Here is a 143,081-nt window from a genome sequence, read left to right as displayed (position 1 = left end):
AATAATAATAATAATAATTTATTTGTACCCCGCCCATCTGGCTGGGTCTCCCTGGCCACTCTGGGCGGTTTCCAACAAATATTAAAATACATTAGAATATCACATATTAAAAACTTCCCTAAACAGGGATGCCTTCAGGTATTTTCTAAATGTCTGGTAGTTGTTTATCTCTTTGACCTCTGACGGGAGGGCGTTCCACAGGGTGGGTGCCACTACCGAGAAGGCCCTCTGCCTGGTTCCCTGTAGCTTTTCTTCTCGCAGTGAGGGAACTGCCATAAGGCCCTCGGCGCTGGATCTCAGTGTCCGGGATGAACCGGGGGGGGGGGTGGAGATGCTCCTTCAGGTATACAGGACCGAGGCCATTTAGGGCTTTCAAGGTCAGCACCAACACTTTGAATTGTGCTCGGAAACGTACTAATGAGCCTCTTGCAGTTTTATGGTACGTTTATTTACAATTTACACGCAGAGAGCAGCATCGGGGCATTCACCGTTTGGTCACGAGTTGCTCAGTCTGAATCTCCACCCCTGCTGCAACACGGAAGCGCCCTTCCCCCTTTGTGCTTCTGTTGTAATTTAACCCTTTCAGCCGTCCTAGAGCAAGGGGGGGGTTGGACTTCACTATCAAACAAGGAGTCGTCTACATGCTGTCTCCCTTCTGGTTGCATAGCAAGCCCCTCAGGGCCGTCTGTTTCCTCCCCTTCTGAAGCCGCTTGTGTGGCTGGGAACTCTGGAGGAAGCGGGGCCAAACTAAACCATTCTTGCTCTAACTGTGACCGCATTCCCTCATCTCCCGTGTCAGACTCTTCATCAGCGTCTGACTCTGAAACCTTGGCTCCACCCCGGCTCCTCCCAACGTTATGTGTGCAACATTGCCCCCCACCCACCCATCGCCCTTGCAAGCTGGCACCTCTGGCTACCAGGATGGGTGCAATGTAACTGATTTTAGTGTCCAGTGGTACCTTGGTTCTCAAAACTTATTCCGTTCTGGAAGTCGGTTCCAAAACCCGAGCGCTCCAAAACCAAGGCGCGCTTTCCCATGGAAAGGAATGCAAAATGGATTAATCCGTTCCAGACTTTTAAAAACAACCCCTGAAACAGCAATTTAACAGAATTTTACTATCTAACGAGACCATGGATCCATAAAACGAAAGCAATAAACAATGTACTGCAGTCACACAATCAATCAATCAGTAGCTGAACTGGGTTTCACACAGTCACAGAAAGAAAACAAAACGGAGCCGCTAAAACAAAAACAGAAAATAAATAGCAAAAACAGACCTTAGCGTAAAACTCAAAACGGAGGCATAACACTCAAAACGGAGCACGTTCGGCTTCCGAAAAACGTTCGCAAACCGGAACAGCTACTTTTGGGTTTGCAGTGTTTGGGTTCCAGGTTGTTTGAGTACCAAGGTGTTTGAGAACCAAGGTACCTCTGTAAGCAATATGAAGCATGGAAGCCGAATACGTAAAAGATCATCTCACCCCTTACATGCCCAAATCGAAGGTGCGAGCCTTCTGCTGACGCCACCTTATCAGGAGATCAGTCCCCTGCAATGTAGGGATTGAGCCTTTGGTGTCTTGGCATGAGCCCTTTGGAACTCCCTGCCCCTTGAATATCAGGCATCACTGTTGTCATTTCAGCACCTACCGAAGACCTTCCTCTCCAAAGAGCCATTACTGCTGAGATCTTTCCCCGGCCTGCATCTGTACTAGGCTAGCTTTCAAAATGCATTTATTGCTTTATCACCGGTTTGTCCTTTGGGAAGCTGGTTGGGGTGTAAATGTAATAAATAAATGAGATATATATATACAGCTGAAACTCGAAAAATTAGAATATCGTGGAAAGGTTCGTTTCTTTCAGTAATTCAACTTAAAAGGCGAAACTAATATATGAGACAGACTCATGACATGCAAAGCGAGATATGTCAAGCCTTTGTTTGTTATAATTGTGATGATTATGGCATACAGCTGATGAGAACCCCAAATTCACAATTTCAACTTTGGGGTTTTCATCAGCTGTACTCCATAATCATCACAATTATAACAAACAAAGGCTTGATGTATCTCGCTTTGAAGAAGAAGAAGAAGAAGAGTTTGGATTTGATATCCCGCTTTTCACTACCCGAAGGAGTCTCAAAGCGGCTAACATTCTCCTTTCCTTTCCTCCCCCACAACAAACACTCTGTGAGGTGAGTGGGGCTGAGAGACTTCAGAGAAGTGTGACTGGCCCAAGGTCACCCAGCAGCTGCATGTGGAGGAGGGGAGACGCGAACCCGGTTCCCCAGATTACGAGTCCACCACTCTTAACCACTACACCACACTGCATGTCATGAGTCTATCTCATATATTAAACTCCGGTAGCTAATGAAAACAATTGCTTACATAAATGGACTTTTGCACGATATTCTAATTTTTCGAGTTTCACCTGTATATGTGTGTGTGTGTGTGTGTTTGTGTTTGTGTGTGTGTGTGTGTGTGTGTGTGCATTAGTATCATTACTGCCTTTGGGTCATTTGTGTGATGTTGCCCGTCGCAGAGTGGAAGAAACCAGCATTTCCATGTTTAACCGGGTCAGCAATGATTCTGTTTTTATTTTATTTTTTTAAAAAAACATACTTTTAAAAAAAATAGCAGCAAGCAATATGTTTAAAATGTTGTGGACGTCAGACAGGGATTGTGCAACCCATACTATTGTGAAGCATGATCTACTTTTGGATTATCTCCCCTGACTCGGTTTTAAAAAAAGAAGGTGCATTCACTCAGCCAGGAGAAAGGTTGTCGCTCAGGTAAGACATTGCACACCTGCTTTGAGTGAGGTGGTGCGCAGCGATGGTGCATTACAGACAACGGCCCCCTGTTCTTCTCATTCAGGTGTGGGGCGCATCTGTTGGGAAATTCCATTCCACCTTAAGTTGCAGACATGGAACTGTTGTGTGCCACATGTCTGTTTACACACCAGCACAGATTGCTGGGGTTGTGTATAGCTTTTGCTTTTGTTTCTGAGACTCTCTCTGAGGAGACGAAGGAGAGACGACATGTCTTATTTGTCTTGATTTATGCTCAATAAATCTGCTTGTAAATATGTTTACACAAGCCTCTCTCGCCACTTCTGTTGCGCAGTGAGCTCTGCTGATATAGTGTGCCCAGGCTTTTGAAGTCTGGGTCGCTGCTGTTACAGAATTCCCCGTTCCTCCGTTATCACTGCTCTATGTCGCACCAGTGATCGGGGATCATCCAGCGTGTCGGCTGGAAGGGCATGATCCAGCTGGGAGCTAATCAGCTGGCCTCTTGACTTCCTCTGGATGCCGACAGCCTCTAGCCCTCCGGATATCCCTGAACGACAACTCCCATCAGCCCCAGAAAGCCAAGAACCAGGGATCACGGGAGTCGTAATTCAGCGACATCCAGAAAACCAAAAGATCTCCACAGGTGCTCCAGTGGAAGAGTTGTCCACCCCGAGACAGGTTTGAAAACAATGAAGACCCAGAAGGCAGAGCCAATTGGGGGGGGGGCGCAGGATTGAAATCACTTTTCCATGGTTAGCACATACAGAGGAAGCTAAGCACCTGGGTCTCCTACGCACTGAGTCCTGTTCCCCGCCATGGCAAGGCCTTATGGGATTTCTATTTAATTATGTTGGCATTTGGAGCTATAGGTATCTATTAGCGTGTGTGCATTTTTGGGGATTTCTGTGGGTCCTCTCTCTACACCTCTCCTGCATGTTTGGTTCTGCTTAAGAGAGAGTCACCCCCAGGGAAACCAGAGAGCTCATCTCCGCACTTTTGAAGTGGATGACCTTGTTAATTTCACTTTCCAGCTTCCCCCTCTTTGGGGGAGCTCTGGGTTCCCAAATTCACTAAAGGGAGGGGAGGAGACACCACTTTGCCCTCCATAAAATATTTGCAGGAGCAAGCGCGCCCCCCCCCCAGTCGACGAGCATTGCCATTCAAATGGTGCGCATGTGCTGCATCATGTGATCGATTGTGCAGTGGGGGGGCTCACCTACCCCCACCCCAATATTTTATTCAAGTTGGCCCCCTTGGGTGGCAGAAAGAGATAGAAGCAGTGACAGAGAGAGAGGGAAGGAAGGAAGGAAGGAAGGAAGGAAGGAAGGAAGGAAGGAAGGAAGGAAGGAAGGAAGGAAGGAAGGAAAGAAAGAAAGAAAGAAAGAAAGAAAAGAAAGAAAGAAAGAAAGAAAGAAAGAAAGAAAGAAAGAAAGAGTTCTTGTTGACTTGTTGCTCTGACCCACCCTACTGTTGATATTTTCACCCCTCCCATTGTGAGAATCATAGAATCATAGAATCATAGAGTTGGAAGAGACCACAAGGGCCATCCAGTCCAACCCCCTGCCAACCCCCTGCCAAGAATCTGGTGATCATATGTTTTGAGAAAGGAGAGGGTGGACACTACTCTTTATCTCTTCCATCCCTGACTGCCTGACTCTGTGTGGAGAGAATCTTATCTTTGTTATGATAAGGTGGGCTGTGTGAGGGCTAACTCTCTCATGCATGTCTTCTGTGTGTATGGTAGCTGTTAGAAATAAAAGGAGTTATGCTTCATAACGTCTACAGCTAGTTTCCGCGTTATTTATACTCTGCTAGAGTCTGGTGCTCACAATGAGCTGTTGTGAGTCCACTGCACCGGAGTCCAATGTTCTCCAGGATTGGAAGGGCGGTGAAGATGCTCCAGTCGCCCAGCCCAGTCGGGGCAGAACCAGTTGCAGCCACATTGGTTGCTGGACTCAGATGCTGCACATTGGTTAATGGGCATACTGACACCTACCACTGAGGGAATGAGGCCCTTAACAGAGAAAATGTTGGCCACCTCTGGACTGGAGGGTCAGAGAGAGAGAGAGAGAGAGTCCAGACTTGCACCCCTCACCCCACTCTGCCTCAGGGAGAAGAAAGACAACCAAGCCAAGACCAGTCCTCCTTGGTGCTTGTATTCCCCGAAGATCTCACAAAACTGGGTCGTGGACGTGGAACTGCTGCGACAAGATCTCACTCATCCACTGCAGGCAGAAAAGAAGCAGCATGGCGGAGAGCAGGAACTGCACGATGAGGAGACCCGACGGGATGAGGGTGCTGAAGAGAACCTGGACGGCCGCAAACAGCAGGGCGGTGCAGAGCAAGGCAACGTAGGCCGTGAAGGCGCAGATGCCCAAGAACAAGACGATGTTCAGGACCATCTTGACGCCGTTGAAGAAGGGCCCCAGGAACCCGCTGCACTCAGTGGGCAGCGCCACCGCTTTGCAGCCGGGAGTCGGCTGCACCGGCGGCAGCTCCGACAGCTCAGGTTGCGAGGGCTTCTGTTGAGCCATGGCGATCCCCCTGGGGAGGCACGAAATGTAAGTATTTGTACTGTGTCGGTTAGAAGATATATTCTGCGTATAATTAATTGTACGGGGGGGAGGGAGGACAAAAACCTATGCAACAGCTGCAAAATCTTGTAACTTAGGAGTTTTGGAAGCAAGAAGACCCTCTCTTGGGCTCAAGGGAGAGGAATGCATTGCATTGGATTTGATCTGCATAAATGAAACTGCTCGTTAATCGTTGGCACCCTGCAAGCAAAGAGTCGTCTTTAAAGTCTTGTGTGTTGAATCTACTTCATCACTAAGGCTTCGAGGGTGAACCCGCTGCATCACTCTGCGTGACTCAGAAAAACAGCTAACACAAAACCCTGTTTTTTACGTGTTCACTGAGCTGTTTCAAAGGTACCAAGAGGCAGGCAACTGGGAATCTCTTCTCCCCAGACCTCCCTGAAGGGACAGCATCTGCCTTCTGAGCTGGGGCAGATAGAGACTGGAAAGAGTGTCTTTTTGGTGGTGGCACCCCATCTATGGAAACAAAAGGTTTGTATCCAATGCAGCAGACTTCCACAGGGATCGTAAGAAGATGAGAACATCAGAAGAGCATGTTGGAGCAGGCCTATCTAGTCCAGCGTCCTGTTCTCACAGTGGCTGACCAGATGCCTGTGGGAAACTAGCAAGCAGGATCCGAGTGCGAGAGCCCTCTCCCCTCCCGTGGTTTCCAGAAACTGATGTCCGGAAGCATTCCTGCCTCCGATTGTGGAGGCAGAGCATAGCCACCCTGGCTAGTAGCCATTGATAGCCAGGAATTTGTCCAGTCCTCTTTTGAAACCACCCAACTTGGTGGCCATCACTGCCTCCTGTGGCAGGGAGTTCCACAGTTTAACTTTGTGCCGCGTGAATAAGAAGTCCTTCCTTTTATCTGTCCTGAATCTTCCAGTATTCAACATCTCTGGGTGTCCGCACGTTCTGTTGTTACGAGAGAGAGGGAGAAACACTTTTCGCTATCCATGTATAATTTTATAAATTTGCATCATGTCTCTTCTTGCGCACCTTTTCTATAAACGGAAAAGTTCCCAAAGGTACAACCTTTCCCCATATAGCAGAGTTGCTCCACCCCCTCGATCAGTTTGGTTGCCCTTTTCTGAAACTTTTTCCAACTCTACGACAACAGTTTTCAGGCGACGCAACCGGAATTCCAAACGCAACCACACCAGAGATTTGTATAACGGCATTATGATATTGGCAGTTCTGTTTTCAGTTCTGTTCCTGAATAGTCCTAATTGCTTGTTTTATTGCATTTCTATTTCTTATGGATGATTATTCCGGTGCTTTGGGAACTAAAGGCCCTTTTTGTCCCTGTCCCCACGCCTTTGGCAGTTTCGAAGGAGGGAGATCCTTTGAATCAGGTGCAACGCATCTGTGGCTCTCCAGATCTTGTCGGAAAGACTCCCGCTCCCATGAGCCTCAGGTCACATGGCCAGGGGTCAAGGATGATGGGAAATGTGGTCCAACAAAACAAGAAGGGCCACAGTTTCCTTGCTTTACTTAGAATAAATTTAAAAATCTGCATGGTTGTGGGGGGTTTTGGGGAGGGGGGGTGTCAGTCTGCATGATGTCCCGAGTCCCCCCCAGTTCTTGGGGTCTTGTGCCCTGAGAGGGTTGGTTGATGGAGGTTGCTGCACTAGTCAGTGACCTTAGCTGGCCACTTAAGTGTCCTCATCAGCATCCCAAAATAATGAGTCAGCTTGCAAGGGCTGCAACTAAGTGTTGGTGCCTTATTATTATTATTATTATTATTATTATCATTATTATTATTATTATTATTATTATTATTATTATTATTATTTGTACTCCGCCCATCTGGCTGGGTCCCCCCAGCCACTCTGGGCAGCCTCCAACAGATATTAAAATACATTAAAATATCACAGGTTAAAAACTTCCCTAAACAGGGCTGCCTTTGGGTATTTTCTGAATGTCCGATAGTTATTTATCTCCTTGACCTCTGGTGGGAGGGCGTTCCACAGGGCGGGCGCCACTACCGAGAAGGCCCTCTGCTTGGTTCCCTGTAGCTTTGCTTCTCGCAGTGAGGGAACCGCCAGAAGGCCCTCGGCGCTGGATCTCAGTGTCCGGGCTGAACGATGGGGGTGGAGACGTTCCTTCAGGTATAAAATGCATCACTGGGGTTATAAGGCTGATGGGTGGGTCTTTCTTCCACTCCATCACCTAGCCAGTGTGGTGTAGTGGTTAAGAGCGGTAGACTCGTAATCTGGTGAACCGGGTTCGTGCCTCCGCTCCTCCACATGCAGCTGCTGGGTGACCTTGGGATAGTCACAATTCTTTGAAGTCTCTCAGCCCCACTCACCTCACAGAGTGTTTGTTGTGGGGGAGGAAGGGAAAAGGAGAATGTTAGCCGCTTTGAGACTCCTTCGGGTAGTGATAAAGCGGGATATCAAATCCAAACTCTTCTTCTTCTTCTCTTCTAGCTGCTAGGTAAGGTCAGTGCTTTCTTTCGGGGTCCCCACACAGGGGTACACATACCCCTAAACATTTTGTGAATCTTTGTACTTTTGTCCATTTACTGTGCACAAGTTCTGGCTGCCTCACCTCAAAAAGGACATTGTAGAGTTGGAGAAGGTTCAGGAAAGAGCGACAAAAATGATCAAGGGGACGGGGAGAATCCCTGATGAAGAGAGGTTGCAACGTTTGGGACTTTTTAGAATACAGTGGTACCTCTGGTTGGGAACGGGATCCGTTCTGGAGGCCCGTTCGCAACATGAAAAGAGCGCAACCTGAAGCACTGAATCTGCGCATGTGCGTGGCACGATTCAGCTTTTCTGCGCAAGTGCAGAGTGCGATTTAGTGTTTCTGTGCATGCGCGAAGCGTCAAAACCTGGAAGTAACCCATTCCGGTACTTCCGGATTCGGCGGGTTCGTATCCTGTGACGAACGCAACCCACAGCAAACGCAACCAGAGGTATGACTGTAGAGAAAAGGAGATTAAGAGGCAACATGATAGAAGTATATAAGATTCTGCATAGCATAGAGGAAGCGGAGTGAGAAAGCTTTCCCTCCCTCCTTCATGACACTAGAACTCACTGGCCAAGGCTTCTGGGTACCAGTTGCCAGAAACCGCAGGAGGGGAGAGGGCTCTAAGGCTCAAATCCTGCTTGCCGATTTCCCAGAAGAGGCATCCGGTTGGCCATTGTGAGAGCGGGCTGTTGGCCTGATCAAGCAGCTGGACTCTTCTGATGTTCTCCCACTGAGACTTCATGACTACTCAAAGAGAAATGTGGTGTTTGAAAGATGGAGAAACGTGTGAGAGTGGCACCTTCCTCCTCTGCACCCATAATGCACTTTATGCGCATCCAGACACACACATGTATTATGCATGCTTTACAGGAAATCAGTAGGACTCCCCATGTGGATTCGCCCTAACTTGTTGACAATAGCAAGCACGACTAATTTTAGGCACTGGGATCCCAAATTAGGGCTTATCCACACTTCCTTTTCCTCTGCTTTTTACAGGCATAGTCTATGCTTTAAAGCCCTGTGTGCAAGTGCCCTTTATTTTTTGCTCTGTAGCATTCTCCATGAAAGTCTGCTCTTTAAAGCTCAATCAGAGCAAATGGCAATCCAGAGAAAATTCAAATTGACGTTTGCTCCGATTGAGCACTAAATACCAGTGGTTGGACACTAAAGGATGTTGCTCTTTCACTCGTGTGTTGCTTGCAGGCTTCCCATTGGGGCATCTGGTTGGCCACTGTGAGAACAGGATGCTGGGATGAATGGGCCTTTCCCCTTCATAATACCGGGGGGGCGTAAAAAAGAGCAATGGGATCCACGGTTTGGTCTTTGGGCTCCCAAGGCAGGAAATCCCCAACTTACCTCCCTTCTAGGCTGAGCTCAGCATTAGATGTTACCCCCAGGCCCGTCCTCGTGTCTGAATTATTGACCCGTTCATTGGGCAGAGATGTCTCCCACACCACATCCCGGCCTAATGGGAGTGGCTGCCCTGGGGAGGGCACTCTTGTTTCTTGACTGCTGATGTCACAAACCCAGCAAGCTGGGTAATGGCAACCCTGCAAGCCCACGCCAAGCCTCAACTTTTGGCTGAGGACAGGTGGCCACCCCGGAGAAGACTTCCTGTTTGGGAAGCTGGACCCCGCTCTGTCATTCAGTTTTTTTCCTCCGTTGACCAGGTTCTGAGCTTCCCAGAGTTTCAGATGGGGGACATTCCCAGCCCCACATGAAGATGTCAGGTATTGAACCTGGTACCTGATGCCCCACGACCCTCCTCCAGAAAAGTACAACAGTAGAGGTCAAACTTCAGAAAGTCACCATGGGGTGACTACTGGAATAGAATCTTCCACAGAGGTCTTCCATCATACAGCCAACTAGACCCTAATGTAGCTAGCCTAGCGGTCCAGATGGGAACTGGGGTCTGTCTCCATGGGTATGTCTCTCTTGTGGTCCATGGGGTGGTGGCAGTGGTTAGGATCTCATTCAGCTCTGGCCAGAAAACCCAGCCAAGATTCTGAGTGGTAAGGGTGGTTTTTTTGGAGCTACCCAAAATTAACCAATACTAATCTGCTCCTGAATCATCATGACTAATTTTAGTAATGGGATTTTTTTTTAAAAGGCCAACTCAGATTTGTTGGGCAAAGAGGAGTGCAATGCTAAACCAACATAGGACCCGAGAAAGCTGTCTTCAGGGCTCATTCAGACATGCTTTTTTTCCCTTCGCCACGTTTCTAGGCACATATCATAGAATTGTATATTTGGGAGGGACCATGAGGGTCATTTATTCCAACCCCCTGCAAGGCAGGAATAGTTTGGATTTGATATCCCGCTTTTCACTACCCGAAGGAGTCTCAAAGCGGCTAACATTCCCTTCCTCCCCCACAACAAACACTTTGGGAGGTGAGTGGGGCTGAGAGACTTCAGAGAAGTGTGACCAGCCCAAGGTGACCCTGCAGCTGCATGTGGAGGAGCGGAGACACGAACCCGGTTCCCCAGATTACGAGTCCACTGCTCTTAACCACTACACCACACTGGCTCCACATTTGGAGTACTGTGCACAAGTTCTGGCTGCCTCACCTCAAAAAGGACATTGTAGAGTTGGAGAAGGTTCAAGAAAGAGTGACAAAAATGATCGAGGGGATCTAGAGACTCCCTGATGAAGGAAGGTTGCAACGTTTGGGACTTTTTAGAATAAAGAAAAGGAGATTAAGAGGCAACGTGATGGAAGTTTATAAGATTCTGCATGGCATAGAGGAAGCGGACTAAGAAAGTTTTTCCTCCTCCTCCCGGTTCCCCAGATTACGAGTATACCACTCTTAACCACTACACCACACTGGCTCTCTTGGGCTTTGTGCTTTAAAGCTCCCTGTCTAAGCACTCCCCCCCTTTTTTTGACCCAGAGCATGAACACCTGCTCTTTACTGCTGAATCGGAACAAACAGCTATCCATGGGAAACTCAAATTATCGATTAGTTCCAATTCAACATTATAGAGCAGGTTTTCCTGGCAAAATCCCTTTTCACCCTGAGCTGTTTGGCATTTTATCAGCCCCAACTTCTGACTCTTCTCAATTTCTTCCACCCACCCACAGTGGAGACGTCCCTGCCTGGTCTGAATTGCTAGGGTCTTCCTAGCTGTAGAAATTGGAGTTCTTGGTGATATCCAGAAGTCAAAAATGAAAAATCCAAGAACTCAGTACAAACATACAGAGGATGATTTTTCATTTTTTTGTAATATGGAAGTTACCTCAAGCTCGCTTTCACCGGAAGAGCAATGATAGACTTCTCCTGCAGCAGGAATCCCAGTTTATCCATCTTTTTAAAACAATACATCCGGGGGGGGTTAAATAATAATCTGGACTTTGCAGCGTTCTTATGATTGGCTCTATGTCATAGTGCAGCTTTAAACTATACCTTGGTACTGTATCTTTAAACTGATACTGCATGATTCAGCATCTATAGATGTAGTACTGCCTTTTGGATCACTAAATGGACCACACCTTACTTTTCCTTTAAATACTACAAACAGTGTGAACAAGTTAGGCATACAGAGAACTGGTACACCTTGACCATGAAAATCTAGGTCAGCTGTTTTTGTCAGTTATATACTGTGTAAATAATGGACTGAGTGTGGTATAAACTGTATAACTAATGATCTCACGAAAGGGTATTGTGCATATAAGCACTTATAAATATTATAAGATTTATTTCTAACGTAGGATTTCTTAATATTCCAGTTGATGAAGGATTAATAAAACAGGGCCTTGTCCTGGAATTTATTTCAACTGGAATTTGTTCCAATACTTTAATAATAAAACTGTTTGAAGACTTTAAAACTGATCTCCTGCCTGGCCAGAGTTCTGGGGTCTTCCTAGCTGTCAACGGAGTTAGAACCCAAGACTTAACGCTAGAAGAACACCATACAGTTGTCCATGCGGGGGGGGGGGTGTGCATGTTTATTGCAGCGTTTAGGGGCAAATCAAAAGCTCCGGCATTATCTTGTTTTGCAATGGGGCTGTTTCCAAGCCCTGCTGATTTCACGTCCCTAAGGAAGAGCCCAATTTCTTGGTCTCCTCCAGCACCTTCTCCTGCACCCATGAGGAGATGGCAGAGAGCAGCAAGGCAAGGGCACCAGAGAGGAATAAGTAGACGATGTGGCGCCCTAGGTCGGAGGTGATGCGCAGCACATAGAGGAGCGGGGGGGCGAAGGGGCCGAGGAACCGGTTGGAGGCTATAAGCTCATAATTGAACCGGTCAGTCATGAAGAAGTAGTAAGTGGTTGAGAGCACTATCACAAAGGTGGCCATGCACATGGCTGGAGTCTTCCGCTAGGCTCTTCCTCTGCTGGCAGAACCATGGTCCGCAGGGCTGGGGCTGGGGGTGCATTCCCTGGAAATGAATGGGGAAGAGGAGCCATGGGTGAATTGGAACAAGGCAGCTTTCCCTGGCTTGGTATCCTCTGGGTTATTTTGCTACAGCTCCCATCAGCCCCTGCCAGCTGGCCATGTTTTGGACTACAGCACCCATCAGCCATGTGCTGGACTACAACTCCCATGAGTCCTGGCCAGCACAGCCATATAGAACCACAGAATTGTAGAGTTGGAAGGGACCCCAAGGGTCATCTAGTCCAACTCCTGCAATGCAGGAATGTTTTAGACTACAAATCCCATAAACCCCCTGCCAGCATAGCTCTTCTCAGGCTGAAAGCCTCAGGCTGGTGGATTTAATCAATCAAAGTTTGCAGCCCTAGTTTGTTTTGTTTTTAATTTTTTATTGAATTTACTTGATAAGATAACATAATTATATATGGTCTTTTGGGGGGGGGATTACAAAACAGTGTCAATTCAAAATACAATGCAGTTCACCATACGCTCTTGAGACTTCCCACCCCACCCCAAATGCTTTTACCATTTCTATTTTCCTGTTGTACAACACTTAACATTATACTAATTATACTATCTTAAAGTTCCTTACTCATTTTTAGAACCTTTTCATTCATATATACAGAAATCATTCAAACGCTGTCAAAGAAGCCACATACTGTTATATTTTTTTTTAAGTAGTTCTTGAACGTGTCCCATTTCTGAATAAATTTTTGGTTCACATTACCTCTCAGCCTGTTTGTCATTTGTGCCAATTCAGCAAATTCTACCAATTTGTTCAGCCATTCTGTTTTTGAAGGAACCCCCTCACCCTTCCAGTTTTGTTGCACCCTTAGTTTAGACTTGGCGGTCCAACTTGCAATCCCACGAGATTTTCAAAAGAATGAATGGCAGGCATAGCATGGGGAGGGGGAGAGATGATTTTCAATAGGGCTATGACTTGGGATGGGGTGGTTTTCATCAAAGTCGTAGTACAGGAATCCCCAAACTCGGCCCTCCTGATGTTTTGGGACTACAATTCCCATCATCCCTGACCACTGGTCCTGTTAGCTAGGGGTGGTGGGAGTTGTAGTCCCAAAACATCTGGAGCGCCGAGTTTGGGGATGCCTGTCGTAGTAGAAAGAAAGGCATAAGCCTCTCTCATCCACCAGTCCTGTTGGAAATCACCCCTCCCTACATGTTAGTTGCACTGGCGGAGGAACAGGGTGGGGGGAACGCACCCCCCGGCACCATCGGGGAGGGGGGTACCATCACGGCCGCCCCTGGACATGCGCCACGCACACACCCCCACCGTGCCAGGCGCCACGCCCCCAGGACGCATGCTATGCGCCACACCCCCGGGGTGCATGCCACGCCCCCAGCCTGCTCTCTGGCCCCAGTGCCAGAGCATGCAGCTTCGCCACTGGTTAGTTGACAAGACTGCAGGTCATAGCTGTCAAGTTTCGGATTTGAAAATAAGGGACCAGCAGCCTCACCTATCCCGGGGACAGTCACATGGCAGTGGTGGGCGGAGCCAGAAGCAAAAGTGGGCGACACTGGTGTGAACGCACGCAGTAGGCTTACTGTATTTTGGGAACGCTGCCCGTGGGCTACGACGCCAGTAAGAGCGGGAAATGGCTCCCGCTTGCTTTGAGGCTGCAAGGAGGCGAGGTCTTCCCAGTCCCTGGCCAGAAGGGGGAGGGAGAGGAGCTGCTTCCTTTGAAAAACCGGGAAATTAAAGGGATATAAAAAAACAAGGGGTGGCAGCGGGAAACTGCTTGAAATAAGGGAGATTCCCGGGGGAAACGGGATACTTGACAGCACTGCGCAGGTGGCAATCCCATTTCGCCTCCCGTTCTTCCCAGAGCTCATTCGCAGCCAAGTTGCGGAAGTATTTCTTCCACAAGGGTGAGCTTTTCCTTCACACACACACACCCCTCACCTAGCTGCTGCCAGGTAGGAAAACAATAGCCAGGTGTGGTGTGTGACAGCTGAGCTGGTTGGAAGTTAGATACACAGAGACCTCCTTGCTCTGTGCTGGATCCAAAGCTGTGGCTAGTGGAGAACGAGATCTGTGTTAATGCAGTGAGCCTCTCCATCTTACGATCAGGTTTTCTGTTACGTGAAAATAAAACCACGTATCCTAAACCTACCACTGTCTCCATTCCAAGGAAACAGAACCCTGAGTAACTGCTGGAACCCCGGAAGTCGCTCACCTTTCAGAGATAAGGGTGGCGTGCAACAATTCACATCCTTGGGCGGAAGCCCCAGTGTGCTACCTGGGAGCTCTGCCAGCTTCCCACCCAGAAGGCTGTCCTCCGACCTCCAGGCTCCGAACCTCTTAGCCTGCAGCTAACCTGTGGCCCGGAGAGAGCTCCAGGAGTCCAACGGGTGCAGCATCTTGGTCAAGGCACCATTGCTTGGCGGGAGCCCCCTGGACCGCACCTGCGCCCGGGAGCTCCCATTGTGAAGCAGAGGGCAAAGCCGCCACCCACCTGTGAGGTCATCAGACAGGCAACCAATTGGAAGCTAAGAGTCACTCTAAGCAGAGAGCCTGGGTCCTCTCGGAGTGCAAGTGCCTCTGGGAAGCCCAGAACATGAGCGCAATTGCTTCTGTGCAGGTGCAACAGGAACAGACCTTAGTGGCACATACATGTGGGACGTGAAACACGGGAGCAGTCAAACACAACATTGCTAGAGTGGACATAGAAGGGGAACTCTAGGCCAGCCCGTCGGAACTTGCTGTTTATTCTGGGCTGGGATGGGCTTCCTCTGTGTAACTGGAGATGGGTGTGGCCTCACCTGGGCAGGTAAACAAAAGCACCAGGCTGGCCACTATCTTTCTCTCTTGGACGACGCTCTCGAAGAAGTGACATCGCTAGGATGCTCTCTTGACTTCCAGCCAAGAGAGGACAAAGAAACTGTTTCCCCCCCTTATGGGACAGTCTCCTGAGTACATGTAACGTTTACTGAATTTAAGTCTGCCTTCTGGGATCCTTTTGTGAACAGAATGATCTATGTAAGTAAACTTTTTATACCTTTATAGAAGACTGTATTGTGTCTTATCTTTCAAGGGGGAATAAGGGGGAAATACCAGGACAGTATTATTATAGAGGTTTTAGCGAACCTGAGCAATGCATCCGCTGTGTGTGTTTAAAAGGAGGATGTTAACTCTGCTGATATTGTTGAACTTGTAAACACAAGTTGGAATAGGATATCTTAAACAGTATATCCTCTCCTGCTTCCCAAAACATTCCCACAAAGGGTTAGTGGCCCCAGCATTGCGTATTTATGTATATATTTGAAGGATTGCATTGGATTGCGTTTTTAAGTTGAGCAGTATTTTTCTGAGAGAACTTCCTGGTAGCACATGGTCTATTGTTTCCATTGTGCAGTGGGGATAAGCGACCCCTCCCCTCCCTCAGAGTTCACACTCACCCAAGGCAGTGAAGATTTCGTTTTGCATTTTAAGATTTTGATCTTAGAATTTTGACAAATTTTTGAATTTTGAGTATTTTTCAAATTTTCGAATTTTAAGGTGGCTAGTGCAAATTTTGATAGTGAAGCAAAGCTAGGCTTGATTGTGCTAAATGACCATAATTTTGTGCACTGGAAACAATACTTAATAGCTTTCTGGATGCAAAGCATGTTTTGGAGGCTATGGAGAAGCCCAACCCTCGAGGAACAAGTCATGCAGATTTAGCCAGGATTAGAGCCTGGAAATCCCACAATACAGAATAGAAGAAGGACATTCAGTCTTGAGAACATGAAAAGAGCCTGCTGGATCAGGCCAATGGCCCATCTAGTCCAGCATCCTGCTCTCACAATAGACAATTCAATGCTTCTTCATGGAGGAGAGGGCTATTGATGGCTACGAAAAAATGCAACCGAAAAGAACCCACAGGCAAACAAATAGCAGGCAATATCCCCACCTCCAAAAGGGCAACTAGTAATATATTTCTAGAGAAAGAGGTGCCAGAACTCATCAGGAACACCTCTCTTGTTCTCTTATAATAGCAATGGCGCCCACCTGAGATGTGCCAGAACTGAGTTCCGGCTGAGAAGAAGCCCTGCTCTCGGTCAATAAAAGGAATCAAATAACACCACTTTAAAAAATGAAAAGTTAGAAGCAGGCCTTGCAGGTGCCGGAGGGCAAAGTGTTGCTCATAGGCACCACATTAGGGGTCAGGCACTGGGCTAGATGAACAGAGGAAGATAGATCCAGTTACAGGTAGGTAGCCGTGTTGGTCTGCCATAGTCAAAACAAAATAAAAAATAAAAAATTCCTTCCAGTAGCACCTTAGAGACCAACTAAGTTTGTTCTTGGTATGAGCTTTCGTGTGCATGCACACTTCTTCAGATACACTGAAACCGAAGTCACCAGACCCTTATATATAGTGAGAGGGTGTATATAAGGGTGTATATCTAACATTGTGTATGCCATCAAATGCCAACAGTGCCCTTCAGCTCTCTATATTGGACAAACAGGCCAAACCCTACGCCAAAGGATAAATGGACATAAATCTGACATCAGGAATCACAAGACAGAGAAACCAGTAGGAGAACACTTCGGTCTCCCAGGACATTCTATAAAAGATCTCAAAGTAGCTGTCTTAATACAAAGGAATTTCAGAAATAGACTGGAAAGAGAAGTTGCTGAATTTCAACTCATTACCAGACTTAAAACCATGGAGAGACCTGGTCTGAACAAAGATATTGGATTCTTATCTTATTATACGTGACAAAGCTATCTTTAGCCATCTCACCCTTTGCCTTTTCCTGTAAGACCAATTGCAGTCGTTAACAGTCGTCAACAGGTTTTCCACACCCATCAGCCAATCCCCCATTCCCACCACCCTTCTGAGTAATACCCCTCCCCACTCTCTCCCTATATATAAGGGTCTGGTGACTTCTGTTTCAGTGTATCTGAAGAAGTGTGCATGCACACGAAAGCTCATACCAAGAACAAACTTAGTTGGTCTCCAAGGTGCTACTGCAAGGATTTTATTTATTTATTTTTTTGTTTAGAGGAATATAGAGACTGTCATGGACTGGCTGAATGCAGAGGAGCGGTGGGAGGCACCAGCCGAGGAACCCCCCAAGGGAAGAAAGCTCAGAACCCAGGGACTGGTGGTGGGACGATGAGAGGTCAGAGGGAGAAGATTGGGATGAGGAGGTGTCGGAAGCTGAGGAGGTAACAGGGCTTAGTGAGCTGGGAGAGTCTGTGGCAGGGAGAAGTCCAGAATCAGAGGCAGAAGCTGAAGCAGGAAAGGAGGGAGGTCAAGAGGCAGAGATGGTGCAGAGTCACGGGTGTCTCCCCCTCTTGCCAAGACAAGCTCCCCTCTCCGTTTGTCCCCCAGGACCAGGAGAGGGCTGAAACAGGAAGAACAGGAGCAGGCTGAACACAGGCGCAGTCTCTGAATGCTTGGGGGAAGCTCTGGAGAAGAAGAGACATAGGCAACTGTTGGCAGGCGAGGGCTTTCAGATTCATGGGGCAAGACCTACTGGCTGCGGTCATTAGGCCTGATACTCAATGGATCCTGCAGAGATCTTGGGGGTTTTTTGTTTTTGTTTTTGTTTTTGTTTTTTTGCTAATAAAGAGTTAACTCCAACTTTGAACCGTGTGATTTACTGCGGGAGGGCTCTCAGGCAGTTCCAGACAGGAAAATTCACTCAAGGAGGGCATGGAGAAGGACTGGCAAGAGGGTGCGACCTTTGGAGAGTCCCAAAAGGGTTTTTGGAGGGCCTCACCTGGCCCATGGACCTTGGGCCTCTCCATTCCCAGCACAACAGCCCGGCCCACCTGCCAAAGAGCGGGTCTACACAGGACCAATGTTTCCAAGCTTCCTTTATTCGTGGTTGCTCCTCTCAAGCGCAGCTTCTTTCACTGAGGAAGAAGATCAAGGGCAGGATGAAGATGAGGTTGCAGAAGATCAGCCCAACGCGGACCAGGAAGTAAGCGACCGCCAAGGACATCACCAGATCCTCGATCCCCTGGGCGTAAAGGTGGAAGGACGTCTGCTGGGGTCTCTCCCCCGCTGCCCCCTGGCACAAGGCATGCCCCGTCCTCAGGTTCTCGGAAGACGCAGCGCCCATTAGGGTGTTTGCCCTGAGGACAGAAGGGAGAAGCAAGTGGGACTATTTGCAAGGTGGCTGGAAGCAAAAGAGACCCCCCTCTGAAATAAGGGAGTGGCTCAAGGTGTGGAATATTTAAAATGCAGTCAAACCAACCATGCACGTTTGCTGGATAAGCACATGATAGACGCTGAAGCTCACAGAGTTTTCCTGTAAGTTTGCTGGAGAGAACTTTGTGAGAGACTCTCCCACTGTGTCCTGACTTAGGGAGGGTATAATAATAATAATAATAATAATAATAATAATAATAATAATAAATTTTTATTTATACCCCGCCCTTCCCAGCCAAAAACCGGGCTCAGGGCGGCTAACACTAATTAAAATCACAGCAAAAACATAAACACAATCAATTTAAAATAACAGATTAAAATACAAATTTAAAAATTCAATATTAAAACTGCAGTCTCATTTTCAAATAACCCACCAATAAAAGAATGAAGCATAAATATCAAACAGAAACCAACCCAAAGGCCAGGTGGAACAGCTCCGTCTTGCAGGCCCTGCGGAAAGATGCCAAATCCCGCAGGGCCCTGGTCTCTTGTGATAGACTGTTCCACCAAGTCGGGGCCAATACTGAGAAAGCCCTGACCCTAGTTGAGGCCAGCCTAGTGTCTTTATTGCCCTTCCCTGCCTGAGCACATCCTCTTCTCTTACTCTTCATGTCATCACCAAGGTAGAAATGTGAGAGCAACTGCAAAGTCTGAGATACAGCTCCGAAACTCCATCTTAAGCTAGACCTAAGCATAACAAAACTCTCTCACTATATATAAGGGTCTGGTGACTTCTGTTTCAGTGTATCTGAAGAAGTGTGCATGCACACTTCTTCAGCTCATACCCAGAACAAACTTAGTTGGTCTGTAAGGTGCTACTGGAAGGAATCTTTTTATTTTTTATTTTGTTTTGACTATGGCAGACCAACACAGCTACCGACCTGTAACTAGACCTAAGCATGTCTTTTAGGGACACGGGTGGCACTGTGGTCTAAACCACAGAGCCTAGGGCTTGCCGATCAGAAGGTCAGCAGTTCGAATCCCTGCGACGGGGTGAGCTCCCGTTGTTCGGTCTCAGCTCCTGCCCACCTAGCAGTTCGAAAGCACGTCAAAGTGCAAGTAGATAAATAGGTACCGCTCCGGCGGGAAGGTCAACGGCATTTCCGTGCGCTGCTCTGGTTCGCCAGAAGCGGCTTAGTCATGCTGGCCACATGACCCGGAAGCTGTACGCCGGCTCCCTTGGCCAATAAAGCGAGATGAGCGCCGCAACCCCAGAGTCATCCGTGACTGGACCTAATGGTCAGGGGTCCCTTTACCTTTAAGCATGTCTTTGTAACTGAATTACCATTTTAAACCTGCCGGAACAAAGCTGCTCTACAGCAGAAACTCGGAGTGAATGTTGTTGTTTTACCTTTTACAAGATTGTTTGTGTGGTTGTTAAGAGGAGGAAAAGGGAGGACGGGACACCAGGAGAATCCAGTCTGCCTTAAAGCATCCTGGATTACTTAAATGAGTAAATTAGCCTATCTAACATGAGTTTGGCCAAACTGCGAAAGGCAGTGAAGGATAGGTGTGCCTGGCATGCTCTGGTCCATGGGGTCACGAAGAGTCGGACACGACTGAACGACTGAACAACAACAACAAAGCCTATCTAAGCTTCCTTTTAAGTTGCAAAGGAATGGCACTCTGCTGAACTCACAAACGTGAGGAAGGAAGGATAATGGCTAATAAATACATCTTCTCCCGGCATCTGCTCACATCCCTACACAAGGAAGGTCTCTCTAAGGCATATCAAAGAGTGCAAGTTTGTAAATGGAAATGAAAATACAACAGAAATGAAATAAACTGGCAGGGACATGCGAGCTTCCAGGATGTGCCGAATGTGGATGTAACAGCTGTACACTCATCCTTTTCAGTCACCAAATAATAATAATAATAATAATAATAATAATAATTTATATCCCGCCCATCTGGCTGGGATTCCCCAGCCACTCTGGGCGGCTTCCAACAAAATATTAAAATACAATATTTCATCAAACGTTAAAAGCTTCCTTAAACAGGGCTGCCTTCAGATGTCTTCTAAAAGTCTGGTAGTTGTTGTTCTCTTTGACATCTGGTGGGAGGGCGTTCCACAGGGCGTGCCTGTGTGGCCTCCACCAAGAAGGCCCTCTGCCTGGTTCCCTGTAACTTGGCTTCTCGCAGTGAGGGAACCGCCAGAAGGCCCTCGGAGCTGGACCTCAGTGTCCGGGCTGAACGATGGGGGTGGAGACGCTCCTTCAGGTATACAGGACCGAGGCTGTTTAGGGCTTTCAAGGTCAGCACCAACACTTTGAATTGTGCTCGGAAACGTACAGCAGCAGTGAGTTCCTGCTCTCAGTTAAGCTCTGGGGAACAGACTTTGCTCTAAGTCTGCTTTCTACTGGGTCAAGTTCTGGGCACCAGAATTTAACAAGGATGTTGGGAAGCTGGCAGGTGTGCAGAGGAGGGCGACCAAGATGATCAAAGGTCTAGAAACCAAGCCTTTAGGGGGAATGGTTGAGGGAACTGGGTATGTTTAGCCTGGAGAAGAGGAGAGGGAGAAGAGATATGAGAGCCGTCTTCAAATATCTAAAGGGTTGCCACATGGAAGAAGGAGCAAGCTTGTTTTCTGCTGCTCTGGGGGGGTAGGACTCAAACCACTTGATTCAAATTGCAAGACTGCGGATTCCAACTAAAGATTAGGAAGAACCTTCAGGTGGCAAGAGGTGTTGGGCAGTGGGACAGACGAGCTCAGAAGGTGGTGGACTCTCCTTCCTTGGAGGTTGGATGACCATCTGCCTGAGGCTCCTTAGCTGAGAATCCTGTATAGCAGGGGGTTGGACTAGATGACCCTGGGCGCCCCATCCAACTCTAGAGCACTATGATTCTAGAATTCCTCTTTAAGGTGTTGGACGACGTCTCAGCTTTTGTTCAGATGATACCATTGGGGGCTTCCATTGGTACTGCTTGCCTAACCGTGGTCTCCATGGCCAGATGGCCTGGCAAACTATGGCTACGACTGCACCCTCCCTCCCTCTCTGTATGAGCAATCTATCCGGAAGATGAATTGTATATTGAGGAGTTAGTGATCTGACATGGTTACCCTCCCGGTGTGATGGCCTGGGAGTCAGACTCTGATGCTGAACCTGAGGGATCCCAGCCTGCACGGGATTCCCCGCCTCCAGAACCAGCTGAGCCGGGGCCAGGGCTTGAGCCTGAAGGATCCCCACCTGTGCTGGATCCCCAGGTGCAGGCATCAGCAGAGTCTGCTCTGGCTCCTGATGGGAGGGAGGACCCATTGCCTGCAGGTGCTCCACTCCCAGCCTCTTCAGAGGAAGCTGAGGCATCCCCTGGGTCCTGTAACCCACCATCCTCTCCTGAGCTACAGAGGCTCAGGGCAGAGAGGCGAAGGGAGTTAAGTGTCTGCAGGAGGAGTGCTCGCCTCCAGGCCCGGAGGAGAGGCGAGTCTCCGGAGGATCGGGGCCGCCGTAAGCATAGGGCCAGATAAAAGCCAGCCAGACCCAGCCCAAGTTGCGTGAGCAACTGAGTTGCAAGCGTGTGCTCAACCTGCAACCTTGTGCCTGAACCCGCCTTGGACCTTGACCTGCTCCCTGCCTTGCTCCCCGCCGGATTGACCTCCTTTGGACCCCTAGACCCAGGACTGGACTTGGACCTCGCTTCATGGACAAACCCTTGGGGCCAGCACACCCTGCCTCTGTTCCTTCCCCCTCCCCTGTCTCTTGCTAAGTTCTTTGATGGCATGAAGAACAGCCTTTAATGTCCTAATCCAGGGGTTGGCAACCTAAGGCCCATGGGCCACAAGCAACCCACGGGGGTCATTTAACCAGCCCATAAGCCGCCCCCGAATGGAACTGCCTGTTCGGCGACTCCCTGCGCACTGCGCTAAACCGGCGTGGCACAGCGACTCGCTTCCGTGGCGCCGGAAATCACGTGTGAGCAGACGCAGGTGCCGGAAATCGCGGGGGCAGGCGTGATCCGGCCCACGGAGGGATCTCCGCTGCAGTGAAGCAGCTCAGGCGAGGTAAACCTTGCCGACCCCTGTTGGGAGGAAGTGATAGTGCTGGGGATGTTGGACACTGTTTTGAGAAAGTCAGGCATTGGAGGGGGCGCTAATGAACGATCTGCATGTAGCCAGCCGGGCAAGCCACACAAGCAGAGCTTTTCAGAGAAAACTCGTGCACGGACTGATCGGCTGCAGGGCTGGGCAAACTGAGGCTGGCTGGGAGAGTCACTTCGCCGCTTCTTGAGGGCTTCCAAGTGACAGATTGAAGTGCTTGCTTGGTATGTACATATTGCTTGCTGTTTAGAATGAAATCTTTAATCTTCTCATTCGCCTGTGTTTTGTATCACAGTCATACCTCGGTTTGCGTTCAGCACGGGTTACGAACGTGCCGAACCCGAAGTACAGTGGTGCCCCGCTAGACGAATGTCTCGCTAGACGAAAAACTCGCTAGACGAAGGCATTAGTCTAGCGGAAGGCTGCCCCGCTAGACGAAAAAGTCTATGGGGCTCACAAGATGAAAAATTTTCGTCTTTTTTTTTTTTCCCTTTTGCGGAGCGCAGCTGTCATTGCCGCTCCGCAAGACGAAAAACCCGCTAGACGAAAATTTTCGCAGAACGAATTATTTTCATCTAGCGGGGCACCACTGTACCAGAATGGGTTACTTCCGGGTTTGGCAGATCGCGCATGCACAGAAGCGCCAAATTGCACTTCGCACATGCGCAGAAGCGCTGGATCGCACCGCACATGCGTGCAGATTTGGCCCTTCAGGATGCGGACCTTTCAGGTTGCAAATGGGGCTCTGGAACGGATCCCGCTCGCAACCGGAGGTACCGCTGTGCTTCTGAGTTGCATCTTAAAAGAACCACCTTGCATTTGGCAAGACGCTTACCTCCCTCTTCCAACTTACCCAGAGATGACGTTGGAGACGACAAAGCCCATGGGCAGGATGAGGAAGAGGCAGGAGAAATAAATGGCCGTCTGGATGAGGAAGTGGAGAGCCGCCAGGAGCAGGAGGACATTCAGGAGCCGCTCCAGTTTGGGGAAGGCACCTGCTTGGAGGATGGCATCGCCCGCTCCCTGGGCATGGGGAGGGTTGGAAAGAGGCTGCAGCAGCATCGTGGTGTTACCTGCATGGAAGCAGAAGCAGGGATGGGAGAGGCAGCCAATGAGGGGCCTTCAGGTCAGGGCTTATCAAAGAACTGTAAAGTGGGAAGAGACCCAACCCTTTGCAAGGCAAAGATCCCACCAATGGTGCTCTGGGTTTTTTTTTGGGGGGGGGGTTAATAACTTTTATTAAATTTGCTTGGTAACCTAACATTATTATATATATTCTATGAAACAAAGAATACGAAACAAAATTCATTCATACTACAATGCATAACTACATAACATTAATATATATGGTTTCGGGGGGGGGGGGTTTCCATAACTAAATCAGTTGAAAGTGTCATTCGGTTTACCATCTTTTTTTTCCTTCCCTCCCCCCTCCCCTCCAACCCTCCCCCCTGGTCAGGTCTTCCTTCTTCAAAACTTTATCTATGTACACAGTCTGTTCATTCTAGCTTGTATGTTTGGGTTGGCTTCCCCCCTTTCTATCCAATTCCTGTAAAATGCCCATTTTTTGTGATCCTTTGACATTTATTTTCCCATCTACCCTCTGCCCCAATCTGTGCAAATATTTCTGATTGTACATATTCAAAAACATAATGGTTCCATTTTTCCAAATTCCATTTAGCCTTTTCTTTCCACCCCAGTGCAATAACTTCCATTCCAGCTAGAATCATACAACTCTTGCATATTACTTCTTACTTTTATTATTTCCCAATGGTGCTCTGGAGGTTAAGTGCAAGTGATGTGGCAGGGGGCAGATTCAACTGTGTTTGCATTTAAAGGCTGATCAATCATATTTGCAGTTTCTGAAACAAGGTGGGAAGCAGAACACAGCCATCTACTCAAGTCCTCACTTATCTGAATTTTACAAGGCAGTTATCCAACGTTTGCAAAAAAAAATCCACGCATCAGGTGAAAGTATGCATGAAAATGAATATATTCAGGAAAGTACTGTACAAAATTGCATTCTGTTGGGTGAAAGTATGCATGAAAATGAAAACATTCAGGAAAGTACTGTACAAAATTGCATTCTGTTGGGAGAAATTGCTTGGGAAAGTGTGTACCGTAGCCAAAATTGCATACACAAAATGTGTTTATCTGGAGAAATTGGCACTAGAATGCTGAAGAATTTTCAAGAGGATTAAAAAAACAAGAAGAAGATCTCAGGTTGCTGCAGGAGTGTGGAGAGCTGAATGTAAAATTCGGAAAACTGAGGAACTGGGAGAACCAAAATGAACTGATCCTTCCACCCCTGGGAGCACAGCCCTTTCGAAAGAAGGAGTGACGATGTCATCTATCGGGGCAATTGCTGGACCCCCTTTACAGGTGAGGCTTTAAGTTGTGGCAGGTGATGACCATTGTTATAATTTGTTATTTGTTTCCGGTACTGCTGGACTCCTTTTCGTTCTCACCATAAATGGTCACAAAGCGGTTTGCAGAACAATCAATAAATGCAATTCATCAGTCAACTAATAATGATGTTTTAAAGGAACCCAAACCACAGGTGAAAGCTTAAGTTATGTAAATAAGAATACAGTGGTACCTCGGGTTAAGAACTTAATTTGTTCTGGAGGTCCGTTCTTAACCTGAAACTGTCCTTAACCTGAAGCACCACTTTAGCTAATGGGGCCTCCCATTGCCACCACACCGCCGCCACACGATATTTCTGTTCTCATCCTGAAGCAAAGTTCCTAACCCGAGGTACTATTTCTGTGCAACCTGAAGCATCTGTAACCTGAAGCGTCTGTAACCTGAGGTACCACTGTGGAATAATGTCCTTGAAATGCCTGCTGAACTAGAAAAGTCCTCATCAAACACCCAGCGTTCAACCGGGGAGAGGGGCCGTCTGATCTCAGCCTGGAGGGCATTCCACAGAATAGGGCCCAAAATAATCTTGGTAGATGCAAAGCAATGCATTTGAGCCATGGGGAAGCAGAGGTCACATCTGTTGAAGCACATGGTGTCCCGCAAAGGATCCTGGGAATTGTAGTTTGGGGGTTTGGGTTTGTAGCACCCTTCACAAACCCTTCACAAGAATCCAGTTCCCAGGATTCTTTGGGGGGGGGATAAACGTATTGTAGAGACCTACATTGGCTCCCAGTACGTTTCCGAGCACAATTCAAAGTGTTGGTGCTGACCTTTAAAGCCCTAAACGGCCTCGGTCCTGTATACCTGAAGGAGCGTCTCCACCCCCATCATTCAGCCCGGACACTGAGATCCAGTGCCGAGGGCCTTCTGGCGGTTCCCTCAGTGCGAGAAGCAAAGCTACAGGGAACCAGGCAGAGGGCCTTCTCGGTGGTGGTGCCTGCCCTGTGGAACGCCCTCCCTTCAGATGTCAAAGAGATAGACTACCAGACATTTAGAGGACATCTGAAGGCAGCCCTGTTTAGGGAAGCTTTTAATGTGTGATATTTTTGTATTTGATTTTTGTTGGAAGCCGCCCAGAGTGGCTGGGGAAAATCCAGCCAGATGGGCGGGGTACAAATAATAAATATTATTATTTATTCAGGTGTGATCAACAACTCCCCCAAAAGTATTGGTCATGAGGCATGTATACAAAGATTAGCAGGGAAGGAATCAGAGGCTAGCTACTTCTTTCATTTCCTTTGATGGGGTCCCCGCTTCACGCTAGCAGCTTAGAGTGTGCATTTCAGCTGACTGAAGATCCTTGGGGAAAAGCTCAGTGTGTTTTCCAAGTGGACCCTATGCAGGCAGAAGTTGAGACCGGTGAGTTTAATGGAACTTACTCTCGAGCACGCTGCATAAAGCTGCAGTGATGCTAACCCTGATAAATCAGCTATTGTGCCATAGGCTCCTTGCTGCAGGAGGCAGAGGGTGTGGGTCTGCAATTTCAAACTCTCCTTTGGGGCAAGGCCTGTGGAGGCTGTCAGGATAAGCTCCTGCGTGCACGTCCAAATTTACCATACCAGCGCCAGTCTTCCTGCCAAGCTAACTTAGTCTTCACTAGCTCATGGATTAAGTTGCGCGCTTGGTTTTTGTTGAGAGTTTGGATCAGCCTCTCTATTGCCAACAACGACTGGCACCGGATACTGGGTCAGATCCTACCCCTGCTAAGGATGTTCTCGTGTTAATTGTTGTGTTAGGTTCTGCACTTAGGCAGGAAGAACCAGTTGCACCAATAAAAGACGGGGGACACCTGGTTTACTAGCAGCATATGTGAAAAGGATCTAGGGGGTTTTGGTGGACCACCAGCTGAACATGAGTCAACAGTGTGATGCAGCAGCAAAAAAAAGCTAATGCTATTCTAGGCTGCATCAACAGAAGTCTAGCGTCCAGGTCAAGGGAAGGAATAATACCAGATGAAGATGATCAAATATATGGAAACAAAATAGAAAATTCTTTCCAGTAGCACCTTAGAGACCAACTGAGTTTGTTCTTGGTATGAGCTTTCGTGTGCATGCACACGAAAGCTCATACCAAGAACAAACTCAGTTGGTCTCTAAGGTGCTACTGGAAAGAATTTTCTATTTTGTTTTGACTATGGCAGACCAACACGGCTACCCACCTGTAACCGAATATATGGAACTCGCAGAACTGACCGGGAAACTCCAGAGGGAAGAAACGGTGCAGGAGGATTGGAAGAAATTTAAAGACTACTTGAAACGACGTGAAAAGATTGACATTTGAGATTGAAATCAGAGGACATATTAGGCTACAGTTATGCAATTGGTTAGTTTAAGATAGGACATAAGAAGTAGATAGTAGTATTTTATGATTATTTTTATAAGGATTAAGATTAGAAGAGAATGACGATTATATAATAATTACAAGGATTAAGGTTAGATGAGAATGATGATTTTATAATGTTATGAAATTACTAAAGGAGATTAGAAATGAACGCAGAAAGAGAGGATGTGAGGAGGTCCCCAAACAATGTGAGGAATATTATAAGGATGGTGAAATAAGTGTTTGTTAGGATTTTTGTATTTTGTATTGTGTTTAATTTTGTTATTTTTTGTATTTTTTGTAGTTTTTGTAGTGTTATGTAGTGTTCTGCTGTATTTTGTGTTTGTTGTTTTATCAAAAAATTAATAAATTCTTATTTTTTTTTAAAAGGAATAATACCACTATTTTCTGCCTCGGTCAGACACCGCCTGGAATACTGTGACCAGTTCTGGGCACCACAATTTGAGGAGGATATTGACAAGCTGGAATGTGTGCAGAGGAGGGCAACCAATAAGATCAAGGGTCTGGAAACGAAGCCTTATGAGGAATGGTTGAAGGAGTTGGGCGTGTTTAGCCTGGAGAAGAGGAAACTGAGAGGGAGAGATGATAGCCATCTTCAAATATCTAAAGGGCCGTCACATGGGAGATGGCGCAGGCTTGTTTTCTTCTGCTCCAGAGGGCAGGACCGGAACCAATTCAAGTTATAAGAAAGAAGATTCTAACCAAACACCAGGAATAACTTTCTGATGGTAAGAGCTGTTTGACAGTGGAATGGACTCCCTTTGGGAGGTGGTGGACTCTCCTTCCTTAGAGGTTTTTAAGCAGAGGTTGGCGTGGCCATCTGCCATGGATGCTTGAGCTGAGATTGCTGCATTGCAGGGGGTTGGACTGGATGACCCTCGGGGGTCCCTTCCAGCTCTACTATGATTCTATGATCCTGCCCACCTGTAGGCTCAGTGTTTCAAAGAAGGACTTCAGAAGGATGGCTCCTCAACACCTCCAAGGCTCACCTCCCAGTCCGGGCAGATTTTGGCCATTCAGCTGGACACTCACATTATTTCTGGCACTAAAGATGGTCCTGTGCCCCTGCTCTCTTCCCCCCACCCCACCAACCCCCAACCACGCTCCCCTTCTGACAGCTGAGCTTCTGCCTGGCTGCTCCCCTCAGCAATCCATCCCACTGAGGTCACAAACAGAACCAGCTGGGCTCATCTGCATAAAAGGCCAGTGTGGTCACTTTTTGGTCTGACTACAGCTCCTCTGGCCTTTCAGTGTGGCTTGCAGAAAATCAAATTTTGTGTTGCGAGGGGTCAGGAGCAATAAAACCCCTGCGTTCAGAAGCCACAAATCACCAAAATGGGTCCGGCAGGCTTCCCGATCACGCAGTTCCAAAATACTTTCACCTTCATAGCAGAGTTTAAATGCACAGCGTTCATGAAGCGAAACCCCCTGCAATATCGTCTTTGTTAATCAGCAGTCTTTAACAAACGTACACTGACTCCTCCACTGTCAGCAAAGCAGATTTATTACAGCGTAGCATAAATCAAAAGCCCGGAGATGAGGCGTTCATGGCTCCTCTCCGGTACAAGCAAAAACGAAAGCAACCTTCTCACACAGACTTCAGACTCGGTCTAAGAATTATAGAAGTCTCATATTACAAAGCATAACATCACACGTCAGTTCCTGTGTGACGGCGTAGCTAGATCTGTGTGTAACCCTTTCAGATCCTCACATCAAACAAACACACTTATTTATTTTTCTGTTCCATACCATCTATGTGCTGCTGGATTGTAAAAACAAAAATGAAACCTTGCAGCGGTTTACCAAAAAAAAAAAAAGAGAGAGAGAAAATATTGTAATTATCCATAGTAAGAAAAATCAACAATAATGGAAAACTTTTTTAAAAATTAAAACATTGATAGACTGATTGAAACCCACAGCAAAGCTTTCACCATCACATTTGCACCAAACTCAGGAAGCTTGCACAAGCTTACACTGATATTAGACTCCTTCCCGTCTTTATTTAGCCTTTTTCCTGCTATGTTTATGGGGATGTCATATGACAATAAGCAATCCTCCTGGTTGGCTTGCAATCTGTTGACACATTTCATAGAATCATAGGACATTCCTAGAGTTCCTTGGAGATGCTATTGGGACCATTTGCATGCAAAGCATAGAATCCTAGAGTTGGAAGAGACCCCAAGGGCCATCCAGTCCAACCCCCTGCCAAGCAGGAAACACCATCAAAGCATTCCTGACAGATGGCTGTCAAGCCTCCGCTTAAAGACCTCCAAAGAAGGAGACTCCACCACATTCCTTGGCAGCAAATTCCACTGCCCAACAGCTCTCACTGTCAGGAAGTTCTTCCTAATGTTTAGGTGGAATCTTCTTTCTTGTAGTTTGAATCCATTGCTCCGTGTCCGCTTCTCTGGAGCAGCAGAAAACAACCTTTCACCCTCCTCTATATGACATCCTTTGATATATTTGAACATGGCTATCATACCACCCCTTAACCTTCTCTTCTCCAGGCTAAACATACCCAGCTCCCTAAGCCGTTCCTCATAAGTCATCGTTTCCAGGCCTTTGACCATTTTGGTTGCCCTCCTCTGGACACGTTCCAGCTTGTCAGTATCCTTCTTGAACTGTGGTGCCCAGAACTGGACACAGTATTCCAGGTGAGGTCTGACCAGAGCGGAATACAGTGGTACTATTACTTCCCTTGATCTAGATGCTATACTCCTATTGATGCAGCCCAGAATTGCATTGGCTTTTTTAGCTGCTGCGGATAATCATCCCACACTTTTCAATTCTCAAGGTGGGGGTTGGGATCAGGGGTGGATCTACACACAGGGGGGAAACCCCACTATAAAAAAAGTCAGAAATTAGATCTTTATAACAAAAGGCGGGGGAGAGACCATATGGAAAATTGTATATAAAAATTTCCTGCTCTCTGGTGCCATCTGGTCTTGCGTGTTTATAGCGCATTCAGATCACAAGGCGTCAGTGAAGTTGACTTTATTCAAAGAAAGAAAAAAGCTCAGGCCTTGTAAGCACAGCAACTCTTCCCAGCAAATCTTGGGGAGTGGAGCTGGTCGTCGCAGGAGGGGGATACCCCCTGGCTTCTTCGGCACGTAGGGCTTCCATATTTTGAAGATCAAAAAAGAGGACACATTTGCCGACTTCTACTTTTAACTGTGAGGGACGCGGGTGGCACTGTGGGTTAAACCACAGAGCCTAGGGCTTGCCGATCAGAAGGTCGGCAGTTCGAATCCCCACGATGGAGTGAGCTCCCGTTGCTCGGTCCCTGCTCCTGCCAACCTAGCAGTTCGAAAGCACGTCAAAGTGCAAGTAGATAAATAGGTACCACTCTGGTGGGAAGGTAAACGGCATTTCCGTGCGCTGTTCTGGTTCGCCAGAAGCGGCTCAGTCATGCTGGCCACATGGCCCAGAAGCCAGGGCCGTCTTAGGGAGATCGGCCGCCGTGGCACGGCGATCCCTCCAGGGGCCCCGGCGTGCCGCCTCTCCGCCGCCTCCCGCGCTTGCCGCCCCTCGGGAAGAGGGGTGGGCGAGTGGGGGATGAGGGGCATGGCGCTGGAGTGGCGCAGGGCTCTGCGTGCCCTTCCAGTGCTCCCGGGACGGGAGGCGAGGGCGGCCGGCTCGCAGCCCGCCCGGGACCAAGCATGGGCGGCAGCAGCTGCACCACCAGTGCGTGAGCGCCTGGCCGGCAGCCCGCCCGTGGGGGTGGGGCGGGTTGAGGAGGGGGGCGCCCGGTATGCCGGTGGGCTCGCGGGGCGCCCCTGGGGGGCCGGTGCCCTGGCGCGCTGCGCCACTAGCCCCTATGGATGAGACGGCCCTGCCAGAAGCTGTGCATGCACACGAAAGCTCATACCAAGAACAAACTCAGTTGGTCTCTAAGGTGCTACTAGAAAGAATTTTTCTTGGGTTACTGTAAACAAAACAAAACAAAAAACAACCTGGACATTTTGCCAAATTTTATAAATCCGCCCAGACAGACATTTTAATCCTCAAAAACAGGACGAGTCCTGGAAAAAGAGGACATATGGCAACCCTCAGCAGCCTGCCTCCACTTTGCGTCTTGGCCCGCCTCCTCTTTAGCCACTGCTTCCGGACTGCTCTCTGCCACAGCTTCTTCCTGCTCACTAAACCTTGTTGCCTCTTCAGCTTCCAACACCTCCTCTTCCCAGTCTGCTCCCTCTTCTCCCTCTGACCACTCTTCATCATCCCACCACCAACCCCCTGGCTCTCAGCCTTCTTCGCTTGGGGGTTCCCTAGCTGGTGTCTCCCCGCATTCCTCTGCATCCAACCAGTCCATGGCATCAATGCATTGATCTATCACTTTCCAAACGAGAAGTCGGCTTTTTCGAAGCCAGGTAAATAAAAAGCGGATTTCCTTTAATCCACTTTAATTGCACAGATCTGAAGCTCCTATATACACTTGAATTCCTTCTGCAAAACGCCAGCAATCTGTCTAGTGCCACCTTCAGACGGTTAGAAAGATATCTTGAACTGGGCCGAAATGTGGGAGACGCATGCAGCTCTGTTGCCATCTTGTGTCCGTACGGGAAGAAAGCACAAAGAGCAAAACAAAACCCCACAAATCCTTAATTAGAGCTGCCAAGCTTCTGTGAAAGTGGATTCACTCTGTCTTGGGCGCCGGGTACATTTTCTGCTCCCCACGATCAGACTCAGGAGAAACCAGTTTTGCAAGGTTCAAGCAAACACAGGCTGTTCTGCAGGGGTATTTCATGTGTATCACTAGGCGAAAGGTCCTGAAATCCCACATTTTCCAAATCTGTTTGGTGCATTGGAATGGGAAACCAGCAAATGCCCCTCTTAGATATGGAAATTGGGTTGTCTGCTGGTCTCCTTTGTACAGGGATCACGCATTCGGCCTGTTTACATTTTGGATCAGCAGATGCATTGCTCATTTTTTTAAAAACCTACCCATGGAACCTTTGCAAGCAGCTCACAAAACCCACAGACACTTCTACTACTATTATTGTTATTATATATTTATTCATACCCCACCTTTTGGTGGCGCTGTAGTCTAAACCACAGAGTCTAGGGCTTGCCGATCGGAAGGTCGGCGGTTCGAATCCCCACGACGGGGTGAGCTCCCGTTGTTCGGTCCCTGCTCCTGCCCACCTAGCAGTTCGAAAGCACGTCAAAGTGCAAGTAGATAAATAGGTACTGCTGTGGCGGGAAGGTAAACAGCATTTCCGTGCGCTGCTCTGGTTCGCCAGAAGCGGCTTAGTCATGCTGGCCACATGACCCGGAAGCTGTCTGCGGACAAACGCCGGCTCCCTCAGCCTATAGAGAGAGATGAGCACCGCAACCCCAGAATCGTCCGCGACTGGACCTAATGGTCAGGGGTCCCTTTACCTTTACCCTGCCTTTTTCCATGATGGGACTCACTCTTATCTGGCTGAAATACATGGCCCAGTTTTCACATGTCTTTCCAGGGCATCATTCGATTGTTACCACGCTCCAATTTGTGTATTTGTTGCATCTACCAGTATATCCCACCTTTTTCTGCAAGGAGCTGAAGGTGGCATACATGGCTCTCCCTCTCTTTATTTAATCCCCAAATCAACAACCCTGTAGGGTAGGCAGGGCAGAGGGGCAGCAACTGGCCCAAGGTCACACACACTGAGTGGGGATTCGAACCCAGGTCTCCCAGGTCCTAGTCTGACGCTCTAACCATTATCTAACCCCACTAACTGACTAACCTAGCTGACAATGCGATGGGCATCCCTATCTCTCTCCTGCAGCTGTTTCCAGCAACATTCAGAGGCATCACTGCCTCCAAACTCCACTGAAGGAGAGTCCACCACCTTCCCAGGCAATCCATTCCACTGTCAGGCAGCAGAAAACAAGCTTGCTCCACCCTCCCTTTAGATATCTGAACGCTTTGAATATTTCCCCTTTACAGGTAGGTAGCCGTGTTGGTCTGCCATAGTCAAAACAAAATAAAATAAAAAATTCCATCCAGTAGCACCTTAGAGACCAACTAAGTTTGTTCTTGGTATGAGCTTTCGTGTGCATGCACACTTCTTCAGATACACTGAAACAGAAGTCATCAGACCCTTAAATATAGTGAGAGGGTGGGGAGAGGTATTACTCTGAAGGGTGGTGGGAATGGGGGATTGGCTGATAGGTGTGGAAAACCTGTGGACGACTCTTAACGACTGTGGTTGGTCTTAAAGGAAAAGGCAAGGGGTGAGATGGCTAAACATAGCTTTGTCATGTATAATGAGATAAGAATCCAATGTCTTTGTTCAGACCAGGTCTCTCCATGGTTTTAAGTTTGGTGATTAGTTGCAATTCAGCCACTTCTCTTTCCAGTCTATTTCTGAAATTCCTTTGTATTAAGACAGCTACGGTACTTTGAGATCTTTTATAGAATGTCCTGGGAGATTGAAGTGTTCAATTTCAGAAATTGACAATTTCAGAAATTAGCCATCTGACCCCTTGCCTTTCCCTGTAAGACCAATTGCAGTCTTTAAGAGTCGTCAACAGGTTTTCCACACCTATCAGCTTATATTCCTAAGGACCTGAAAAATGAAGAACTTCTCTCTTGCCTCTGAAGAGGGCTCCATTGCCAAACCCTGAAAGGCTTTCAATCTGAGTAATTTGGATTGCTTCTACTTCGGCGTTTGCCAGATTTCGCTCCGTGAAAAGGTCTCTCATAAACTAAAAGTATCTGAAGTGAAGAGTTCGAGTGAGTACTGCTTGGCTGCGTGGCACGATTTCGTTTCTTATACAAATATTAAGGCACACAGTCGCTCATTCTCACCGGTATATGCAAACACCTGGTTCATTTAAGATTTTATAGAATGTTGTTGTTGTTTAGTCGTTTAGTCGTGTCCGACTCTTCGTGACCCCATGGACCAGAGCACACCAGGCACTCCTGTCTTCCACTGCCTCCCACAGTTTGGTCAGACTCATGTTGGTAGCTTCGAGAACACTGTCCCACCATCTCGTCCTCTGTCATCCCCTTCTCCTTGTGCCCTCCATCTTTCCCAACATCAGGATCTATTTCAGGGAGTCTTCTCTTCTCACGAGGTGGCCAAAGTATTGGAGCCTCAGCTTCAGGATCTGTCCTTCCAGTGAGCACTCAGGGCTGATTTCTTTAAGGATGGATAAGTTTGATCTTCTTGCAGTCCATGGGACTCACAAGAGTCTCCTCCAGCACCATAATTCAAAAGCATCCATTCTTTGGCGATCAGCCTTCTTTATGGTCCAGCTCTCACTTCCGTACATTACTACTGGGAAAACCATAGCTTTAACTATACGGACCTTTGTCGGCAAGGTGATGTCTCTGCTTTTTAAGATGCTGTCTAGGTTTGTCATTGCTTTCCTCCCAAGAAGCAGGCGTCTTCTAATTTCGTGACTGCTGTCACCATCTGCAGTGATCATGGAACCCAAGAAAGTAAAATCTCTCACTGCCTCCATTTCTTCCCCTTCTATTTCCCCTTCTAATTGCTATTATAGAATGTATAGTTGTAATAATGACGGCGCTCACTGGTGAAGAAAACTTTTAGTTGTACATATATTTGCAGTCAAGCAGTGCATATTTTTTTTAATGAAATGAATAATAAAGCAATAAGATAGATGGGACTAGGCTATTTCCCTGGCCCACCAAATTTAACCTGCCGGCCCCCAGCCCCTTCCCCATTCACCCTCATGGACCAGCCTCCGCTGGGCAGCTTTAGACACACAGCACTACAGACCGGGCAACTCACATTTCCCAAAGCGCTGTGTATTCAAATCCACCTTTTATTGAGCTGGAGATTGCAGGAAGGAGGTTGCCGCTCTCAGTGTCTCCTCTCCCTCAAAGATGAAGGCCAAAGGCACGAGGAGGAGGAAGTAGAAGAGGAAGAGGGAGCTGTAGGAGAGGAAGTAGAGGAACCCCAAGAACACCACGATGTCCAGGAAGTCCTCAAAGCGGGCAAATAGGTCCATGGCAGGGAAGGCGGCGAAGGGCAGCTTCTCCCAAGGTGTCAGGACGTCCCTGGAGGTGGAGACATCAGGGAGGAGGCTGGAGTGAGAAACCTGTAGTGGAGCCATGGACGTACCCAGGGGTGGGGGCAGGGGGGCAGCTGCCCCCCATAGAAGCAAAAAAAAATTAAATGGTTATCGGCAGCCTAAAAGGAAACAAAAGCTCTCCTCCTGGGGAAAAAAAGCTCAACGACTGGTCTTTCTCCCCCTCCCAAAATCTCAATAACAATTGAGCTCTTGCGAGAGCCGAAGCACAGCTAGCCACTGTGTGTGTGTGTGTGTGTGTGTGTGTGTGTGTTGCGCTGGCCGTTTCCCCCTCCCTCATGCCGACAAAGAGCTGGCGTGCCTATCAGAGATCGTGCTGGCAAGTTTCTGAATTTGCCGGGAATCATCATTGCAAGGGAGCTTGGGAAACTGAGTTCCCTTGCATGGTGAGTAGTTCCTTTGCGAGGGCTGAGGATCCTGGGAAACTGAGTTTTTCCAGCCATTTGGGGCTTTCTGTTTGGGAGGGGGGAAGAGTTTTTCTGTTTTTTGAAGCTGTTTTTGTTTGCCGTTTACATAATATGGTCAGTAATCAAATAATTCAGGATTTTGTGTGCTCTTGCTTTCCAGTGCTACTGCTTAGAAAACTAATTAAAAGGAATAAATATTTTTTTAAATAATCATTGTGTATTTTATGTTATCTGTTATGTATTGAAGTTCTCACCTTGGCCACCAGGGGTGTGTGTATATAGTTTATTCTGCTGCGGTTTTCACTCAGGTCAGCTTATGCAAATGAAGGATTAGAAACTGACACTCAGGGATTGGTTAGCTGCAGAATGTTGTTACTGTTACATTGTAGCTGAGCTCTATATAAGCTGGTGGCTGAGGCCTCCAGCTCAGTTCTGTTCCAGCCTGCAAATAAATAAGAGCTGTTTTGGAAATCGCTGTATCGTCTGTTGTGTCCACCCACAACCTAACACTGGCGACGAAGGTGGGATCATGGACATCAGAACACAGACAGCACACAGCCAGTCAGCGCAAGGGCAAATCACTGAGCTGAATCACTGAGCTGAATCACTGAGCTGAAACGCTGAGCGAAATCACTGAACAGAACCAACTCAGAGCTGCCCGTTCTGGCTAGAGCACTGTGTTCCATCCATCGCCCACCACGTCGGCATCGGAATCATGGCTACACTAGTGCCTCTACCGCCGTTTGCCCCGGCCTCTGAATCATGGGACTCATATCTCGCTCGGTTCGAATGCTACCTTCAGGCAAACGAGCTAACAGAGGTATCAGAGGAGCGGAAGCGAGGCCTTTTCCTCAGCCTCTGCGGGCCCGAAGTGTTTGAGACGGCCAGAGTTTTAGTCGCTCCACTCGCAGTTCACAGAGCACCGTGGGACGCGCTACAGGAAAAGCTACGCGGCCACTACGCGCCCAAGCCGTCCAAAATTGCGGCCCGCCACGCCTTTTACCACCGGAACCAGGCAGAGGGGGAGTCGATCAACGACTACGTCGCCGCTCTCCGAAAGGCCGCATTAACCTGCGAGTTCCGAGACTTAGACGATGCCATGATGGATCGGATCGTCTGCGGGGTCTGGGACAACCGTCTGCAACGGCGCCTCCTTGCCAAGCCAGACCTCACGCTGCAGAAGGCCATCGAGGAGGCTGCGGCCTCAGAAGCGGCTGAACTCTCCGCCCAGGAGATCCGCAAGGCCAGCAGCCCACGACCTACAAAAAAGCCAATCGCCGTACACCATGAAGAGGCTAGCAGCGACGAGGCATCAACCAGCGAAGACGATGACGTGCACCAGACGAAGCGGGAACGCGGGAAGTTCAAACAGAAGTCCAAGGGCCAATCAGAATGCGCCGGCTGTGGAGGCGACCACCCCCGCGTCAAATGCCGATTCAGAGACGCCATCTGCAGGCAGTGCTCCCGAAAGGGTCACATCGCCAAGGTCTGCCGATCTACGCCATCAAACACAGCCTCTTCACCATCTCGCAAGTCCAAGTCGTCAACCCGGTCCGCAAACAGTAACTGTTTCGCTCTCACCAACTGTTGCTGCTCATCCGGAACCACGATTGGACAAACCGACTCGCCTACGCGACGCAAACTACACATCACGGTGCTCATCGAAGGAGCTCCGTGTGACATGGAGATCGACACCGGGTCTGCCCTGTCCGTTGTGTCCTGGAGCACTATCAAAAGACTTGTGCCCAAGCTGTCTAAGAGGCAGCTTGACCGACATCGTGTACACCTGAGGGACTACCAGGGGAACGACATTCCCGTGACGGGCGTCGGCCAGTTCCAGGTCAAGTTCAAAAACTTCTCGGGCCCACTCCGACTCGTGGTAGTTGAAGACCCGCGGCCCAGCCTCCTAGGGCTAGAATGGTTTGGCGCCCTCGGTCTGGAAGTCACCGGCATGAACTGCATCTCCAACGCGGAAGTGGAAAAGTTAACTAAAGAATTTGCCGAGGTTTTCGATGGCACCTTGGGCCAATATACAGGCACACCCATCTCCTTTAGCCTTGATCCACAAGTAGCTCCAATCAAGCTAAAGCCACGCCGGGTTCCGTTCGCCCTCAAGGCTAAGGTGGACGAACAACTGGACAAATTAATCGCGCAAGGGGTTTTGGAGCCGGTCGACCATGCCAAGTGGGAAACGCCTATCGTCACACCTGTCAAGCCGGATGGGTCGGTGAGGATATGCGCAGACTACAAGTGCACGATCAACAAGGCGCTTCAGCAGCACGCTTATCCCGTTCCCGTCGTCCAACACCTGCTGCATTCTTTGGGCGAAGGCAAGGTCTTTGCTAAGCTGGACCTTGCCCAAGCCTATCAACAACTGCCTGTTGACGACGCCACCGCTGAAGCTCAGACGATCGTCACCCACCGAGGAGCGTTCCGATGCCGCCGACTACAGTTCGGGGTGAGCGTGGCTCCTGGCATCTTTCAAAGCCTCATGGAGCGCCTCCTGCAGGGACTGCCAGGCGTGGTACCATACTTCGATGATGTACTGGTATCCGCAGACTCAAATCAGCAGCTGTTCGAGCGCCTCCGCGCTGTGCTGACCAGGTTCCAGGAGGCCGGACTCAAGGTAAAGAAAGAAAAGTGTCTGATTGCCGTTCCACAGGTGGAGTTCCTGGGCTACCTCATCAACGCCTCTGGCCTTCACCCAACGGCATCCAAAATCCGGGCCATCCAGGAGGCCCCGATTCCAAAGAACAAGACTGAGTTGCAGGCGTTCCTAGGGCTGCTGAACTTCTACAATATGTTCCTGCCCCACAAGGCAACGCTAGCTGAGCCTCTCCACCGCCTGCTCAGCACGAAGGCGCCATGGTCCTGGGGTCATCGGGAGACAGCGGCCTTCAACGCGGTCAAGTCCCTTCTCTCCTCAGACAGTGTGCTGGTACAGTACAGTGAAGCCAGGCCACTGGTCCTCGCCTGTGACGCCTCGCCCTTTGGCATCGGTGCGGTCCTCAGTCACCGGTTCCCGGATGGGAGGGAAGCACCACTTGCTTACTTCTCTCGGACACTGTCTCCGGCGGAACGGAATTACAGCCAGCTCGACAAGGAGGCACTGGCGCTTGTGGCTGGAGTGAAGAGGTTCCACGAATATCTCTACGGGAGAACCTTTGACCTCATCACTGACCACAAGCCGCTCCTGGGCCTCCTTGCAGGGGACAGACCAACTCCGCCGATCCTCTCGCCACGCATGCTGCGATGGACTGTTTTTCTGGCAGCATACAGCTATCGGCTCATTCATCGCCCGGGAAAGTCGCTGGGCCATGCTGATGCCCTCAGTCGTTGCCCCCTTCCGGCGTTGGTGGAAGATCCAGCTCCTGCTTCATCGGTACTCCTGCTTGAGGACCTCCCAGCTGCACCAGTGTCGGCTACCGATGTGGCCTCCGCATCTTCCCAGGACCGCACCATCAGACGTGTGCTCAACTGGGTGTGGAGGGGGTGGCCAGAAGGGCCATTCACATCTGAGTTCCAGCCATTTGCGACCAGACAGCATGAGCTCTCGGCTCATCGCGGCTGCCTACTGTGGGGAGACCGAGTCGTGGTTCCCCAAAGACTCCGCCAACGCGTCCTTGAGGCTCTGCACATCGGCCACCCAGGGATCGTTAAAATGAAGGCGTTGGCTCGGTGTTACGTCTGGTGGCCTAACATGGACGAGGCCATCACCTCATGGGTTGCCTCCTGTCAAGCGTGTCAAGAATCGAGACCTGCACCACCGGCAGCTAAGGGCAACACCTGGGAGACGCCAAAGGCACCCTGGTCGAGGGTGCACATTGACCTTGCTGGCCCTTTTCACGGCCGGACCTTTATGGTAGTGGTGGACGCTTATTCGAAATGGCTGGAGGTGGCTCTGATGCCCTCCACCACTACCGAAGCCATAGTCCGGGTGCTGCGGGGCCTATTCGCAACGCATGGATGTCCTGATGTCCTCGTCTCCGACAACGGGCCACAGTTCACATCAGGCGCTTTTGAAAGGTACCTCTTGGGGCTGGGCATCCGCCACGCCCTAACAGCTCCATTCCACCCGGCCAGCAACGGACAGGCAGAACGAATGGTGCGCTCAGCGAAAGAGGCACTGGCACGCCTGGACCAGAAGGACTGGCATGAGCGAGTTACGGAATACTTGCTCGTGCAACACATTACCCCGCATGCAGCCACAGGGCGGAGTCCAGCTGAACTGCTTATGGGCCGTCGCCTCAGATCTCCGCTCGACCGGTTGCATCCAGACTTCGGGGTAGCCGAGCCCCCGGGCGGTGCTAACGCACCAAGGTCTTTTATTCCCGGGGATAAGGTTTTTGCCAGAAACTACGTGGGGGACGTTCCTTGGGTGCCGGCCACGATAGTGGGAGTCACTGGGCCCCGCTCATATCAGGTGGCACTTGAGGACGGGCGTTTGTGGCGCCGGCACATAGACCAACTGAGGCGCCGGGTTGGAACTTTGGACGATACCGCAGTACCCTCAACGGCAGCCTCAGCTCTAGAACCGACACCATTGGAAGGCGAGGCTCCATCTACACCCCCTTCACAAACTGCGGACATGGGGCCAAGCCGAGCCACTGCAGGGGTTTTGCCTGACTCCCTTGAGACGCCGACCACCGCCTTGCCTGAGTGTCCACCAAGTCCGATCGTGACAGGCCTTCCAACAGCAGCGGAGCCGGAGACCTCAGGCCCAACGACACCAGTGGTAGCACAGCAGTCGCAACGGGACTCGGGCAGCCAACCGGGCTCTGATACTGGCCCACGGCGGTCAGGTAGGGTTCCCAAACGCCCAGCATATCTAAAAGACTATGTTACACACAATTTGCACACATAATGCTGCATCGTAAATTGAACTGTTATGCTATGTGTATTGCTGTATATAATGGAACCACTATGCTTGTAACCTAATGCCTTATCTCGGTGGGGAGGGGTGTTATGTATTGAAGTTCTCACCTTGGCCACCAGGGGTGTGTGTATATAGTTTATTCTGCTGCGGTTTTCACTCAGGTCAGCTTATGCAAATGAAGGATTAGAAACTGACACTCAGGGATTGGTTAGCTGCAGAATGTTGTTACTGTTACATTGTAGCTGAGCTCTATATAAGCTGGTGGCTGAGGCCTCCAGCTCAGTTCTGTTCCAGCCTGCAAATAAATAAGAGCTGTTTTGGAAATCGCTGTATCGTCTGTTGTGTCCACCCACAACCTAACATTATCAAAGAGGGTAATTGAGCCACTGGCGCTTCAGCTTGTCCCAGGTTCCTTTTGTGGGGCAGGTTCCAGCCTCCATTAGGGGTGGCATTTTTTTGCAGCAAGGTTTGATTTCTAGGTGGTTTGCCTGAACGACCATGGCTTGCCCGCCCCCGCCCCCCTAGTTTTGATCCTGGATACGCCCCTGAGTGGAGCCTGAGGCTCTGGGCATAACACCGCAGGAGGAGCAGGAAGAGCAGAGGGCAGGAGTCTGGGAAGAAAGGCCCCTGGATCACGGCAGTCAGGGCCGGCTCAAGACATCTTGACGCCTGAGGCGAATGAGAAAATGGCATTTCCCAACACACGTGCACTCCTGGTATTCAGAGGTAGACTGCCCCTGAACTTGGAGGCTCTATTTCTTCCCCTTTGGCTCACCAACCTCACAGAGCGAGGCTGCTCAAGGGCATTTGCCTGCCCACCAGTCTGCCTCGGAGAGCTTTGAACCCTCGCCTGGCCCTTGCAGGATGCATGCGCAGGTTACAGATTTCAGCCTTTATCGGGGCAGAATTCTCATCATTTCCTTCCTGGCGCTGCACGTAGCATCCTGCCACCTGCTCCCAAATCCCCGCACTTCAAGCTGAATATTAGTGTCGAACCAGGAACTAGCCTGCAGGTATGCCATCTCGCCCTCAGGACTGTGGGTGCCCATTGCCACAACATGGACATTGTGGTGGCCGGCGGCTCCTCCTCCTCCTCCTCTCCGCAACCAGAGAGGCTCCCCACCGCCTGGAAAAGGTTGCCTCGCTGGCTGGCTGCAGAGGCTGGAGCTGAACTGCTTCTCTCTCGGACGCATCGACGCTGCCGCCTGTCGGCTTTTCCCACTGACTTTGTGGGGGCCGGGCCCCCACAATTATATTACTGTAGGTGCCCAAACACCCATGGCCCCCTGGAGTTAGCTCCTATGCTAGCATGTCTCTAATAATAATAATAATAATAATAATTATTATTATTATTATTATTATTATTATTATTATTTATACCCCACCCATCTGGCTGGGTTTCTCTCTCTCTCAAGGTAGCCTTGAGGCCGTTTCCTTAGGTCTGGAGCCTGGGGTTCAATAAGGGAGACCAGATCCCACGTCCGAGAAATTTGTCCCTTGCCTACTCTGGGCGAGGCTGCCCTCTCCCCGAAGGAGCAGATTCGTAATTTGGGGTGCTTCCTCAGTGGCTAGAATTGCTGTTTACCAGCTGAAATTGGTTCAACAGGTACGGCAATTCCTGTGCTGGGAAAGCCTGGCCACAGTATCTGGGACCAGTGTAGCTACGAAATCACCTAAGCCCATATATGCCCAGGCGACTGCTTCGATCAGAGGAATGGGCACTGTTGCAGGCAGTGTGTTTTTTTTACAGGGGGTACTCAAGGGCACGCAGCATAGGCACCTCTTTTTTGTTGTTAAAAAGTGTGGCACGTTCCTTGTTTCCCTAGAGTGAACACAGACAGGGGCATGGGCGTACCCAGCGAGGGGCAAGGGGGGGCAGCTGCCCCCCAAAAAAACAAAAAAAATTAAATGGTTATAAAGTGATGAAACGAAACAAAATTAGGTAGGGCGATGGCGAATAATCAGTTGTTTACCACACTGAAATGGTGTAAAAACAGAGAAGTATCTAGAGCCACCTAGCGACTGGCAGAGGAATCTATGTCAGCCAGCCAGTGGGATTCAAGGGAGGGAGAGGTCTCTAGCGGGCTCTAGCAGAGAGAAGAGGGAATCTTCTAGAGGGATCTAGTGAGTTCCACTTCACTATATAAACTGAGCCACCCGCCGCTAGTTGATCAGTATTTTAAGTGCTTTCCCGTCCACCACGGCTACTGCTGAACAATCTTTCAGTACCCTTCAACGGGTAAAGACCTGGCTCAGAAGAGGACAGACTGACTGGGTTGTGTTTGATGAGCGTCCATCGGAAATTCTTCAAGGAAAATCAGGACTGGATTGAAACGAAAGTTTTGAACAAGTTTTCTTCAAACCCAAGAAAAATGATATTAGTATAAGACATGTAACTAGAATAAAAAAAATTTAAAAAAATCAAGCAAATAATTGTAAAAACTACCGTAATAAAGCACTGCTATGATTATATATAATTTTCTTAAAATTTTTGGTTTCATTCGCCTTTTCCGTGCTGAAATGTCACAACCTGAATGACCATGGCTTGCCCCCCCCCTAGTTTGATCCTGGGTACGCCCCTGGACAGGGGGATGTTACTCCAGCCAGTATAACTTCCTGTTACACCTGGTCTGGAGCATCCTCCCCCGGCATGTGACCAGGTAGGTGGGCGTGACCCCGGGAGACCCCACAAAAGATCCAGTCATGCAGCCGTCTTTCTCTCTTTTACTCTTATTCCATTTACTTCTCTTGGACTGCACTGCTGGCTCTCATGGGGTTAATCCACAGCTATCTCTGTAACTGTAACTACAAGACAAAGCCTGCCTTCAGGGTTCATACTGTGAACTAAATGTAAGTAAACCTCTTGTTACTTTCAAAGAAAGACTGCGGCGTCTTTATTCTTTGCAGAGGGATCAAAAGGGGATTTACCAGGAATAATCCAATCTGGACGAACCAGACTGGATTGCTTAAGTAAAGAGATTCAAAGGAATTTACCAACTAGCTTCCTGCTATATACAGGGGAATGTGCTCTGCTATTTGACTCACTAGCGTGGGTAAGGTTAACATTTAATCAATATATCCTCTCCTACAATACACAACATTCCCACAGGAACTCCCTGCCTATCAAAATCAGGAAGGCTCCTTGGCTGTACTCATTTCAGCACCCACGAAAAGCCCTTTTGTTTAAACCAGCCTACCCAGAGGTTTAGGAAATTGGTGCTGTGAGTTGTGATCTATTTTTAGTCTGCTGGTATTTCAGCTTTTCGGCAGTCTTAGATTATTGCTGTCGGTTTTTCTTATTGATAGTTTTATTCATAGGGTTGTAGGATCTGGACGGGACCCTGAGAGCCATCTAGTCCAGCCCCCTGAAATGCAGGAATCTTGCTCAGAGCTGTCCCAGGTTGGGCTCTGAGAGGAATAATTTATGTTGCTTTTTGATTGCCTTTTCAGAATAACTGTTGCTCTTATTAATTGCGCTCGGAGACAGGGAATAAATATTCATGTTTTGATGAAATCGGGGGTGCCTGCTTTTTCGGGTCACCCACTTGCAAGTGTATATTCTCAGTAACATATTGCCGCTTCATCCGTTTTGCCCCGAATTTATTTTAAAAGGTCCTAGGACTTTAAATTTTAGGAACCAGCATTTTACCTCTCACAGGCTTAAACCACCAACCTTCTGGTTAACAGCACCGGCCACACCTGTCTTATTCTTTTATCTTTTTTTTGTAAACCACCTTAAGGTTTTTATTTTGTTTTGGGTGTTTTTTTTTACAACTAAGCGGCATACAAATTTTGCAAAATGAATAAGTAAGAGGGCACCTAAGCATGTGCAGAGTGCTTTTGACTCTCCGCCTGCCTCCTAGCCGCAGCTTGCTCTGAAATATCTGCAATTAGGATCTGTGGGCCTGCCTAGCACCCAGGGCTTACCTCCTTCAGAAACTGGGCATCATCCCTGTGCCTTCCTTACCTCCTGCACCGCCGAGTTGGCCTCATGCCCGCTCCTTCATCACCCCCTCCTTTCCTTAGATTTCGTTGCCTTTATTTTAAGGGCGCCAGAGGAGGATCTGGGTGTCTCCCACAGAGATAATGCGCTGGGTTGCTTTGAGCACAGGAGAGTTCAGCATTTGCACCCCTCTCCACTTTCTGGGCTTCATTGAGCAGTAAAGACCCCGCAGTAAGACCAGATTTGGCATAAACAAGCCAAGTTGTGCATCAGCCGCGCCCAGCATTCCCTGCCAGGGGCTGCCTGTTCTGTGAACCTTCCCCTTGAAACATGACTTCATTGGGTGGGGAGTCTGCCTCTGATGTCACAAACTGGAGGAATTGCATCATGGGCAATGTATCTCCACTTCTGTCCTTAAAAAGACAGGTTTGCTTTGGACTCAGGAAGAGGAAGAGGAAGGTAGCGCATCCGGGAGAAGGAAAACTCTGGTCCTAAAACTCCTTTGCCCGAGGCTTTATTTCACTCTGGTCAAAGACCCAGTTTGGCACACCCACACCCAGGCTGGGAGCCTCAATGCTGCCCCTCTGGAGGTTACACTCAGGGCAATCACCCAGGATATCTTTGGGAGAAGAGTATACCCAGGGCCGTCTTAAGCATATCCGGCGCCATGGTGCAAAGATCCCTTTGGTGCACCCCCTGTTTCCCCAAGCCTCTGCGGGGATCGCTCTCCTCCCGCAGGGGCTTGGGAAGGAAGCTGCACGCACACCGGCCATATGGTTGATGGGGCGCGGTTGGTGGGCATGCAGGAGGGAAAGGGGAGGCCATCTGCAAAACCGCGCAGCTCCCCCACTCGCTGGGGCGCCCCTGAGAGGCCAGCACCCTGGCGCAACGCGCCACTAAGCCCAATAGGAAAGACGGCTCTGAGTATACCCTACACCAGTGTTTTTCAACCACTGTTCCGTGGCACACTAGTGTGCCGCGAGATGTTGCCTGGTGTGCCGTGGGAAAAATTGAAAAATTCAAGAGAATTACTTTATATATAGTCAATATAGGCACAGAGTTATTTTTTTTTAACATTTTCTAATGGTGGTGTGCCTCGTGATTTTTTTCATGAAACAAGTGTGCCTTTGCCCAAAAAAGGTTGAAAAACACTGCCCTACACAAATCCAGAGTGGAGTCCCTAAGACGGTTGAGTGGCGCCTTGTATGCCTCCTTCTGGCAACCCAAGCTGCCAAGCTGGTGCCAAACATCTTGCTCTGCTTCCCTTTGGACCCTGCCTTCTCTTTATTATTATTATTATTATTATTATTATTATTATTATTATTATTAAAATAAGTCTTTATTAAATTTATATTTCTTTTAAAAAAAGGATTTCAAACATAAAACACAACAAAACATTAAATCTTACATCGCACAAATAATAAACATAAATTTACAATAGTCTCTTTCAAATTATACATCAAATTTAAAATATGACTTCATATTGCTTCTACAACAAACAAACAAAAAAATGGCAACAATATATATATGTATATAATTTAAATCTCCCACGTGCGTAACTTAATCTAAGCAAATCATTAGTTCCGTTTTCAAACCTTTTTTAAAATATTCTTCCACATATTTCCATTCTGCTTTTGTTTTCTGTTTTTGTATATCTCTTATTGCTGCTGTCATCCTTGCTAAATTCATATATTCTATTAGCTTAATTTGCCATTCTTGGACTGTTGGTATTTTTTCTCCTTTCCAAGTTTTAGCTATAAGTATCCTAGCTATGGCACATGCGTACAAAAGGATGTTTTTTCTGTCTTCAGGAATATTCTCAGGGACCCTGCCTTCTCAAGGATGTCCCCATTTTCATTGGAGAAATGTTGGTGGGTATGGGCTTCTGTCTGAAGACAGCTGTTTGGAGAGATTCGGAGAGGGACATGAGAGGCGGAGGAGACTGCAGAGAGAGGGAGATGGAGTAAAAACGATGCTCAGAATCTGGTCAAAAACCACAGAGTCCTGTTGAATATGTTTCTGCATGGTGCAAAAGAACTTGGTGGGCTCCGGAAGCTTGCCAAGTCCTCCTTCGGCCATCAAAATCACACACACACACACACACACACACACACACACACACAAGATCCCCCCTTTTACCTCTTCCTCTCCAAACTTGCTATGGCAACAACCGGTGGTCCCCTGGGTGCCTCTGAATGGAAGAGTCCAGGCTAGCGTTTTCCCTGGGCAAGATGCCCTGCGGTCACCGAGCCTCCCGCCAATGTGTTTGTTTTGGAGAGGTCCCCGTGGCCTCGGACGCCACTGCGACACACTTGTGGTGCTGTGATGGTTGCCAGGCTGGACGTCCTCCAAGGGGCACTCAGAAGTTCTCTAATCGCTGGGACTGGCCAGAGGCCAGAGGCCAAAGCGGTAAAAGGAGCCAACAGCCGGCATCAATGGAGTGGTCAGAAAGTTAATGAGGGTAAAGAGCCAGCTTGGAATCTGGAGTCTCTGGATGCTGTTTTCCCCTAACCCTGGGACTAGGGAAAAGGATGCCTCTGCCGATTCCATTTCCTCTTGGTTTCTCGCTTTTTCCAAGCTTGAGTTCAGTTCTCCCCATTTCTGGAAGAGAAAAAAAATACATACAAAGAAATCCTCGTGACAATTTGCCAGATGTACACATTTTTGCAAGAGTTTCCCCAATATAATGCATTTTATATGTTGCCGTCACTAATATGTGCATTTTTATGCACACTTTCTCCTAATACAGAGAGATTTTTGTGCGCATTATTTGGTGTGGGAGAACAGCTTCAACAAATTCGGAAATGGGCAGGTTTTGATGGACAGCTGTGTTTCAGTTCCCACGTGGTTTGGAAACTGAATTCGCGTAAAAATCAAATCAAACCAAATTTCTCCTTCATTCCTCCTTATCGCAGGGTCTTAGAATTTGCGCTTTGCACTTCCTCAGAAGCACTGCTTTATTATTATTCCACGTCCTTCAGAGTGATGCCTTAGTACCCAAAAGTAGATTCTGGGTCTGTTATAACCACTCTCTGGCTAGTAGTTTCCCCCAGCCCTGAGAGAGACAGGCTTGTTGCTTAGCAGGCAAGGATTTGCACTCTGCACATGCTCAAAAGCACTGCTGTTCTATTATTATTCTGTGTGCTTCAAAGCTACATTCTCGTACCCAGAAATAGATTCCAGGTCTTCACATGTCTAAAATGGCCAGGACAGAATACGCAACTGTCAGGTGGCACAGATTAGCTGCAGACAAGGGATCGTGACAGGTTGCCGGTTATTGAAGATGAAGGGGGGGCTCTCCCTGCACCCCAGTAAGAACCCTGTGCCATCTAAAACAGAAGCAAAGCCCATCTAGTATGCTTCAGAGTTTTATAATAAGAGAAATTCAAACATCTAATGCCTATTGACTTCCGCCTATCCCCAGATTTGAATTTCCTCCTGTCCTGCAGCTACCTAGGACAAACCACGAAACCCTTAGGAAAATTCCCAAGATCCAGAAAGTGAGTTTCAGGAGAGAAGTCCATCTGAAGCATTAAGAGGCTGCAGATGACTTTGCTAAAGGCTGGGAATCCTGGACAGGATCCAACAGCAAGCAGTTGACCTATTGTGCTCGGGGCTGAATAATCCCTGTGGGAAATCGCATCTGGTTCCTATTACGGAGGGCGAATAACTCAGATCAGCTTTTGAGCACCAGCTGGCTTCCTCCCCAGACCCAATTTTAAAGGTTTTAACCTCTAAAAGGAAGCTAGGGAGCCTGCTGGCCACCAGATATGGCTCACCTCAAGATCCCATGGCCCATGCCTATTTAGCAGAGCTGGCTAGGACTGATGGGAGTTGTAGTTCCACAACATCTGGACGGCACCAGGTTGGCGATGCCTGCCTCGTGTGACAGAGCGCCTTATAATTGTGCAAAACCTAAACTCCCAGTGTGCTCCTGAGTCATCTTAATTCTACACGAGTTACTGAAGATCATGTTTTGCAGCTGAGAACGAGCTTCCCAGATGTTGTGGCTTAATATTTGGGGCAAGAGGGGGAGCTGCAATGGAGGACAGAGGCCTTCTCCTTTAATAACAGCCTAGAAGTGACAAGTGGGGTGCTGCAGGGTTCTGTCCAGGGATGGTGGTTATTCAACGTCTTTGTAAATAAAGCTGGATGAAGGAATAATGGAGGGGGTGCTCATCAAATTTGCAGATGAGACCAAACTGGGAGGGGTAGCTAATCCCACGGAAGGCAGAATCAGGATTCAAAATGACCTTAACAGATTGGAGAATTGGGGGGGGGGAGCTAACAAAACGAATGTCAACAGGGACAAATGTCAGGTTCTGCATTTATGCAGGAAGAACCAGATGCACAAATGTAAGGTGGGGGACACCTGGCTTCCTAGAAGCACATGTGAAAAGGATCTAGGGGTCTTAGTGGAGCACAAGCTGAACATGAGTCCACAGTGTGATGCAGCAGCAACAAAAGCTAATGCTATTCTAGGCTGCATCAACAGAAGTCTAGTGTCCAGATCAAGGGAAGTAATTGTTGCTGTTGTTCAGTCATTCAGTTGTGTCTGACTCTTTGTGACCCCATGGACCAGAGCACGCCAGGCACGCCTATCCTCCACTGCCTCCTGCAGTTTGGCCAAACTCATGCCAGTTGCTTTGAGAACACTGTCCAACCATCTCGTCCTTTGTCATCCCCTTCTCCTTGTGCCCTCCATCTTTCCCAACATCAGGGTCTTTTCCAGGGAGTCTTCTCTTCTCATGAGATGGCCAAAGTCTTGGAGCCTCAGCTTCAGGATCTGTCCTTCCAGTGAGCACTCTGGGCTGATTTCCTTCAGAATGGATAAGTTTGATCTCCTTGCAGTCCATGGGACTCTCAAGAGTCTCCTCCAGCACCAGAATTCAAAAGCATCAATTCTTCGGCGATCAGTCTTCAGGGAAGTCATAGTCCCACTCTATTCTGCCTTTGTCAGACCACAACTGGAATACTGTGTCCAATTTAAGAAGGATCTTGATAAGCTGGAAGGTGTGCAGAGGAGGGCCACCAAGATGATCAAGGGTCTGGAAACCAAGCCTTATGAGAAGTTGTTGAAGGAGCTGGGTATGTTTAGCCTGGAGGGGAGATATGATAGCCATCTTCAAATATCTCAAGGGCTGTCGCATGGAAGGAGGAACAAGCTTGTTTTCTCCCGCTCTGGAGGGTAGGACTCGAACCAATGGCTTCAAGTTACAAGAAATGGGATTCCAACGGAACATCAGGAAGAACTTTCTTGTGGTAGTAGATTTTTGACTGGGGAATGGATTCCCTCAGGAGGTTGTAGACTCCTTGGAAGTTTTAAAGCAGACACTATCTGTCATAGATGCTTTAGTTGAGTTAGTCCTGTATTACAGGGGGTTGGGCTAGATGACCCTTGGGGTCCCTTCCAACTCTACAATTTGATGCTTCTATTATTCTAAGACAAAGGGATTTTGAGATGTGCAAATAAAAAGACAGTGATCCAGGTCTAATCTCCTTTGGTTGTGGACTAGGAGGGAAGCAAAAGTGCATACGATTTACTGGGTGGGCTGATATAATCTAGAGTAGGAATGCTGTACCTCTCAAGCTAAAGCAGAATGACTAAATGCTTCGGCAAATTCAGCAGAGAAATCGGCCACAAGGAGGAAGAGATGACCCATAAATTCTCAGAGCTTCATAAAAAAAACTGACGGCTTCAAACTGGCTGAACTTTGCGGAGTTTGGGATTGATCCTTCCCATCGTTCCTTTATTTTGTTCTGCATGTTGTTGTGGCCGTTTCTTCTGGCTTCAGTCTGGCGTTCTCAAGATGACTCAGTTTGGTACTTGAGCCGAGAGCTGAGCTTGTCAAATCTAAACAAAGCACTTTCCAAGAAACAGTTTGCAGCTCTCCTGCAAACTAATGGTCTTTCAGACAGCTGTTCATTTGCCATTTAGGCAAACCCTCATAGAATCATAGAATGGTAGAGTTGGAAGGGATCCTGAGGGTCATCTAGTCCAACCCCCTGCAAAGGCATCAAAGCTAAAAAAATCCAGCACAGGTGGCCACTTAACCTCTGCTAAAAAAATTAACTTCTGAGGGAGACCGTCCCACTGTTGTACAGCTCTTACCGTCAGAAAGTTCTTCCTGGTGTTTAGTTGGAATCTCCTCTTGAAGCCATGGGTTCAAGTCCTACCCTCCAGAGCAGGAGAAAACAAGTTTGCTGCTGCATCCTGCATGTGACAGCCCTTTAGATATTTGAAGATCTCCTCTCAGCCTCCTCTTCTCCAGGCTAAACATACCCAACTCCCTGAACCATTTCTCAGAAGGCTTGGTTTCCAGACCCTTGATCATCTTGGCCACTTTCCTTTGTACACCTTCCACCTTGTCAAACTCTGCTGAACCTGGGTCAAATAAAGAGGATGCTGAGGTTGTGGTGGCGGTGTCAAAAATAGATAACAAGGAGGAGGAGGAGGAGGAGGAGGAGGAGGAGGAGGAGGAGGCAGTGCTGTCAAGTATCCCGTTTTCCCCGGGATTCTCCCTTATTTCAAGCAGTTTCCCGCTGCTCTCCCTTATTTTTTATTTCCCTTAAATTTCCCATTTTTAATGGAAGCAGCTCCTCCCCTGCTGGCCAGGGACTGGGTGGGAAGACCTCGCCTACTTGGAGAGAAAAGCCTCAGCCCTCAAAGCAAGTGGGAGCCGTTTCCAGTGCTTACAGGGGGGTGTATTCCTCCCCCTGCATCAGCCCCTATCCGTTGCCGCCGATCCCCTCAGCTGGCCAATAGGGTTAGCTGGTGAGTGAAGCCTGGCTGCATTTCAGCAGCTGCTGCTTCCTGTCCTGTTTTGATGGGATCAGACAAGAAGACGATGGGGCTCCATTGCGCGGAGCACATGGCTGCCCTCCTCTTTGCTCCGCTCTGAGCCCGAGCCCGCTTGGAGTTTACATTGCTGCTCCGCCCACTTTTGCTTCTGGCTCCGCCCACCACTGACATGTGACTGTCCCCGGGATAGGTGAAACTGCTGATCCCATATTTTCAAATCCGAAACTTGAAAGCTATGGGAGGAGGACCTTGCTGAAGCAACCAGGATGTTGGGTCTAAGCTTATGGAGAACGATCTGTAGCCCTGAAACCTCCAAGGTTCCTCCCTCCAAGGTTCACCCCTTTCCATTGTTCTCCTGCCTACCAGGGGAACACAAACTACAAACCTGTAGCAAATGGCATTCAGTGGCAGCGATGCTCGATTGACCTCCTGACAGACGAGTCGCTGCCGCTTATCAGGAACGAGAGGCGCAAGTTGGCAAGTGCAGTGCTGGAGTGCTGAATTAGCTGCAGTGACGCATTTGCACCATGCTGACCTCCCCACTGCCTTGTCCCTCCTGGTCAGCAGCAGAGATTCAGCTGTTGGGTCGAAAGATTCATGCATTGCAGGGGTTTGGACTAGACGACCCTCGTGGTCCCTTCCAGCTCTACAATTCTATGATTCGGGGAGGTGAGGGGAGTGTCAGTGCCACGCTAGGATGTCCACTCCTGTTACTGACATCCCTGTGGTTGGGGCATCACCCTTCCTTGGTGATGGGTCTCCCCACAGATCATTACAGCTTGGCCGATCCTGGTAGGTCTCATAACTGAAATGGTAAAACAAAACATCTTTGAGTCTTGCGGTGCTTTAAAAACTTTGTTTGCTGCGGCAAAAGTTTTCATGGATTACAGTCGGCTTTCTCAAATGCATGAGTTACGGGAATATTTGTAAACATGGGGGGGGGCGGTGATTGTGAACAGTGTGAAGGAAATGAAACACAGAGAGTACATAATGATAATTATTAACAGTGGGCATTCCCCAAAGAGTTGGCGATAATTCCTCCTGAACGATGAAAACAAAACAAAAAATCTTTTTGTTTTGTTTTGTTTTGTTCAGATTCAGATTCAGTTGGCATTGTACCACTTGAGGAATTGCAAATTCAGCAGTTGCATTTTGCCTTATTTCTTTGCAGTTCCTTTGTTTGAAGTTGACTGTTCAAAATCTGTTACAGAGTCTCCCGTATTCATCTGGAAGCTTGGAGATTTGGTCTAACTTAATAGGATTTATTACAAAAGAGAAAAAACCACACAGTTTGCTTTCAACTCTGGGGACTGGACCTTTTAGAGCAGGGGTCAGCAACCTTTTTCAGCCGTGGGCCGGTCCACCGTCCCTCAGACAATGTGGTGGGCCGGACTATTTTTTTTTGGGGGGGGGGGAATGAACAAATTCCTAGGCCCCACAAATAACCCAGAGATGCATTTTAAACAAAAGGACACATTCTACTCATGCAAAAACACCAGGCAGGCCCCACAAATAACCCAGAGATGCATTTTAAATAAAAGGACACATTCTACTCATGTGAAAACACCAGGCAGGCACCCACAAATAACCCAGATATGCATTTTAAATAAAAGGACACATTCTACTCATGTGAAAACACCAGGCGGGCCCCACAAATAACCCAGAGATGCATTTTAAACAAAAGGACACATTCTACTCATGTGAAAACACCAGGCAGGCCCGACAAATAACCCAGAGATGCATTTAAATAAAAGCACACATTCTACTCATGTGAAAAAACCAGGCAGGCCCCACAAATAACCCAGAGATGCATTTTAAATAAAAGCACACATTCTACTCATGTGAAAAAACCAGGCAGGCCCCACAAATAACCCAGAGATGCATTTAAATAAAAGCACACATTCTACTCATGTGAAAACATGCTGATTCCCGGACCGTCCACCGGCCAAATTGAGAAGACGATTGGGCCGCCTCTGGCCCACGGGCCTTAGGTTGCCTACCCCTGTTTTATAGCAAATGGGGGGGGGAACTTATCTTGGATTTCCTCCTATTCATTGGATGGTCCTGCATTCTACGATGATTAGAGCAGGAAAGTTCAGCTAAGGGGAAGAGTAGAACATCTGCTTTGCATGCAGAAGGTCCTAGGTTCATCTCCAGCATCTCCTGGTGGGCTTGGGAAAGACTGGAAAAGAGGAGACTCAGAGACAAAACGCATTTCAACAGGTTCCACACTTAGGCAGGAAGAATCAGATGCACAAAAATAACATGGGGGGGGGGGGCATCTGGCTTGCCAGTAGTACATGTGAAAGGGATCTAGGGGTATTAGAGGACCACAAGCTTAACATGGGTCAACGGTGTGTTGCAGCAGCAGCGAAAAAGTTAATGCTCTTCTAGAATGCATGAACAGAAGTCAAGTGTCCAGATCAAGGAAAGTAATAATACCACTCTATTCTGCCTTGGTCAGGCCACACCTGGAGTCCTGTGTCCAGTTCTGGGCGCCACAATTCAAGAAGGATATTGACAAGCTGGAATGTGTGCAGGGGAAGGCAACCAAGATGATCAAGGGTCTGGAAACATGGGCGTACCCAGCGAGGGGCAGGGGGGGCAGTTGCCCCCCAAAGCAAAAATAATTAAATGGTTATAAAGTGATGAAACGAAACAAAATTAGGCAGGGCGACGGCGAATAATCAGTTGTTTACCACACTGAAATGGTGTAAAAACGGAGAAGTATCTAGAGCCACCTAGCGACTGGCAGAGGAATCTATGTCAGCCAGCCAGTAGGATTCAAGGGAGGGAGAGGTCTCTAGAGGGGTCTAGCTGGGAGAAGAGGGAATCTTCTAGAGGGGTCTAGTGAGTTCCGCGTCACTATATAAACTGAGCCGCCCGCCGCTAGTTGATCAGTATTTTAAGTGCTTTCCCGTCCACCACAGCTACTGTTGAACGGTCTTTCAGTACCCTTCGAAGGGTAAAGACCTGGCTCAGAAGTACAATGGGAGAGGACAGGCTGACTGGGTTGTGTTTGATGAGCGTCCATCGGAAATTCTTCAAGGAAAATCAGGACTGGATTGAAACGAAAGTTTTGAACAAGTTTTCTTCAAACCCAAGAAAAATGATATTAGTATAAGACATGTAACTAGAATAAAAATTAAAAAAAATCAAGCAAATAATTGTAATAACTACTGTAATAAAGCACTGCTATAATTATATATAATTTTCTTAAAATTTTGGTTTCATTCGCCTTTTCCGTGCTGAAATGTCACAACCTGAATGACCATGGCTTGCCCCCCCCCCCCAGTTTTAATCCTGGGTACGCCCCTGTCTGGAAACCAAGCCTTATGAGGAACAGTTGAAGGAGCTTGGTATGTTTAGTCTGGAAAAGAGGAAACTGAGAGGAGATACGAGCACCATCATCAAATACATTAAAGGCTGTCACACAGAAGAGGAGGCATGCTTGTTTCCTCCTGCTCTGGAGCGTAGGACTCGAACCCTTGGCTTCAAGTTACAAGGTTGGAGATTCTAACTAAACATCAGGAAGAACTCTTTTTTTGCGGCAACAGCTGTTCAGCAGGGGAATGGTCTCCGTCAGGAGGTGGTGGACTCTCCTTGGAGGTTTCGAAGCAGAGGTTGGATGGCCATCTGCTTTAGTTGAGATTCCTGCGTTGCAGGGGGTTGGACTGGATGACCCTCAGGGTCCCTTTCAACTCTATAATTCTATGATTCCCTACCAGAAGGTGCCAGGTTCAATGCCCAATGGTATCTCCAGTTAGGACTCAGTGGGACTATGCCTGGAACCTTGGAGAAGGGCTGCCAGTCAGTGTTAAGACAACATGGAGCTAAACGAACTGATTCTCTGCCTGTTTATAAGGGAGCTTCCTGAGTTCCTAACTTTTGAAGGATTCACTGGGTGGTGTATGAATCTACATTACTGAGCACCAAGGAGGACTCAGATGCTAGCTATCATGGAGTTGGGATCTGGTTTCAGGGCAGATATGCAGCAAGGAGAGGGTTATTTCCGCTCTCCTCCAAGCAGATAACAGAAGAGGCATCTGGAAGTCATTTGGTGTTAAGGCTTCCGGTTTCCTTGCCCTCCCTTCGCCATGCAAAACAATATCCTTTTCTCTCCCCTTATGCAACGTAGAATATTTTAGCATTTCCCTCTCACCACCCCGCCTCCCTTCCTGAATCTCAAAAAGTTCCAGAATTCCCCTACAATTTTCTTTTCTAGCAAGTCAACTTGAGACAATCTTCCAGTATTTAAGAACTGGCTCGATCCCTTTAGCAGCTAAAACCGCAGAGCTAAAAGAAAACTCTTAATAAGAGCGCAAAGAACCCAATAACCCAGATCTGTTCCTGGAGCCGAGGCAGACCTAAGATGACCTCATTTTCCAAACGCCCCGTAAGTCGCCAGAGGCATGGTCCTTATTTCACAGCTTGCTTTTTAAGAGGCTTTCCATGTTCACGTTGTCAGATAGGAAAGCCCTTCCCCAAAGAAGTGAGAAAATTCCTTGGAAGAACAAGAAGTGAGATTCCTGGGAGGAGGAAGAAGAAGATGCTTGCCTCTTTGTCGCCACCTGCTGGCTTGAACGGGAAGTGAGCTGGACAGCCTTGGAAGATATGCCTTACATTGCAAGCACATGACTTGCCCCCAAGGAATCCTGGGCAGGGGCATAGCAAGGGGGGGCGGGGGGCAGGCCTCCCCGGGCAGCGCCCTGCTGGGGGTGACACTTTGGGCGGTGCCCCCCCCCCCAGGCTTTTCTTTCTTTCTTTCTTTCTTTCTTTCTTTCTTTCTTTCTTTCTTTCTTTCTGCTATTTTCACCACTGCCGGGGTGGAGCCGCAGGGGTGGCCAAAAAGGCGGGGTGTCACCTGCGGCTCCGCCCCGGCAGCGCCAAAAATAGCCCCCCCCCCTTCCAGTGGCTTTTTTCGCCGTGGCATGGAGGCAAGGGGCAGGCCGCACGAAGGGGTGTCGGGCAGCAGCTTCGGGAGTCTCTGCAGCCCGCAGAGACTCCCGAAGCCGCCGCCCGGCATCCCCAGGGGCGGGGTGTTGTGCTGTGCACGTGCGTCATGACGTCATGATGCACGCACACGCCGCGATGCCCCGCCCCCAGGGGTGCCTCTTGGCTTCCCGCCCTGGGCGGCCAAGGGGCTAGAAATTCCCCTGATCCTGGGAACTGCAGTTTGTTGAGGGTGCTGGGAATTGTAGTACAGTGAGATGTAAACTACATCGTTCCAATCATAGGCAGTATTGTCTGTCTTAATTTATTTATTTGATTGATTGATTGATTGATTGATTGATGTGCCGCCCTTCGTCAAAAGATCACAGGGTGGCCAACAACAGAAAAATAAATGCAAAATAAGAATATAAAATGCATCACAAAACAAAAACAAACCAATAGCTCTCCCCTCCCACAAGCACATTTAAAAGGGCATCAGATATCAACCAAGCCTTTGGAACATTTTTTGCCTGGTGCATTTTTGAAGGCACCACCAGCTGAAACTCCCTGGGGAGAGCATCCACAATGGGGAGCCACTGCAGAGTAGGCACAGTCCGAAAGAAAGCAAAACATTATGCTGGGCACCAGCTTGGCTGCAGGGGTCGCCAGAAGGAGGCATACAAAGCGCCATCCAAGCATCTTAGGGACTCCAGATTTGTGTAGGGTTTAGACTTTTCTTCTGCCGAAGCTATCCCGCAAGGCAGTGGGTACAGACTGTTCCTTGGAGTTTACTCCCATGAAAGTTCAGCCACAAGGCAGTAGAGGTTGAGGGTCAGAGTTTTCCTTCTCCTAGATGGGCTCCCTTCCCAGACTGATGAGCTCCAACTGGCCCTCTCTTCCCTCTACAGCACGTGCAGAAAACGCCTTCTGGCGCATCGGAGCCCCTTGTGGTTTCCTCTGCTCAATGCGCCGGAGCCTGTCTTCACATGCAGGGGGTTCGAGATACATAGGCTCTTCTCTTCTGATTTAGCCGGCCAGTCAAAGCCATTTCCTGCGGTGTGGCTGCTGTCACATGCAGGAAAAGAATCGAAAAGGACACTCGGGCCAAAATAACGATTTGATAGATATAAATTATCCAAGTCTCTTGTAAGTTTTATTCCTTGAGGTTTGTAATACAAATGAGATGACAACATGAAGACAAGGCCTTGTTTCGGTATTCTTCCTCAGCTACTGGTGTCAAAGTGTACCAGTTACCGTATTTTTCGCTCCATAAGACACACTTTTTCCCTCCTAAAAAGTAAGGGGAAATATCTGTGCATCTTATGGAGCAAATGGTGGTCGGTGGAGCTGAATTGCCCAGGGGCCAAAACCAGATCGTGCTTTTTATTTTACAAAGAGAAAAGGGGGTGTTGAAAGGACCCCGCTCAGCAGCTGATCAGCAAGAGATCAGGAGAGAGATAAGAGTCCCGGCTCCCTTTCAGCCCCGCCCTCCATTGTTGAATGTGCTGCAGAGGGAGGTTGTTTGTTTCCCCAGCGACATGTGACTGGCTGATTAGATTATCTGTCTCGAAACAGTAGAAACGGCTCCCTTTCCTTAAGATTTTTCAGAAATCCCATAAAAACAGGGCTTTTCCGCTTTGCTTTTCCCCCTTTGCAAAAAAAAGCTGCAAAACTTTTAGCTGATCCTCAAAAAAACAGGGTTTTTCCCTTTGCAAAAAAAGCTGCAAAACTTTTAGCTGATCCTCAAAAAAAACCAGGGCTTTTCCCTTTGCAAAAAAGCTGCTAAACTTTTAGCTGATCCTCAAAAAAACAGGGCTTTTAGAGGAGGAAAACCAGAAAAATAATAATCTGGGTTTCCTCCTCTAAAAACTAGGTGCACCCTATGGTCCGGTGCGCCCTATGGAGCAAAAAATACGGTATTTTGAGTACACTTTTCCTGCATTATTCTACCAAGAACTCCAATTTCTTCAATTGCTATCACATGCAGACAGCTTCCACGAGCCACAGGTGAGAGCTGAGTGCACAGTGGGGACCAAAGGTGGGCAAACTACCCCAGAAGGAGCATGACGTGTCCCCATAACACTCCATAGACCCCAGCACTCCATAGACCCCAGAGACTCCTTACCCCGACAGTAGAGAATTGGAGGCAATGGCTGTGAAAAACTCTGAATACACAACAGCGCCGAGCAAATGCTTAACATTTGTGTAATATCTTTTTAAAATAAAAAATTCAAACAGTTCCCGTTGTTTGTGTTCAGCTGCACGTGTTTTTTTCCCCTGGTTGAGAAAAACTGTCCTAGAAAACTTGTGCAGAAAACACACCTTCCAAGGTTTTTCTGCAAAATAAAATAAAATAAAAAATGATGCTGTCCTCTTTGCCTGCTGCTCTCGACCCCATCTCTGGCTGCGTGGGAGGAATTTGCAGGGAATTGAACCAAGTAGACCTTGTCCTTGTCCAGAATGCTGAAAACACACATAGAGGTCGCAATGGGGTTTGTTCTTTTTTGGCCAACACTGCTGGAGAGTAGGAAATGTTCCTGATCAGCCGTTAGGTTCAGTCCTCCACCTGGAATTAATGGCATTGGGACCAGAATGGATTCAAGGAAAAGGTCCATCCAGGAACACTGTCATCTGCTCCTCTTATCTGTGCACATTGTTCCATCTGATCCCAAGCAGCTAATCGCCATCCATCTCTGGCATTCAAAGCCCAAACAGAGCAGGGAAAACTCCCTCACTCTTCTCTCGTGGTAACAGATTCAGGACAGATCCTAAAGTTGAGGCTCCAGTACTTTGGCCACCTCATGAGAAGAGAAGACTCCCTAGAAAAGACCCTGGTGTTGGGAAAGATGGAGGGCACAAGGAGAAGGGGACGACAGAGGGCGAGATGGTTGGACAGTGTTCTCGAAGCGACTAGCAAGAGTTTGGCCAAACTGCGGGAGGCAGTGGAGGATAGGCGTGCCTGGCGTGCTCTGGTCAGGGCCGTCTCGTCATAGGGGCTGGGTTGTGCAGCGTGCCAGGGCCCCGGGCCCCCCAGGGGCGCCCCCACAAGCCCGCCGGCATACCGGGCACCCCCTCCCCAACCCGCCCCCGCCCTCACGGAGCCCCAGCTGGAGCCCTGGGAAGGGCGCGCGAAGCCCCGCGCCACTCCAGCGCCACGCCCCTCATCCCCCGCTCGCCCACCCCCCTCCCAAGGGGCAACCAGCGCGGGAGGGAGGCAGGCGGAGAGGCGGCATGCTGGGGGCGCCGAGGGATCGCCGCACCATGGCGGCCGATCCCTCTAAGACGGCCCTGGCTCTGGTCCATGGGGTCACAAAGAGTCAGACACGACTGAACGACTGAACAACAACAACAGATTGAGAGGTTGCTTGTCTGATGTTAAAGTTTTGAGAATTCACCAAACATGCAATTCTTTAAAAATAAGAATGCAAGAAGAATCTGACTGGATCCAGCCGTCTAGCATCCCGTTCTCAAAGTCATAGAATCATAGAATCCTAGAGTTGGAAGAGACCCCAAGGGCCATCCAGTCCAACCCCCTGCCAAGCAGGAAACCCCATCAAAGCATTCCTGACAGATGGCTGTCAAGCCTCCGCTTAAAGACCTCCAAAGAAGGAGACTCCACCACACTCCTTGGCAGCAAATTCCACTGTCCAACAGCTCTTACTGTCAGGAAGTTCTTCCTAATGTTTAGGTGGAATCTTCTTTCTTGTAGTTTGAATCCATTGCCCCGTGTCCGCTTCTCTGGAGCAGCAGAAAACAACCTTTCACCCTCCTCTATATGACATCCAAATAGATGCCCGCAGGAAACCCACAAATGGTGGGGAGCCCAACCAGGGGCGGAGGAAAGGGGGTGCGATAGGTGTGGTTCGCCCCGGGTATCACCACTGAGGGGGGTGACAAAATGCCAGGCAGCACTCACCGCGGAGTCTGCACTACGCCCAAGCCTCGCGTCTCTCCTGGGAAAGAAGCGGCGGCTTGAGGGCGCACAGGCTCCCTGCTGCCCAAACGGTCCCCCCACTGCCTCCCCCTCAGCTGTAGGGTGGTTTCTTCTGCCACTGAGTCCAACCGACCCAAGCAGCCCTTAGCAGGTGAATCCCCCCCCCACATGCCCATGGAGAAGAGCACTGGGCTGAGAGCCAGTGTGGTGTAGTGGTTAAGAGTGGTAGACTCATAATCTGGTGAACCGGGTTCGCGTCTCCTCTCCTCCACATGCAGCTGCTGGGTGACCTTGGGCTAGTCACACTTCTCTGAAGTCTCTCAGCCCCACTCACCTCACAGAGTGTTTGTTGGGGGGGGAGGAAGGGAAAGGAGAATGTGAGCCGCTTGGAGACTCCTTCGGGTAGTGATAAAGCGGGATATCAAATCCAAAGTCGTCGTCGTCCTCCTCCTCCTCCTCCTCCTCCTCCTCCTCTTCTTTTTCTTCTTCTCTTACTTTGCCACTGGTAATGGAGCAGAGGATGCTGCTGCCACTGAGGTCAGGAGCCTAGCCTAAGGGGCACACATGGCCATGCTTGTTGAATACCGGCTACTGGAAACCTCAGGATGGGAGAGGGCTTCTGTCCTTGGGTCCTGCTTGTTGCCTTCCCCTTGGGGCAACTGGTCAGCCACTGTGAGAACAGGAGGCTGGACTAGATGGGCCATTGGCCTGATCCAGCAGGGTCTTCTTATGTTCTTGAGCCAGATCTGTGCCCTCACACAGACGACACCTTCGAACAGAGGACTGTTCTCTGAAAGCTCTGACAGCCAGTGCGGTGTAGTGGTTAAGAGTGGTAGACTCATAATCTGGTGAACCGGGTTCGCGTCTCCTCTCCTCCACATGCAGCTGCTGGGTGACCTTGGGCTAGTCACACTTCTCTGAAGTCTCTCAGCCCCACTCACCTCACAGAGTGTTTGTTGTCGGGGAGGAAGGGAAAGGAGATTGTGAGCCGCTTTGAGACTCCTTCAGGTAGCGATAAAGCGGGGTATCAAATCCAAACTCTTCTTCATCTTCTTCTCTCCCCTCCCGCGGTTTCCAGCAACTGCCACTTAGAAGCACTGCTGATTCCAAAGTGTGCAGCGCAGAGGAGAGTCGCCCTAGTTTGACAGTCCTCTCCTCCATGAATCTGCCTAATCATCTTTCCAAGTTGGTGGCCATCTGTTGGTGGCTTCTTGTGGGAGCCAGTTCCATAGTCTAATAACTACACCCGTCGCATGAAAGAGGGATTCCAGAGAGGAATGCCATGCCCAGATGAAATGGGAAATTTGGAGGAGCCGAGGGGGAAGAAGAGGGGGCGTGGAGTGCCGAGGGTTTTTGCGGGTCCCGGCTATTCCTGACAATGCGGTACATGTATGGAAATAAAAAGGAATGTGCAGAGGGGAGGGAATCTGAGAAAAGGGGAAGAGGGGAGCGGCATCAAAAGAGAGAGAAGGAGAGAAGGAGAGACAGAACTTGGAGATTATAAGGCTGGGAACTGTTTAGTTCCCTTTTGCAGGGCGGAAAAATGCTGGGTCTCTCTCTGCCTCTGCTCGCCCTCTGCCTGGCAGCCTGGACCCCCAGCATGGTGGATGGGGCCCCCCGCACAGTCACCCCCACCCTCCTGCAACGGAAGCCCAGCAAGAGCCCCACCGCAGCAAGCCAGGTGACAGCAGCTCTCCCCAGGGCAACTTCCACCTCACCTGCGCCCTCCAGGAGCAAGCAGGTGAGCGGAACAGCCCGCACAGAGCTCACCTCACCCGCTAACCTCAGGACCGCAGTCACATCTGGCAGACAGGGCACGGAAGGGCCCCTTCCGACCACCAGCCAAGCCAAGAAGACCGGGGGGCCTACGGAGAAGTCCGTTATTGGGAAGAAAGGTATTGATGGCCTCTTGGGGCGCAGGAGGAGGTGGGGGGAGGGCTCTCTGAAAGGGAGATTGTGGGGGCGCAGAGAAGTTTGTTGGGTGCAGGTTTGGGAGAGGGGAAAGTCAGTCGATGGACCGTGCCACAGCAAGGATTTTGCAAAGACACTGGTTTTTTTTCTCATAGTCTAGCGAAGTGTTTGAGGGTGCGGAGCTTCCTCTGGGAGATTTATGTAACTGGTCCTGTCTTTGTTCGTGAGCCCGCCCCCCCCCCGCAAGGAAAATGAAAAGCTGGCTAGAATCCAGCTTTCTGGAATTATCACCCCTCTGCCGCAACACCCAGCCTAGAAGTGCAAATTTTGGGAGGAGCCCAGAGAACGTGTGAATGGCTGTTTGGGTGTCAAAAAGAGTCCCCCTGGCCATGTCAAGATGATCTCCTTGCAAATGCAAGAGTGGGGTCATTTGGAGGTTAGGATTTACCTGTGTTGAGCTCCGTGTTGGGAAACAACACCCTAGGACTGTAGAGTTGGAGGGGACCCCCCAAGGGTCCTCTAGTCCAACCCCCTGCGATGCAGGAATCGCAGCTAAAGAATCCCTGGGAGATGGCCATCTAACCTCTTGTTTAAAAACCTCCGTTGAAGGAGAGTTTGCCACCTTCAGAGGTAGTCCGTTCCACTATCAAAAGTGTGAAGCAAATGACTGTGTGTGTGTACTCCAGCTGAGATGGCTCAGTCGGTAGAGCAGGAGACTCTTAATCTCAGGGTTGTGGATTCGAGTCCCATGTTGGGCAAAAGATTCCTACATTGCAGGGGGTTGAGCTAGATGACCCTCGGGGTCCCTTCCAACGGTATGATTATCTCTCTCTGTGTGTGTGTGTGGATTGTAACCTTTCGCTTGTCTCCACATGTGCCTTTTCTTTGTGGTGTGCATTGTGCTTGGGAGAGAGGGGAATGCAGTGGATGTTTTGCTATTCTTCAGGGGCCTCATTCGCAAGCTTTGCAGGCTGGATGTCAATCCTGCAAGGGTGAGGAGTTGGGAGATTTACATTGTGCAGCGCTAGGCAATCCCATTTACTTATTTATTTCGAGGACAGAACACGTTGCCATTCGATGCAAATATTTCCAGTTCTGGTAACGACACACACGACGTAACAAGCTGTATGTAAAAGTATAACTTCTATTTAAAAAAAAAACAAAAACAAAAACAATTCAACATATCATGTCACAATATGTAATTCCATAGACCAAATTATCACATGAGTGGAGCATACCCAGTATTCGGAGAGATTAAAGTCCAGCGGATTGATCAGGGGATACAGTCTAGTCGGTTCTTATATTAGCAATAACCACAATGTGGAATGCTTATATCAATCTTGTAGTGTTCCACTTTTCGATGCTTTTGAGAATTCTAGCATTCCTTGTAAGTAGGTATCAGATGAAAAACTTGGAAGTTTGGCACATGCAGAAAATAAGACAAGGATCCTGGGATAATTCCTTGTTTCGCCCAACCGGGCTTCGTCAGCCGTGCATACTCTGGATTACATAAAAGAACATAATGTAATGTAATAGTATATACAAAGCTAAGTAACATAACATAAACATTAAACAATAAATTTACATTCCATATTCTTGTGCACCAGAAACATGGAACATAATGGATTCAGTCATCACAATAACTGACCACAAGTTTCTTTATAGAAAGACTTCCTCACATGATGAGAGCTTTGCGCTGTTACACTGAGGGATAAGGTCTGTGTTTTGTGATGAAGGGAGAGTGTGGCTTGTTGTGGTGGTCAACGTGTTGTCTGGATGATACTTTGCTACCGGGAGTGAATTGCGGGGTGCAAAACCAGTGTTGAGTTTTGCAGACCTGAGTTGGGCATTTTGCAGTTCTGGGTCATGGCAGGTGTCGTGTGGTTTGTTTTGCGGTGTAACCACACTGGGCTGCGTTGTTTTGCGGCGTCATTCACGTACATTTGCGTTCAACCGCTAACTGTTGCAGCGTGTCCTGCACTTTATAGACCTCTGTGACGCCGTTTGCACTTCATTCGTCTATATTTACAAGAATATTTACAGACCGCTCTTTCATGAAAAAAATATATACATGAAGCCGTGCAGTATATTGAAGAGTTATAAACAAACATTAATTCACCATTGGGGAAGGATGTCTTCTTAATTGCCTGGAGGAACAGAAGCGCTTTCAACGGTGTTTAAAATTGGGCACAGAAGTTGCCCCCTGAATCTCCAGTGGCAGGGAGTTCCACAGGACTGGGTCAATTACACTAAAGCCCTCGTTTTTTGTGTGTGTTGTCAAACGAGCCTCACCAACGATGCTAATGTATTGGCATAACCAGCATGCCTTTATGGTGTTATGCAAGGGGTCTCTGTGTTATGTGGGGCACCTTTGCACAAACCACAGGCGACTTTGCAGTGTTTCGAGCTGACCTACCTGCTGCCTGCTTTGCAATTCCTGGCACTGCTGGGGGGGGGGGGGGTCATGGCAGGCCGCCAGGCAGAACAGACCGCCAAGAGCTGCAGTCATCGCGGTGCCAGGGGATGCCACCGTCCTGCTGACTCTGCATTTGCAAACTTGGCACGAGAACAGAAGGCAACCCTGCCACAAGCAGCTGCTACCCTCCACGCCTGGAAGCCGCCTTACACTGATCCATTGGCCTATCTAGCCCAATAATGTCTACACTGACTGGCAGTGGTTTTTCAGACAGGGAGATACGGGGCATTGAACCTGGGACCTTCTGCATGCAGAGCAGATGATCTACCACTGATGTACCCTCCAAGTGCCCCGGTTTTCCAGGAATTACAGAAGCCATCCCAGTTTCTGATTTGATCCCAGAATGTCCTGCTTTTCCTTTCTCCTCCCCTCCATGTCTTGGGTGTGTGTGTGTGTGTTTGTGTAGATGCAAAAGCAGAGTCCTGTTTATACTGTAATTAAAATACCTGCACCAGATGAAGGAAATGGTGAAGCTGGCATACGGAGCCTTTCCTGTGTTTCTGAGAAGACCACCAATCCACTTTAAATTCTTTAACTGCAATGCTTCTGGGGTGTTTATTCCTTTATTGTAAATGGAGCCTTACACTGTCTACTCAGAAGTAAGTCCCCTGGTATTCAATGGAGCTTACTCCCAAGTAACTGGGTAAAGACTGCAGCCTTGCACTGCCATCCTAAGCTTTTCTACTCAGAAGTAAATCCCACTGAGTTAAATAGGATTTACTCTCTGGTATGTTCCTGATCATTCTCACAGTTTCTATTATTATTATTATTATTATTATTATTATTATTATTATTATTATTATTATTATTATTTCCCACCTTTTTACCTGACGGGGACTCAAGGCAGCTTGCTTCTAAAATTTTATTTCATTCCATTTATCTGTTGAAAGTGCTGTATCTACATGAGCACATTCCCCCCCCCCTTTACAACAACCTGTGAGGTAGGCTAGGCTGAGAGGTTGCCATTGGCTCCAAGTGACAGGCGTACGGGAAGGTCAAGTGCGGAAGAAGATTCGTGTCTTGCAGGGGGTTGGACTAGATGACCCTCGGGTCCCTTCCAACTCTACGACTCTAAGCTTCCTGAGGTAGAATAGAATGTCCCGATTTCCATCGGAGAGGAGGGTGTGTGAACTGAGCCACAGCCCTTCCTCTCCCCCAGAAGGAACACAGGGGGTTGCCCTGCCCCGAGTCAAACGCTTGGTCCATCTTGCTCAGTAATGTCCACTCTGACTGGCAGCAACTCTCTAGGAGACATTCCTAGAGCTCCTTGGAGATGCTATTGGGACCATTTGCATGCAAAGCATAGAATCCTAGAGTTGTAAGAGACCACAAGGGCCATCCAGTCCAACCCCCTGCCAAGCAGGAAACACCATCAAAGCATTCCTGACAGATGGCTGTCAAGCCTCCGCTTAAAGACCTCCAAAGAAGGAGACTCCACCACACTCCTTGGCAGCAAATTCCACTGCCGAACAGCTCTTACTGTCAGGAAGTTCTTCCTAATGTTTAGGTGGAATCTTCTTTCTTGTAGTTTGAATCCATTGCCCCGTGTCCGCTTCTCTGCAGCAGCAGCAAACAACCTTTCTCCCTCCTCTATATGACATCCTTTGATATAATTGAACATGGCTATCATATCACCCCTTAACCTTCTCTTCTCCAGGCTAAACATACCCAGCTCCCTAAGCCGTTCCTCATAAGGCATCGTTTCCAGGCCTTGGACCATTTTGGTTGCCCTCCTCTGGACACGTTCCAGCTTGTCAGTATCCTTCTTGAACTGTGGTGCCCAGAACATGGGCGTAGCTGCGTGGGCAGCTGCCTTCCCCAAATCAAATAAATAAATAAAAATACTTAACTAACTGACCAGCTGTGTCACAGAAGGGAGCCTGCTGGGAGACCCAGCCAGATGGGCGGGGTACAAATAATAAATTATTATTATTATTATTATTATTCCTCGAAAGGCCTTTCTTTCTCCCTGCCTGCTAGCTGGCCGGCTGGCTCCCTCCTCTCCAGGCTCCCACGCCGCGCCTGGTGCTGCAGATGCGAGCTGGCTTCCTCGCTTCGCTTTGCTTCGCCTCTCCGAAGGGGGTTGGTTGAAGGAAGGCGGCTGGATCCGATGGAGCTGAGCCAGAGAGCTGAGCTGCTTGCACAGAACAGGCACTGTTTGTGGGGGCCTCCGGCATCCTGTTCCACAGCGTGGGGCTGCGGGGGCTGCTGGGGGTGTGGGAGGGGAGGGTCTGCAAAGGGAAGAAAGGAAACCCTTTTCATTCGCATGCATGCAAGGGGGGGAAACTCCCTGCACAGGATTTCAAGGCTCCACACTTACGCAGGAAGAACCAACTGCAGAAATATATAGTATTGGGGGGAAGGGGTGCACGCCTGGCTTGACAGCAGGAGGTGGGGAAAGGATTCTAGGGGTTTTAGTAGACCACAAGCTAAACATGAGTCAACCGTGTGATGCAGCAGCAAAAAAAAGCTAATGGTATTCTAGACAGCATCAACTGAGGTTTAGCATCCAGATCAACTCTATTCTGCCGTTGTCAGACCCCACCTGGAATAATGTGTCCAGGAGAGCCGCTGCCAGTCAGTGTAGGAAATGCTGAATTACAGGGAGTCCTGACGGAAGCCCTGGAAATATACTGGAGTACCTCCCCTTGCATGCACAAGGTCCCGGGTTCAAGATACGATCACGCATTGCCGCTTTCACTGACCTGGTGCCCTCCACCAGCTGTGTCGAACTACATAGCTGTTCCAGAGAACCAGACTCATTGCTCTATTTCTAGGGGTCTGAGTCGGACCGCAGGCTTAACATGAGTCCACAATGTGATGCAGCAACGAAAAAAGCTAATGCTATTCTAGTCAAAACAAAACAAAATACAAAAAAATTACTTCCAGTAGCACCTTAGAGACCAAGTAAGTTTGTTCTTGGTATGAGCTTTCGTTGCATCAACAGAAGTGTAATATCTAGATCAAGGGAAGAAGAAGAAGAAGAGTTTGGATTTGATATCCCGCTTTATCACTACCCGAAGGAGTCTCAAAGCGGCTAACCTTCTCCTTTCCCTTCCTCCCCCACAACAAACACTCTGTGAGGTGAGTGGGGCTGAGAGACTTCAGAGAAGTGTGACTAGCCCAAGGTCACCCAGCAGCTGCATGTGGAGGAGCAGAGACGCGAACCCGGTTCACCAGATTACAAGTCTACCGCTCTTAACCACTACACCACACTGGCTCTGTTCTGCCTCGGTCCAGGGGCGTAGCAAGGGGGCGGGGGCAGTCCGCCCTGGGTTCCAGGGGAGGGGGGTGACACTTTGGCCGGCCGCCCCCACCCCACCCCGCCGGGCGGGCGGGCCCCGAACAGGGGCATTCCGCCTTTCCCCCCCTTCCAGTGGCTATTTTTTGGCACGTTTTGGGCTTGAACACGCCTGCTCTGCTTCCCTTTCCCCCCCCTCCCAGCGGTTTTTTTCGGCGGGGGTGGGCCAGCGAGGAGGGGGCATCATGCCAGGGACAATTGTGACACTCCCTCCTAACTGGTCCGCCCCCTCGGGCTGAAAAAAAGCCGCGGAAAGGGGCAATTTCCCCCTTTCAGCGGCATCCACGTGCATCATGACGTCACCCAGGGGGGGTGCCTCTGCGCCGCCGCTGCCCCAGGCAGCGCAGAGGCTTGCTACGCCCCTGCCTCGGTCAGACCACACCTGGAGTCCTGTGTCCAGTTCTGGGCGCCACAATTTAAGGAGAATATTCACAGCTGGGATGTGTGCAAAGGAGGGCAACCAAGATGATCAAGGGTTTGGAAACCAAGCCTTAGGAGGAACAATTGAGGGAGTTTGGGGGGGGGGGTGTTTAGGCTGGAGAAGACAAGACTGGGGGGAGATTTGAGAGCCATCTTCTAATATCTGAAGGGCTGTCACCTGGAAGATGGAGCAAGCTTATTTTCTCCTGCTGCAGAGGGTTAGACTCGAACCAATGGCTCCAAGTTACAAGAAAGATTTCAACTAAACCATGGGTAGGCAAACTAAGGCCCGGGGGCCAGATCTGGCCCAATCGCCTTCTAAATCCGGCCAGCAGACGGTCCGGGAATCAGCGTGTTTTTACATGAGTAGAAGGTGTCCTTTTATTTAAAATGCATCTCTGGGTTATTTGTGGGGCATAGGAATTCGTTCATTTCCCCCCTCAAAATATAGTCCAGTGCCCCACAAGGTCTGAGGGACAGTGGACCGGCCCACGGCTGAAAAAGTTTGCTGACCCCTGGCACTAAACATTCGTAAAAGGTTTCTGACAGTGAGAGCTGCTCAACAGAGGAACGGACTCTCTTGGAAGGTGGTGGAATCTCTGCCTTGGAGCCTTTTAAGCAGAGCTTGTGTGGCCGTATGTGAGTTGCGATCCTGCATCGAAGGGGGTTGGACTAGATGACCCTTGGTGTGCCTCCCAACTCTACAATGCTATGATTCCACAATGGAGAAAGTAGCCCTAAACTCTCATGTGGGTCAATCGCCTGTAACGCAGGCCTATCTGTGCTCCCTGCACTGCTGGAAATTGTAGTCCAAAACATTTGGATGGATTAATCCGTTCCAGACTTAAAAACAACCCCTTAAACAGCAATTTAACATGAATTTTACTATCTAACGAGACCATTGATCCATAAAATGAAAGCAGTGATCAATGCACTGTACTATAAAATAAATAGGACAGTATTGTAGATGATAACAATTTAACATTTTTAAAAAATTCTTAACTGAAATGATGATATTGTTTGGATGGGGGGGCTTCTATCCATTTCCGTAGTCACACAATCAATCAATCAATCAATCAATCAGTAGCTGAACTGAGTTCCACACAGTCACAAAAACAAATTAACCAAAAAAAGCCTCAAAAACAAAAACACAAAATAAATTGCAAAAACAAAAGTGCCAAACTTAATCCATTCCTGAAGTCTGTTTGACTTCTGAAATGTTCGAAAACCAAGGCGCAGCTTCTGATTGGCGCAGGTGCCCCAGAACCTTAGCCGACAGCCGCATTGGACGTTCAGCTTCTGAAAAACGTTTGAAAACCGGAACACAGGGTTTTCGGTGTTTGGGAAACAAAGTGTTTGAGTATCAAGCTACCACTGTATATGAAGCCCTAAACAACCTAGGGCCAGTTTACCTGTGTGATCGCTTTGCCCAGCATGTGCCCACAGTGCCACTCCAATCGCCAAAAGGTGCCACTTCCTACCCATTCCACATTGGCAAGAACTCAATTACTTCAAAGTGTGGCATCACCTACACTTGGGAACTCCCTGCCACTTGATATCAGGCAGGTACCTTCACTGTATCCATTTCGGTGCCTGCTAAAGACATCCTTGTTTCGGCAAACCAGTCCAGATGTTTGAAAAGTCGACGCGAGTTTTAAAACTGTTCTCAGCCCGTTGTTATTTTAACTTTCCGAAGTCTTAAATTGCTGCTCTTATTTTTCTTCTTCCTGATAATGTCGTTTTATCTTTTTTTGCAAACTGTTTTGAGAGATGGTTTTTGTCTTTTTTCACAATGACGAGGTGCATGAATATTTTGAACTAAACAAACAAACAAACATATGGCTTTGTCTTTCTCCAGTTGTGAAGAAGGTGGTGAAGAAGAAGGTCGTGAAGAAGAAAGTCAAACTTTCCCCCCAGGAAAGAGCTGCCAAAGAAGCCTCAGGTATGCCCTCTGCCATCGATGCTTTAGTTGAGATTCCTGCATTGCATGGGGTTGGACTAGATGACCGCCAGGGGTCCCTTCAATTCTAGGATTCTAGTTTCTAGCCCTTTTTCCAGAGCAGCTGCAAGGCAAATGGCTGCGGCTTGTTGGTGGAGCCCAGAACCTCACGCAACACAAATCCTGCACATATAGGTCAGGCAAATGGACTCCCACCTGAACACACGCAACACACATCCATAGAAAACAGCAGCCGTCCTTTTAAGGCACTCTGGCAAATGTATTCGCCCTGACTTTAAAACTTCTTACATAAAGGTGGCTTTGGATTTCCTAAGTCCCGGAGGCCGGCTCAGGCTCCCTCAAGTTATCCTTGGAAAACCGGCTCTGTTATTCTTTGCCCCGGGGATTTTGGAGGCTTCGTGTGGCATTGAGAGCTCGTGTGTTTGGCCGTGCCGAGCTTGCCAGGCGAAACGCTGGCAGGAAATGCACCCTCCCTGCTCCCTGGCATCGCCTCCGCAGATGTGCACGTGCCAAGTTGGCTGGGAAAGGGGAAGGGTTGTTGCTGAGCTAGGAGCAAAGAGAAAAGGGGGCATTCACACAACTCCAAAACACCCATGTCAGGGCGGAAATGCACAGCACACAAATGTTCACGCAACAGTTTGACACCGTACGTTTCAAGTACAATTCCCCCATCCAAAGAATCCTGGGAACCATAGGAGACAACACCCAGGGGCCAAGGTTCCCCAGTAAAATATTTGAGCCCCCGCCCCAAGTTCATGGGTATTGCCGTTCAGATGGTGTGCATGTGCCACATAATGTGACTGATTATGCAGGGCGGGGCCTAACGAGCCCCCCCTCCCAATATTTTATTCAAGTTGGGACCCCTGCTGGAAAATATAATTTGCTTTTCATGAAGCGACCATTCTAAGTATCCGTAACAAACTATGATTCCCAGTATTCGGGGGGTGGGGTGGAGATATGCTTTAAATGATTCAAAGGCTGTGTGTACGCCATACATTTAAAGCGCTTTTAACTGCCTCTTGTGGCAGTGAGTTCCACAGTTTGTGCTTTATTTTATCTCTCCTGAATCTTCCAAACTCCAGCTTTGGTGGATGTCCACAAGTTCTAGTGTTACGAGAGAGGAAGAAAAAACTTGTTTATCTGTCCTCTGTCTCCATGCGTGATTTTACAATCTTCCGTCATTCCTGCATTGAAGGGGGTTGGGCTTGATGACCCCCAGGGGTCCCATCCGACTCTAACATTCTATTATTCATATATATATTCCAAATATAACAAAACAAAGAAGAAAAACTGGGGGGGGGGGGTCATAACCAAATTAAACCATAATATTTTGATCGACTTCCCTCCACTCCACCTTTTGGTTCCATTATAATATACTTGCTCATGCACGTCCATAAAACCTTATATACTTAACAATCCAATTTTAAAATCTTTTTTCATCTTACCACCACAAATGACTTTTAAAAGTTACACTAACTTTTCTGTTATTCTGTGTCGCCTCTCACTCGCCTTTCCTCCAAACTGAAAAGCCTCAAAGCGCCGGAACTTTTCCTCTTTTCTGAAACTCTCCCAAACATAGCTGTCAACTTTTCCCTCTTCTTGCGAGGAATCCTATTTGGAATAAGGGAATTTCCCTTTTTTTAAAAAAAGGGGAAAGTTGACAGCTATGCTCCCAAATGCCAAAACCGGAGGGGAAAGAGCTTCACACACCCCTCTCTGCTCCCTCATTCCCAGTCTGCCTCCGCCACCAAGAAAATGAAATCCACATTCTGCCGCACAGTCTGCGCTCAGAGCCAATTGTGCATTCGGCTGTCCTTTCCAGCTGGCAGGGAATCCTGAACCCTGACCAGCCCCCTTCACATGATCAGATGTTCCTTGGGCAAAGCCATGCACAGCTCTGGGTGTTGCGCAACTCTTAAAGGCGCAGGAGCCTTTGTTACAGGGATTCTAAGGTCTCATATATATAAATCATAAGTTCATAAATTTACAAGCCAAACACGTACATAAGTATATAAACCACGTGCCTGAAATAGTACAGGAGAGCAATCCTGAAGCCATTTTGACTCTTCCAGTGAACTCAAATATTCCTCCGCAGCAGGCATGTCCAAAGTCCGTTTCGGGGACCTAATCCCTCAACAACTTCAGGCCTAAAAACGGGTAAACAACTTTGGTCAGCCCTTTGGTCGGCCCTCGCGGCCCTTCGCTTCATCAAATCTGGCCCTCCTTGAAAAAAAGTTTGGACACCACTGCGTAAGGGAGGCAAATGGGGAAAGCCTTCCCGTTTTCTTTTTCCTCACAAATCCTGTCTCAAGGGTGAATTTGTGTGTGAACAGGGTGAGCCTGTGACCTGGATCCAGGAACTAAAGTATTTCGCATCTCAAAAGGAATGGCCAGGCTGCCCAGGTAATGCAATCAGTGACCATTATCAGGTATCCTGGCAGACAGGATTTCTGCCGTAAACCGCCTCCTTCTGTGATGTATGTATGATGGGGGTTTTTGGGGGGGTGGACTACAGGGTGGGCAATTTCAAAAGTCTATATAAGGGCTTGCACACCCCATTGCTTGGGATTCCTCTCCTCCCTCCCTGAGTGAGGTGAACAGGGGACCCTGTTGCAATAGTTTAATAAAGATAAGGCTTACAGTACTAGTTGCTTTGCTTCTCAATATTCTCTGGTTAGGGACGTGGGTGGCGCAGTGGGTTAAACCACAGAGCCTAGGGATTGTCAATCAGAAGGTTGGCGGTTCAAATCCCCGTGATGGGGTGAGCTCCCATTGCTCGGTCCCTGCTCCTGCCAACCTAGCAGTTCAAAAGTACGTCAAAGTGCAAGTAGATAAATAGGTACCTCTCTGGTGGGAAGGTAAACGGCGTTTCCGTGCGCTGCTCTGGTTCGCCAGAAGTGGCTTAGTCATGCTGGCCACATGACCCGGAAGCTGTACGCCGGCTCCCTCGGCCAGTAATGCGAGATGAGCACCACAACCCCAGAGTCGTCCGCGACTGGACCTAATGGTCAGGGGTCCCTTTACCTTTACCTTTTTATTCTCTGGTTGCAGGGGCGTAGCAAGGTAAATTGGTACCCAGGGGCAAAAAAAATATTTGTCACACACACACACACCCAAGGCGTAGGAAGGTCAGGTGGTACCCGATGCGAAAAATTTCTTGTCAACACCCCCCATTGATCCCCCCCCCCCCGAAAAATGGTTTTACGTTATTACATATTTTCTTACAAAGGAATAATAACTAATAATAATAATAATAATAATAATAATAATAATAATAATAAACTTTTATTTATATCCCTCCCTCCCTGGCCGAAGTCAAGCTCAGGGTGGCTAACATCAGATACATAACATTGGTATAAAATCAAACAATAATTAAATTACCTCCTAAAAACATCTCAAAATCAAATTAAAGTCTAATTAGATGGCTTTCCACAGGGTTAGGGTTGGGAACAGTAAGTGCTCCACTGAACTGAAATTTCAGCCTTCATGACATAGGAAAACAGCCAAGTGAATAGCTATTTGGTGGAGGAGGGTCAAGATATTAACCGATATGCATGAAATTTCATATATAGCTCTATAACCCCTAGTATAGTAAGATAAGACCTTCGGAGCAGGCATTTTTAAAAAAAGTTTTTTTATGAACCGCCCTAGTAGGACAGTAATTGTTGCTTGATAATTTGACACCCCCTCCATTATGGAACCTGGGTTGGACCACCCCCTACGCCCCCCCCTTGCTACGCCCCTGTCTGGTTGGCCTCTGTTATTTTCTCCTACAGACAGAGAACCCACTTAAGGGCTCTATACGGTCTCTTGGATGACCCATAAGGGAAAAGGAGAGGGGTTTTTTTTTCCTATAACGCATCCATACACACACACACCAAGTCCTGGCCCCCAATGTGCCTCTTGATTGCCTCAGTCTGCTTGTTCTCCACAATAATCTCCTGGCAGCTGTTGGGAAGCACAAGGAGGGGGGAGACCCACTTTCAAAGAGTGCGGTCAAACTTCTCATCGGCTTAAGCCTAGGCTGTGCTCTGGTGCTTTTGAGTCATCCAAGAGACTCGTAGAAGAAACAGCGGTGCGGTTTCAGCGGCCCCTTACAATTGCAGGCTCACACAGAGACAGGCAGGAGCAAAAACCCCTCCGCTCAATTTCTTTCACATGGGCTTGGAATTCAATTTATTTCTCTCCCCCGTGGAGAGACATGCTATGTACCAGTTGCAGACACTGGCCTGCAAGCGCTCCAACTGGAGAACAGCCTTTCCCAAAGGTGTCGTGGGTTTTGAAGGCGAAAGGGAGAAACGCGCTAAGAGGAAGGCACGCTTGGCAAACCCTCACCGTGATCAACTCCTGCCCGGAAACCTGTGCCCCCAATGTGGAAGGACGTGTGGATCCAGAATTGGCCTCCAAAGTCACTTACGGACTCACTGTTAAGACCATGTTTATGGAAGACAATCTTACTCAGCTATGAGCAATCGCCAAAGAAGATGACGACACACCAAACATTTATATCAATCCCCCCCCCCCCGCAAAGAATCCTGGAAACTGTGGAGAACCCTTCACACAGTTACCATTCCTAGCACAGTTCCCAAGATACGTTTGGCATCTAGAAGGCACCAGCAAAGGGAGATCACCGGTGGGGAAATCCTCATATCTCAAGAATTTTGTTGATTTTTTCCCCTTTCTTTCTCTTGTCTCCCATCCCACTGTCTTCCTCCTCTTCTTCTCCCATTTCTAACCAGAATGCCCCCCTCTGGGCCTCGAGTCTCTGAGGGTGAAGGACTTCCAGCTCCGGGCTTCCAGCTACAAGCGAATGGGCCTCGGACCCCATCGTGGGCGACTCAACATACAGGTAAACAAACACACACAGCTTGCAGTGCCCTCATCCACCAACAGGAGGAGCAGTTGGGAGGAGCGCAGGTTGGGCTGGGTGCAGGACTCTGGCTTGTGACATCACTAATTGCTGGACTCTGCAGGAGGGCAGAGTTGTTCCCGTGTTTGGGCCAGAGGTGTAGCATGGCCCCAGGCGCACAATTTTTGAGCGGGCACAAACCGGGTGCTCCTCCTCACCCACCAAGGGCCGTGTCAGCCAGCCGGGCTCCCTCATGTGCAGGCAGGCAGGAGGCTCAGCATGGCCCTGCTTTGCTCCCGTGGGGGTGGGGCCACATTGGCAGAGAGGGGTGGACTGGTGCCCCTCCCTGCCCGGTGCATGTGCACCCAGCCCGGGTGCCAGCAACCAACGCTATGCCACCGTTTTGGGTCCTGCTTCCGAGCTTCCCACGGACTCCTGGTGTTATTTTCCTTAGTGGGTCGTGCATACTGCGATTTTGAATAATGCTTTTTATAGGGTAAGGGGGCACTGCGGATGAGTTTGCGGAACCAAGGGGGCGGTGGCCCCAGAAAGTTTGGGGACCACTGCCGTAGATGATGCCAAGCCAGATGGACCGTGGCCTGACTAAGGATAAGCTAGTTTCCTACCATCTGAGACAGGAATTCCAGGAATATTGCACCAGTCTAGAGCACCCCTGGCATGCAACACAGACTGTGTGCATTTGTAACATTGCTTGGAAGATTGCAGAGGAACCCGGAGTGCACTTCTCAGTTCCAGTGGTGCCACTAAATGTGTTGTTGCAATTGTTTGGCTGGCCCCAGTCACACATAACACCCTCCCTGTCGATGCAGCTACCGGAACCCAGTCTCTGCTCTCGGCAAAAGAATCCTTTGATTGCGTCCTGCATCCTCAGCCAAAACCCCAACTCCTCTCTGCTTTCCTCTGCTCTAGTCCGGCATCAACGATGGCGATTTCTACGACGGCGGCTGGTGTGCTGGACACGACAACAAGAACCAATGGCTGGAGGTGGATGCACGGCAGCCGACCCGTTTCACCGGGGTCATCACACAAGGCCTGAACTCCATTTGGACGTAAGTCCCAGGATGTTTCCCTGTGAGCGAATGTGGACCTTGGGCCGAAAAGGATTCTGAGAGGTTCATTAGGTTTGCCCGCCCCCAATTAATTCACCTTTGCGCATTCCCCTGTTCAGTCTGTTTTTCTTCCACCAGATATGACTGGGTGACATCGTATAAGATCCAGTTCAGCAACGACACTCACAGCTGGCAGCCGTGCATGAATGGGAGTGAGGAGATGGTGAGTCCATGCGGGTCCTCAGGGGTGCTGGATGAGATGCCAGGCTCTCTGATTGCCTGGACCTAGGATCCCTAGCTCTCTCTGATTGCCTGGACTTGGTGATACCAGGCTCTCTAATTGGCTGGACTTGGGGTGCTGGGGTCTCTGATTGGCTGGACTTGGGGTGCTGGGGTCTCTGATTAGCTGGAATTGGGTTGCTGGGGTCTCTGATTGGCTGGACTTGGGGTGCTGGGGTCTCTGATTGGCTGTACTTGGGGTGCTGGGGTCTCTGATTGGCTGTACTTGGGGTGCTGAGGTCTCTGCTTGGCTGGACTTGGGTTGCTGGGGTCTCTGATTGGCTGTACTTGGGGTGCTGAGGTCTCCGATTGGCTGGACTTGGGGTGCTGCGGTCTCTGATTGGCTGGACATGGGTTGCTGGGGTCTCTGATTTGCTGGAATTGGGGTGCTGGAGTCTCTGATTGGCTGTACTTGGGGTGCTGGGGTTTCTGATTGGCTAAAATTGGGGTGCTGGGCTCTTCGATTGGCTGGACTTACGATGCCAGTTTCTCTGGTGTCTGATTTGATTGGTTTGTCAAAGTGAAAATTTTTAATAAAAATGATTTGGGGGGTGGGGGTGGAGAGAAACGCTGCTCCCAAGCCAGAAAAGCTATGAGTCTGAATCAGTGGGTTAATCAACTCAAAAGCTTTGGTTGATTAAATTGGTGGGGCTCTGAGTTAAGGATCTGCTTGCTTACTGTCTTAGTTCTTGTGTGTTGTTTTAATAGTACAGCATGAGGCTCTTAGAGTCATGGGTTCGAGCCCCAAGTTGGACAAAAGAGTCCTGCATTGCAGGGGGTTGGACTAGATGACCCTCATGGTTGCTCCCAGTTCTACTGTTCTATGATATGTGGCTTTTCCTTCTAACCAAGATGCCCTTAGGGCACTGCCTGAACTCTGTCAAACTTTCCTTGGAAGTCATAAGGGATAGAAACTCCTTCTTGTAATTGCAATGGGAGCTGCGATCCTCAGAATCCCTTACCCTGTCCAAAATTCTGGCACTACTTCTGCAAGGCTGGCAACACGCACATCACCGTGTACACATAACCTGAAGTGTTCCATGTGGCCTTTTCAGCATTAAGAGCTACCCTCCTTCCTTAATAAGCAAATGAACAATAGTTTGACTGAGCTGGGTCTTGGCACCAGGGCAGCAGCAGAGATCCAAAGCTGGGTCTTGTGCCTGGAGGGTGTGCCAAGCCAACCAAAGGGAAATCAAGGGCCTCTGTGCCCCCTTGCCAAAGGAAACCAGGGGCCTCACTGCCTGCCTTTAGGGAAGGAGCTGTAGCTCAGCGGCAGAACACCTGCTTGGCATGCAGAACATCTCAAATTCATTCCCCGCTGGCATCTTCGGCAGAGAGAGTCCTGTCCGAAATCTTGGAGAGCTGCTGCCAGTCAGTGTAGGGAATGCTGAATTACAGGGACTCCTGGCTGAAGCCCTGGGAATATGCAGGAGCACCTCCCCTTGCATGCACAAGGTCCCGGGTTCAAGACACAATCATGCATTGCTGCTTTCACTGACCTGGTGCCCTCCAGCTGTGTCGAACTACAAAGCTGTTCCAGAGAACTAGACTCATTGCTTTATTTCTAGGGGTCTGAGTCGGACCGCAGGCTTAACATGAGTCCACGATGTGATGCAGCAACGAAAAAAGCCAATGCAATTCTGGGCTGCATCAATAGGAGCATAGCATCTAGATCAAGGGAAGTAATAGTACCACTGTATTCCACTCTGGTCAGACCTCACCTGGAATACTGTGTCCAGTTCTGGGCACCACAATTTAAGAAGGATATTGACAAGCTGGAATGTCTACAGAGGAGGGCAACCAAGATGATCAAGGGTCTGGAAACCAGGCCTTATGAGGAACGGTTGAAGGAGCTGGAGATGTTTAGCCTGGGAAAGAAGAGACTCAGAGGAGATATCTTCAAATATCTCAAGGGCTGTCACATGGAAGATGGAGCAAGCTTGTTTTCTCCTGCTCTGGAGGGTAGGACTTGAACCCATGGCTTCAAGTTACAAGGAAGGAGATTCCAACTAAACGTCAGGCAGAACTTTCTGACAGCAAGAGCTGTTCAACAGTGGAGCAGAGTCCCATGAGAGGTTGTGGACTCTCCTTCTTTAAGCAGAGGTTGGGCGGCCATCTGTCAGGGATGCTTGAGATTCCTGCATTGCGGGGGGTTGGACTAAATGACCCTCAGGATCCCTTCCAGCTCTACAGTGCTATGATTCTGTTTTGCTGGATGGCTAGCCTCAAAATGACTCCCTCTCTGTCACCCGCTCCAGGTCTTCGCCGGAAACAAGGACCCCGAGACGCCGGTCCTCGGCCTCTTCCCCACTTCAGTGGTGGCCCGATACATCCGCATCAACCCCCAAACGTGGTTTGAGAATGGGACCATCTGTCTGAGGCTGGAGGTCCTGGGTTGCGTAGTGCCAGGTGAGGGCCCTGGGTTCGAATCTTGTGGGCATTCCTGGCTCCAGGGTTGGGAGACTCTTTGGACAAAAGGCCCATGTCTGGGGCCCACCAGTTTTCTGCTGATGCCTGTGTTGGCCATCTGCTTGCCCTCTCCCTCCGGGCCCAGACGAATCTATGGTGTGACTGCATTTGGAATACTGTCTACAGTTCTGGTTGCCTCGCGTCAAAACGGGTACTATAGAGTTGGGGGAAGTTCAGGAAAGGACCACCAGGAAAGGGGGTGGTGGGACTCTCTAATGAGGAAACATTGCAGTGTTTGGGGATTTGATGAGTGAGAGGCAACATGGTAGAGGTTTCAAAAATTATGCATGGCATGTGGAATGCGGTTAGAGAAATGTTTTTATAATGCTAGAACTCATGGGCATCCAATGAATGTTGGAGGATTCAGGGCAGATAAGAGTTAAACTACGGCTAATAATAATAATAATAATAATAATAATATATACCCCACGCACCCATCCGGCTAGGTTTCCCCAGCCACTCTGGGCGGCTCCCAACAGAATTAAAAGCACAATAAAACATGAAACATTAAAAACTTCCCTAAACAGGGCTGCCTTCAGGTGTCTTCTAAAAGTCAGATAGTTGTTTATTTCCTTGACATGTGATGGGAGGGCGTTCCACAGGGCAGGTGCCACCACCGAGAAGGCCCTCTGTAACCTCACTTCTTGCAGTGAGGGAACCGTCAGAAGGCCCTCGGAGCTGGACCTCAGTGTCCAGGCTGAACGATGAGAGTGGAGACGCTCCTTCAGGTATACTGGGCCATTTAGGGCTTTAAAGGTCAGCACCAACACTTTGAATTGTGCTCGGAAATGTACTGGGAGCCAATGTAGGTCTTTCAGGACCGGTGTTATGTGGTCTCGGCGGCCGCTCCCAGTCACCAGTCTAGCTGCCACATTCTGGATTAGATGGCTCTAAAAGAGAAGTAGAGAAATTCACGGAGGAGAGGGCTATCGAAGGCTGGTAGCCTCTGCACTTGGAGGCAGCAGCGTTCGAATCCTGCTTAGGGGTTTCCCACAAGCATCTGGTTGGCCACTGTGAAAACAGGATGCTGGACTGGATGGGATGTTGGCCTGATCCAGCAGCCTCTTCTTGCATCCTTATGGTGCCAGGAGCAAGAGGAGTGAACAGAGGTTGCAGAAAGATAGCTTGTTGATTGCTTTGCATATTTGTTTAGGAAACAGTGTGATGCAGCAGCTAAAAAAGCCAATGCATTTCTGGTCTGCATCAATAGGAGTATAGCGTCTAGATCAAGGGAAGTAATAGTACCACTGTATTCCGCTCTGGTCAGACCTCACCTGGAATACTGTGTCCAGTTCTGGGCACCACAGTTCAAGAAGGATACTGACAAGCTGGAACGTGTCCAGAGGAGGGCAACCAAAATGGTCAAAGGCCTGGAAACGATGCCTTATGAGGAACGGCTTAGGGAGCTGGGTATGTTTAGCCTGGAGAAGAGAAGGTTAAGGGGTCATAGGATAGCCATGTTCAAATATATAAAAGGATGTCATATGGAGGAGGGGGAAAGGTTGTTTTCTGCTGCTCCAGAGAAGCGGACACGGGGCAATGGATTCAAACTACAAGAAAGAAGATTCCACCTAAACATTAGGAAGAACTTCCTGACAGTGGGATTTGCTGCCAAGGAGTGTGGTGGAGTCTCCTTCTTTGGAGGTCTTTAAGCGGAGGCTTGACAGCCACCTGTCAGGAATGCTTTGATGGTGTTTCCTGCTTGGCAGGGGGTCGAACTGGATGGCCCTTGTGGTCTCTTCCAACTCTATGATTCTATGATTCTATGAAACGCAAGTGAGGATCACCTCGAAATGCGAAGGCAACCAATCTCTGCCCACCCTCATGTCCTGGGACCTCCATATGAATGCATTGGTTGGTTGGGGCCGACATCTCACGGTTGATTGCTTTACCAAAAAGTGCTTCCTTTCCTCCCATCCAACCAACCAACCAACCGCTCTAGTTGCCCCCCGCCCTGTTGCCAAAAAAGCTTGGCAGACAGTGATACCTGTATGTTTTACCCAAAGCTTTGCCGTCCTCCTCTCTCGTGTCTTTCCAGACCCCAACAACATCTACTCATGGGACGCGGGACCTGTGACCAGCGATAAATTGGACTTCAGGCACCACAACTACAAGGACATGAGGAAGGTGCGTTGCCTTTTCCACTTTGCAAGGTGCAGAGAAGGAAACATCTCTAGGGCTGTGAAAAGCTTGCAATGCACAATGTGTGGGGTTTCCCAGGTACTTGATCTGTAAGCTGCAACCCAATCACCTGTCTGAACAGGGGAATAACTTTGAGTAGGTACCCGTATAAAGGTATTATTATTATTATTATCATTATTATTATTATTATTATTATTATTATTATTATTATTATTATCATTATGCAACCCCACGGATTGGTGCCCAATGAGGGGTAATTTCCTGCACCGTCCTAAATCCATCGCTATTGCGATCCATTACAGTATGTGGAATTGGGTGTGGGCCATTGTGGGCGCCATTTCGCCCTTTGCCTCAGGCAGCAAAATGTCTTGGGCTGGCCTTGATGATGGCGACCAGAATTGAGAGAGTGACATGTGAAATTTCCCCCCGCGCAGCTGATGAAGCAGGTGAACGACGCCTGCCCCAACATCACCCGAGTATACAGCATCGGGAAGAGCTACCTGGGACTGAAAATGTACGTCATGGAGATTTCCGACAACCCCGGACAGCATGAAGTCGGTGAGGGAAGCTGAGCCTAATCTGTGCCAATTTCATCCGTGCTTGGAGCGACTCTGTGTTCGGACAAGCCTTTGCAAGCACCCTGCCACTCTTATCTGACTTGTCTGCTACTTTAAGGCAGGGGCGTAGCTTGGGGTGCTGCTGCGGCGATGGCCCCGGGCACATTTATCGGAGGGGCACCGGCTGGGTAGCATGAGGAGGACACAACAGGCATACACCCTTCAAATCAGTCCGGTCCGGCTGATTTTTAAAAATATCGTTTTTATTAAATCTCCAAAAAATATTCCAAAACATTTATCGAAATAAACATTTGTTCCCAACATAAATTTATTCTTGACTTCCCACCCCTCCTTTCCAGATGTTTGTTTTTTATTTCTTTTTATGAGCTGTCTTACAATACAGCGCAAAATATGGTCTGAAGCTCAACATCAAAAAAACTAAGGTCATGGCCACTGGTCCCATCACCTCCTGGCAAATAGAAGGGGAAGAAATGGAGGCAGTGAGAGATTTCACTTTCTTGGGTTCCATGATCACTGCAGATGGTGACAGCAGTCACGAAATTAGAAGACGCCTGCTTCTTGGGAGAAAAGAAATGACAAACCTAGACAGCATCTTAAAAAGCAAAGACATCACCTTGCCGACAAAGGTCCGTATAGTTAAAGCTATGGTTTTCCCAGTAGTAATGTACGGAAGTGAGAGCTGGACCATAAAGAAGGCTGATCGCCGAAGAATTGATGCTTTTGAATTATGGTGCTGGAGGAGACTCTTGAGTCCCATGGACTGCAAGAAGATCAAACCTATCCATTCTCAAAGAAATCAGCCCTGAGTGCTCACTAGAAGGACAGATCCTGAAGTTGAGGCTCCAGTACTTTGGCCACCTCATGAGAAGAGAAGACTCCCTGGAAAAGACCCTGATGTTGGGAAAGATGGAGGGCACAAGGAGAAGGGGACGACAGAGGATGAGATGGTTGGACAGTGTTCTCGAAGCGACTGGCATGAGTTTGGCCAAACTGTGAGAGGCAGTGAAGGATAGGCGTGCCTGGCGTGCTCTGGTCCATGGAGTCACGAAGAGTCGGACACGACTGAACGACTGAACAACAACAACAATACAGCTGTTTTGCTTATCTAAACCTCACTGTCATTTGTTCTTGCAGTAACCCACTGCTCATATTTCAAATCCTGACTGCAACTTCATGTACGGGCTTTGGAAGATAATCCATCGATGATCCCCATTCCTCCTTAAACACTTTGTCCTCTTAATTTGGCAGTTAATTTCACCATTCCATCATAGTCCATCAGTTTCAAAAGCCATTCCTCCTTTGTTGCCAATCCTTCTTTCCACTTCTGTGCACACAAAGTTCTAGCTGCTGTCATTGCATGCATAAAAAAAATTAGTCAGATTTTTTCAGAACTACTTTCCCGAACGGACTGATTTGAAGTTTGCATCCCTGCGGTGTCCTCCTGTCTTGCCAAATGCAAGGTGATTCTTTTAAGATGAGATTCAGAAGTAATACAAAACACAAGTGAGTGGGAAGATTAAAGATTTCATTCTAAACAGCAAGCAATAGATAGATACCAAGAAAGCACCTCAATCTGCCACTTGGAAGCCCTCAAGGTGGTGAAAGTAGCCTCAGTTTGCACGGCCTCACAACTATCAGTCCGTGCACGAGCTTCTCTCTAACACTCTGCCAGGGTGGTGTAGTGGTTAAGAGCGGTAGGCTCATAATCTGGGGAACCGGGTTCGCGTCTCCGCTCCTCCACATGCAGCTGCTGGGTGACCTTGGGCTAGTCACACTTCTCTGAAGTCTCTCAGCCCCACTCACCTCACAGAGGAAGGGAAAGGAGAATGTTAGCCACTTGGAGACTCCTTTGGGTAGTGATAAAGCAGGATATCAAATCCAAACTCTTCTTCTTCTTCTTCTTCTTCTTCTTCTTCTTCTTCTTCTTCTTCTTCTTCTTCTTCTTCTTCTTCTTCCTACAACCATCCAATAGATAGCTAACCTGTGTGGCTTGCAGATCACTAGCTACGTGCAGATTATTCATTAACCACCTTTTCCCAAAGCCTCACTTTCTCAAAACAATGTCCAACATCAAAGAAGGTACTAATCATTATCACTTCCTTCCAACAGATTAGGACATTAGAGCAGGCATCCCCAAACTGCAGCCCTCCAGATGTTTTGGCCTACAACTCCCATGATCCCCAACTAACAGGACCAGTGGTCAGGGATGATGGTAATTGTAGTCCAAAACATCTGGAGAGCCAAAGTTTGGGGCTGCCTGCATTAGAGGCTGTTCTGGTGTTGTCAAGGTAAAGGTAAAGGGACCCCTGACCATTAGGTCCAGTGGTGTCCAACTCTGGGGTTGCGGCGCTCATCTTGTGTTACTGGCTGAGGGAGCCGACGTACAGCTTCCGGGTCATGTGGCCAGCATGACTAAGCCACTTCTGGCAAACCAGAGCAGCGCATGGAAACGTCGTTTACCTTCCCGCCAGAGCGGTCCCTATTTATCTACTTGCACTTTGACGTGCTTTCGAACTGCTAGGTTGGCAGGAGCAGGGACCGAGCAACGGAAGCTCACCCCATCGCAGGGATTCGAACCGCCGACCTTCTGATCGGCAAGCCCTAGGCTCTGTTGTTTAACCCACAGCGTCAAAGAGCTTAATAAAAGATAGGGAAAAGGAAGGATAACCATGCCAAATCACTAACACCTCAAAATACAAATATCTTCCAGATAGATTGCCCATATACCTCCTCAGGGCGCACTTCCAGCCCATGGTGGCAGGGTATCATGAGGAGGACGCAACGGCCATGCACCCCTCGATCCCAACCTTTTCAATATCCTTTTCCAAACTTTAATAAAATCTAGGGGGCGGGGGATGCTCTTCTCGACTCAGTATGCCCTCCTGGAAAGCCATCACGACCCGCTCTCTTCTGATTTCAATATACCCTTCTGGAAAGCCTTCTTGACATGCTCTCTTGCGCCCTTCTGCAGGGGAGCCCGAGTTCCGCTACGTTGCGGGCATGCACGGCAACGAGGCTCTGGGCCGGGAGCTGCTGCTCAACCTGATGGAATACCTCTGCCACGAGTACAAGCAGGGCAACCCTCGCATCGTACGCCTGGTCACCGAGACCCGGATCCACCTGCTGCCCTCCATGAACCCGGATGGCTACGAGACGGCCTACAAACTGGTGGGTGGAACAGAGGCACTGGGGCAGGGATTGTGGCGGGAGAGCACAAGAAAACGCTATGGTCAACCTATGGGCGTGGCATGAATGGTAGATGTGCCTCTGTCAGTGAGCTTGACCTCTGGGTCTCTCCGCTGGAGCTCCAAGGGCATCAGGTGCGCAGCAGGCTAAGACGGAAGGAGGTTTGCAGGCACCACTAACTGGCAGGGCCTGCAAAGCTCTGTGCAGGATAGTGCTTTGAAAGGGGCTTCGGAAGACCCAACGATCAGCTGGCAATTCTAGAATCGGTAGAATTGGAAAGGGACCCCGAGGCCATGCAACGCAGAAATCTCAATTATGAAAACCCCTTAGAGATGGCCATCCAACCTCTGCTTAGAGACCTCCAACAAAGGAGAGACCACAACCTTCCGAGGGTGTCTCTTCCGCCATCAAACAGTTCCTACCGCCAGAAAGCGATTTGGCTGCAGTCTCCTTTCTCGCGATTTGAATCGATTCGAGAACCCCCTTGCAAAACACTGTGTGTTGCGTTCAACGTTAGGCATACTCGGGGAAGACCCACCGAGATCAACGGCTAGCTTCGATCCCTTCATTTCAATGGGTCTACTCTGAGTAAGACTTTAACGGAATGCTGCCCTGGCTGTCTTGCGGAGCACTTTGCAAGGCCTGTGCGGTGGCTGACGGGTGGGTGGCTCCACTCTGTTCAAGGCTGTTGCACATCATCGGTTGGGCTCAGAGTTAATAAAATAAGTACGTAAGTGATGCTGCGTCAGAAACAACCTTGCAACATTCCTATTATTCATAAAGGCAGCCTTAGTTTGAGCCAGGGGGCAGAATCAGAAGAGAGCCAGTGTGGTGTAGCGGTTAAGAGTGGTAAACTCGTAATCCGGGGAACCGGGTTCGTGTCTCCACTCCTCCACATGCAGCTGCTGGGTGACCTTGGGCTAGTCACACTTCTCTGAAGTCTCTCAGCCCCACTCACCTTACAGAGTGTTTGTTGTGGGGGAGGAAGGGAAAGGAGAATGTTAGCCGCTTTGAGACTCCTTCGGGTAGTGATAAAGCGGGATATCAAATCCAAATCCAATCCAAGGAGAAGCAGAGTAAAAAGGTAAAGGTAGAGGTCCCCTGGACAGTGAAGTCCAGTCAAAGGCAACTATGGGGTTGCGGCGTTCATCTCACTTTCAGGCCGAGGGAGCCGGCATTGGTCTACAGACAGCTTTCCGGGTCATGTGGCCAGCAGGACTAAACCGTTTCTGGCTCAACGGGACACCGTGATGGAAACCAGAGCGCACGGAAACGCCGTTTACCTTCCCGCCGCAGCGGTGCCTATTTATCTACTTGCACTGGTGTGCTTTCGAACTGCTAGGTTGGCAGGAGCTGGGACAGAGCAACGGGAGCTCACCCCGTCACAGGGATTCGAACCGCCGGCCTTCTGATCGGCAAGCCCAGGAGGCTCGGTGGTCTAGACCACAGCGCCACACGTGTTCCTAGAAGCCGAGTATAAAAGGCAGGAAGGGGTTATCACGCAAAGCCATGCCCTGACGTTCTTCCCTTCCTTCCTGCGCAGGGCTCTGAGCTCTCTGGCTGGGCGATGGGCCGGTGGACATACGAAGGCTTCGACCTCAACCACAACTTTGCTGACCTCAACACGGCCCTGTGGGATGCAGAGGACAACGAGATGGTGCCACACAAGTTCCCCAACCACTACATCCCCATCCCAGAGTATTACACTTTCCCCAATGCCACGGTGAGCCTCATCACGGATCTGCCCCCATCCCTCTGACCCTCGGGTATGGGCAGATGAGTCCTGGTTGGCGTCGTATTTAAGGCTAGCACGGCTCCCATCTGCCCCACATCTGCCTGCCTGCCTCCTCCAAGCATTCAGTGGCAGCAGTGATGTCCTGCCTGTCCACTTTCAGGGCCGGCTCAAGAGATTTCGCTGCCAGAGGTGAAGGGCAAGGTGGCACCTTCTCCCAAGGCACACCCAGAAGCCAGCTGGGCTGGTAGTTAAACCTCACTCCAATAATGGTGTCCAGGGAGTGACCTGTCACTCTCTCCATCCGTTCCCAGTTAGGGAATTTATTAAATAAAAACACAACCCATATTCAAGCAAGACGACCCCCTTCTTTCTTGACTTTACGGCAGTAAAGGACCATCTCGTAAAGTGAGGGTAACTATAATGATCTTTTCAGCTTTTATACCTTCTTACAGACAGCAAATATTCAACCAAGGCACATGAATACACCATATTCATTAAATAATTACTGCCATGCATAGCGGTCAGCTTTTCACTTTTCTTGCGAGGAATCCTATTCGGAATAAGGGAATTCCCCTTTAAAAAAGGGGAAAAGTTGACAGCTATGCTGCCATGTTGTCTATCACATGTCAACTATGCTAGTGTCACGACATCTTTACATGCCGGTCAGGTTAACTGTACAAGTTAAACAAACCTTTAATCAGGACAGTAAACAGAAGCAGACCACACATACAGTCAATCTTTCAGCCAATTAAACAGACAAATTTTGCACCGTCTCTGCCTCTGATCTATGTGGAATTGTTGTTGTTTAGTCGTTTAGTCGTGTCCGACTCTTCGTGGCCCCATGGACCAGAGCACGCCAGGCACTCCTGTCTTCCACTGCCTCCCGCAGTTTGGTCAGACTCATTTTAATAGCTTTGAGAACACTGTCCAACCATCTCATCCTCTGTCATCCCCTTCTCCTTGTGCCCTCCATCTTTCCCAACATCAGGGTCTTTTCCAGGGAGTCTTCTCTTCTCATGAGGTGGCCAAAGTACTGGAGCCTCAACTTCAGGATCTGTCCTTCCAGTGAGCACTCAGGGCTGATTTCCTTCAGAATGGATCGGTTTGATCTTCTTGCAGTCCATGTGTGGAATTGTTGTTGTTCAGTCGTTCAGTCGTTTCCGACTCTTCGTGACTCCATGGACCAGAGCACGCCAGGCACGCCTATCCTCCACTGCCTCCCGTAGTTTGGCCAAACTCATGTTAGTAGCTTCGAGAACACTATCCAACCTTCTCATCTTCTGTCGTCCCCTTCTCCTTGTGCCCTCCATCTTTCCCAACATCAGGGTCTTTTCCAGGGAGTCTTCCAGGGAGTCCGTGGAATTAGTGAAGGGCAATTGTGCCTCTTCTGTAACTATGTTCAAGCTAATAGAGCTTCTGGGGAATATTGAGGTGCAAAGCCATTCCCTTCTTCAATTAAGCGCATTCGATGAAAGGCGAGGGTCCTCCGCTGCACTTGAAGACAGCAAGCTAGCAATTCATTTCCCTTTAAATTTGCATGCCACCTTTCCATATGACTATGCACAAGGCGTTTTACAGCAACAAAACCTACAACAAGGAACACACAACTTATAATAATCTGATCCAATACGAAAAGTCATAATAAAACGTAACTTTAAAATGGAACGACATATCAAATAAAAGTAATACGCAATAATCTGTTAGAATGTAATAGTACACACAATGAGATTAACTCTTAAAACATCAGCAAGTAGTAAACAGAAATCCACTCTTAACAATTACAATCATTGCTAAACGATGATCAACAAAAATAACTGCAAGTCATAATGCATGAAATACCACAATGAATACAAAGCCATGTTAAAGGATCAAATTGAGGAAAAAACACTCAACATATATATATAATTTTTAAATCAAAACGTCAGTTCCGAAGGCCTCTGTTTTGGAATGTTTCAGCTCCCAAATGCCGAAAACACAGAAGTTAACTGCTCCGGTTTTCAAACATTTTTGGAAGCCGAACGCCCGCCGCGGCTTCCATTTTGAGTTTCCCTATTGTACTGAGGCTTCCACTTTCAGTTTTCAGTTATCAAACTTTTCAGAAGTCGAATGGTCTTCCGGAACGGATTAAGTTTGACAGCCGAGGTTCCACTGTACGAAGCACTGGAAGACTTGCCAGAGAGAAGGATTCTGAATTCTTTGGAGTCTGTGGGGGGACGGGGGACGGACAACAACCTCTCTTTGGCTAAGATCAAGTGTAGTACTAACCCTGTTTCTGCTGCAACAGGTGGCCCCAGAGACTCGGGCGGTCATCAACTGGATGCAGCGCTACCCTTTCATGCTCAGCGCCAACCTGCACGGAGGCGAGTTGGTGGTCACCTACCCCTTCGACATGACGCGCACCTACTGGAAGGCCCAGGAGCTGACGCCCACAGCCGACGACGCCGTCTTCCGGTGGCTCGCCACCGTCTATGCCACCTCCAACTTGGCCATGGTGGACGACGACCGGCGCCTCTGCCACTACGATGACTTCATGAGGGAAGGCAACATCATCAACGGGGCGAACTGGCACACGGTGCCTGGAAGTGAGTGCATTGGGGGGGGGGGAATCCTGCATGTTACCTCAGAACCCCACTGTCCCCAGTGGGATGGGATTGTTCATGGTCACCAATGTGCCATATTTCAGTTTATGTTCCCTTAGAATCATAGAATTGTGGAGTGGGAAGGGACCTCAAGGGTCATCTAGAACATCCTCCTGCTGTCAGGGACTGGGCAGAGGAGGAGGAATGGTGGAGACCGCCTTCTCAGCCTGACCCTTCCAGAGAAGGAGAAGACAGTTCAGAATTACAACGGGGGTTTGAGGGAGGTCACAGCTCAGAGGCAGATGAGGGGGAAAGCTGGGCAATAATGGGAGAGGAGGAGAAGGAAGAAGCAGCAGCACTGGGGGGGGGGAGGCAGCTGACAGACACAGTGTCTTTAGAAAGCATTCCAGACCCTCCCTCTCCCAGAACCCGGCGGGCCTTGAACGTAGGAGAGCAAAGAGCTCAAAGGCAGAGGGCACTTTTCAGCACCCGTAGCGATGACACATGAGAGAGGGAGGGGGGGGGAGACTCACTCGGAGCAACGCCTTTATTCTAAGAGGCGGCATTGCCAAGCCTCTCTCTGTGAATATTGAATAAAAAGCAGTTGGTAAGAACTTTTCCTTGTCTTATCCATTCCTGGCGACCTGCCGTGGGGGTTGGATCCTGTGCCTCCTGACACCTGCAATGCAGGAATCTCAGCTATATCATCCATGACAGTTGGCCATCCAACTTCTGCTTAAAAACCTCCATGGAAGGAGAGTCCACCACCTCCCGAGGGAGACCGTCCCCATCGAACAGCTCTTACAATTATTTATTTATTTATTTATTTATTTATTTATTTATACATACCCCACCCATTCCCCAGTCACTCTGGGCGGCTTCCAACAAAAGATTAAAAATACATTAAAACATCAGTCATTAAAAACTTCCCTAAACAGGGCTGCCTTCAGATGTCTTCTAAACATCAGGTGGTTGTTTATTTCTTTAACATCTGATGGGAGGGCTTTCCACAGGGTGGGCGCCACTACCAAGAAGGCCCTCTGTCAGAAAGTTCTTCCTTTCTGTCAGAAAGTTCTTCCTAATGTTTAGTCACAATCTCCTTTCTTGTAACTTGAAGCCACCGGTCTGAGTCCTACCCTCCGGATCAGGAGAAAGCAGGCTTGTTCCCTCTTCCATGTGACAACCCTTGAGATATTTGAAGGTCTATCTCCTCCGTCTTCTCTTTTCCGAGCTAAAAACACCCTCTGGCCTTGAATCTTTCCACCTGCAGGTATGAATGACTTCAGTTACCTTCACACCAACTGCTTTGAGATCACCATCGAATTGTCCTGTGACAAGTTCCCACATGAGTCGGAGTTGCCCCGGGAATGGGAGAACAACAAGGAATCCTTGCTGGTCTACATGGAGCAGGTAAGAAGAGGGCGCCCGCCACCAGGGGAAGGCAGGACCAGGTGGTGCCCCATTATTTTCTTTCTATGCAATTTGCTGCTGGGCAAATGGGTTGCTCAGTCTCAAAGGCCAGGTCCTTCTGCTAGATGTGGTGCTAACCAGGTGTCTCGTTACAGACCCGAAGGGGCATCAAAGGCATTGTCCGAGACAAAGACACGGAGCAGGGCATCGCGGACGCCATCATTTCGGTGGATGGCATCAACCATGACATTAGGACAGGTACAGTTCACATCCGAAGGCAGATCCACCCAAATCACACTTTCTGAAACAGCACGAGGACCGAAACATCCTTTGAAACCCCCACGTAGCTGAAATGTGCCGTGCAACCTCTCCAACCAAAGCATGTTTGCGGAAATGTTAGTGCCAGGGGGAAGTGTGCACAAAAACGAGCACATTAGTGAAACGAGCATACAAAAATGTACAACATTACGAGAAACTGCTTTCAAAAAGGGGTACGTTAGTCAAAACTGCGTACACAAATGCTCTTGTCGGGAGAAATTTGCACTGAAATGCGCAAGAATTTCCACGATTTAAAAAATTTGCAGATCGCTGCAGAAATGTGGAAAACTGAAGGGGGGAGGGATGAGAAAATGAGAGGACCAAAACTGATGGATCCCTTGGTGAAGGGGTGTAGCTGTGGTAGAACACCTGCTTGGCATTCAGAAGGTTCAGTCCTCAGCAGCATCTCCAGTTAGGGCAGGAAATGTCCTTGGCCTGAAACCTTGGAGAGCTGCTGCCAGTCGGTGCAGACAGTACTGAGCTGAATGGAGCAAGGGTCTGGTTCAGGGGGTTCAGCTAGATGACCCTTAGGGTCTCTTCCAGCCCTAAAATTCAATGATTCTATGAGTTGGCTTCCTATGTTCCTTCCAGCCCTAGTTGCATATCAAGGTTTGAGAGGAGGACTCCCTTAGGGTGTTCCAAGGCCCAAAGCACTTTATGCCACTGGTTCCCAAAGAGGAAAATGCTGGAACGGCTTAGGGAGCTGGGTATGTTTAGCCTGGAGAAGAGAAGGTTAAGGGGTGATATGATAGCCATGTTCAAATATATCAAAGGATGTCATATAGAGGAGGGAGAAAGGTTGTTTTCTGCTGCTCCAGAGAAGCGGACACGGGGCAATGGATTCAAACTACAGTACAAGAAAGAAGATTCCACCTAAACATTAGGAAGAACTTCCTGACAGTGAGAACTGTTCGGCAGTGGAATTTGCTGCCAAGGAGTGTGGTGGAGTCTCCTTCTTTGGAGGTCTTTAAGCGGAGGCTTGACAGCCGTCTGTCAGGAATGCTTTGGTGGTGTTTCCTGCTTGGCAGGGGGTTGGACTGGATGGCCCTTGGGGTCTCTTCCAACTCTAGGATTCTATGATTCTATAATTTTGTTGAATCAATCAAATGAAATAGTATTTTGCGGAAATGTGCAATTCATTGTTAATCTTTTGAATTTTATTGTGCTATTATCTTCCTTAGTGGGTCATGCAAACTGCTATTCTGGATAATGTTTCTCAGTGGCGTCCAAACTTTTTCAAAGGAGTGCCAGATTTGATGAAGTGAAGGGAAGTGAGAGCCAACCAAAGGGCCAACCAAAGTTGTTAAGCTTTTTAAAGGTTGAAAGAGTTGAGGTTTTTTCAGGATTTTACCACAGGAAATAAATTGCTACAGGGGCAAGATTAAACCAACCAGACTAGGCCCCCAAAACAGATTTTGGTCATGCCTGGGCCAGTGTGGAAATGTTGAGGATAGTAGGAGAGGATATACTGATTAAATATTATCCTTCCTCACTCACAGAAGTGAGCTTGTGGCAGAGAACATTCCCTTGCACATTGTTGGAAGCTAGTTGATGGATTAATGAGAATCATTTGAGTAAAGCAATCCAGTCTGGCTTGTCCCGATTAGATTGTTCCTGGTAAATCCCCTTTAGGTAAAGGTAAAGGGACCCTTGACCATTAGGTCCAGTCATGTCCAACTCTGCAGTTGCGGCGCTCATCTCGCGTTGCCGTTTACCTTCCCGCTGAAGCGGTACCTATTTATCTACTTGCACTTTGATGCGCTTTTGAACTGCTAGGTGGGCAGGAGCTGGGACCGAGCAACGGGAGCTCATCCCGTCACGGGGATTCGAACCGTCGACCTTCTTATCGGCAAGCCCTAGGCTCTGTGGTTTAATCCACAGCGCCACCAGCATCCCATAAATCCCCTTTAGTTCCCTCTTAAAAGCAATAATGACACAACAGTCTTTTTTAAAAGTAATTATAAGGTTTATTTACATTCAGTTCACAGTATGGTCCTGAAGGCAGGCTTTAGCTTGTACTTACAGTTACAGAGAAAAGTGGTGGGTTGATCCTCTATGAGTGATGAGCCCATGTGCTGCTGGCTGAGAGCCAGCAGACAGCAAAAGGCATCAAGAAGAGATGGGAGCAAAAGAGTCAAGAGGAAGATGGCTGCATGACTGGCCCTTTTATAGGGTCTGCCAGGGTCGCGCCAATCTACCCGGTCACACATAGGGAGAGGATGCTCCAGACCAGGTGTGACAGGAAGTCCTCCTGGCTGAAGCAACATTTTCCTGTGTGTCCACTCTGGGCAAATAGGAAATGTTGTGTTTGACTGCTTCATTCTATAAAAGATCTCAAAGTAGCTGTCTTAATACAAAGAAATTTCAGAAATAGACTGGAAAGAGAAGTGGCTGAATTGCAACTAATCACCAAATTTAAAACCATGGAGAGACCTGGTCTGAACAAAGACATTGGATTCTTATCTCATTATACATGACAAAGCTATCTTTAGCCATCTCACCCCTTGCCTTTCCCTGCAAGACTAATTGCAGTCGTTAAGAGTCGTCAACAGGTTTTCCACACCTATCAGCTGATCACCCATTCCCACCACCCTTCTGAGTAATACCCCTCCCCACTCCCTCACTATATTTAAGGATCTGGTGACTTCTGTTTCGGTGTATCTGAAGAAGTGTGCATGCACACGAAAGCTCATACCAAGAACAAACTCAGTTGGTCTCTAAGGTGCTACAGGAAAGAATTTTCTATTTTGTTTTGACTATGGCAGACCAACACGGCTACCCACCTGTAACTTGACTGCTTCAGTGATGCTACATCCCACAGGGGACACTGGGGATGAGTTTATGGAATGGGGTTGGGGTCGTCCCAAAAATTTGGGAACCACCGCCTTATCCCCCTTAACTCCCCTTTTCTTCTCACCCCATTAGCTTTTGACGGGGACTACTGGCGCCTGCTAAACCCCGGCGAGTACGAGGTCACTGCTGCGGCCGAGGGCTACCACTCGGTCACCCGGAGTTGCCGCGTCTCTTATGAGGACAACCCCACCCTGTGCGAATTCCGCCTGACAAAGACACCCAAGCAACGGCTGAGGGAGATCCTGGCCAAAGGGGGCAAGGTCCCCAAGGACCTCGCCTTGCGCCTCCGCCAGCTGCGGCTGCACAAGCTGCGGTCCCAGAAACGGGCTCAGTGAGGGGGACCCTTTGACCATCGCCAACCTCTTCCTGGACAGAAAGCTGCTTCTCAGACTCCCGTTGTCTTCTTCTTCTGATCTTAGTGGATTCTTTCTTCAGCCTGAACGTTTTGAGTTTCTAGACACAGACTCCCCGTGCCATTGGCCTTCAAACTATCTTGTGATTTCTGGCCTTTGGGGAAATTACCGGTAGATATAAATCAGCCCCAGAATTTGTTCCCAGCCCCTCAAGCAATTGTGACAATATTATCGTTGTCGTCATTGTTTCGGCACAATGTTTGCCATCTTGGCACTCATCAAGATCCATACATTTTTAAGTTCTACTTATTATGAACATGTCAGAAATGGTGCTGAATTTCTAAAGCAACCTCTTTTGGTTTAAGCGCACCTGTACATGCCTCTCCCGGAAGCCATTCCCTTTAAACTCAGGTGTGCAGAGGTTGGTTGTAGCATTCAGCACTCATTTCTCATTCCTTCACATGTCCCATGGTCAAACCCTGACACTGAAAAAAATGGTTTTGGCTGAGTCCTGAAGTCACATGAAATCCTGGTTCAAAGCAATGCCATCTGTCCGGAGGTGAGCAAGTCAGTTCTTTCTTCCTCTTGATAATCGGCCAATATTTAGTGTATGAATTGAGTTACCAAAGGACTAACCTGCATGTGGATTTTCAGTGATTTCTCAGGAGTTGGTGTCAGTTGAAGGGAATCTGAACAGAGATGGAGAGGTGGGTGTAAATCCCATCCTAAGTGGCATAGGCCCAGAACTTGAGAGAGTTGTTGTCCCTTTACGATGGACATGGAAGAAGCCAGGCCATTAGGTGTGACTTCTTCCATGAATGTAGCATTCTTCTGGGAAAAGGCTCACCTATGCCAGAAAAGGAAAACTCCCTTCCATAGAACTCTTAAAAGGGCAGTAACACTCTCAAGTACTGACAAGCCAGTCAAGGGATCAAAGAACAGCAAGCAAGAGAAAGCCCCACAAGGACACCCCTTAATAAAATGATGAAATCCTTCAAGAACATTCCTGAACTCAGGTATGGGGAACCTCCTCATGTTACTGCACTACAACTCCCATCATCCCTTGGTCACTGGCTCTGCTTCCTGGGGCTGATGGGAGTTGTGGTTCATCAATGTCTGGAGGGCCAAAGGTTCACCACATTGGTGGTAACAAAATGGTTCCTTGACAGTCCAGTGCCCACGTCACAATAAATAAACGTCGTTATCTGGATTCCTAGCTTCTGAGTTCAGTTGGGTGCCTTGATCCTGAGGGAGTTGTCTTCATTCTAAGGACCAGACTCACACAAACAGTGCTGGCCTCCCTTCAAGTACAGCATTCCTCAACCTCATTGCCTTCCAGATGTTTTGGATTGCAACTCCCACCATCCCTGGACTTTGGGAAGAAGATGGGAGCTAGAGTCTGGAGGGCACTTAGTTCGGGAAAGCTGACATAGGTAATCAAGACTGAAGGACCACCAGCCCCAAAATTACAGCCTCTGTCTCTGGAGGTACCTCTGGGATAGCTCAGTTGGTAGAGCATGAGACCCTTAATCTCAGGGTCATGGGTTCGAGCCTCATGTTGGGCAAGATTCCTGCATTTCAGGGGGTTGGACTAGATGACTCTAATGGTCCCTTCCAACTCTACAATTCTATGATACTGTGTTTTGAAACAGAGACCACCAAGCCTTCCGACTCATCTCTGCTTAGTGACTCAGTTGGGCAACCCTTGAAAATGGCGGCCACCATAGGCAAAGTTAGGGAAGTGAGGGGTGTGGGCAGACTGTGCCTTGAACAATGGATATTTCTCCCCCATGTTTTTCTTCATCACCTGAGTCATTTTCAACACCCAGGCAAACCAGTGGCATGTGACGCTGGCTCTGACAGGCAGGCCCTGACCAGAACATGCTGTGTTCCATAGCCTTGGTTTCCCCAGGCTGGTGGGTGGGTGGGTGGGTGGTTGTCCCGGCTTCGCAGGGGCATTTGGGAAAGTGGAGCCTCACTTTGAGAGAACTGTTTAAAACGAAAATGCTGGCATTGATGTGCCCTTGCGAGTCAAGTGGCATTCCGACAGAGCGTTACCAAATAAACCTTTTGCTATTTAACCTTCCAAAGCCTGCGTGTCACTTCCTGCATCTGCCAAAGTTGATCGATCAGGCCTGAGACACTCAGTGTGGGATCTTTTCTTTGCATGAGCGAATACAAGGATACCAGGATTTTAAAAAAAACCAGACCAAAAACAATGGCTTGAAACGATGTTTCCCAACCAAATGCAACATCAAGACCGTTTTCTCTCTAATGAAGAGCCACCCTGAAAAAGTGGAATAGAAGCTGGAGTGAAGGAATTATTCCACCTGGCAGGATTAACCCCAATGCACACACAAACCAAGGATGGGGGATATTCACACATGCAAGAGACTCAGGCTAGGGATCCTTACAACAAGCAAAACTGGGGGAAAGGTTATGCCTGACAGATGTTAGAGCCTCTGGGGATTCCTGCTCCTTAAGTCTTCTCCAAACTGCAATCCTTTCTCCAAGCTGTCATTCTTTTCCGCAGTTGGTCTTCTCCACATTTGGCTCCCCCCCTCTTTTTTATTTCTTTTTTCTTTTCTTTTCTTTTGCTTTTTAAAAGCAGAATAAAAGTAACTTAAGTAATGGACATAAAAACAATCACTTCTAAGAGCACTTTGCATGGGGAGAGGGGGGCTACAGAAATGACCGGATATTTCAAAGAGCAGTGATGCAAATAATAGTTTATACCATGGCCATGCAGTTTCTTCTTGCGCTGGTCTTTGTTGTTGTTGTTTAGTCATTTAGTTGTGTCCGACTCTTCGTGAACAACCACACTCTTTGTGACCCCATGAACCAGAGCACACCAGGCACTCCTGTCTTCCACTGCCTCCCGCAGTTTGGTCAAACTCGTGTTGGTAGCTTCGAGAACACTGTCCAACCATCTCGTCCTCTGTCGTCCCCTTCTCCTTGTGCCCTCCATCTTTCCCAACATCAGGGTCTTTTCCAGGGAGTCTTCTCTTCTCATGAGGTGGCCAAAGTCTTGGAGCCTCAGCTTCAGGATCTGTCCTTCTAGTGAGCACTCAGGGCTGATTTCCTTAAGAATGGATAGGTTTGATCTTCTTGCAGTCCATGGGACTCACAAGAGTCTCCTCCAGCACCATAATTCAAAAGCATCCATTCTTTGGCGATCAGCCTTCTTTATGGTCCAGCTCTCACTTCCATACATTACTACTGGGAAAACCATAGCTTTAACTATACGGACCTTTGTCGGCAAGGTGATGTCTTTGCTTTTTAAGATGCTGTCTAGGTTTGTCATTGCTTTTCTCCTGCTAAATCAACACCTGAGCAAAACCTTCCTCCTCCTTGGAGCAGACGAATGTTGAGATGAATAGAACACTGAGCTTGCCATGGCTGCGGCTCAAAGTCTACTAGGTTCTATAGGTCTACTCTGGAGTCATGGCTTACCTGCCAATGCACTTAGATTTTGTGCGCACACAAACACACTTCATTCACAGCCACACACCCCAACTATATATCTGCATCTATATATTTCATAGTTATCTATATCACATATACACATACACATATTACATATATATACATATTTCTATATAGATTTATAGCTCATTTCAGACAAATCTATATCTGCATTTATATATTTCAAATATATATATATTCATGAACGCACAATATACATATATTATACATACATGAAAAAATTCTCATAGATATTTGTGTGTATAGTTCCAGAAATATTTATAGTTCATACCTATACGTATAGATATACGCACTTCATACATAAAAATATATAATGCAGTACGTCTCGTAAACTCTATGGTTCCCACCATAGAGAGGGCCGAGCCCTTCTTTTCCACCACCACCCGCGCGCTGATTGGCGGCGGAGGCGGGAGAGCCCGCCCACCGCGCAAAGAGACGAGGCTCCTTCCCCTCCTCCTCCTTATAAGCCTCAGTCTCTGCGCGGTTCTGTGGTCGTGTGTTGTTTTTTTCCCCGCCCCCTAAGGTCACGTGGTGCGGGGGAACGCTCGTCTCCGGAAGCGACGTCATCGCCAGGCGCAGGGTGGCGTGGGGCGTCGCTGCCGGGGCAGAAGGTGAGGCGGCGGGGCCGCGGGGGTTGCCATGGCGGCGGGGGTGGGCGGGGGAGGCCCGTCGCCCTCTGGGGTGGGCGAGGGAGGCCGCCTGGAGGGACAGGCCGGAGGGACCCCCTCAGGCAGCGAAGCGAGCCCTGCCCATGCAGTGGCCGGCCAGGTGGACCCCCAAAATAATGGGGAGCCCCCCCCCCAAGGCAGGGGCTGAGAGCAGCAGCAGCAGCTGTGTCTCCACTTCCCATTCCCAGAGGAGTTTCGTTGACTCCAATAGTGGAAGCACAGCATAGCCTTCCTGGCTGCTGCCATTACTGTATTATTATTATTATTATTATTATTATTATTATTATTGCATTATAGTTATTAGCCACGCCTTGTGCATGACTTGCAGTATTTTAAGCAATGCGTATATTAAAACTTGTTGTCCTTTAGTCGTGTCCGACTCTTCGTGACCCTATGGACCAGAGCACGCCAGGCACTCCTGTCTTTCACTGCCTCCTGCAGTTTGGTCAGACTCATTTTAATAGCTGTGAGAACACTGTCCAACCATCTCATCCTCCGTCATCCCCTTCTCCTTGTGCCCTCCATCTTTCCCAACATCAGGGGCTTTTCCAGGGAGTCTTCTCTTCTCATGAGGTGTCCAAAGTCTTGGAGCCTAGGTTTTATTTAAAAATGGACAACACAAAAAGACTGAAAGGCAGCTCTGGTTTTATTCCCCCACCCCACCCCCAGCAAAAAAATCTTTATTGAAATTCATTGGTATCATTACAGTATTAACTTTGCACATATACATACAAAGACAAAATATTCTTAAGTAACTTTACCATAAACTTATACATTCTCTTTCCGCATGAATTCCAACTAAGCTAAAATCAACAACATAAAATAGAGTAACGTAAGAAAAAATAATTTAAAAATAAGAAATAAAAAGCTCTGCTTTTAAATGTGTTTGTGGGAGGGGAAGTGGGGGTTATTGGTTTGTTCTTGCTCTTGTTATGTGTTTTGTGGTTTTTAAAAAAAGAAAATCTTGGGTTTTTATATTGCAAACCGCCCTGAGAGCTAAGAATAAAGGGCGGGGTGCGAATTAATTAGAAACAAGCTGACTAAAGTAAAAAAAATGCAAAAAAGTGTTGGGGTGGGGTTATGCACTTTTAGGGACCGCCTTCCCTTTGGTAGTCACCGCCCCTGCTTCCTCCGCCTCCCCCTCCCTCAGTTTGTCCAGCCCTCATCTAAAGCCATCCCAAGCTGGTGTCCATCTTCATGCGGGAGCGAGTTCCATGGTTCTTCCCCCCCCCCTACACTCTGCTGTGTCTGCTTCCTAATTATTACTGCATTTACTTCTTCTCCAAGGAGTTCAAGGTGGCCTGTGCCATTCTCCTCATTCAATCCCAATGACTTCGTTTAAGTTACAGGTGGGTAGCCGTGTTGGTCTGCCATAGTCAAAACAAAATCGAAAATTCTTTCTAGTAGCACCTTAGAGACCAACTGAGTTTGTTCCTGGTATGAGCTTTCGTGTGCATGCACACTTCTTCAGATATGGTATCTGAAGAAGTGTGCATGCACACGAAAGCTCATACCAGGAACAAACTCAGTTGGTCTCTAAGGTGCTACTAGAAAGAATTTTCGATTTTGTTTTGACTTCGTTTAAGACGTCTTGAAGTTAAACTGATTGACACTTCCCAAACCTTTCCAGACCAAAGTGCCTGTGCTGTCAGGTGTCCTGAATCAGCACATCTTTCACCTGTAAACTTCATGTGATTTGTTGTTATTCCAAGTGGAACTGTGGGATAAACATGGATAACCTAGTGATGATTGTGCCAAAACCAAAACCCAGTGGTAGGGCCACACCCTAATGCTAGCACTTGCTTGAGGTACTTCTTAATTAAGACCATTCATCTGTCTAGTTCAGGGGTAGTCAACCTTTTTATACCTACCGCCCACTAATGCATATTTCTTGTTGGTAAAATTTCCCACCACTGCCCACCAGTGCTCGATGGAAGGAGGATTCAGCTTGTGCCATAGAACCCCCTACCGCCCACCTAGAATCTTGAAATGTCCACTAGTGGGTGGTAGGGACCAGGTTTACAACCCATGATCTAGATGCTTTACTTCCAGTTCAGCTTCCCACAGTGGTGCACCTGGCTGGGGTATTGCTTAGGGATTTGTGGTGGGGCATGAGTTGTTGCTGTCAATGATATTTTATTTTATTTTTTGTATTTTTATTTTAGATCTTATTGTGGCTTATGTGGAAATTGGTCAGCTCTTTGATGTTTCATTTATTGTTTATGACTACTTCTGTTACGTTTGTAATTATGTAATATTTTATATCGGCAGCTGCCTTGAGCAAGGTTTGAACTTTGGAAATGAGGCATACAAATAAATTGTGGACTGATTGTTGACTGTTTGGTAGGTTAGGCTGAGAGGCAACACCCAGCTCCCAGGGTCACCCAGTGTGACCAAGAGTGGATTTCACGGTGGTCTCGTCCAGGTCCTTGTCCAACACTCTCACATATATCTCTCTCATATGTGTGTTTGTGTGGTAACAACATTTCCTTTCTGTTTGTCGATTCTAGTGTTCTCCCACAAGCCTGCATCTTTCAGTGGTGCCCGTCTCTGCCCGGTGCACCATGGAGCGTTACCACATCCGTGAATACCGCCCTGAGGACTACGAGACGGCGCGTGACTTGTTTGCCACAGGGATGAGCGAGTATGTGCCCACCCTGTGTGTGCACATGCTGAAACAGCCCTGGCTAATCCTGCTCCTGTCCTGCACCTTCTGCTTGCTGCTGACCAGCTCCAAATCGCTCCTGCTGCCCATCCTGGCTGTCACCTTGCTGTTGGCCGTCGGCCGCCAGCTCCTAGGCTACATCTGGTCCATGTACATTGACCACTGCTTGCAGGAGGACCTGCTGGACATCAAGGCTGCTTACCTGGGAGACAAGGGTTCCTGTTTCTGGGTGGCCGAGGCAGATGAGTGTGTGGTGGCCATCGTGGGTGCCAGGCCCTCCGAGGAACACCTGGGAGAGCTCATGTTGAAGCGCATGTCGGTTCGGAAGGACTATCGCGGCCTTGGCATTGCCAAGGCCCTCTGCAGGACAGTGATCTCCTTTGCCCGAGAGCATGGCTACCAGTCTGTGGTGCTGAACACCCTCATGGTGCAGCATGAGGCCCGCGCCATGTATGAGGGCGTTGGCTTCCGCATGTATCACCACTATGTCCTGCCCACCATCTACGGCAGGTTGGCCAACTGCACTGTTTCCAAGTATCGATATGATATCCCCTCCGTGGACTGAGGAGGGAAATGAGGGAGTGGTTGGTGGTGCCTGCCTGGGTCTGGCCTTTCATCCCATTTGTCCCTTGGGCATTTGGTGCAGTTGATTACGTGGTGCCAAGAGAATTGGAAGTGGTTTGTTCTGGTGCTGAGCAAAGGGGTGTCTCCTTTCGGACTTTTCCAGTTTGCTGCAGAGGGCACTTGACAGCCAAGTTTCAAGGAATTCTAGTAATGAAGGAAACTGTAACTAGTAATATTTCCAGAAGGATCCTTTCCTTTTTGCTTTCAAGGTGTTTGTGAGAAAATGGGAGTCCTGGTTTGGAAGGGGTGTGTGGCTTTACAGGACTGAGTTTTCGTTTCCGGAGAAAGTGGGCTTCTCTGGTGGCCTCACCTCAGCACTTCTGAACTTGCACAGAAGCCGCTCTTTGCCTTGTTCCTTGAGAGGACTGTTGCTAGCCCAAGTGGCAAGCGACTGGCCCCAGAGCCAAGTGCCAGGAGAGAATATTGCTGCTGTCACCAAGGGCCTCTGTTCTTTTCATTTTTGCCTTCTGGGATGGGCTCAGGCCTCAGAGGCCCTTCCATCACATCACCTTGATGCAAACATTTCTGTTTCCTCAGGGCATGCAGCACATTGAGCTCTGTGTCCAATTAAATGTGCAGGAAATTCATTCTTCGTGCTCTTCAATGCAACCCAAATGCTGCTGTTTTCAGATGGAACATAACCTCTTAACTACATTCATTTGAACTAGCTTAATAACTCCAGCAGTTGTCTTTGGCAGAGATCTGTGTCTCTGGTGTGTCCTTTGAGATGTGATCCTACCCGAGGAGATAATGCTTTTCCTTCTTTGCATTCCCCACATTATGGTTGCAAAATTATGACGTACTGTTTCTATAAAGCAAGGGCCAAGAATAAATCTCTCCAATACATTTGTACAGGGGAATGTTCTTTTAAGTTTTTCTGCCAAAACAGTAATAGCAGTAATTTATCATTTATATGCCGCCCATCTGACTGGGTTGCCCCAGCCACTCTGGGTGGGTCCCAACGAAAAAACAGTAAAAGCACAATACAACATTATGCACCAAAAACTTCCCTGAACAGGGCTGCCTCCAGATGTCTTTTAAACATCACATAGCTGTTTATCTGTTTCACCATCTGCAGAGAGGGTATTCCACAGGGCAGGCGCAACTAACGAAAAGGCCCTTCGCCTGGTTCCCTGTAACCTCGTCTCTTGCAAAGAGGGAACCACCAGAAGGCCCTTGGAGCTGGATCTCAGTGTCCAGGCTGGATGATGAGGGTGGAGATGCTCCTTTAGGTATACATGGCCAAAGCATGGTCAGCACCAGCACTTCAAATTGTGCTCGGAAACACACTGGGAGCCAATGTACTGTACGTAGTTTTTTTTAGGACTGGTGCTCCCAGTCACTAGTCTAGGTGCCACATTCTGGATTAGTTGTAGTCACCTTCAAAGGTAGCCCCATGTAGAGCACATTGAATTCTCAAAAAAGCAAGACACTGTGGTTGCTCTGGAAAAAGGACAAGAAACAAGAATCATAGAATTGTAGAGTTGGAAGGGCCCCCAAGGGTAATCTAGGCCAACCCCCTGCGATGCAGGAATCTGAACTAAAGCATCCACTGCAGATGGCCATCCAACCGCTGTTTAAAAACTTCCAAGGAAGGAGAGGGAGTCCATTCTACTGTCGAGCAGCTCTTGCTGCCAGAATGTTCTTCCTGGTGTTTAGTCAGAATCTTTGTTTCTTGAAGCTGCTGATCCGAGTCTTATCCTCCAGAGCAGGAGAAAACAAGTTTGTTCCCTCTATTATGTGGTCCCTTTAGCTCAATACAGTCTACACTGACTGGCAGGGGTTCTTCATGATTTCAGAAAGGAGCCTTGCCTAGTCCTACCTAGAGATGCCACCAGGGATTGAACCAAACCTTCTGCATGAAATGCAGATGTTCCACCACTGAGCCAAGCGCCTTCCTGTCAAAAGTGTGTTTCGGGGCGAGGGGGAAGGCTGTGTGTGTGTGTGCAGTAAGAGCCTATATTTCCACACTTTGCTGTATGTTTTGTGAGTATAAATCTCTGCTGGGCTCTCACCAACGAATACTTGTGCCAAACCTTTTTCTTGCCATCCAGGAATTCTCCTTTCTATACACTTACATTTTGCACCAACAGAATTAACAGTAAGACTTTCAAAAAGTTAAAATAATAATAGACTAAAAACAGATTAAAACTCCTACCAACTTTCTAAGCACCTGGGTTGGCATGCCTGAACGAAAACATTTGACGCAGGCACCAGAAGTGAAGGCGCCTGGCCTGGTACCACGCTTTTGCTCCCTAAAATTTTTTTTAGGAGCCATAGCTGGCTTCTTGAGAGAGTTGGTTGTCGCACGTCTATCGCTAGTGATCAGAAAGACTGCATGTTCCAGAAGGGTTTCCCACTGCCTGTCCTAGTGTTTAGGGTATGCATTCTCTCCACCTGAGAGGCTTTGAGTTACAATGGGGGGGGGGAGTATTTGATCCCCTGCTAAATTTGCCCGTTTGCCCTCTGACGAAGAAATGACCAGTCCATAATTTTAATGGTAGGTTTATTGTAGCTGTGAGAGACAGAATAACAACTGGAAAACCCCCAGAAACCCAGAAGACAAAAAGTCAGAGATTGATGTGCATTATAACGAGTGAAATAAATATTTGATCCCTTTTCAAAAGATGAATTAGTACTTGGTGGCAAAACCCTTGTTGGCAATTACAGAGGTCAGATGATTCTTGTAGGTGGCCACCAGGTTTGCACACATCTCAGGAGGTATTATTCTCAGGAGGTATTATTCTGTCTCTCACAGCTACAATAAACCTACAATTAAAATTATGGACTGGTCATTTCTTTGTCAAGAGGGCAAACAGGCAAATTTAGCAGGGAATCAAATACTTTCTCCCCCTCACTGTACATGATACACCCTCATGGGAGTCGAAGGGGTACAGCGCGTTACATTCATTTATTTGTTTATTTCATAAAATTTATATACCACTTTGACTGTAGGAAAAAATATCAAAAGAGGTTTACAAAAAGATAATAAAAATATCATTTTTAAAAAATCAGCTGTAATTTTTAAAAAGTAAAAGCCACAATAAAAATAGACTAAAACAAATTAAAACACATTCAAACTTCAGGGTAGGAATGACTTTCGCAGGCGCCAAAAAGATCAGTAATGACTCCTGCCTGATATCAATCGGCAGGGAGTTCCAAAGTGTAGGTGCTGCCACACTAAATGGCCAGGTTTATTATGATGATTATGTTTTTACATCAAGTTTAATGTACATAAAAGTAAAACAGAACAATAATAACAGCAAGCAAGTGTGGGACAATTTTCAAATCGATGGCAGATGGGTTCTGGATCCATGTCAAAATCAAGTCGGGTTCTTACAAATGCAGAACGGGGCCAGTTTTGCCATTCAAGTGGTCGACTGGGTGCAGCTGGGGCAATCCGACCTTGCAGGCAAACTGGTCCCAAGTTGTTAAGGGCCTTATATGCTAATAGTGGAGGCGGGTGGCGCTGTGCGTTAAACCACAGAGCCTAGGGCTTGCTGATCAGAAGGTTGGCGGTTCGAATCCCCGTGACGGGGTGAGCTCCTGTTGCTCTGTCCCAGCTCCTGCCCACCTAGCAGTTCGAAACCACATCAAAGTGCAAGTAGATAAATAGGTACCGCTCCGGCGGGAAGGTAAACAGTGTTACCGTGCGCTGCTCTGGTTCTCCAGAAGCGGCTTAGTCATGCTGGCCACCCGGAAGCTGTACACCGGCTCCCTTGGCCAGTAACGCGAGATGAGCGCTGCAACCCCAGAGTCAGACACGACTGGACCTAACAGACCATCAGGGGTCCCTTTACCTTTACCTTTACGCTAATAGTAACATCTTAAGCTTGGCCAAGTAGCAAGCAGATAGACCACCAGTTGCAGACCTCTGAGAGCTTTGAGTAAATGAAGGCACCCAGAAGGGCTTTCTCCTCCTTGAATGCTTCAAGGGAGGAGCTTCCACATCCTCTTGAAGATGAAACAAAATAAAAAAATAAATCCTTCCAGTAGCACTTTAGAGACCAACTAAGTTTGTTCTTGGTATGAGCTTTCGTGTGCATGCACGACTCAGCTTTGCTGTTCAGCTGCCCTTCTCACTGATTGCAGCGGGAGGCAGGGAAGCTGTGATGCTTGCGGTGGGTGGGAGGGGGGGGGTCTATCATCTGAGCACCCTGCAGGGGCTGATGTGCGGGTTGGGGGAATCCCTGCTTGCCTGGAGGGAGGAGCAGACTCCATGAGCTCTGCCTTGAGCTTGCGTGCATCCTGCTTCCCGGTTGGCTGCTCCCGGAGGAGGAGGAAGAGGAGAATCGGTAACTGGCAGCAGCTGCCCAGCTTGCGAAACCAAGCTGCTGGCAGGTTAAGGGAGCAGGGAGAAGGCAGGTTGGAGGTCCTGCAAATCAGGACTGCTCACGCACCTGGCAGCAGGTAAGAGAGAGAGAGAGAGAGAGGTGCGCTGGAGGTATCAGGGCTGAGAGTGTTCCACATAAGCATAGCTGTCAACTTTTCCCTTTTCTTGCGAGGAATCCTATTCGGAATAAGGGAATTTCCCTTTTAAAAAAAGGGAGAGTTGACAGCTATGCACATAAGCAAAGCCTGCTGGATCAGGCCAGCATCCTAGGTGGCCAACCAGATGCCTGTAGGAGTAGGAAACCCAGAAGAGGTCTCGGGTTCAAATCCCGAATCTCCTATTAAAAGGGCAAGGTATAAATGCAATGCGTGACCGGAGACACGCTCTGCATGCTTAGGGTCCCTTGTTTCACGCGCAGGTAACCCTGCCCTCCGGGAGATGCCCGCTGGCAGGAGATACCATCCGGGCTGCAGTGGCATCCCAGACGAGAGGAACTTGGTTGCAACACAGCCTGGCTTCCACTGCACAAAGAGGGGAAGCCTCTGGAATTGCAAATGACCCAGCAATGAACCTCTTTGGACTTTCCCCCCAGTCACAAGATGACTCAGAGCAGCCCAGCCTAATCCTTGCAGATGGGGAGGAGGGGGGGAGCGTGGAGGGCAAAGTCTTGTTGCTGCAATGGAATGCAAGAGTAATCTGATCTTGATGGGGATGAAGGGAGAGGGGGGGGAAGGGTGTCCCCCCACCCATCTTAGTTTCTTGCCTTGCATAACACCAACAGATTACTTTGGGTGCTCCCCCCCCCCGCCAATAAATAAAGTTTAATATTTAACCAACTGCTCCTATGGGTCTCCTTCTGGGGTGTGTCAAAAGGTTTCTTGTCGTCCGCTCTCAAAGCACCTCCAATTTGTTTCCTTTTCAAAAAATAAATAAATATAAAAATATATTTTAAAATTAATACTTCGCTTTGGTGGGGGGGGACGCGGGTGGCGCTGTGGGTTAAACCACAGAGCCTACGGCTTGCCAATCGGAAGGTCGGCGGTTCAAATCCCCGCAACGGGGTGAGCTCCCGTTGCTTGGTCCCAGCTCCTGCCAACCTAGCAGTTCGAAAGCACGTCAAGGTGCAAGTAGATAAATACGTACCACTTCGGCAGGAAGGTAAACGGCGTTTCCGTGCGCTGCTCTGGTTCGCCAGAAGCGGCTTAGTCATGCTGGCCACATGACCCGGAAGCTGTATGCCGGCTCCCTCGGCCAGTAAAGCGAGATGAGCACCACAAGCCCAGAGTCGTCCGCGACTGGATCTAATGGTCAGGGGTCCTTTTACCTTTGGGGGGGGGGTCAGGCTCCGACTGCTACCCCACCAAAAACATTTTATCGGTCCCCCCACTCACAAAAATGTATCCATAAAAAAATGAGTTTTGTGACACCACCCAAAATGTGTGTCCCCTCTTTTTTTTTTTTTTTAAGGGCATGAAAATACTGGAGGTGATTGGAAGGTCTTTTGCAAAGCAACTTTAAGAACTGGAGTTTTGCTCATCACTTGGGCTATTTTGACATGAACCTGCCCCCCACTCAAGAGTTGGCCATGGTGGTCCTAAACTCCCAAAAGTCTACCCACTCCCGGAAGAGACTGTCCTGTTGGCATCTGTCTGTTTTGGGTGACGATGGAGGAGTGTGCTGTCCTTTAGATATTTGGCTTCAGAGCAGTGCTTCCCAATGTATTTGGGAATACCAAAACCCACTCCTAGTGGCCCCCCACGCAACCCTGTCGAAAGCATTATTCAGAATTGTGGCTTGCTCGCACGACCCACTAAGGACGAGAATAACCCAGTAAAGTTCAAAGCTGTCACAGCTAATTTGTTAGGGTTGCCATACATCCAGAATTTCCCAGACATACACAGAATACTGCAGTCGGAAGCAGTTTCTGGGTAGAAATCAGTTAAATGTCCAGGAAAATCCAGATGCATGGCAACCCACGTCTGCCTTGTCGTATTTGTCGCCAATTTTTTGAAGCTCAACTAAACTTCGGGCAAAAAAAAAAAGCTCAACAACTCTTGTGTCCAGATTTTCACTTTTTGAAATAAGGCAACCCTTCCTTTGTTCAAAATCCAATTGAAGCTCCTTAGTTTAATTAGTCCAACAAAACTGATGAACTTGATCCAGGGATGCCAGCTTTTCAAAGTCCGATAGTCATTTTTGCGTCCATGATACATGACGAGATAAAAAAGATGTTTAAAATGAGTTGATCAAAAAAGCCCAAAGCATTTCTGTTAGGGATTACAGAGGCAGAAATCCCCCCCCCCCAATCAAAATTAAAATGTTAAAGTTATTTATGTATGTAACAACAGCAGCTAGGATTTTATATGTGCAGAAATGGAACAAAGAAGTTCCAACTAAAGAAGCATGGATAAGTCAGATATGCAGAACTGGCAAAATTAAGAGAATCTAATGATGAGTGTTTTTAATGAAAGAACTGATAGCTTTTTTGGACTTTTAAAAGAAATATAATAGTACGATGAACTTGCGAACGGGATTTGAGCTATGAGCAAAAGAAGTAATTAGATTATAAAACCGTGGTTATGATTTGGTAGATAGAAAATAGGGGGAAAGCGTGGGAAGTCAACAAAAATAAAAGACGAAATTGAAGAAGTGTGCGTGCACACGAAAGCTCCTACCAAGAACAAACTTAGTTGGTCTCTAAGGTGCTACTGGAAGGAATTTTTTTATTTTGTTTTGGTGCTAAAAATGTTGAAACTTAATAAAATACAATTGAAAAAAGTAATGTATGCCTCCTTGCCTCTTCCTGCCCCTCTAAGTAGTCCCACTGCCCCCAAGAGGGACTGCCAATTTAGAGGCTCCCCCAGGCCGCTTGAAATGAGCAATGAGTCCCCCCAGAGGAAATCTGACAAGCCGTTTGTTCTGTTTTCCAGGGAGACGTGGAAGGCAAATTCAAGATGGGCAAGTACCACATCCGCAGGTATGAAGATCGGGACTACGAAGCCGCCCGTACGATATTCTCCCGGGGGATCAACGAACATGCTCCTGCGGGTTTCCGGCATGTTCTCTCTTGCCCCCAGACCCACCTGTTGCTCCTGGCCGTGCTCCTTGCCACCTACCTGGGCTCCTCTTCCCTCCTCCTTTCCCTCGGTGCCGTGGCTGCCCTGTTGGCCTTGGGCTGGATTTTCACGAAGGGCTTCTGGGCGGAGTATGTGCACGATGCCCTCGCCAGCGACATGAAGGACATCCGCCAGGCATACCTGGTGCCCAAGGACTGCAACTTCTGGGTGGCGGAGGCTGGCGGCGAGGTGGCGGGCATCGTCGCTGCCACCTACCCGGTAGACCCGTCTCTGCACGGCAAGGCACTGGAGCTGAAGCGCATGTCTGTGGCAAAGGAGCACCGGGGCCACGGACTCGGCAAGGCTCTCACCAGGACGGTGCTCCTCTTCGCCCAGGAGCACGGGTACAAGGAGGTGGTGCTGGGCACCTCCATGGCGCAGGTGGCGGCCCACCGGACGTACGAGGGCATGGGCTTCCGCAAAGTCAAAGAGATATGCCCCACCGCCCTCTGTAAGCTGCTGCGGTTCTACATCTTCATCTACCGCTACGAGATCGGAGGGTCTCGCTGACGCCGGCAACATGGAGGAAGAGATTGTGGCCTGTTTGCAGACAGGTGCCAACTAGGGATGAGGGAGAAAGTTGATCCGATGAATATTAAAAATGGGCCTACCTAACATGCACTGATTTGCCAAATATGCACATACAGTGGCACCTCGGGTTACGTACTTAATTGGTTCCGGGTTGCCGTTCGTAACCCAAAAAGTACGCAACCCGAAAATCGCACTTTGCGCATGCACGAACTGCGCAGACTGTAGAAGGCGCATGCCGAAAAACACTTCCGGGTTACTGGAGTACCTAATCCGAAAATACGTAAGCCGAAGCTGACATAACCCAAGGTACGACTACTAGCAACTGTTAGCACAAATAACCAGGGATTTTTTTTCAGCTGGAACTTACATCAGCTGGATGCCATTTCCATTACAAGGGAACAATAAGTCGTGGCGAGTTCTGGCACCTCTTTTTCAGGAAAAATAGCACTGAAGAAAACCGTACAGAAATGCCTTCAATTTTGCTTTGCAAAAAATGTGTGTACGGTATTGGGGAGAGATTCGCAACAGTGTTAATGAATTTTCCAGAGGACTTTGAAAATAAATGAATGAATGAATGAGCAAACTGACATGGAAATGCAAAGAACTGGTGACTGGGAAAATGAGCCTCAAACGGACGTATTTCATGGACTGGTTGGACGCAGAGGAATAGTGGGAGGAACCAGCCGGGGAACCCCCAAGGGAAGGCAGCACGGCAATGGGAAGACTATGAGTGGTCAGAGGGAGAATCCTGGGAAGAGGGGGTGAGGAGGTAATGGGGCTTAGTGAGCGGGGAGAGTCTGGCAGAGAGAAGACCAGAATCAGAGACAGAAGCTGAAGCAGGAGAGGAGGAAGGCCCAGAGGCAGAGATGGTGCAGTCACGGGTGTCTCCCCCTCCTGCTGAGACAAGCTCCCCTCCCCACTGGTCTCATAGGGGAGGTATGAAAAGGGTTGAGAAACGGGCAATGTGCAGACACAGTCTCCGATTGCTTGGGAAATACCCTGGAGAGGAAGAAACTTAAAAGGCAGCTGTGGGGAACCGGGGGCCTTCACTCTCAGCAACTGCTTCATGGGGTCAGGAGCTGCCGGAGGAGTTGCTGTGCCCATTAGGTCCAACACCCTGGGGTGCAGACCCCATTTTTGCTAATAAAGTATTAACTCCAAATTGCTCAGTTGCTTCTTCAGAGTCAAGGCCGGCGCTTATAGAAGCTGCATTGGCCTCGCTTAACCAGAGTTGGATTCTCTTCTCAGCTAGCAGCGAAGTTAAAATGTCGTCAGAGATCCTTCCACTCTTCCCTTCCATCTTCGTCACAGGTCATGAATTCCACAACAAAAGTGGGTTTTTGCAAGCCCTTAAGGTTGCTAAGAGACCTCAAGCCTGGAAGGAGAAACACTCCACCGGCTAGGCAATGGTCAGAAGACCTTGCTGCCCTTCCTACAGAATCATAGAACTTTAGTTGGAAGGGACCCCTGAGGGTCATCTAGTCCAACCCCTTACAATGCAGGAATCTCATTTGAACATGTTTCTTATAAACGCAATCTCACGTGGATACCAATGGTCAGCAACCTTTTTCAGCAGGGGGCCGGTCCACTGTCCCTCACTCAGACCATGTGGTGGGCCGGACAATATTTTGAAAGGAAAAAAACTGAACGAATTCCTATGCCCCACAAATAACCCAGAGATGCATTTTAAATAAAAGGGCACGTTCTACTCATTTAAAAACATGCTTGATTCCCAGACCTCCCGCGGGCCAGATTGAGGCGGCGATTGGGCTGCATCCGGCCCACGGGCCTTAGGTTGCCTACCCCTGCTTTACACCATTGTGTATGTTTCAATTAAGGTGGGGTGTTGATGGGTACAGTATTTTTAACCTGGGTGATAAGTTCCACCCCCCTCTAAAAACCCGCTTTCTGTTTTTCTCCTCTTATTCTTTGTTCAAATCGATTTTTAGAAAGTTGAAAAAAGCAGGCCACCAATTCCTGGGAGTCCTGCCTGCCCGTGAGTCTCTGGGGGCCTCCAGTGTAGGATTCCTGGAAGGAGATTTTGAACAGAGCAGAGCGGGAAACCAGATGAGTTAAACCCAAATGCAGACCCACCTGCCTGGGTCTCTGCACAATTTGATGGGGGCAGCCGGGTCCGAGGCAGGGCCAGCCAACAGCCCGTCGTAAAGCTGGCATTTTGGGGTTGATTGTAGAATAATGCAGGAAAATAATCGAAAAGGACACCAAGGACTCAGGCCAAAATCACCATTTGATAGATATAAATGGTATCCAAGTCTCTTGTAAGTTTTATTCCTTGAGGTTTGTAATACAAACGAGATGACAGCGCCAAGACAAGACCTTGTTTCGGTATTCTTCCTCAGCTACTGGTGTCTTACAAGTTTTCAGGTCAAAGTGTACCAGTTATTTCGAGTTCTAAATAATACATACATAAATATCCTTTATTCGACCGATAGTCAGAAAGAAGAGGGGGGGAAAAAACATTTCTCAATACAAAATTATAGAACTAAAAAACATCGGAGGGATACACACTTAGAATAGGACAGCACTAGTAAACCTCATACAGATAACCCACATCGAGGCATTCGATTTTGCGCTTCCGACACTTGAGCGCCAGGAAGAGGAATTTAGCCACAGATAAGGCTATTTTCCCAGTGGGTTTATTCAGCAGATATGCCACCTGCCTTTCTCTTAATCGAGAGCTAAACTGAGATAAATATGGGGCTATGAGATATTGCCTTAAATCGTTATAAAAGGGACAACTCAGTAGAATGTGTTCTGTGGATTCGACCTCACCTAAAGCACAATGGCACGTTCTCTGATCATATGGAACTCCTCTAAATCTTCCCCTCAAAACCGCCGAGTCAAGAACGTTCAGTCTGGCCGCAGTGAGAAGTCTGCGGTATTCCACATAGTGGATATCCGCCAGGTAACGGTTCTAAATAATTGGTACACTTTGGCCTGAAAACTTTGTCCTGGCGTTGTCATTTCATTCGTATTACAAACCTCAAGGAATAAAACTTACAAGAGACTTGAATAATTTATATCAAATCGTTATTTTGGCCTGAGTCCTTGGTGTCCTTTTCACTTCTTTTCCGGCATTTTGGGGTTGGCATACTTCCAAAAGTGGGGTTCCCCATACAGCCTGCTACAAGATCATTTTTAGTTGGTGACTCTGCCAGGGATTTTACCCGGGACCCTTTGCCTGCGGAGTAAGCCAGTGTTACGGCACACAGGAATCCTCCCCTGGCCATGCCCTGGAACGGAAACCCCTTCCCCATAATGCCTGGTCCTCCTTGAATGGGGAGGGAGCAGTGCAGGGACCCCCAAGCTTCAGCTACTGTGTGGAAAATAGGCTCCAGGTCCCACGTTAATGCCATGCAGGGCCCCCACTTCCTCCGGTGTGGCTCACAACACCCACAAGCCTGGAGATCGGATGGAAGATGGATGAAAGACCGGGGTGGGGGGGGGACAACGACAGGAGGGCAGGTGCTTGTGTGAACAGGTGTGTCTGTGTTCCACCCACTTTTTGCTCCGCCCTTGCACTCTCCTCTAAGCAAATGCATTGGTGGGGACACAGGAGGGCCTTCTGGGTGGTGGCTCCCAAACCTCAGAACTCCCTCCCTGGAGAAGCCAGACTAGCTCCCTCCATATTGTCCTTCCACTGGCAGGTGGAGACTTTCTTGTTCCAACAAGCTTTGGGGAACTGGTTTTTTTTTAAAGGAAAGGGCTATTAATAGGGGTTTTTTATCTGCACTTTAAGAGATCTGAATTTTGTATTGTTTTAGTTCAGGGGTCAGCAACCTTTTTCAGCCGTGGGTCGGTCCACCGTCCCTCAGACCAAGTGGGGTGCCGGACTATATTTTGTGGGGGGAAATGAACGAATTCCTATGCCTCACAAATAACCCAGAGATGCATTTTAAATAAAAGGACACATTCTACTCATGTAAAAACACGAAGGGGGGCCCCACAAGTAACCCAGAGATGCATTTTAAATAAAATTCTACTAATGCAAAAACACGCTGATTCCTGGACCATCTGCAGGCCAGATTTAGAAGGCGATTGGGCCACATCCAGCCCATGGGCCTTAGGTTGCCTACCCGTTTTAGTTCTACTATCATTCAGTTGCTTCGCACTGATTGCCTTTGATACATTCTTGGCTTTTTGCAGTTCCTCCGTGTCCTTTCAATTTGCGCGAACCGTCTCACAAAAAGGTGGGGTGCATAAATAAATGTAACAACAACCCCCACCCCAAAGGCACTTTCAACTCTCTGCTTTTGAGCCCCTCCTCTCCCATGGACTTAGAATCATAGAATAGATCATAGGATCCTAGAGTTGGAAGAGACCACCAGGGCCATCCAGTCCAACCCCCTGCCAAGCAGGAAACACCATCAAAGCATTCCTGACAGGTGGCTGTCAAGCCTCCGCTTAAAGACCTCCAAAGAAGTAGACTCCACCACACTCCTTGGCAGCAAATTCCACTGTCAGGAAGTTCTTCCTAATGTTTAGGTGGAATCTTCTTTCTTGTAGTTTGAATCCATTGCCCCGTGTCCGCTTCTCTGGAGCAGCAGAAAACAACCTTTCTCCCTCCTCTATATGACATCCTTTTATATATTTGAACATGGCTATCATATCCCCCCTTAACCTTCTCTTCTCCAGGCTAAACATACCCAGCTCCCTAAGCCGTTCCGCATAAGGCATTGTTTCCAGGCCTTTGACCATTTTGGTTGCCCTCTTCTGGACACGTTCCAGCTTGTCAGTATCCTTCTTGGACTGTGGTGCCCAGAACTGGACACAGTCTTCCAGGTGAGGTCTGGTTTCACACCACACTGTCTCTCGGTTCTCCACCTGTAAAATGGGGACATTTTCACTGCAAGGACAAACAGCCCTCCTCTAAACAGAAAGACAAAAAGAAGATTACCAAACAAACATTTTTATTCTTTCCTTTCAGATTGGAAAATGCTGCCTATGCGAAACAGCTTTTTCTGCTCAAAAATCTCTTAGGAAACATTATACATTCAAACTGAAAAAGCTTTCTCCTCGGGAGTCTTTTCCGGCAGCTTGCCTGGCCCTGTAGGGAGGTCTCTGGAGCAAGTTCTTGCATAGCTTCTATCTAACTGGGGCTTGTGCAGGAGACCTTCCCACTAGACCATGCTCCCGAGACCCTAGTGCAAAAAACTAGTCTCCGTATACAGTCAAGGAAGCAGAGTTAACTGCACTGGGAGAGGAAATGAAGATACTTCTAGTAACAGTCCTTCCTTTGTGGATCCACAAGCGGGGCTCACCTGGGCAGGTGGGTCGCAGGTTGGAAAATGCAAAGAGGTGGCACATTTTGCCCCCCAAACACAGTGTCTGCCTACCCGCCCACCCTACGGGTGCAATGTGAACATAGGCTTCCCTGTGCTTGCTGAGTGAAAATGCCCAGAAGCAGCCACGTTCTCAAAGATAAGATGAGAGCACAGCCCGACCTCAACTCCCCTGGGGAAAGTCCAGGGGGCCTGATAGGAACATGCAGAGGGCCACATTCGGCTCCCACTCCCTACTGCTTTAAAGGCAGTCTGCCCCACCCTCCACGGCGGGGAGATAGCAGGGGGCTTTGGGGAAGAAGAGTTTCCACCCAACCTTCGCTACCGCCCTGGGCGGGCAAAGAACGACCCAGGCTGTTTGTGCCGATATCAACAGAGCGATAGATCACTTGCACCTCATCCCTTGACTAGGGGCAGATCCACAACACACCTTTAAAGCACATGACTGCCCCCCCCAAAGCATTCTGGGAACTGTAGTTTAAGGGCCCTGCCGGTCTGTGAGCGGGGGAACTACAGCTCCCAGGGGTCTTTGGGGGGGAAGCTTTAAAACCTGGGCTGAATGTTAATTTGAATGCCTGGTGTGTGTCCGACTGCAGGGCTTGCTTTTCAGAGCTGGTTGCGAAGACGCCCTTCTTCCACAGGACGGGTGGTTGAGGTGGAAAAGTAGCAGCGTCCGGAGCGGGTGGGTGGGGGGGCACCTCTTGGGGTTCAGAAAGGTGGCCTGGCCCCCACTTGGAGCATGCGACAAAAAGGTGTCCAACAGCAGGCTTTGAGATCGAGCGACCCGTTCTTCCGCTGTGTGCACAGAAGCCCTCGATACACACAGGGAACCCCCCCCCCACCCCGAAAAAAAAACCCCATTCCCAGTCCTGACATCATCTTTGGCTGGTCTCTGCAAGAGAAGAACATTCGAGGCTGTCGGAGCCCCCGCTAAGAGCGGGAGGGGCGTCTCCAGGCGCATCTTGACCTCTGGGGACGACGCCAGGCGTTTCTGCCGCGGCCCCGCGGCGGCCAGTTGTAGGGGCGGGCGCGTTCGCGTTGCTTGTGGGGGCGGTGCTCTATGAACTCGGGGCACCACCTTCGCTGGGCTCGCCTGGAGCGCCCGGCCAGTGTGGGAATAGGGGAGCCGCCGGGGTGGGTTTCTGGAGGAAAGCGAGAAAGAGGTGAGAGCGGGAAAGGAGAGCGGGCACAGGAAGTAAAAGCTTGGGTGTCGAAATGCTTGTTACACAATTCGTCTTGATAGAGATGACTCAATAGATAATAATGTCAGAAGATGTAAGTTTAATTTGAGATTCCTTATTAATAATAATAATAATAATAATAATAATAATAATAATAATAATAATAATTTATTTATACCCCACCCATCTGGCTGGGTCTCCCCGGCCACTCTGGGCGGCCTCCAACAAATACCAAAATACAATACAAAGTCACAAATTAAAAACTTCCCTAAACAGGGCTGCCTTCAGATATTTTCTAAATGACAGGTAAATAATAATAATATTATTCCAGCTGATGAAGAATAAACGAAACAGGGCCTTGTCCTGGAGTTAACAATCGCAAATGGAATTTTCAACAACAAAAATAAAGAAAACTGTTGTTTATTGGAGTCCTGGCCTGAGTCCTTGCAACCTTTCTGCTTTACAGGAAGTAAAAGCGGCAGAAAAACCCAGAATCAGCTGCACAGTTGAGACATGTGTGAGCTTAGGATGCAGCCCTCTGGAGACTTAGGAAATGTACACATCTCTTTCAGCATCTGAACTGGTTACCAGTCTCTGTTCTAGGCAGGGTAGATAAAAATCAATAATTTTTTTTAAATGGATTTCTTAAATTTAAATTGGGTTATTAAAATAAAATGCATTTGGAGAAGAAAAGTCTTTCTAAGGATAGTTTTCTACTTAAGTTACATTATAGTCCAAAGGCTATACATCAGGAAATAAGTATTTGTTTTAAGTTTTTCATGTGTGCTAAAAATCAGTCTACCGGTAAGTCGTTTGGGATTTATTTTTTAATATATTTACTTTATTACATCTAGTCCTTTGGGATTTTTTAAATCGTTTAACCGCATCTGTTAACAAACATGGATGCGTATGCTACAATGCTATTGTTTTAGTTAAATAAATTGTTTAAATTGTTTTTAATGAAATTATTGTTTTTCTCCTTCCAATAAAGTACAGCAGAAAAGCTGTCCAAATATAAAGAGTTAACTTATTAAACCTCACAATAATTTCATAATTATCTGTATTTCTAATAGTATAACCAAATCAGTAATTTTTGATATAACTGTAAAAACTACTCTGAAAATTCATTATTCCAAAAATGAAGCCTTCATCTGGTTTAAGATTAAGATTATACCAGCAAGAACGAGTCTTTCTATAAAAAAAAAAAAGATTTAACTCAAGTCTTACTGACTAGTGATTTAAATCGTGATTTAAATCAAATCCACCCTGGTTCTAGGGACAACTCCAAAGTGCTGTCAGTTCCCTCTCCAGCCCTTATTATTATTATTATTATTATTATTATTATTATTAATACCCAGCCACTCTGGGCGGCTTCCAACAGAACATTAAAATGCAATAATCTGTTAAAACATTAAAAGCCTCCCTAAACAGGGCTGCCTAAACAGCTTGGATCCAGGATCTGCTAGAAACTCGTTTCCTCTCCCGTGCAGAGGGCCAGTTGATAAAGAAGCAGGGTCTTTTCAGTGGTTGCACCCAGATTCTGGGCTTCTTTGCCCTCAGGAGGCTCAGCTGGCCTCCTCCAGTACTGTTTTGCTGGCAGGTGAAAATATTAGTATTCAGGGTAAGGAATTCCCATTTTGTGTCTTTATCTGCTGAACCTCCTCTTATATTTATGGAATGTTAACTGTATTTTATCATCGAGTTTTAATGTTTCAAGCTGCCCCGAGCGGTGGACGGGATATAAATCTCTCTCCCTCTCTCATTTCTGCAGTTGTACCTCTGCTCCCAAACGCCTTGGGAGTCAAACGTTCCGGCTCCCGAACGATCGAAAACCGGAAGCGAGTGTTCCAGTTTTCGAACTTTTGTGGGAAACCGAACGTCCGCCGCGGCCTCTGTTATTGTTTCCGGCACGCCTGCACAATCAGAAGCCACACCTTGGTTTCCGAACATTTCGGAAGTCGAACGGACTTCCGGAACGGATTCCGTTCGACTTCTGAGGTACGACTGTATATTCTTTCCGACAAATATATACCTATTTGCGCAGCCTTTTTCCTAATAAATGCATCTCTGTATACAGTATTTGGAAAGCTGCACCCAAAATTTGGAGAAGTGCAAATATAGATAGATAGACAGATAGATGGATACTTTATTCAAAACAAAATAAAATAAAAATTCCTTCCAGTAGCACCTTAGAGACCAACTAAGTTTGTTCTTGGTATGAGCTTTTGTGTGCAAGAGTTTGGATTTGATATCCCGCTTTATCACGACCCGAAGGAGTCTCAAAGCGGCTAACAATCTCCTTTCCCTTCCTCCCCCACAACAAACACTCTGTGAGGTGAGTGGGGCTGAGAGACTTCAGAGAAGTGTGACTAGCCCAAGGTCACCCAGCAGCTGCATGTGGAGGAGAGGAGACACGAACCCGGTTCCCCAGATTATGAGTCTACCGCTCTTAACCACACCACCACACTGGCTCTCCTAAACGCATCTCAGAGGCACAACGGTGGTTTGCAGGGACATACCTGGGAAAAAGGGTCCGTTCCAAATCCCACCCCTGTGGCTGCAGAAACCGTTCTGGTGGTCACTGAACTGGGGGTCGGGAGTGAGCTGTCCATCGTCACGTAGGCAGTCGTGACAGTCCAACCCGCCCCCTGGCCCGTTGCCGTACGGATTGCTGTGGTGCTCGAACGGCAGGTGGGCAGGAAGGAGCCAGCCATGCTGGGGCGAGGGGTCCTGGGGATTGTATTCGAATCCAGCCACAGGTCTGTTGCCGTAGGGAGCACCATAGCTGTCAGGGGCTTCTCTGTCCACAAGGAGCTGCCTGATGGGAGCATCTTCAGCCGAGAAGAAGTCATGGCACAATTGGGGTGGGGAAGCCGGCTGATCTGCTGCAGTCCCGTTCCAACCAATCCCTGCAAAGCGGGAGGTGAGAGAGAGGCCATTAATCTGGAGAAATGCGGGTGGGGCGAATGCATCTGTCGTTCTTTGCAAGAAGCTCAGCACCCGCAGCAGGCTCTGTGGGGTGGGGGCAGCCCCTTTCTTTTTGCCCCCCCCTCTTAATATCAGGGTTGTGGGTTCTAAGCCCCACCTTGGGCAAAGGACTCCTGCACTGCACGGGGTTGGTCTAGATGATCCTTTGGGCCCCTTCCAACTCTACAATTCTAGGATTCTAGATAAAGAAGCAGGGTCTTTTTAGTGGTTGCACCCAGATTCTGGGCTTCTTTGCCCTCAGTAGGCTCAGGTGGCCTCCTCCATTACTGTTTTGCTGGCAGGTGAAAATATTAGTATTCAGCATCTCTCATGAGTCCCTGGTCGGGCAGCCGCTTTTCTCCTAGAGAACTTCAAAATACACACACACACCACACACACACACACACACACACACAATTTGACATATTAAGTACTCAGTTACCGAATATTCTGTTTCCTTAAAAATGGAAAGCGTAATGCTAGTGGTCAACAAAAGAGGTTTAAAGACTGTCTTGTCTCAAGGCAAATCTAAAAAAATTAGTACAGTATAAACACTGACAACTGGGAAACACTGGCCTGCGAGCGCTCCAGTTGGAGAACAGCCTTTACCAAAGGGGTCATGGGCTTTGAAGACACTCGAACTCAGGACGCAAGGGAGAAACGTACTAAGAGGAAGGCACGCTTGGCAAATCCACACCGGGACCAACTCCCGCCCGGAAACCTATGTCCCCACTGTGGAAGGATGTGTGGATCCTGAATTGGCCTCCGCAGTCACTTACGGACTCACTTTTAAAACAGTGTTCACGGAAGACAATCTTACTCGGCTACGAGGGATCGCCAAAGCAGCAGCAGCAGCAGCGAGTGAAACCCCAAATCCCCCTTCTCAAAAACCCGATTTTACAGCCTTCTGCAATCTCTGCTGCCTTCCATCCAGCTCTTCACCTGTCCTTGACCCACACTCACCTGTGCTGGGCTTCTTCTTCTCAAGCTCGACCCCCCAGGAATCGGCAATGTAGGTCAGCAGGTATCTGGTAATAAACCGGTGCGCCAAACTGTTCCAGTGCACCCCGTCCGTAACGCGGAGGTCGTCCACAAAGCGGAAGAAGAAATGCAGGTCCAGGACGTCGAACCCGTAGCTGCAGGCAAGGCTGGCACCGTAGAAGTTGGCCTCAACCACATCCATGGGAGTCGCTTTCTCCACATCCTGCGTATTTATTTATTTATTTAAATTTCATAACATGCATACAATGCTCGATTGCGTGTAAAAAAAAAGAGAAAAAAATCAAGTCCCAAACCGTCTACAAAAAAGATAAAACAAAACTTATCAATTGGGGAAAAAAATCAACAAAAATAAAGCAAGGTTTTCAAAAAAGTTAAAGAAGCGAAAGACTTTAAAAAGTTAAAAAAGTTAAAATTCACATCAATTTTCTAAGCATCTGGGCAAGCATCAATAGGTGCCTGCCTATAGATCTCAGGCAGGTGGCCAAAAAAAATATGGAGATGTCACCCGCCTGGGATCAATAGGCAGGGAGTTCCAAAGTGCCACATTAAAAGATCGAGTTCTTACAAATGTTGGAGGGTATTATGGCATACCCTCCAACATTTCTCCGGTGAAAATAGGGACATCCCATAATGATAATTTTACTATTTATACCCCGCCCATCTGACTGGGTTGCCCCAGCCACTCTGGGAAGCTTCCGGCATATATGAAAACATAATAAAACATTAAACATTTTTTTAAAAAAAAAAATCTTCCCTATACAGCAGTGGTGGCCAACTCTCAAGAGACTGTGATCTACTCACAGAGTTAAAAACTGGCAGTGATCTATCCCCTTTTTGGGGGTTCAGGTCAAAAAAATTTTAGGGAGGAGGAAGGCCCCATTTCTTTGGGCTGCAGGGCAAAAATGTTAAGCTTTTTTATGGGGAGCTAAAGTTGTTGAGATGCCTAGACAGCATCTTAAAAAGCAGAGACATCACCTTGCCAACAAAGGTCCGTATAGTTAAAGCTATGGCTTTCCCAGTAGTGATGTATGGAAGTGAGAGCTGGACCATAAAGAAGGCTGATCGCCGAAGAATTGATGCTTTTGAATTATGGTGCTGGAGGAGACTCTTGAGAGTCCCATGGACTGCAAGAAGATCAAACTTATCCATCCTTAAAGAAATCAGCCCTGAGTGCTCACTAGAAGGACAGATCCTGAAGTTGAGGCTCCAAGACTTTGGCCACCTCATGAGAAGAGAAGACTCCCTGGAAAAGACCCTGATGTTGGGAAAGATGGAGGGCGCAAGGAGAAGGGGACGACAGAGGACAAGATGGTTGGGCAGTGTTCTCGAAGCTACTAACATGAGTCTGACCAAACTGTGGAAGGCAGTGGAAGACAGGAGTGCCTGGCGTGCTCTGGTCCATGGGATCACGAAGAGTCGGACACGACTGAACGATTGAACAACAACAAAAGTTGTTGAGCTTCTTTGGGGGGAGCCAGTGATCTACCACAGACGTCCAGTAATCTACCGGTAGATCACGATCTACCTGTTGGATGTGCCTGCTATACAGGATTCCCTTCAGACGGCTTGGATTAACTCCATCCCCTCCAACATTTCTCCAATGAAAATAGGGACATCCTAAGGAAAAGCGGGCCATTCCGGGATCAAATCAGAAACTGGGAAGGCTTCTGTGAATCGGGGACAGCCCTGGAAAATAGGGGCACTTGGAGGGTCTGTTTTGGACCACCTGTAACAGCGCCAATTCCACCGCTTCAAGTGGGGAGCATGTGAGGAAAGAGGATCTTGTAGGCAAACTGGTCCCAATAGCAGCACACTGAATTTGGTCCAGTAGCAGATCAGCAACCAGTGAGATCTCCAAGGGAAGGTATTAGATGCTGACAAGGCCTCCCATAGGTGTGCCCAGGATATATGTTGTGTTGGATCTGATCCACTGGTGCATTCAAATGCAACATTCCTTATTTCCCTAGAGTGGGCACGGGCAGGGGGGAACATCCAGTCAGCGTAACTTTCTGTTCCACTGGTCTGGAGCAAGGGTCCTCAAACTACGGCTCACGGGCCAAATCTGGCCCGCCAGGGTCCTGAACCCGGCCCACCCGGAAATTGGGAGGCCAACGGCAAAAAAGTACGGTGTCCCGGGTTGGATATTGGATATGAATCTTGGTCAAAATTATGGAATTAGAATCTAAAATTTACAGCATGTATGGCCTTAAAAGAAAATGTAATGAAAATGATGTATAGGTGGTATTTGACACCAGTAAAATTGGCCCAAATGTACAGGATGAAAAATAAATTATGTTGGGAATGTAATGAAAAGGACGGAGATTTTTACCATATGTGGTGGACTTGTGATAAGGTGGAAAAAAAGGGGAAATGGTCTATAATGAACTAAAAAAGATGTTTAAATATACCTTCCCAAAAAAACCAGAAGCGTTCTTGCTTGGGTTGATGGGAGAAGAGATTACAAAAATAGACCAAAGACTATTTGTGTATGCCACCGCTGCAGCAAGAATTGTGTTAGCTCAAAGGTGGAAATTACAAGAATTACCAACAATTGAGGAGTGGCAGATGAAGATGATGGACTATGTGGAGCTAGCCAAACTGACTGTGAGGATCCAGAACCAAAGGTAAAGGTAAAGGGACCCCTGACCATTAGGTCCAGTCGTGTCCGACTCTGGGGTTGCAGCGCTCATCTTGCTTTACTGGCCGAGGAAGCCGGTGTACAGCTTCTGGGTCATGTGGCCGGCATGACTAAGCCGCTTCTGGCGAACCAGAGCAGCGCACGGAAACGCAGTTTACCTTCCCGCCGGAGCGGTACCTATTTATCTACTTGCACTTTGTGCTTTCGAACTGCTAGGTTACAGGGAGGCAGTTGTATTCCCAAACAATTAAGCTGATCCTCAAAAAAAACAGGGCTTTTCCCTTTGCAAAAAAGCTGCAAAACTTTTAGCTGATCCTCAAAAAAACAGGGCTTTTAGAAGAGGAAAACCAGAAAAATATTTTTTTTTCTTGTTTCCTCCTCTAAAAACAAGGTGCGCCCTATGGTCCAGTGCGCCCTATGGAGCGAAAAATACGGTGTATAGTCTGACCCCCAACAGTGTCTGATGGACAGTGAACTGGCCCCGTTTAAAAAGTTTGAGGACCCCTGGTCTGGAGCATCCTTCCCCCTGCATGTGACCTGGGAGATGGGCATGGCTCTGTCTGACTCCATAAAAGAGCCAAGTCATGCAGCCATTTTCTCAGTCCAGTTCCATCTATTCTCTCTTGCTCTATACTTTGCTGCCATGCTGCTCTCCTGCAGCCATTCAGTTGTCTTAATCTAGTTTTGCTGCCTGCTGGCTCTCGGCCAGCAGTACGTGAGTTCAGTCTCCATGAGATGAAGCCTGCCTTTCAGGGATCAAATCGTGGACAGAAATGTGAGCAAACGTTTTTGTTACTTTACTCAGAAAGACTCTTGTGTCTCTCTTCTTTTAAGAGGGATTAAATGGGGCACCAGGAAATAATCTTAACTAAGAGATTCAAATGAATCTGCAAACTAGCTTCCAGCTATAGCGAGGGGAATCGGCTCTGCTGCATCACTTACTGGACATTCTATACAAGATCTCAAAGGAGCTGTCTTACTACAAAGGAATTTCAGAAATAGACTGGAAAGAGAAGTTGCTGAATTTCAACTCATTACCGAACTTAAAACCACGGAGAGACCTGGTCTGAACAAAGACATTGGATTCTTATCTCATTATACATGACAAAGCTATCTTTAGCCATCTCACCCCTTGCTTTTTCCTGTAAGACCAATTGCAGTCGTTAACAGTCGTCAACAGGTTTTCCACACCCACCAGCCAATCCCCCATTCCCACCACCCTTCGGAGTAATACCCCTCCTCACTCTCTCACTATATATACAGGGGTCTGGTGACTTCTGTTTCAGTGTATCTGAAGAAGTGTGCATGCACACAAAAGCTCAGACCAAGAACAAACTTAGTTGGTCTCTAAGGTGCTACTGGAAGGAATTTTTGTATTTTGTTTTTACTAGCGTGGGTGAAGGAAGGATAATTATTTATTCAACATGGAGGTCCAGCGCCGAGGACCTTCTGGCGGTTCCCTCCCTGCGAGAAGCAAAGCTACAGGGAACCAGACAGAGGGCCTTCTCGGTAGTGGCGCCCGCCCTGTGGAACTTGCTCCCTTCAGATGTCAAAGAGATAGACAACTACCAGACATTTAGAGGACATCTGAAGGCGGTACTGTTTAGGGAAGTTTTTAATCTGTGATATTTTAATGTATTTGATTTTTGTTGGAAGCTGCCCAGATTGGCCGGGCAAATCCAGCCAGATGGACGGGGTACAAATAATAAATATTAATATTATTATTATTAGATATCCTTTCCTACAATCTTTAACATTCCCACATGCTGGGGGGGGCCTAGGGGACAGGTTTGACACCCCACCACCCCGCCCTTGGTGGGAGATGGCCCCCGTCACCTCAGCTGAGCAGTACTCTCCCTCCATCTCTTTGTAGAGGGCTCCAGAAGGGTCTTTCCCTATGGGGAGGGCTGTGTTCCAGATGGCAAGGCAGGTCTGAGGAAGGACACGATCCAGCCTCTGAAAGAGCTTCTCCAGGTTGAGCTTGTACTGCCTGATGGCCTTCGGCAGCCGAAGCTCCCTGGCGACCTTCTCTTGGTACCTGCATGGAAGAAGGGAGACCATCAGGTTCTTGGTGGCAAAACGCAACAAAAGGATAATGGCATTTGTCTTGGCCAAGAAAGCTGAAGGGGAAGAAGGCAGGGACTCTCGTGTGCCGGGGGGGGGGGGGGGGGTTTGATTTAAATCAAATTGATTTAATTCACAATTTAAATCACTAGTCAGTAAGACCTGATTTAAATCATTATTATTATTTTTTTACAGAAAGAATCATTCTTGATGGTATAGCCTTAATATTTACAACCAGGTGAAGGTTTCGTTTTTGGAATAGTAAATTTTCAGAGTAGTTTCTACAGTTGTAATCAAAAGTTACCGATTTGGTTATAACTATTAGAAATACATAGACAGATAATGATTAACTTGTTGTGAGGTTTAACTGTTTATATTTGGACAACTTTTCTGCCGTACTTTACTGGAAGGAGAAAAACAATCATTTCCTTAATAACAATTTTAACAATTTATTTAACTAAAACAATAGCATTGTAGCATATGTATCCATGTTTGTTAACGGATGTGGTTAACCAATTTAAAAAACAACAACAACTTAGACTGAGTTTTGTAGCACACATGATAAACTGAAAACAAATTCTTACTTCCTGATGAATAGCCTTTGGACTATAATGTAACTTAAATAGAAAACTATCATAGAATCATATAGTTGGAAGAGACCACAAGGGCCATTCAGTCCAACCCCCTGCCGTTCTATCTTTAAAATGATTTTTCTTCCAAAAGCATTTTATTTACAAAATCCGATTTAATTTTTTTTAAAAAAAACTTATTTAAAAAAAGAAAATAATAATAATAATAAATTTTCATCCACCCTGCTGTGTGCAGAGGAGGGTGAACAAAATGATCAATGGTGTGGAAACAAAGCCTGGTGAGGAACGTTTGAAGGAGTTGGGTAGGTTTAGCTGAGAAAAGAGGAGACTGAGAGGAGATATGAGAGCCCTCTTCAAATATCTCAAGGGGTATTTAAGTTTTTAAGGAGAAGGGAAGCACAGTATTTCTGCTGAGTCCCTGCAAAATGCAGCAACAAAAGCACCCCAAATCTCAGCTGATGCAGAGACATATGAGGTTTCTGGTCAGGAGGGAGGGACCAGCAATGAAGGAAGGGCTGGATAACACGAGGCAGAGGCCGCAGGATCACAGCAAGGTCGGTCCATCTAGAGAGCAAGAGCCCTGCACCCAGTTTCCAAGCGTAGGTCAGCCAGATATCTCAGAGAAGCCCACATGCGGAAGCAGAGAGCCCTGGTGCCACAGGGACAACGACAACAACAAAAACCCCCTGACCTGTTGAGGTCCCAGAGGCAGGAATTGAAGATGACCACGTCCGGCTTCGGCTCTCTTTGGAGGTCGTCCAGGATACACTCCACGTAGTCCGAATAAACGCGGGGAATGAAGTAGCATCGCACAAGGTGGTGATCCGTGCAGAACTCGCGCACCTCCCGGTATCCGTTCCTGCAGCCTAACCCACTATATTTCACCAGTTTATCGTTGGCAAAAGACGGCTCTCCCTGCAAGCAGAGATCAGGAATCGTACACAAGGCCTCTTTGGCAAGGCCCTTGCAGCCAGCGGCGCATCACTCCTAGAAGTCTCAGTCCAGAGAACCACAGAATGAGGGGGTCTCGGTTGGTCAACAGCCACCTAACCCCCCCTGCTCCCATCCTACTGTCCAACCAGTTGGATTCCCCCCCCCTCCCTAAGTACAAGACAAGGACTGCTGTGCCTGAATAAAAGGAATTGCCCAAAAGGAAAAGTTATTGATCGGGGAATACGGATTCTGCCCTGAACAGCCAAGCACAAAGTTTGCACAATTATTGCTTGCGCAGCAGCTGTGTCCTTGAGACATCTAGATTTCACCGTTGTGGTCCCTAGTTCCAACTCTAAAATTCTAGGATTCTATGAAAATACTTTAAAGGGAAAAAAAACCCACCTTTTTCTTCAGCTCATCAACAGGGACCACCTTGTCAGCTTGCAGGATGGAGATCAGGTCTTTGTATATCGATCGGTAAACTATAATGGGAAGAAAACATGTTTTGTCCACTAAGGCTGCATACACGCAACATTTTATTCTAGAATCTATGGAGACCAAATACGAGTTTTTTCTATGTAGTCGGCACACAATCTAGAGCTATTGCATATTTCCCCCATCCAAGAAGCACTTCTGGAGAAACTGGGCTCGTTCCAAAAACGAAACCCGGCATTACCCTGCAGAATTCATTTGAAAACAGATTGGCAAAGATGTAGATTGCAAAGGAAACTTCAACTTTATTTCTGCAGCAAGGAATCTTTATGTGCAGAAGTAGGATGAGGAAAGGAATACCGACAAAGGAAGAATGGCAGATGAAAATCATGGAATATGCAGAGATGTTAAAACTGGCAGCTCTGGTCAGAGACACAAATCTAGAATCTTTCAAGGAGGACTGGATACTCTCTCTGGTCTACTAAAATATAATTTTCCAAATGCGAAGTTTAAGGGGGGGAAATAGAATATATTAAGAAACCTATTTAAGAGGATGAAATGGGACATGGTGGGATTTTAAGAAGCAATTGTATGCAATTGTGTTTATAAACATTGAGGATGGATGAACAGGAACTCATTCGTATTATAGAATTCTAACTGTTGAGTGATAAATGGTGACTCTGAATCTTGAAATAAAAGAAAAAGAAATTTGGGGGGGGGGCTTTGTAATCACCACTTCCTTTCTCATTGACCTGCAGCACCATGCAGGGGGGGCAACAGTTTGGATAACCTAATGGGCTTTAAAATAATAATAATAATAATAATAATAATAATAATAATAATAATAATAAATATAAATAATAAATAATTTTTAATTTTTACCCCGCCCTCCCCAGCCAAGACCGGGCTCAGGGCGGCTAACACTGAATATAAATACAGTAAAAACATTTAAAAAAACAAAAAAACAAAAGCAGTTGATTAAAATATGTTAGAATACAGTTTGAAATGCAGGTTAAAATGCAGCCTCATTTTAGTGGTAGCCTATAGATCCAAGCCATAAGGGGGGGAAACGTCAAATATTCACTGGGGTCAACTATCCATGCTGGTCCTACATGGGCCAGCAAAAAGAGCCGAGGGAAAATTTATATACAAATCCCATATAAGGGGTTCCAATCAATCAATCAATCAATCAATGGGGTCAGACCGAGTCCAGCCCAAAGTCCAGGAGGAACAGCTCCGTCTTGCAGGCCCTGCGGAAAGATGTCAAATCCTGCAGGGCCCTCGTCTCTTGTGACAGAGCGTTCTGCCAAGTCGGGGCCACTGCTGAAAAGGCCCTGGGCCCTAGTTGAGACCAATCTAACCTCCTTGGGGCTTGGGACCTCCAAAGTGTTGTTATTTATGGACCACAGAGAACAGGTCCTCTGCAGGGCATACCAGGAGAGGCAGTCCTGTAGGTACGAGGGTCCTAGGCCGCATAGGGCTTTAAAAGTCAAAACCAGCACCTTAAACCTGACCCTGTACTCCACAGCAACCCTCCTAGAAAGCAGGATCTAGAATCAACCTAGATTGAAAGGAACCATGTTGTTGTTGTTCAGTCGTTCAGTCGTGTCTGACTCTTCGTGACCCCATGGACCAGAGCACGCCAGGCACTCCTGTCTTCCACTGCCTCGTGTAGTTTGGCCAAACTCATGCCAGTCGCTTTGAGAACACTGTCCAACCATCTTGTCCTCTATCGTCCCCTTCTCCTTGTGCCCTCCATCTTTCCCAATATCAGGGTCTTTTCCAGGGAGTCTTCTCTTCTCATGAGGTGGCCAAAGTACTGGAGCCTCAATTTCAGGATCTGTCCTTCTAGTGAGCACTCAGGGCTGATTTCTTTAAGAATAGAATAGGTTTGATCTTCTTGCAGTCCATGGGACTCTCAAGAGTCTCCTCCAGCACCATAATTAAAAAGCATCAATTCTTCGGCGATCAGCCTTCTTTATGGTCCAGCTCTCACTTCCGTACATTACTACTGGGAAAACTACTGGGAAAGGAACCATATTGAGCACCAACTGCTCTGGAGTGGGGAGGAAACAGATTTCTGCACTGCAAAGGGTTTGGGGCGCAGTGGTTCTGAAAGGGTGCAACGCACCACACTGGCAGGAGAGCACGGCCAGCGTCGTGGGAAGATTCAATGGCAAACAAAGAAACATTTAAACATTTCAGTACAGTATAGTATCAAAATAAAATATTTCTGGGGGGTGATATGCAACCAGAAACAATATCCACACGTCTCTTCAGGGGCACTGGCTATGCTTCTACAGTTCTCCATGACATATTGTTGCAAACAGGGATTTCCAACTGCGATGAAAAGATCACGAAAGAGACAGGCTTCTTTGTGTGGGTGGCAGTTTTGTTTGTCTCAAAGCAGACCAAGATTGCCCAGGACTATTCTAGCCCGACCCCCAGCAATGCAGGAATACGCAGGTGTCCCATACGGATCTCGGCACAACGCTCTAACCAGCTGAGCTATCCAGGCAAGAGAAGCTCATTTACGACTTTATTTAGGGAATGATTTGTGATCTCACGTGGGTGCATTGTTTAAATAAATAGATGTCGAACGGGGGAAAGATGAGAGGGAGTTGTTTTAGCACCGTTTGGTACCGATGCCCTGTAGGAAGTGAGTGAGCATTGCTCTTCCACGATAAAATGCCCTCTACGGAGGCAACCGCAATAGGCCCACCCATGTCTGCACCAGTCCAAGAAGATCCCTTGGGATCATTCACTGATGCAAAGGGGGGCGATGCTGAGTTGAAGGCGGCACAACCACCCACATCTCCTAAAGATGTGGAGGCGGTGAAGGTCCCGTGTGAGTGTCTAGAGGCGGTTGGAGGATGGATGGTTGAATGCTGACAAGACAGAAGGACTGTTTTGGGGGGGGGCGAGCAGGTGTGGAGGACTCCCTGGTCCGGAATGGGGTCACTGTGCCCCTGAAGGACCAGGTGTGCAGCCTGGGGGTCATTTTGGACTCACAGCTGCCCATGGAGGCGCAGGTCAATTCTGTGTCTGTCTACCAGCTCCATCTGGTGCGCAGGCTGAGACCCTCCCTGCCCACAGACTGTCTCGCCAGAGTGGTGCATGCTCTAGTTATCTCCCGCTTAGACTACTGCAATGCGCTCTACATGGGGCTACCTTTGAAGGTGACCCGGAAACTACAATTAATCCAGAATGCGGCAGCTAGACTGGTGACTGGGAGCGACCACCGAGACCACATAACACCGGTCTGGAAAGACTTACATTGGCTCCCAGTACGTTTCTGAGCACAATTCAAAGTGTTGGTGCTGACCTTGAAAGCCCTAAACGGCCTCGGCCCAGTATACCTGAAGAAGTGTCTCCACCCCCATCGTTCTGCCCGGACACTGAGGTCCAGCTCCAAAGGTCTTCTGGAGGTTCCCTCCCTGCGAGAAGCAAAGTTACAAGGAACCAGGCAGAGGGCCTTCTCAGTAGTGGCACCCTCCCATCAGATTTCAAGGATATAAACAACTATCTGACTTTTAGAAGACATCTGAAGGCAGTCCTGTTTAGGGAAGTTTTTAATGACTGATGTTTTAATGCATTTTTAATCTTTTGTTGGAAGCTACCCAGAGTGGCTGCGGAAACCCAGCCAGATGGGCAGGGTATAAATAAATTATTATTATTATTATTATTATTATTATTATTATTATTATTAATTATTAAAAGATCTCTGTTGTTGGGAAGCATTGCTGGTAATAACATGCAGAGTGGCAAATGATGCTTTGCATATCCTCAACAACAAAAAAGCTTTAAGGTTTTAGCAAGCAGATGGAAAGAGCACGATAAGCAGTTAAGAAGCAAATCAGCAGTCACCGCATGCTAAGCATCGAAATCTGCAACCCACAGAGTTTCCGCAGATCACGTTTCCAATTTATCAAATTAGAAATATACAGAGAGGCAGTTTGAAAGAGGAAGTGAGGCTGCGCTCGGGAGATGGAGAGGCAGAGAGGAGGCCGGGACGCACCGAAGGACAAGTGCCAGAGACTTGTTTTCATACTCCCGGCGAGAGAAAAGGCACCCGACCTGCATTTCGAAGGCCGGGAATTGTTGCGGATGGGGAACAAACCGCATCCCAATTGCCACACTGACAAGATACTCACTGGAGTCGCCCATGATCACGACAAACTTGTTGTGGAGCAGCTGCTGGGCTTCTTTCGAGGAGAAACTGTGCGTTTCTACCAAGGGGAGATTTCTCATGGTTGCATCCGCGGCGGAACTCCTCAACCAGGCCGGCGTTTTCTCCTGCAAAAAGCACACAAATAAGGACAAACAAACAAGGAACAAAAAAACCTCCCACGCCTTTCGGAAGGCATAAAACAATTAGCCCTGCAGCGAAATGTCTCCGCATGTGAAATGTCTCCGCTTTCCACCACCTATCTGCCACAGGAAGGACCACATTAAAGGGTTTATTGCCCCTTTGAGGGTCTCCCCTTCAGGACAACACCAGCCAGCACGGACTCACCACTGGCCAGCTGCTTTCTCCAGCGTCCCTGACTTTTTCTCCCCCTCCAGTAAAAGGCACACACACACACACACACACACACCGGAGCAGGTAGACTCTGCAGCATCTCTCCAACTTGGGTCCCCAGCCGTTGTCAAGAGTACAGCTCCCCTCACGCCTAGCTAGCAGGACCAGTGGTCAGGGATGATGGGAGTGGTAGTCCAACAACAGCTGGGGAAACCAGAGCTTGAGGAAAAAGTGGCCTGGTGAGTCTGCCGTTCTGCAACCACTGGGCCCTGCAGCAAATGGCACACTGGAGCAGGTAGACTCTGCAGCGTCTCTCCAACTTGGGTCCCCAGCCGTTGTCAAGAGTACAGCTCCCCTCACGCCTAGCTAGCAGGACCAGTGGTCAGGGATGATGGGAGGCCAGAGCTTGAGGAAAAAGTGGCAAATGGCACAGAGCATTGAACGGCCTTCCACGGAGCAGGCGCTCTTTCTTGATAACCCCGCTGATAACCGCTGTTGCTGCTGCCCAAATGTTCCTCCTGGCCCTGCCCACAGCGTGCCTTGCTTTTAATCTTTCCTCCTCCAGAAAACACAGCCTCGGGGCAGGGGTGTGAAGGGGGTCCAGCCACCACACTTCTGCACAGTGGCAGCTCACTAACACTGCCCCCCCTCCCCACCAAATTGGGTGCAAGGTTTTGAGCAGAGCATTTAACACCGAAGCTGCAAATCAGCAGGAAGTCAGCTGCTTTGAGCTGACTTCCCTTTCTCTATAGCGCAGCTGTTGGCACCTCTGTCTTGCCTGCTAAGATGTTATCTCCAAACCAAGGTCTCACGGAAATTTGTCTGGGTTTAGCGCTCATGGTTTGTCTGGGGGAAATGAATCACAACCCAAGGATCAGCTGTAACTCTCCAGTAGGGCGCTGCGATATCGGGCTTCCAACACTCTGATATGCCACCAACTAAATAAACATTGAGATATATTGATATATCACAAAGTCTGAGATGGTGGAGCTGGTTTGGAACTTTGTGACATAACACCAGCTAAACATCACGATATACCGATACATCACAATGCGTGAAATAAACCGGTTTGATGTCCGTATCGTGATATGGGTTCTATCATTTTTGGCCTGGCGATGTACTGTGAATCATGAAGTGTGTGTTGTGGAAAAATCACAATGCAGGAAAGACCGTGAAGCAGCTGCAGTCGTCGTCGTCGTCATCATCATCATCATCATTATTATTATTAAAAATTTTCATACCACCCTTCACCCACAGATCTCAGGACACTTCACAACATGAAAATGCAAGATAAAAACCACAAGAACATGAACAAGCCAATAACCCCAATATTTGTGTTAAGCCACAGTTTGGTTTAGAAACTTGAGAAAACCAGGCCACCACTTCCTGATCTGGCCGGAGCCAAAGAAAAGCATGCAGAAAAACATCACTTACCAGTTCCAAATGAACAACTATTTCATTAGGGAGTTATCGGTTTGTATTTGTTTTATAACGCATTTTGTATTCTCATTTTGCATTTTTGTGTTGCCAATCGCCCTGTGACCCCTGGCGGCATACCAATTTAGTTATTTTATTATTATGAATTAAATTTGTGTGCCGCCCATCATCCGTAGATCTCTGGGCGGTTCAGAGCATAAAAAAACAAGATAGAAACACAAAATGCAGACGAGTAACAAACCAAACCAATAATACTGGAAGTTATATTTCTGCGTCTGGGGAATCCCTTATAGCAAGGTGGGGAACCTCCAGCTGTGGGTTGAACTCAGTGCACCAAGACATTTTGGCTAAGTCATAGCCCTACACCTGGCATCAGGTGTGATGGGGCAGGTAAGAACCTTGGGGTCTGCTGGCACCATGTCCGGAAACTGCACTGCTGTAAGAATATTAAGGTCTTTTATTTATATATAATAATTTTTATGACCTTAATATTCTTATAACAGCACCTCAGGGTAATACTTTGCCAAGTGTCCTGCAAGGCCACCACAGGCAAAATAAATCCCTTGCTGTCACTGTGATGTCAGGTGATTTGACGAGTGGCAAATCTGCAACATGGAGCAGACCTGTTGAAATCGACTTAGCAATGTTCATTCATTTCGCCAGATCTACTCCGAATGAATTTTAGTGATTACCACCCAAAGTCCCCCTGCCTTCAATAGGTTAGACTCCTTGCAAGGCACACACTGTATGGCAGTCGTCATATAACCATAATTATCATCATCATCATCATCATATTTATTCATACTCCTCCCATCTGGCTGGGTTGTCCAAGCCACTCTGGGCAGCTTCCAACACATAAAATGACCCTTGGGGTCCCTTCCGATTCTAGAGTAGTTGTCGTGGAAGGTTTTGTGGGAAAGACTCCCACAAAAAGACTGTTAAACAGCTCCCAAAATCCCAAATCCCCACCACAGCCTCTAACTGAGGCCAGAACAATGACCGTTGGCACAGGCACCTTACATAAAAGGTAAAGGGACCCCTGACCGTTAGGTCAAGTTGCGGATGACTCTGGAGTTGCGGCGCTCATCTCGCTTTACTGGCCGAGGGAGCCGGCATACAGCTTCCAGGTCATGTGGCCAGCATGACAAAGCCGCTTCTGGCAAACCAGAGCAGCACACGGAAAAGCCGTTTACCTTCCCACCAGAATGGTACCTATTTATCTACTTGCACTTTGACATGCTTTCGAACTGTTAGGTGGGCAGGAGCAGGGACCGAGCAACGGGAGCTCACCCCGTCACGGGGATTCGAACCGCCGACCTTCTGATCGGCAAGCCCTAGGCTCAGTGGTTTAACCCACAGCGCCACCCGCGTCCCAAAGGTAAAGGGACCCCTGACCGTTAGGTCCAGTCGCGGATGACTCTGGGGTTACGGCGCTCATCTCGATTTACCATTGACACAGGCCCCTTACATACACAACAGCAAAGAGGCTCAGAAAAGCAGTCTATAAAATTGTAGCAATAAGCAAATACCATATACAGGTGAAACTCGAAAAATTAGAATATCGTGGAAAGGTTCATTTCTTTCAGCAATTCAACTTAAAAGGTGAATCTAATATATGAGATAGACTCATGACATGCAAATCGAGATACGTCAAGCCTTTGTTATAATTGTGATGATTATGGCGTACAGCTGATGAGAACCCCAAATTACCGGTAACCATTTCAACTTTGGGGTTTTCATCAGCTGTACGCCATAATCATCACAATTACAACAAACAAAGGCTTGACATATCTCGCTTTGCATGTCATGAGTCTATCTCATATATTAAACTCCAGGAGCTAATGAAAACAATTGCTCACATAAATGGACTTTTCCACGATATTCTAATCTTACGAGTTTCACCTGTATTGTACTAGTTCCTCTGCCTATCCAATATAGAATCAAATAATCGCCAAAATTCAACAGTTTGGCCAATTTCTTTGGTTCCAACAGCTAATGACTCCTCTGGAAGAAGGGAATCCAGGGCTCCCTTAAGCATAAGAAAAGAAGAAGAGTTTGGATTTGATACCCCGCTTTATCACTACCCGAAGGAGTCTCAAAGCGGCTAACATTCTCCTTTCCCTTCTTCCCCCACAACAAACACTCTGTGAAGTGAGTGGGGCTGAGAGACTTCAGAGAAGGGTGACTAGCACAAGGTCACCCAGCAGCTGCATGTGGAGGAGAGGAGATGCGAACCCGGTTCCCCAGATTATAAGTCTACCGCTCTTAACCACTACACCACACTGGCTCTCATAAGGTCACATACTCCTTCCCCCTCCATAAGGTGTGAACTTAGCCACACAACAGGAGGCAGGCAGAAACCCATGAGGATTGTGGATTGAATCCTGATACTTTCAAAGGAAAAGCCTTACAGCTAGGGGGATGTGTAAATACTTTCATTGTTCTTTGGGGAAGAGGAACTGGGGCTATTGACAGGGGTGGGCGATAGGCTCATGTTTCTACATGCCAAACACTCCTACTTTTTGACATATTTGTGATGTATGCATGCTGCTGCTGAAAAATGTATTATGGGACATGGGGAGAGGTCTTAAAAGTCCATGCAGCTCCATGCTCAGGGTTCCTACTCTTTGTGTGTTTGAACCTTGTTGCAACAAATACTGTACAGATCAGTTACAGGTAGGTAGTAGGTAGCCGTGCTGGTCTGCCATAGTCCAAACAAAATAAATAAAAAATCCTTCCAGTAGCACCATAGAGACCCACTAAGTTTGTTCTTAGTATGAGCTTTCGTGTGCATGCACACTTCTTCAGATACACAGCATGCATGCACACGAAAGCTCATACTAAGAACAAACTTAGTGGGTCTCTATGGTGCTACTGGAAGGATTTTTTTATTTTTTTATTTTGTAAATATCAGGTCTACTGAACCAGTTTGCTTCTTGGCTGCAGACTCCTCCTTTTGCTGACCAGAGGGAGTGGCACCCCGACGGAGTAAAAATCCACACCCCAGGATTTTTCCTTATCAGAGCCCAATGGAAATGCAGGAAGAGTTAGTAGTTTTGCACAGGAACGTACAGAGCAGGAGAGCGTGTGCATCAGCTGAAAGGCCCCAGAATGTAAATGACACACCCTGTATTGCCTCTATGCAAAGCTTGAATATATACAAATATAGACACACACACACACACACACACACACATTTTTGTAGTGACCTGCTGCTAACAGTAGCATTTTCAGTACTGCTAATTTTCCAGCTCTACAGCTCGATGAACTCTCGACTGAACTGAATCAAAGCTGGTTGATCTATTTCGAGTCCAGTAATTTCATATAACTTTCAGGTCACCAACAGGGTGCGGAGGGAGACTGAATGCTCAAGTTATTTAAGTTAACCACACAAAGGAATCGGATGACCTGAATTGCTTCCCCCAGGCCACAGGGCATAACAAATGGTATTGTTAATTCAGATGTCAAAATACTTAAGGTCCAAATAAATATACAAACGTCTCTTTGCACTAAAAGGTACAAACTATAAAAAGTGTGCTCTGATTAGAATTCAACTGTGCTTAGATTATGTTGAGTTAATGCTGTTAATATTATTTCATAGATTAGGAATGCTGTAGTACTTTGTGACTTTTCTTTAGTTGTTTTGTCACAGATTTTAGTTATTTTAACTGATGATTTGTTAATTGTTCTATATGCTTTATGTCATCATTGTAACGTTCTATAATTTTATTGCTATTCGTTGTTTATAAGCCGCTTTGGGATTTGGGGAATGAAACGCCACATGTTGCTGTCTCGAGAGATGTTTGAGACAGACGGATGCCAACAAGAAGGATGAGTTGCTTTTCATTCACAAAATAGCAGCATAAATATATAAATCATATCTGCATGTAATAGCTTAAGAGAAAATGTAATGAAAATGATATACAGATGGTATCTGACACCAGTTAAGTTAGCTAGAATGAATTCTAAAATGTCGGATGTGTGTTGGAAATGTAAATCGTCGAAAGGTACCTTTTATCATATGTGGTGGTCGTGTTCAGGGGTAAAGGCCTTCTGGGATAAGATTTATAATGAGCTTAAGAAGGTAATGAAAATTACCTTTTGTAAGAAACCAGAGGCATTTCTTTTGAGCATGACCAATGAAGAGATACCCAGTCAGGATAGAGTATTTTTTATGTATGCCACGACAGCGGCTAGAATTTTACTGGCAAGAACTTGGAAGGGTGAAGAGATACCGACAATTGAAGAATGGCAGATGAAATTGATGGAATATATGGAGCTCGCAGACCTGACCGCCAGAATCCGAAACCAGAGGGAGGAGAAGGTGTCGAAAGATTGGAAGAAATTTAAGGACTATCTAATTAAGTATGTTAAATTGAACGTTTGAATAATTGAGCAGAAATATATAAAAGAATCGGCTTTAGAAGTTTAAGGTTAGTTATAATGGTTATAGAAGAAATTTTGATGTGATAGATCTATTTGTAAAAGAAGGTGTTAAGATTCAGAATATAAGTTAAGAAATATATTGGTTTAGATAAACTTAAAGAACATTAGGATATTGAGTATGAGTTAATGGGAAAAGAAAGGAAGCTACCTAAAGAGTATATATGTTTTTGAAGACAGAGGAGGGACCAGGGGAAGTCCCCTTAAGAAGTAAAAGTAAATCGAGAAACAAAGACAAGTATTTGGTTAGGTTTGTATAAGTCTTCTTTTTTTTTGTATGGTATTGTTGTGTTTTATATTGTTGATTGTGTATTATGTTTTATTGTGTTTATGTATGTTTAATGTTGTTTCTGTTTTGTTTTATGGCAAAATAATAAAATCTTATTAAAAATATATATATATATATATAAATCATATCATTATCATCTGTTCCTTTGCTGTTTTAACTGGGCATGCCAGGGACTGAACCAAGGGTTTGGGCATGCAGGGGGTATCTCCCACCCTGAGCAATAAGCCCCCCAAAGACGGCCATGCAAACAGAGGGCAAGTATGTGAAGCCTATGAATGGAAATATGTCTGTTTTGAGTGAGTAAAAGCAGATGGTATGTGACTCTGAAGATAAAAATATATATAAGATAAAGGGACTGTTTGAATCTGAAGATTAAAAAATGAGGGATTGTTGAACCAGCTAATAGGATGTGCAAAACAGGATAGACAGCAGGGTGTACCAAATGTTTGGATGAAGTCAGAGGACATATTGGGGACATGATGAGGACATGTTGAAGAAGAAGAAGAGTTTGGATTTGATATCCCGCTTTATCACTACCCGAATGAGTCTCAAAGCGGCTCACATTCTCCTTTCCCTTCCTCTCCCACAACAAACACTCTGTGAGGTGAGTGGGGCTGAGAGACTTCAGAGAAGTGTGACTAGCCCAAGGTCACCCAGTAGCTGCATGTGGAGGAATCCTAGAATCCTAGAGTTGGAAGAGACCACAAGGGCCATCCATTCCAACCCCCTGCCAAGCAGGAAACACCATCAAAGCATTCCTGACAGATGGCTGTCAAGCCTCCGCTTAAAGACCTCCAAAGAAGGAGACTCCACCACACTCCTTGTCAGCAAATCCCACTGTCCAACAGCTCTTACTGTCAGGAAGTTCTTCCTAATGTTTAGGTGGAATCTTCTTTCTTGTAGTTTGAATCCATTGCTCCATGTCCGCTTCTCTGGAGCAGCAGAAAACAACCTTTCTCCCTCCTCTATATGACATCCTTTTCTATATTTGAACATGGCTATCATATCACCCCTTAACCTTCTCTTCTCCAGGCTAAACATACCCAGCTCCCTAAGCCGTTCCTCATAAGGCATCATTTCCAGGCCTTTGACCATTTTGGTTGCCCTCCTCTGGACACGTTCCAGCTTGTCAGTATCCTTCTTGAACTGTGGTGCCCACAACTGGACACAGTATTCCAGGTGAGATCTGACCAGAGCGGAATACAGTGGTACTATTACTTCCCTTGATCTAGATGCTATACTCCTATTGATGCAGCCCAGAATTGTATTGGCTTTTTTAGCTGCTGCATCACACTGTTGACTCATGTCAAGTTTGTGGTCTACCAAGACTCCTAGATCCTTTTCACATGTACTGCTCTCAAGCCAGGTGTCACCCATCCTGTATTTGTGCCTTTCCTTTATTTATTTTTGCCCAAGTGTAGTACTTTACATTTATCCCTGTTAAAATTCATCTTGTTTGCTTTGGTCCAGTTGTCTAATCTGTTAAGGTCCTTTTGAAGTGTGATCCTGTCCTCTGGGATATTAGCCACCCCTCCCAATTTGGTGTCATCTGCAAACTTGATCAGGATGCCCTCAAGCCAAGTCATTGATGAAGATGTTGAATAAGACTGGGCCCAAGACAGAACCCTGTGGCACCCCACTAGTCACTTCTCTCCAGGATGAAGAGGAGCCATTCATGAGCACCCTTTGGGTTCGGTCAGCCAGCCAGTTACAAATCCACTGAATGGTAGCATTGTCTAGCCCACACTTTACCAGCTTCTTTACAAGAATATCAGATGCTTTATCCATACAATCAAACACCTTAACAGCAAATAAGCTATTCCAGCAGAAGTCCTGCTTGCAGGCTGGTTGACTGACTGGTCAAGGTGCTCATTAATGGTTCCCCGTCCTCCTGGGGAAAAGTGACAAGTGGGGTGCCGCAGGGTTCTCTCCTGGGCTTGTGGCTGCTCAACGTCTTTATAAATGACTTGGATGAAGGACTAAGTATTATGAGGAACGACTGAAGGAGCTGGGAATGTTTAGCTTGGAAAAGAGGAGACCGAGAAGAGACCAAGATATCCGAAGGGCCTGCCACATGCCAGAAACTTCAAACTCTGCAATTCTATGATCCGACCTGAGGTTGAAGCAACGGGAGCGAAAGTCACTTGGCCGATCCAGCAGACATGAAGTCAGTGCCGATCAGCCGACAGACAGTAAATGCAAGCCTTTTTAATTTTGTAAAAATAATAATTTTTATTAGTTTTACTTAATCATTTTGTTGTTTTGCCTTCCTTTGTAAACCACTCTGCGGGTTGATTTCCCCCCCCCCTGCAACCAAACACTGTGTGCCTTTTATGAAATAAATACTATAGCGGTGCCTTGGTTCTCAAACTTGGCCCGTTCCAAAACCAAGGCGCGCTTTCCCATAGAAAGTAATGCAAAATGGAACAATCCATTCCAGACTTCTAATAGCAACCCCTAAAACAGCAATTTAACATGGATTTCACTATCCGACGAGACCAATGATCCATAAAACGAAAGCAATGAACAATGCACTGCGGTCACACAATCCATCCATCAGTAGCTGGACTGGGTTCTTCCGCACAGTCACACAAGCAAAACGAAAAGGAGCCGCAAAAACAAAAACGCAGAATAAATAGCAAAAAATAGAAAATAGAAAAAAAGGTTCGCAAACCGGAACACTTACTTCTGAGTTTGCCGTGTTTGGGTTCCAAGTTATCTGAGTACCAAGGTACAGTACCACTGTATTTACTGTATTGGAAACACACTGGAAAATGGGTTGTAACTCCAAGAGACGTAGCTGGACTGAGACAGCAAATTCTTCCTGCCGCTATTAAATGAGGGCTGTTAGAGAAGCAGACCCAACACCTCTCTCTCTCAATCAGGCCTGACAGTTGTCTATATTTGCAACGCCCAAATTCCTAACAGGAGCTCCTCGTACCTGCATTCCAGAGGCACAACACAGCTGTGATTTATTGGCAGGACCGCAGTGTTAAAAGTATTGTCGGCACGCAGCCCAGACCACGAGACCTTAATGCAGCCATTCTCCAACTTGGGTCCCCAGCTGGTGTTGGACTACAGCTCCCATCACCCCTAGCTAGCAGGTCAGGGATGATGGGAGTTGTAGTCCAACAACAGCTGGGGACCCAAGTTGGAGAAACACTGTCTTAGTTAATAATTTGCCAATTGGATTTAGCAACCACTTCGTGCATGTAAACCCCTAGAATTTGACCCCGCGTCTGGGGCTTCAACGCAGATCGGGAGCGGCATTGGTGCTGCGTAACTCATTGTCTGGACTGGCATCTTTTTGCAATTACAGGTAGGTAGCTGTGTTGGTCTGCCACAGTCAAAACAAAATTAAAAATTAAAAAAAAAATTCCTTCCAGTAGCACCTTAGAGACCAACTAAGTTTGCTCTTGTTATGAGCTTTCGTGTGCATGTATCTGAAGAAGTGTGCATGCACACGAAAGCTCATACCAAGAACAAACTTAGTTGGTCTCTAAGGTGCTACTGGAAGGAATTTTTTATTTCTTATATTTTTGCAAGACATTTATCTGTACACTGCTTAGTTATCCAAATAGCTTCCAAACTGTCTAGGGCAGGCATAGGCAAACTCGGCCCTCCAGATGTTTTGGGACTACAAATCCCATCATCCCTGACTACTGGTCCAGCTAGCTAGGGATCATGGGAGTTGTAGGCCAAAAACATCTGGAGGGCCAAGTTTTCCTATGCCCGGTCTAGGAGCATAAATCCAATTCTTTAAAAAATTAAAAAATAGCCATGCGTAATTGAAACGCAAAATAATACAATTTCACAGAAACGTTAAAACAAAAACATGTACAGTCATACCTTGGATCTCAAACAGCTTAGTTGCTGAATGTTTCAGCTCCCGAATGCTTGAAACCCGGAAGGGAGTGTTCCAGTTTTTGATCATTTTGGGGGGAAGCCGAACTTCCGGCTGGCTTCCGATTGGCTGCAGGAGCTTCCTGCAGCCAATCGGAAGCCGTGCTTTGGTTTCTGAACGTTTTGACTTCCGGAACGGATTCCGTTCGACTTCCAAGGTACGACTGTATTCTAAATGGACAAAGCAGGCAAGTCCATTAACAAGAACACATCAGTTGAAATAGTCAAAACAGCAACTAAGGCAATTGAAATGGAGCCAGGAGATGAGGGCATGGTTGAGCGTGCAGGGCAGGTGGGGAAACTAGCCTCCTTGTGGGCCAAATTGGGACCCCCTTCTGGGTCTAATTCAGCTGGCAGGCTGGACTTTCACAGCCCCTGGTCCAGCTCTACGATCTTGGGTAGATTCCCCCTTGGGTAAGGCTCTCCGCTACCCAAAACCTCAGGTAGCCACTGCCAGAAGGCGCAGAGAGGATTGAGCGATGTGGCTCCCCAAGGATCGCCAACACGACACAAGGTGCCCGGAATACCCCATAAGGGAAAAGGAGCAGTTTTTCTTATAACACAAGTTTGCACTTAGATCGATCGTCAACCCAAGGGGTGGGGTGCCCGGACACTGATCTACTGTAAGTGCAAACTTGTGCTGTAAGAAAAACTGCTCCTTTTCCCTTATGGCAGGCAGAGGCAAACTCAGCCCTCCAGATGTTTTGGGACTACAACTCCCATGATCCCTAGCTAACAGGACCAGTGGTCAGGGATGATGGGAACTGTAGTCCCAAAATATCTGGAGGGCGGAGTTTGCCTATGCCTGCCTCAGTATGGGATATTCCGGAGCCCGTATAGAGTCCTTAAGTGGGTTCCCTATCGGTAGGAGAAAACAGAGGCCAACCAGAATATATTGAGAAGCAAAGCGGCTAGTAAACCTGATCTTTATTAAAGGAACTGTTGCTACAGGGTCTCCGCTCCCCACACGCAGGAGGAAGGAGTACCCTGAACAATGGTACGCAAGCCCTTATATAAACTTTTGAAATTGCCCACCCTGCAGCCCAAGACCACCCCCCAAAACATCATACACACATCACAGAAAGAGGCGGTCTACAGCCAGAAATCCTGTCTGCCAGGATACCTGATAATGGTCACTGATTGCATTACCTGGGCAGCCTGCCCCTTCTTTTTGTGATGGTTAATACTTTAGTTCCCGAGTCCAGGTCACAGGCTCACCCTATTCATACACAAATACGCCCTCAAGACAGGATTTGCAAGCAAACAGACAATGGGGAGGCTTTCCCCATTTGCCTCCCCGACTGCAGAGGAATATTTGAGCTCATTGGGAGAGTCGAAACGGCTCCAGGATTGCTCTCCCATACTGCTCCAGACACATGGCTTTAGATGTGTGTGCATTTATGAACATTTATTCTGTATTTGAGACCTGAGAATTCTTCGAACACTTGGAACAACAAACCCTCCAGACTGAGCCGTCAATGGAGAGACAAAGAATGCGATGAAGTCGACCTTAGATGCTTCACTGCATTGTCATGTCACCATCAGGAAAGAAGCCAACTCGTGTTCTGCCGTAATGCACCGGGGGCGGAGGGGGCATTTTTATTTTTATTTTTTGCAAAAAGCAAGTTGGGGTGGGGTGGGGGGAATGTGGGACTGAAAAACAGATGAGGCAGTTAGTTCACCTAAGAGTCAAATCCTTAACAAATCAGACCAGCATCCTCTCATTTTGCAAAGCCGGAATCCAAAATCGTTATCTGCCTTAAAGGCAGAGTTTAACAGAGCAACACCCACGCTCCTCAGCGGAGTGTGTCATCTGCTGAGGGCGGCAGCAGACAAAACAGCAGACAAAATTGAAAACTTCCGGCACCAAAAATAAGTAGCAGAGCAAAAGCCAAGTGGACTGCCGGGTGCTTTTTAACACTGGGAATTTGCTGACGATAGGGGTTTAG

The 143,081-nt window shown here is 47.9% G+C and overlaps 4 protein-coding genes across 4 annotated transcripts; 3 read left to right on the top strand and 1 right to left on the bottom strand.

The window, feature by feature from the left end:
* The first annotated feature begins 61,597 nt into the window (after positions 1-61,597).
* Positions 61,598-96,095, top strand: CPXM1 (carboxypeptidase X, M14 family member 1). The gene is made up of 14 exons (XM_033161035.1): positions 61,598-62,011; positions 70,083-70,166; positions 74,924-75,033; positions 75,964-76,103; positions 76,242-76,326; positions 78,641-78,791; positions 80,890-80,978; positions 81,428-81,551; positions 84,543-84,739; positions 86,301-86,480; positions 88,777-89,074; positions 90,342-90,481; positions 90,637-90,739; positions 93,725-96,095. The coding sequence occupies exons 1-14, from the start codon at positions 61,660-61,662 to the stop codon at positions 93,985-93,987; spliced, it is 2,316 nt and encodes a 771-aa protein (XP_033016926.1). The 5' UTR covers positions 61,598-61,659; the 3' UTR covers positions 93,988-96,095.
* A 1,904-nt stretch (positions 96,096-97,999) lies between these two features.
* LOC117053357 (probable N-acetyltransferase camello) lies at positions 98,000-102,300 on the top strand. Its single transcript, XM_033161033.1, has 2 exons — positions 98,000-98,102; positions 100,670-102,300. Exon 2 carries the CDS (start codon positions 100,724-100,726, stop codon positions 101,387-101,389), a length of 666 nt encoding a protein of 221 aa, XP_033016924.1. The 5' UTR covers positions 98,000-98,102; positions 100,670-100,723; the 3' UTR covers positions 101,390-102,300.
* Positions 102,301-105,756: 3,456 nt separating this feature from the next.
* Positions 105,757-109,606, top strand: NAT8 (N-acetyltransferase 8 (putative)). The gene is made up of 2 exons (XM_033160170.1): positions 105,757-105,858; positions 108,712-109,606. Exon 2 carries the CDS (start codon positions 108,736-108,738, stop codon positions 109,405-109,407), a length of 672 nt encoding a protein of 223 aa, XP_033016061.1. The 5' UTR covers positions 105,757-105,858; positions 108,712-108,735; the 3' UTR covers positions 109,408-109,606.
* An 8,920-nt stretch (positions 109,607-118,526) lies between these two features.
* LOC117052618 (PC-esterase domain-containing protein 1A-like) lies at positions 118,527-140,213 on the bottom strand. The gene is made up of 8 exons (XM_033159589.1): positions 140,171-140,213; positions 130,693-130,834; positions 126,509-126,588; positions 125,865-126,088; positions 124,356-124,557; positions 119,843-120,083; positions 118,681-118,821; positions 118,527-118,591 (listed from the first exon to the last, which is right to left on the bottom strand). Exons 1-8 carry the CDS (start codon positions 140,174-140,176, stop codon positions 118,527-118,529), a joined length of 1,101 nt encoding a protein of 366 aa, XP_033015480.1. The 5' UTR covers positions 140,177-140,213.
* Positions 140,214-143,081: the final 2,868 nt, after the last annotated feature.

This window comes from Lacerta agilis, chromosome 9, assembly GCF_009819535.1.
Source record: "Lacerta agilis isolate rLacAgi1 chromosome 9, rLacAgi1.pri, whole genome shotgun sequence".
Classification (NCBI taxonomy): Eukaryota; Metazoa; Chordata; class Lepidosauria; order Squamata; family Lacertidae; genus Lacerta; species Lacerta agilis.
The sequence above is the reverse complement of the archived record's forward strand: the minus strand, read 5'-3'. Positions and strand labels throughout refer to the sequence as shown.

Coding starts and splice junctions, on each gene's coding strand:
- CPXM1 (XM_033161035.1), top strand. CDS start 61,660: ATGCTGGGTCTCTCTCTGCCTCTGCTCGCCCTCTGCCTGGCAGCCTGG. Junction 78,792..80,889: donor CCTGGGTTGCGTAGTGCCAG/GTGAGGGCCCTG, acceptor GTGTCTTTCCAG/ACCCCAACAACATCTACTCA. Junction 84,740..86,300: donor ACGAGACGGCCTACAAACTG/GTGGGTGGAACA, acceptor CTTCCTGCGCAG/GGCTCTGAGCTCTCTGGCTG.
- LOC117052618 (XM_033159589.1), bottom strand. Junction 126,589..130,692: donor CGTGATCATGGGCGACTCCA/GTGAGTATCTTG, acceptor TTCCCATTATAG/TTTACCGATCGATATACAAA. Junction 118,822..119,842: donor GAAGAAGAAGCCCAGCACAG/GTGAGTGTGGGT, acceptor CCCGCTTTGCAG/GGATTGGTTGGAACGGGACT.
- NAT8 (XM_033160170.1), top strand. CDS start 108,736: ATGGGCAAGTACCACATCCGCAGGTATGAAGATCGGGACTACGAAGCC.
- LOC117053357 (XM_033161033.1), top strand. CDS start 100,724: ATGGAGCGTTACCACATCCGTGAATACCGCCCTGAGGACTACGAGACG.